A 139,906-nucleotide genomic window follows, 5' to 3' on the forward strand; every position below is an offset into this window, starting at 1 on the left:
AATATTCACCTCGAACCAATTCAGGATCCTGTGTCCTGCCTCCTTGTGAGGGCCCTGTTGTGCCACATCTAAATATGCACAAACCTGGTCTTGTGTCTGTTTTGCAGGTCTTTGAAACCCCCTCTGCTGAAATCTGCAGTGTGCCTCCAACACTCACGCTAAGGACCTGCTCCCAGAGCTGTGGAGTGTGACAATGGTGTTTGTGTCCAGTCTATCAAACGCCATTATCACACTAAATAGTTCCTGGCAGACAAGGCATCGGGTCAGGAAGGTTTGGGACCTCTTGCAGTCCATCTTCCCACCGTGCTGAGGAATAAATAACTGCGGTACATGCACAGGAGGATGACTCCGCTCCTTCTTTTAGAACAAGCAAAAGCACCAGAATATGGGAGAAATCCATACTCTCACACATGCACTTCCAGATCCCAACTGTAAAGCACACCAGACATCTTAAGGAATCATCACTATTCTGTCATCATTAGGAATGTGGATTTCCTTGGCATTAATAGGGCTGTGTTTCCCTCTGAGAGGTCAGCTTGTGATTTTCATTGAACTGACCAGGACAATAAAGCTGAAGGCAATTAGCCAATAGAGTGAAACTCCATCTCTGACTTTGGGACCAAACTACAAAATACATTTGGAATATTAATTGGCTGAGATGCTCATGGCATTTTTCAAACAGAACACTTCCCAAAATTCTGATAAAAATCTATTGCCTCTAACTTGAAACACCATTTATCCAATGCTTTCAGCTTTGTTCCCGTCCCACCATGCTCAAGCCCCTTGCCTTATGCTCTAAACCTCCTGTTTTGGAAACAGTCACAATGTCCTCACAGAAATTCTTCTGAATGCTATTGTAAAGAATAGGCATCATCTGTAGGAACTTCCAAAAGCCAGGTACCAGCAGTGCACTGAGAAGCCTCAATCCCACTGAACAGTCCAAGATTTGTTATGCTCTGATTTGCAATGGAAGTGGTAACTTTAATATTCATCAGTGTGTTCCAAACTTCACCTTTCCTGACTTCTAGTTCTAAATAACCCAGCATGCATATGCATATGCAATACTGTGCAAACCTTGTACTTGGCATCTTAAATATATTGATGTTTCCATAGCAGCTGAACCACAGGGCCATGGATGTAGACACAGAGATGTTCTTCTCCAATACCAGTCTACAGAAGTCTGTAAGGAAATCCAGGAGATGGCTTAGTTTGTTTCCAAAACCTTGTCCCAGTGTTAAATCTCAGGCACCAAGAGCAGAGGATCAGCTTCTTCCTTGGTTGCTGGCATCAGCATCAGAATGATTCCAAAACAATGTCAAAAGGCAAAAGACTAAAGTTATCCCCTCAGGTCACTGGTGCATATCACTGCTCCATGTCCTCAAGAGTAGTTTCATAAGTGGGATAGTGAGACTCAGTGCTCTGAAGAAATGAAGTCTCTAGGTTCTCTTGCCTTCTTGGGCACCATTTTCTTTACTGTTGATGAGTTTGGCAGATTTTTGCTTTTAGTGGGTGTTGCTTTCCTCTGTTTTTGATGAGTGGTTCGGAGAGATTTCAGACCCAGCATCTCACAGTACTCATTGCACTGGTGAAGGGCTCTGAACTGCTCAATGAAGGAAAAGGAGCAGTTGCCTTTAAACCCCTTGTATCTGTAGTAACAAAGGGAAAACAAGAAAAAAACAACAAACCAAATGGGAATTCAAGATTCATTTTCAGCACAGGGAGGCAGAGCATGACTGCTGACTCATAAGCAACTTGAAAGCAATAAGCAAGTCTCTTCTACTCATGCTGGCTTGAGAAGCATCAACTGCCAAAGAAACTCAGACTGGGTCATTGGGAGGTGAGAGGAACCGGATAACAAATGGTGACACAAGAGGGAAAAGCATTAGAAGCAAAGCTCTGTGGGCTGGGTCCTGGCACTGTCTTTCATGGCATTAAGTTGGGAATAAAATTGTCTGCTGGCTACCTTTCTCAGTAACACACACACACAGGAAATCCATGCTACATCATTCTCTGTGAACAGCTCTGGTGGCCACCATGAAGAAACAAGGTTGCTGCACAAGGTGTTTCAGAACTAGAAGCTGTTTCCATCTAAACATGCACATCATTTCCAGGCTATGCTGCTCCCCTCCCCTGGCTGCCTACAGGATCTCAAGGAGCCAAGCCCCGCAGGGAAGATGAAGGAATGTTCCTGAGGAAGGCAGTTTCATCCACCCCCCACTGTACCTCCCACCATGAGAAGAACAGGGCACATGTATCCCTCTTCTCCTCACCCTGCTCTGGATGCTGACAGTCCTCCCAGGGCCTGCTTTTTAAGCTGCATCAGCTTATTTTAAAAGGTGCATCTGCTCTTCAAAGGAGGCTTTTTGGTTAAATTCTCAGGATGGAGAAGGAAAAAGAAAGGCCAGGGGGCTCCTCTCCTTTTTTAACCTTAATCAGAGCCTGTTTTACCCTGTTCTCTTGGCTTGCTGGACATCCAGTGTCCTCAGAGATGAACTGTGAGTTGTGACTGCACAAAGCCAACCAAATAAGATTTGGTTCTTAAATGAACAGAGGATGCTCATTCCCAGCATCCAGAGAACATCCTTCCTCAGGCAGACTACACAGTGCTAGAGAGAATACTGCTGCTCTGAGAAGTCAGGCTCCTGCTGACAGACAGACCCTGCTCTGGAGACCCCACTCAGCTGGCCCTGAACAGCAGGTGAACCTTGAAGGGATTTTCCCCTCCTCTCCAAGTAAGCTCTGTGTTTGTTTAACCAAAGCAGGTTGAAGAGCCATGTCATTGTTACCCCAAGACTGTATCCTGGAGTCCAGCAGGGTCATCAATGGTTCTCTTGCTGCCTTGGAGAAATCAGAGACTTCAGACTTCACTGAGCTGCTCTCAAGAGCTCACAGATATGTGTTGTGTTGGTGGATGCACCAGACACACCCACAGAACAGGAATTTCAAACAAACCTGCTCTCAGCAAGAGAATTTCTTCTATCCAGCACCAAACCACACAAAATCTTCCTCAAATCTGAAGGGGAAATGTTGGATTTGCCCTCAGGCTTAAACTCCCCAATGCCTCTTGTTACCATGTGGAGTAAATCTAAACTTGTCAAGTGCCCTGGAACCAGGCAGAGTTTCAGATCCAGACTTGGCAACCAGCACTCCAGTTAATGACCATAACCATGGGTTACTGTGCTCCTGATTCCCTCCTTTCTGTGCACTATTCCTGGATAAATCTCTGGGCCCTCATGCACACTGCGTGCACAGAGCCAGGTACCGTGCTGTGACATTTTTGTTTCCATTCGCCAGAGAGGCTACAGAGCAGCTGATTTTAAGGCTCAGGAGCGGCACTGTGGCCGCATTAAAAATGCTTCCCTCGCGTTCCTAGATCCACTTCGCCCTCTCCTGACAGAACTGCAGTGCAGCTCCTGCAGCACATTCACCACACCACTGCTTTGGGCTCCTCTGCTTTTCAGTTCCCTGGCAAAACACACAGAGTGAGGACAAAAGATCAAAATTCCTTCCTCCACACATCGTGGATTCTGTTCTGGAGTACAGAAGAGATATGTTCTATGTCCCCTCTGCCAGCATGGTGCAAGACACACCAGTCCCACTCTGCATTTCTGGCTCAGTAGAACCATGTGTTCCCCCTTCATGGGACCAGTTTAGCTCTCAGCAGCTCGGCTGAACACACCCAAAGCAGCAAGACCCAGCAACACACAGGAGTTCTGGGCACTGAGTTGATTTTCCCCACCCATGTTCACAGAATTAAAAATCCAACTGCAGACATTAATACAGAGATCTTCTTTCCAGAAAAGGAGCATGCAAACAAAATACAGGACCAGGAAAAATCTGTCATCTTGCAGGGATACCATTAGCTAAATAACAAACAAAATTATACTCAACATTTTCAGGAGGTTGTTCATTTAGAGAAATTGTTTTCCTTTCTACATGCCTGAGGTGATCCTTACTACAGCTTGCATTGTGTGCTCACTTCATCCTCCCCAACACAATGTGTGTTTTTATAGGAATCATTTCCCACAGTGAGCTGGACAACATTCACTGAAGCATTTTTATAAATCTTCTGATTCCTGAGAACGGTGTTGCCTAAATAAAACCTTTATTACTCTTTTGGTTTGTAACAGGATGATGTATGTTCATTTCAACTGCTTTTACTTTGGATCTACAGCTGCAAGAGTAAATCAGTAAATCAGTCTAATTGAATGGATGCCAGCCTGAAAATGTTCAAGATTCTCCCAGAATATTCTAGAGTCACATTTTTAATAATGTTATTATATAATATAATATAAATAACACTCTAATAATTTAGATGATATTGTGAGGTTTCTTCTTGTATCCCAGGTATACCGACAAGGTCCTTAGAACAAAGGCTGAACACATGATCAGATCTTCTTTCTCCTGCCAGATTCTCAAAGGAGAATATGAAATTAAAGCACTTACCCCCATCCCCTTTCCCTGTCCAGCAGCCACTGCCTACTCCTATTCACAGCTCTGCTGGCCTGTGTTATAACTAGAAGCCTTAATTAACTTAAGACAAGTGGACTAAAGTTAGAATATTACAGGTCTACATCTTTACACATACACTTAAGTTTCCCCAAAAGAGCTGAAGCCTTTGCAACACCACTAGAAAGTAGGCTCTAGCAATGCCCTGAATAATCTTTTGTTAAGGCTCAGAACTGCTGTTTTTGAGAGAGAAAGGGGAGAGATACCATCAAATCCCTTCACAATTGTCCTTGTTTATCAGGGAAGTGACCAAAACACAGCATCCCACTGAGAAGAGTCTTTATAAAAGCTTGTGTCACAAATACATATCCCAAAGTTCTGGCACTTTTGCTGGCTGCAGGAGTGATTCCGGGGCGCCTTTTACGCTGGACTGCAGCCAGTGCTGGCCTCGTGTGTTCAGCCCTACCTTCCTCCAGCTGATGGACCACCAGGAGCCTTACCTGCTGTCATCAGAACCCTTCGTGTCACTTGTGAAATGCCCTTTGGACAAGCCCGTTTCAAGGGAGGCATGCAGGAAAAACAAAGCTCAATCTACAGGGTAGCCCCATTCTTTCATAACAAAATAAAAGTGTTTCCTTTACACCTTTACAGGCGGGTTTTCCATAAATATGAATACGAAGAAGTTAAAACACTTAGATAAGGACTGTTTTCTTCTAAAGTTAAAGCAAGAATGAATTTCCAGTGCACCCTCCCCCATCCACATTTAACTGTGAAGAGACAGAGGAGTAAAGCACAAGCATGCTGCTGAGAAATCGCGTTCACTCACCCTTTGGCCAGGGTTGCTATGCCAACATCCGTTAACTTCATCCCTACACCTGCAAGGCAGCAAAGAAAACACAGAGCTTAGCTTATACTGGAATTTCTAGGACAATATTCACATATGGAGGCGTTAAATATTATTTATTGAGTCACATTTTTCACTTTAATTATTTGTCACTTTTTTTCAAAGCATTTTAAAGCACCCCAGTCAAGAAGAGGATGCTCTCTGTGTCACCAGCAGTTTCTAGAAGTCAGGCTCATGCCACTATTTTACAGCTGTCAGGGTGATCAACAGCACTTGTTTCCTGTGCTAGGATTTTGTTCTTTCTCCTTCCTTTAAATTACTTCAGGGATCTTGTTTAGATGCCTTTTTGCTATTTTTTCTGCCTTCACATGTAAAAGAATATAGGATGTTTCCTAAGATTCCAGCTTTTTCTGTTTTTCTTCCCCTGTTCCAAATATATTGCAGGACTGAAGAGGAGTCACACCCATGGGAGCTTAGCAAACATGAGGGTGTTTCTTCACTATTCTTTTTGAAGGAACATATTTCTTCAAAACTAGCCAGGACCCAAATGTGGAGCATTCCACTGCTGAGTGATTGTTGGTGAGTATTCAAATGCAAGCAAAGAAAGGGGAAGGACTAGGGTGTCATTAACACCTGAAGTCTTTCGCTCAGCAGCTATTTCATTAATCTCTGGGTAGTGAGAGAAAAAGGCAGATTTGGCTCATACTGAGTGTCCAGATTCACTAAGGTACATGCAAAAGAACAACTCCTCCATTAAGAGTGTAAGATTTAGTTTCCTTTTCCAAACTGCCCTCTTACAAGAACACAAGCTTGATAAAAATTGCCCCTACTCAGACAACTCACCTTGCAGGTCAGTGACAAGCAAGTTCCCATTGGTCTTCTCATACACCCAGTGCTGAAAGGTGCAACACTTCTGGCCAGCCTCTGAGTCTCTTCTCAGGAAATTCACTTCCTTGCCATCCTTGACAGAGTATTTCACAAACTCCCCAACCAGCTCCTCCTCCACTGTGGCATAGGGGATGTTATTAGCAGGGCGATGAATAAGAAAAATCTGAATGATTCTGAAATCAAGGGATAGAAACTAATAAAATCCTGAGAATTCTTTCAGTAAAAGGATAAGAAACAGACAAAAGTGGCCAGTGATCTCAGAGAGTGAATGAACAGCTACCAACTCTAAACCAAGCTGGAAGAGCTGTAACACTGGTCCCAGGTTTCCTCTTTCCTCTTTAGTCCTAGCAATCAGTGGGTTGCCATGGCACAGGGTGTGGTATACGTAAGCATATATGTATATAAAATATATATTTATACTCACTCTGGTACTTCTCCAAAGCCTTCCAAGGGTTCAGCTTCAGCTGCATATAACTTTGCATACTCTCTCGCAGTATTTTGGACATAGCATTCCTGTATTACAACAGACATGCCTATGCGAATATTGCTCAAAACATTCAACAGATCATCTGTTTGAATCTGAGGGCAGCTTTGGCCCACAAGTCTGGATGACAGAGGCCAAGGCAGCTCACCTGCAGTGCCAGGCTGTAGTTCTTCTGCAGCAGCTCGTCCCTGCTCTTGGTGCCGTAGGTGAGGGCGCTGTGCACCTTCAGCACGCAGGGGTGGCCGGGGGCGAAGGCGGGCGCCAGCCCCTGCAGCACGCGGCTGCGGAAGGCTCTGCGGTGCATCCCCTCGCCGAAGTGCAGCCCCTCTGTCATTATTGCTCCATGCAGTGTCCCACCAAAGTAGCTGGAGCTGAGGGGGTCTTCTCTGAACATCAGCTGCATGAATTCGATTTCTTCCACACCTAAAAAAGAACAGGAATCTCTGCAGGCACGTGGAGGGGTGGGCATGGGACAGCAGATGCATCTCTCCAGAGAGGAGGAAAAAATGCTCAGTGGAAGCACAAATTGTGTTCCTACGGGCTGGGACCCCAAGCAGCTCCTGAGAGGCAGCTGCTTGCCTGTATCTAAAGCCAGCATGGAGAAAGGTGGCAGCTCAGGATCATAAGGAGAGAAGCCAGAGTGCAGCGAGCAAGTCTGTTACAGATGAAATCAAGGAAGACTCTGGACTTCACCCCTTTAAATGATCATTGGAATCCAAATGCAAAAAAATTCACAAGGAGGAAAAAAGTTAAGCACTGAGAGAAACTAAAACATCCTAACTGCACTTCAAGTGTCTCTAATAATAACATTTCAAGGACCATCAGTAAAGAGGATAAATAGGAGAACAGAACTACACAACAAAGAATTCCTTCCAGCTGTCCCTTGCAGTTACCTCTGGTTTAGCCTCTGTACACTATTACTTCTCTTCAAAGCACAAAGGAAACACTGCACAGATAAGGCCAGAATTAGAACACTCCTTAATTCCACCTAAAATTCTCTGATTAAAAGTTATACAGTGCTGCTACATGAAAAGTCCTGTCTTTATTTTGCACAACAAAATAAATGCTTAATTTTAATTCTTCAAGGAAAAGAAAGAAAAGTCACCATGCCAACTGAAGGTCTGGATCTCTGCAGGCTGTTCAGGAATGACAACCCCACTGGCAAGGCACTATCTTTAGCTGCAGCACAGGCCACATGCCCGGTGTCACTGAACACCAGTTAACACACAGGGAAAGCATTCCAAAGCTCCATGTCTGCCTTGCTCCTGGATACAGTTACACAGCAGGTGACCTGCGAGAACCATGTGTTTGTGCCAAAGAGCTGCCAGTGTGTGGATGTGTGTGTCTCTGTATGATGCCATGCAATGCTACTTCACTTTATATTTACCTTCATAACTCAGAAAACTTGAAAGACGTTCCAGTACTAGGAGGAAACAAAATAAAAAAAAAAATTTGTAGTAAAAAACTCTGAATGGAAACTGTCATTGTCATTATTATTAATCAAAACTCTAAACTGGGGCTTACCTGCAGCAGTCAGATGAAACTCAGCAGTCACCTTTCCATACATGTTATTCAAGCAGCAATAATACATCCCCTGGTCTTGGTAACTGGCTTCAGCTATTTCCAGAGAGACGGGAGAGTCATCCTGGGCACTGCAACAGAGCATTTTGTGCTATCACATATTTTACCTGTTTTCACTGGAAAAACTGATAAATTTGATCTCTCTGCACTATTTGTTAAGACACAGCACAATTATTTAGCAGATAATGACATGTATTAATACTGCAATTAATATTGCAATACAACAATCAAAATCAGAAGAGTTAAAACAAGAAGAATCAGAATAGAAAGTTTAAGCAATTCATGCAACCTTTTCTCTCCACTTAAAAGAACATCTAAGAAGAATCCTTCCTACAAAATTTTTCATTTTCTCGGAAGTGAGCATTTTGATGGAAATGTATTTTCTTTCTTTTTTTTTCCTGGATAATGTTAATTTTGTATTTTTGAAACATGCTAAAGAGTTTTTTTAGATCAGAATACAGAATTACAAGGAAAATATCAGAATTACAAGGAAAATATCAGAATTACAAGGAAAATAACTAATTTCATTAAAATGGAAAGGGTAGATGCTGTTAATGCCCTTAAGAAGCTTTTATTTCCACCCTTCTCTAGGTTAAATGAGGTTCAAACCTCTTTGATATTTTTTTTTAAATCTGGATGACACTGGCTATGAACAAGCTGAGAGGTGATGTAGCACAAACTGTGAGCAGTTTCAATGCACTGTGAGAAGATCTGCCTCCTATGAATAGCAGTTACCCCGAATCTCCCAGTCCTTCAGAAGCATTCCCTTACCTTCTCTGCAGCCGAGCCAGTACCTGGGAATCTTTAGTCCATGTAATGGTGGAATCACCATGAATGTCACCAAACTGACAGCACAGCTTAATACTTCCAGAGCAGTCAGGGAATAACTCTGCTTGGATCTTCTTCAGCAGCCTGGGGGCTTGAAACAGAAGAACCACAGTTTAGGATTTGAAGACAATTACATTGTTTTGGCATTTTAACATTTCACGTTAAGAACACAAATGCTGAAATCTTCGGTAAGTAATTATGACTTCTTGTGTCTCAATACTAATAACTAGTAGAATTTTTTAGGCTGATCACAGCCTGGGGAAAAGTCCCAAAAGGTCCTGCCAGCCTGGACCTCTGCTAGGACTTTTCACGGCCTCACAGAACACTCCAGTGTCTTTGCACATGGTCATGGTGCGGGCAGGGGGCTGGAGGGGACTTGGAAAGAAAAGGAATTGACATGGACTTAGAGAAAGGTTTTGGGATCACAACACAGCCCCGCCTCAAGTGGCACATCCCTGCTTGTTGCAAGAGATGTAAGATGCAAGATGTTTTGTTTCCAACTGTGTTAATTCTGAGCTGTTGCACTCTAAACAAGGTAGCATGGCATGTGCCCCTCGGGGATCCCATTCCTGCAGATTGCTGTGTACTGGTGTTACTCCAGTAACACCCAACTTAAAGGGTCAGGCACACCGCCATGGTTTTCCCCATTCCCAGTTCCAGGCCCCATCCAGTCCAGGTCTCCCCACTGGACTAGCAGTCCCTGAGTCCTGGGGCATGTGAACCTCGCTGTATCAGGGCTAAAGTGACACCGACAGGACCTGACAGCTCTGGAAATAGAACTAATGGCTCCAGGTTCCTGGCCTGGCCAGCCTTCTCTCCTGCAGCTGAAATAATGCAAAAGAACACTGAGTATATTCCACAGCAACCAAACCAGCCTTCCCATAATGCCAGGGAAAGGGCCACAACTGTGCTCTAGACCACAGACATACTTCAGTCGAGACTGAGGCAGAGCAGAAACAGGTGAATAAAATTCACTGCATTCACATGCAGCCTGAATGTTTAAAACATTTTGCAAGTGCAGCCTCAAGCAATGGAAACAGGTCAGGCATTACACAGTCACTGCAGTTTGCTTGCCCTGCTTTGAAGGAATGTGTCTCTCCTCCCACACATCTGGTTCCCTGGAAAAGGATGCATCTTTGAACAGAGACAAGTCTGGGGTTTTTTAAAATGTGATTAGAAAAAGTAGACGTCTCATGAGACCGCACAGTAATTAGAGTGTGTGAAAAGCTCCACAAATGTGTAGCTTACCTTTAGTCACTGTTCAGTCTTGCTCTGAACTATTAAATCATTTTATGATGTGAACATGAAATGTCATGTCAGAAGGTAAAAATAAGACCTTGGTCCTTGCAAACTACTCATAGAAACAATGAATCCCTCATCCGCCCAGCAGTCACAACCCTGCTACAGTGTTAGCAACCTTCTAGAAACTCTGGCAGCAACCTGGATCTCCTTTCTATTATATGTTTCCTCTGTCAGTTTAATATTACTCATTTCATCCGTGTCATTTTTGCAGCAGGGCAAAGAAATGCAGAACCAGTCAGAAGTCAGCACACAGGACCTCAAAACATTGTTTATCAGTGGTACCCTACTGCTAACAATAATACTTTGCTAGTAATAAATCCTTTGGTAGCCAAGAGGGGGGAATTGCGGCTGGGAGCTGCAATGCAGGAGCATAACTGGGAACACAGCCCTGTGGGAACAGAACAAGTAGTGGGCTTGCAGCTGCTACGTGGTGTGTAGTTATGTGGCACCATTATGCTTTTCCTCCATGCAAAGTTACTCCAAGAGGCCAATGAGGCAGTGATTATTTTAAATAGGTTACAAAGCTCATGAATTGAATATACTTGCCAGCTGGGAAAAGGGTTTATCTCTGTGGCATGGGCACAGCACTCATTACTAAGTGCACAAATCTGGAAATAAAGCTCCATGAGGGCAGGACACCTTTAGCTGACTGAGTCAGTCTGAAAGAGGCTTGCAGTGCCTTTCAATAATCTTAATTCTCTACTGTAGCCAGAATGATGGCAAAGGACAGAAAAGAAAAATCCATTTTCTCTTACCTTTGCTATCTTTTTTCAAAATGAGTTTCCTTTGCTCTTTTCTATCCTCTTTATGAATCACACCTCCCTCGCTCTTGCCAGACTTTTTAACGCAGCTGGTATCCTTGCTGACACTTCCCCTCTCCTCCAGCCTGGGTTTTTTGGACAGAGTTGCTGGTGGTAATTTCTTCTTAGCTCCAGCAGCTACATGCCCGCTCTTTGTTGTGTCCTCTTTACATTTGATGGGCTCAGGCTCTGCAGCAGCCACTGGTATCTGGCAGGATTTTGACCCTTCCTGATTTCTTTGACTTTCTGTGTTGACTGGGAATGGATCAAGCGTGGTCCACGCCAAAGAGAATGATGGAGTTCTTCTGCGGGGTGGTTGTTCTTGAAAACACTGGTTGTTCCCTGAATCAACTGGTGGCAAATTAACTAAACCACTTACCACACTCTCTTCTGTCCTGACTTCCTCCATTTTATCATACTCAGTGGACTTATCTGAATTCTCAGCCTTGGCTATCTTGCTGGAAGGGATCAAGTCAGGACAAGTCTGCTCTGTGTTAATATTCATAATCTGTTTCGGAGCCTGGGAGCCAGTCAAAGTGTGCAAAGGAGCCTTTGCTTCAGCTTCATCTGGGTTATATTCAATAGCTCTTGGAATCTCATGGTCATTTTCACACAAGGCTGCTTCTCCTTTGGTTTCTCCAGGGACCCTCTGGAACAGACCCTTCAATGACTTGCAGGAAATTTCCAATGTAGTTAAATTTCTGTTTACTTTGACTCCAGTTTGTATGGATCCAGTTTTTCCCTCATTTCTTGTGGCAGGACACGCCACTGCAGATCCACTGGGAAGGCCCTCTGAGTGGCTTACAGATGTGGGGAAGGGCAGGGTTTTGTTTCCAAGCAGCTGTTGGGAATGTAGCCAATCCCGGGCACCCCCATCGTCCCCACTTGCTGTGCTGTGGTGCTCACTTGGAGCCTCCCTGGGCAGCGGGGCACTGGCTGATGTTACACTTCCAGCTGCACAGGTGGGATTTTTTGAAGAATCTATTTTTAACCCTTCATCAGACCTGAAGGTGCTGTCTACAGAAAAAGAATGCTGTTCTGCTGTATTACAACGGGAAGCTGCAATCTGACTCTCTGAAACCTGACTAACTCCTGAGTCACAGGAAGCTTCAGCCCTGTGTTCCTCAGGTATGCAAATCTCTCTCTGTTCTCCTCCTGGTTTACATGGTTCACAGCTGGGAACTTCTAGATAAAAATCTCTTAAAAATGGCTCCCCAGAAGGGGGAGAGACTGCCCCTTCTTGTTTTTCTATTTCTGTCAGTTGGTCTGTATTTTGGGGTAGATTCTTATGTGTTATGGTTTTGTGAATCTGAATTAAACTAGGCGATTGCATTACATTACTGTATTTCTGTGCATTAGAAACAATTTGAAAATCCTGACAGCCATTATTTTTTGAAAGATGGTAGCCATCAGAATTAGTGAAATTTGGTGCACTCAAGCCTGAATGATTTCCTTTTTCTTGTAAATTCACTACACAACTTTTATGTATGGAGTTAACAGAAGAGTGTTCTGCATGTGTAAACTGGCTGGTATTTTCACTGGGGAAAATATCTTCCTCTTCAGGGAAATAAGCCCGTTCTCCTCTCACTGGATAGCAGTCTGTAAAATGACAGCCTTCTCCAGGTATAGACTCATTTGTCGTGGCTGTGTTGTATTCAGTGTGAAGGAACTGTGCAACTGTCCCATGTGACATATCTGATATGTCAGCTTTGGGACATGCTAAATTACCACTCTGAGTACTTTGTAACCCTTGAGGAGAATCTGCTTCACATGTTTGGGCAGCACTATTAACAGCAGGCTTCCCTTCCCAAGCCACAGTGGATCCATTCCTGCCCGTGGCCATTGGCTTTGGCTCCAAGCACTCCTGGGTACTTAGGAGGACACTGCTTGCTGAAACACAAATGGATGGTGTTTCCCTCTCATTCCCGGTGCCAGAATTTAGACAGACACCATCTGTTCCTACCACTTGTGCAAGACAAATGTGTCCTATGGATGCACTCTCGCATGCTGCAGCTCTCTGCAGGAGGATATCAGAAACATTGCAGTCAGCCTTCTCAGCTCTGGGGTTATGGGCTGGTTCTGTGATGGGCCCCTGCTCTTCTATCAAATCCATTGGCAAAGGATGATTGGAACAGGTCTCCTGCACAAAGTTCAGTTCTGTGACTTTGATATCTGTCAGCCTCGTACCTAAACTTGGGATGCCTCTGTTTTCAAATGGGATTTGATAGTCTGAGTCATCTTCATGAAGAAGTTTCCACAGCTTGTCATGCACTGCAGATATATCAGCATCTCCTTTGCACTCAGGTTCTCCAGATTCCAGGACTGACTTGGGATTAGCTTCAGACACAGCCTCATCGGCTGATGCGCTGCAGAGAATATCTGGGTTACTGCTCTCATGTATGTCAAGCCCAGGCCTCTGCTCTCCCTCCCCTGGCTCATCACACAGCTTTGCAGAAGAGAGAACAGCACACAAGCATTCCTGTTTATCAGGAAGAGAGTCCATATCCCATAGACGAGAAGGAGAAATGTTATTCTTTGACATTTTGCCATTCCTAATAATATCTTGTCCGGAGAAGACCTGTTGGTGACAACCTTCTCTCTTTTCACAAGGAGCACAGTGAAGAGAAGAGGTCTGTAAATCTGCATTCTTCACTTGCAGTGTGTTTTCAGCAGAGAGCTGGCTGGTTCCTGCACTCTCACAAGCGCTGAGGATGCCTTCCTTTTCTGTGCTGGGCTCCATACAGAGGTTCTCACAATTCTGGGTAACGCTTTTAACATTAGCACCTTGACTCTTCAAAGAAGGAAAATAGAGCAACGTAATTAAAAATTAGAACTACAGCTTGACACAGGCCTGAAGACTTGCATTTTTTTAACTTTTTTTCTTTTTTATATCTGTCAATAGTCAAATTTCTGACTTGTAACTATCAACATACTGGATTGAAATCAACCTCCTGGGTCTGAGTCTGAAAGTGTTGCTCCTTAGAGAAGGATTTGTAATGAAGCTAATCAATTCTACCTCACAGTTTCTCACTGTTTTTTAAGCAGAAATAGTTTTGCAAGGTAATTTTCCTTTGCAAGCAAAGTCCCCATGTTATATTTATATCCCTCTGTTTGTACAAATGGAGTGTAACAAACAATCCCCAGAATACAGACTAGAATACAGACCCACTGTCTCTGGATCTCAGCTCCCTCAAATCCACTAGATTTGGGACTGCTTTTACTTTATATTGTTCTCCAGCAATCCGCCTTAGTGGATCTTACCACTTCCCTGTTTCATGCAATACCACTCAAATTCCCCTTTCCTAAAATGACACTCTCTTTTAAATGGCACACCTGCCCTGGAGTAGCTGAAATACCTCAATATCTGTAGTTATTTCAACTGCTTTAGACAGGTGAAACAAAAGACCTGAGCTGTGCTTTATCCTGCAGAGTGACAGGCACATCCTGCCAGCTTCCTGCTATTCCTGCTCAAAGGAAGAAAAAGAGGAAGAACTGTAATATTTTAAAGGCCAGAAAGTGAGTTATCTGCCAACAACACAGAGCAACAGGCTGACCATGCACAGCTGTCAGGAGTCCATGCTCCAAAGTGGTATAGATTTTCCAAGGGATTTTTTCTTGGTGTGTCTCCCAGGAAAGACTGGAGCCAACTTAAGACATGGGCAACAAAATGGGATGTTCACTGTCATTCCTAGGGTAGATCCTACTGAATGAGCAGGGCTGGTGTCATGAGCTGCAGTGACTCCACTCAGGACTCCCCTGCTTGCTCTGACACAGAGCTGCAGCCGCTCTGGCACGGCTCAGGCCCGGACCATTGCCTCGCAGCACCGAGCTCTCATCTCAGCCAGATGCCCAATTACCTGTGTCAGTTCTGCTTCTCCCCTCTTTGGATAACAAAATTCAAAATTATCTAAAAGTGACAGAAATCTGTCTTGGCAAGGTCAGACCAAAGATCTCAGATTTTATGTGAACAGGCTGTTCTGATATGGAAAAAAAAGAGAATAATGGCTCTGTAACCCAGGAGTGACAGTAGCACCTTGTGCCAAGAGTGCTAACATTGACCACTGACAGGGACCCAAGGGTGCTGACCACTGACAGGAACAGGGCTCTGGCTGAACACTGAACTCTGACAAGAACAGGGCTCTGGCTGAACACTGACAGGAACAGGGTGCTGGGTGACTGCTAACAGAACCAGATTCCCAAAGACAGCCAGAAAAGCCTCCTGGGCTCTCTGTACACTATGTAACATCACACAGCTGGCACCTTTGGTGTCCTGGACCTATTATTAATGAAGTTGCTCTGAAGCAGCAGGTAAATAAAGAGTCTAGGCCATGAGGTCGTGAAAGGAGTGAGGAGGCTCCCACTTTAACTATCTAATGGAAGGAGAAGTCACTCAGCACAGCAGGTGCTGCACAAGACACACTGCAAAGGTTGTTCCAGTTTGAACTCTTGGCGCCAAGGGGAAGTGTAAATCCTTGGGTCATTAGTGCTGTGATCCCGTGGCTGCTCTGTACCCCTCAGCAGACCTGATTCCCACATGGACAGGGAAAATATCACACCCTTCCAAAGCAGTCAGCTGCGGGGTTTGCTGTGAGCCCCTCCCCTTGCTCCCGCGGAGCAGTCTCACTCTGGGCTCCAGCAAACGCCCAAGGGTACTTCTACAGAAACCCGTGTGCAGCAATAGATTCGCTCTTACCTCTCTTAGATTACACAGGCAGATTTCTGAGGAGTTTCTGGCTTACTATATGGGTACTGTGAGAAGCTGTCCACGTTTTTCTAGCGCTCCAAAAAAGGGAGCGGTATTCAGGCGGGATGCTTTTGCTTGGCTCATTTTCAAGACCACATAATTTTGAAGCTACACCTGAATTTCACTGTCATACACACATGTTTATAAATAGGGTTTGGTCTGTGCCCAGCTCTCATCCTTCTGTGTACACTAATACTCATTTTTTATCCAGTGAAAAATTTGGCCATGGAAATGCAGACATACTGACTAGGCACAACAAGACTTTAAGGGGCTGCTCTGAAATTTATGCCAGGCACCTGACAGCTGCTCTTGACTAAGAGGCTTCTGGGATTTAAATTATTGCACTGGACTTGGGGAAAAGAAAGCAAACACAGCCTCTGGCAAACCACGGCCATACACCCTGTCAGGAAGCTCTGAGGAGGTTAATTCCAGTGAGGGGTATTCCCCATCATAAGGACATCATGTGGTCCTCAGATGGGATTGGAATTTTATGTACCATAAAACCAGAGAAACCTATGAGCATTTTTCAGGAAGAAGAATTCAGTGATTTCTGACTGCTGAAGACACCCCAGTGATGAGATTAAAGTCACTCTACTGTGACACTACAGAACTGGGAGATATTTTTCCCAAATGATCAGACAAAGAAAAGCATGTGCAACTGGAAAAAATTTTTTTTGTGACAAATGAGTTTTTTTCTGTGCAATTAGCTACACAGCTTCAAGCTAGAAAAACTGGTGACAATAAGATTATTCATGATTTAATAGTATTTATATATCCTGAGTCCTTACAGTGTGAAATAAAAATGATGATTCAATTTTCCTACTTAGGAAAACTGGTAGAGCATCATACCAGTCTCTACAACTGTAGTGATTTCTCCAGCTCATTTTCTACCAACAGCATAAAATATGCAAGTACATGGACAGTACCACAGGGGTTTGAACTTTTAATTGGTTTGTGTGTATGTTTCAACTGTAATATCCAATTCTTTCATTGTTTTATTTTTAAAAATCACAGAGCTCCATTCACCTCTGTAACATGAACTCTCTGCATTGAATTCCCTTCATTGTTACAAAACCAGAGCAATCCCCTGCTGATTTGGTTTAGGTTTCCAGCACCATTAGTGGAGAATGGTTTTGTTTGTTGCATATAGATTGAAAAGAAAGTAAATCAAAGCATTCTCTGCTCAAATACCAACAGGTATTTGAGAAACTTTCTGGGTTGAAAGAAGCATTACTTTGCTAAGACCTGTGCAATACCCTCCATATCAGATTTCTCTATCCAGCTGTCCAGAGGCCCATTAGTGCCTCTCACCATTATCAGGCTCACTCTATAATTAGAACAGCTTAGGCTTTACTTGGGCCTTTTCTAAACCCAGATTTCCCTCCCAGCCGTAGCTGTCATTCAGAAGTACATTAATAGTATCTTTCAAAGTAATTTTGATTTTACATTATTTTGTGACAAGCAGGAATAAATTGCATTGAGTTCAGCAGAGCAGCTCTTTGTGTTAAATGATAAAGATGTTACTTACCCCAAACGAGATGTTCTCATCTGGCATCTGGTTTTGCTCAGACGGCCCCCAAGTCCTTTTCCTTTCCCAGTGACTGTCTTTATCTGCCTCTTCTGTTGGACACAGAGCAGCCTGCATTTGCACACTCTCTGCTTCCTCGGGAATCTGTGTTGCACAGACACCTTCCTGACTGGGAGACGGAGCTCTGGATTCCCTACCTGCTGCTGCAGCCTGGAAAGGCTGTCCTATACTACTTACATATCTGCAAAGTTCTATAGGGTTTAACAGCTTGAAAAGGTTTCTCTTCAGACTTTCTGTTAAGGTACAGACAGCGTGCCGTGCATTTCCCTCTGGCACATTCCTTCTCCCCTCCTCCAGCAGCAGTGAGCTTTCCCCCAGCATGTCCCCATCGGGGCTGGTTTCTGTCCTTGTCCCTAAAGCCTGATCGGTGCAAGCAGCACCTATGCCATGGGCAGAGGAATCTACCTGGGCAGGGACAGTGTCCGTGGGCTTTGGTCCGTCCCTTGAGGAACCTGCAGCCAGATGGTCACTTCCATTAGTCTCTTCTTCACTTCTGGGATGTTCATTTCCAGTGGCTGCAGAAGCAACAGGCACTTGATTCTTCTCTTTGTCTTTCAAAATGGCACTTTTATCTCGGTGCTGTCCAACAGTGAGAGTCATCTCTGTCTGCAGAGCTGACTGGCTGTACATAGAGGGGTCTCTCCTTACGTTTACTCCTTTGATTTTTGACTGATGCTCACAGAAGCCAATGGGGGTATCCATAGGCGTAGTGTTATCTGACACTTGGAACACACAAGGCATTTCACTGAGGAAGTAAGCACACCCATCACAATCCTTACCCAGTTTTAGATCATCTTCATCACTTTCCAATAAAAATTCTAATTTCTTTCTCCAGATTTCATCTTCATGCACTGTAAGCACATCTGAACATTCAAAGTACTCCAGGTCATCATCAGAAAAGTCATCACTTATGCTTGTTACTTTCTCTGCATAAATCTCCAGAACAGCAGCAGAATTTTCAGAGCCATATTTTCCAAAATCAGTGAGATTACCTAGGGAAGTGTCTGCCTGCTCACCCAGCAGGGAATTCCTGCTTAGAGGTCTGCCCAGCCCAGTCCTTTTACATGCCTGGACATTGGCCAGAGACTGAGGAGATCCAGAGTCTTGTGTGTTAAGGCAACAGTTGCCTGTGTGACAAGAGGTTACATCTGTGGGGTGGGAAGGCACCTGTCTGCTGCAGTACTCCTCTGCTCTTCCAGCAGTGACATCAACCACACCGTTAAAATGAGGCAGGTCATCACTATCCTCTGACAAAGCCCTCAGGCAGGAAAAAGTTGCCTGGGATTTAACTACATTCTTAACATCCATGTTGTCTTCTGTTTTAGGCAAGTGTCTTGAGGGATTTCTCAAGTGGAGACAAAACTCCTGCTTTGCTGAGTTTCTCAAGCAGTAAATGAATAATTTTTGAAGAGTCAGAACCTGATGAAATCAACACAGTCTCACCCTCACAGGGCAAACTCTTGCATTGTGCAAAATGTTTCCCATTTTCCTCATTCTACCCTGAAGACTGTCACAAGTTCATTTAGGACAACAACAAATTCTGCACAAGTTTTGTTCTTTGTATGTGGTTCTGGGTCAAGAAAAGTCATTCTAGCTCTCAATGACGTGCAGATCTTGTTCTGTGTACCTGCAAATAAAAGAAACACAAAGCTTAAAATTACTTCTGAAATGGCTATAGATATTTTCTAAAAGGTGGTCAGTTGACACATATTTGCAAGCACTTTCAAAATAAGAAATCATTATTTAAGACCCAAGATCAGACATTAGGGCAGTAACCCTAACCTGGCTGTCTATGCAATGACACTGGCAGCACACTGCAAGTGTCTGGAGCGATCTGTGCTAGGAGAACAAAACCTTGAGCACACCCACACATCTGTGTGGCACCTCGACAGGGGCTCTAGTACACAGCCTTTCAACTTTTCTAAATGCAAACAGGAACCTGCAGACAATGTACATTTCCACACAGACACCACTGCTACAGCTACCTGCTGCTTTGGTGGTCACATTGGCACAACAGCAGGCTATTCCTTGGATTGGCATCATAGGGACAAAAATCCCAAACTCTGTTTGTAGAAATACCCAGAACGACCAGCCTGCTTAGACTTTATAGGGCAATTTCTGTTTAAAGAAATTCTCTTGTGCTCTGGCTTGATATTTGTCATTCCTGTGCTGAAAGAACATGAAATGAGGCAGGCTTGCTTCAATTTCCTGCTCATATCAAGTTTTCCCCTCAAGCGGGTGTGCAGCAGCACGGTGGTGTGGCAATGCTGAATTCACATAAAATCCAAGTGAGATACACCAAAAGGCTTCCACCGGCTGAATCCAAAGAAATGTGGAATAATTTCTCTCTTCCTGTAACAAAGCCCCTGTTTCCCTAGCATTCCCAAATGTTAGGATTTTAGATACTTGAGATGCTTTTGTACACTGCTAGGAGCACTCTGGTTCATCAGTCACCTTGGAAAAAGTGTGACATGGTAGCACTGGAAAAGTACTGTAGCAGTTTTGAGTCAATTTGACCTCCTGGACGATGCCAGACTAAGGGCTCTGAAAAAAAGTGACTACATTTATTCCAGAATCGGTGAAGAGCAGTAGGAAAAGCTTTCTTGCTGTGTAATCCAATGAAGCCATTTAAAGACACCTCTATTCATTCTCCTTTTCCTTCTCCCTGCTTCTGCTGGAATGATGTTTCCAGCCGATGTCCCTGCCCTGGCCCGGGTCCCTCAGCCCCCAGCACTGCCTCCAGAGCAGGGCCCAGCTCGGTGCCACAGGAGGGAGAGAGCTGGAGCTGGGCTGAAGCCTGCTGGTGACACAGCAGCAGCTGCACAGCCGGCTGCAGTCTGCCTCTCCCTAAAGAGCACTAAGCAGCCAGAGATACCTTAGTTCCCTTTGGGCAAACCTGCCACCAGCACCTCTTCCACAGTCACCTGCGTGGTGAAAAGTGGGGAACAAAAGTGGTTAACAGGAAGGGCACAACATTAGATGTGTGACAAACAGCTTGAGTCCATGTACAGCAAGGGGTCCAGACAAACAGCACATGGGGCAACCAGAGCAGCCTTTCTGATCAAACTGCTTTCCTTTTCAACTCCAAGGAATATATTTAACAGGACAAAACCAGAGCAGTAGGGATTAATCTTTTCCTCATCCATTTATTACAGTACCATGGAAATACCCTTCAGAGTTCAGCCTCTCCTCATTAGGTAAATATGCATTTGCCTAATGTTTCCTGTGCATTGTTTCAATGCTTCTCTCATTTTTCCTTTTCAGAAGACCAGATGGCTCTCTCCTCTCTTTTGGAGGTTGCAAATTATTTTAAAAGCAGGTAATTTCCCCAGCTGAAAAGAGCTCTGGCAACATGTTCTTAATGCAGATTGACAAATGCAGAGCCTTTACTAAAGCCATTGTACTAGACAGTTATCATTGTCTCAGTTTGGCTGCACTCTGACATTGAGGGGAAAAGAGCTGTCAGGATTTCTCCATATGAAAATTACATTGGGTTTCCATGCACTGTCAGACACAACCACATAAATGAAAGCAAAATAACATTCCAGGAGAAAACTGCATGTGTTTCCACCCAAGACAAAGAGATACTATTTTTTTAAATCTAGGAGGAAAGTAGAAAGTATTAAGATTTTTTAAAAATCCAATTACTGAATTTAGACAGAAACTGGAAAGAGAACTTCTAGTACGATACCCTCTCAGCTCATCAGGAAAACTTGTGACAGAGGATGCACAGTGAAATTCCCAAAGGGAAGAGGAATGGGAGAGACCATGGTAATTTACCATCAACTATTGACCAGTAACCTGAAATTAATTCACTTCCTGATAAACTGGGAGTTGAACGCTTGCTGGCAGAAGACACGAGAACATGCCAGGGTGTTGTGGCTGCTTGTCCCAGCTCTCACTCTGAAAACCAATGATGTTACAGTGATGATCAGGCCCTGGCTCACAACAGGAGGCACTTGAAGCACAGCCACACAGGAGGAATTCACACACCAGGTTTGAGCAGGTCATGGCAGGAAATATGCCTGGTTTGGCTCTCGAATCTTCTGTAAACAGATTTTCCATTTCTGATCAGAACCATGGGGAATTTTTATGGTAGCCCTTGAGGCAAATGAAACACAAGTTCATGCTCAGCAGGGTCTGCTCCTGCCTGAGCTCAGTGCCTGGGAACTGAGATTAAGGGAGAACAAAGCTGGGAGCAGCATGAGAACAGCAACCTGACAACTGTGCTTGGGTGTGATTGAGGAGAAATATTGAACTGATGCAAACCTGCAACAGTCAGATTAACAAGGCAGCAAGAGGCAGATGGAGCTGCTTCACCAAAACCCTTTGATGGCAGGAAGTTATCAGAGTTTGTGAAAAATAATCCATTTCAAATAGTATTTAACAAAAGAATGGCTGGGAAAAGCATCAAAATGGCTAAAACAATCACCCAACATTTCTGTAAGGCATATATATAATAAAACAAATTCAAGTCAATTTCCAGAAGATATTTTTCATTTAAAATTCATACTTTGTCATAATTCCACACTGGTTGTGAAAAGCCTATTCACTATTCATATTGAAAGTATTGTCTGAAATTCCAATTCTAAATATAAAATTTGACTGTTCAATATTATCTTCCTTGAAATGACATCACTCCCAATTGAACCTTATTTTTTATACATTATTAAATATGTTCAATATTTGATAATTTATTTCAATTGAGATCAAAACAGTTTTGAATTACACTTCAACATGGAAAGAAAAAAAATTTAAATTATTTTATATTTTGTAGGTAGTTCTGGTGACAAAGCCACTTCTAGTGATTTCAGAGGGATTATTCCTAATGTCAGAAAAAAAATTAACTAATGAAAAATATAAACTTGATTAAACTTAAAAAGTGGCCATTAAATTTTCTCTCTTGCATCACATTTTACCTACTTTATTAAATTATTACCAAAATGAAAATCCTCCTGTGAAAAATGACCAGATAATATTGGCTTTTGCATTTAAGCATTAGCCTATGCATGCTGTTAGTGATTATAACTATTTAGAAATAGTATCAATTATAACTGGTTTTAGCTGCATGTTAATATAATATAATCTATCAGCTAAAATATGCACTGTGTTGCTCATAGAAATAGTAGTGTAATGAATATAATAGCTATGTATCACTTACGGAAATAATAGTGTGATGAATGTACTGTGTTGTAGACCTTAGCAAAACATAAGATGTGGGAAAAAAAGGCTTTTGTGTAACCAAAAACAGTGCAAGGTCATCCACTGACCAACCTGTCCAAGTGATAAGATAACCATGACACAAACCAGAGCACCAGAGGACAATTAGAGAATACCATGTTAAAATTAAGGAGGACATACTAAAATCGTATCAGAGGATGTGAAACAGCAGGATGGAGACACAAAAAGAAATAAAATATATTGACCTGACACCCAGCATGTCATGCAGATAAGCTGGAGTATGAAGAAGTCAAACAAAGGAGTTCTCAAAACATCAGAAAGTTCAAAAGAACATTTGAATAATGCATGAAACACAAGAATACGCATGTATCTTACTGATGTAACTGTATAAAGATAACATTGTCTGTATCCCCCACCCCCCCCTCCAGCACTGGAAATGTTGTCCTTTTTTATCCTATTACTATTACTATCATTATTATTATTATCATTAAACTTTTAAAAACTCTAAGCAGTGATCTCTGTTTTTCACATTCTTTGTAAGCGATTTTATAATCACAGAAATTCTTTCTACAGGAAGCTTATGCATTTTAGCAACCCAGAAGTGAATTTGTGCCTTTCTGTGAGGTTCATGTCCTCTAGAGTCAGTGGGAAAGCACCCTTTATGACCTCTCTGAAGCATTTTTCTTTTATTTAAGACCTATTCACAGAGTAATCTCTGTTTTGTGTGCAGGCCCTCCTTGGCCCACACCCTTCTCAGTAGGATTCCCTCCTATCTTTCAGCAGCACTCTCTGGTCCCTGACCTTGCTGACCAGCTCCCGTTATCTGTGCAGCCCCAGCCCTGGGCTCAAGGCCCATCCCGCACGTTCCCATGGCATGGTGAGCACCTGGCCAATGCCCACCCTCGATGGAGCCAAGCTGTGACCCCCAAAGCTCCCACTCAGAGCAGGCCCTGCCAAGGAGCTGCCTCATGCCCACGCAGCGAGAGGAGAGGGAAGGGAGAGGCTGAGTGAGCCCACACGGGGGATATCTCAGCAGAACACTGGGGAATGACACTGATAAAGCCACAGTGGCTCACCCTGGGAAACAGCCTTTCATCAACCAACACGCTGGGCTCTCTACACTGAGCTGACAGCAGTTCTGGGACACCTGAACCATGAGAGAGAGCTCCAGAAACACTGTGTGCCGCAGGCACACGGACCATGGCTGCAGGAACTGAACTGCTGCTGGCCACACCAATCCTGTCAGAAGCCCTTGCCTTAGGTGGTCAAGGATTAACTTTCACCAGAGTTGTACGCACAAGAAGGCCAGCCTTCCTCCTTTGTACGTAGGTGCACCTGAGGAGGATGTGGATGTGAGCCACACATGCTCTGCTCACCTGTGCTTCGAGCACTTCTCCAGCAGACAGATCCTGTTTAGAGAGTCAGTGCTTGTGTGCTTTGCTTTTTTTAATCTGAGCTTTTTGGTCTGAGACAACTCCCCAGCTGCCAGCTGAGCTTCCTACTATGGCCTCCACTCCACAGGGTGAACTTTGGAATCTGCAGTTATTCTTTTGCAACATAATTATATCCTATCCTATCCTACCCTACCCCATCCCATCCCACCCTACCTATTACTGTTCTTAGATTTAGCAAAAGCTCTTTCTCCACCTCCCTGAGCATACATCATACATTCTCATACATCCCTTTAAAAGATGCTTTACTGGCAGGTAGCTAAACCACAAAGAAATATAATATATTTGGTCAATATAATTAGACTTCATGTGAGATGAACATGAAATATTTCCAAACCAAACCACCAATAACCAGAGAACTTGTCTTGATGATGAACAGAAGTGGTTATATATTACATAGATCCAGCCAGAAAGCTTGCTGGTATGAACAGCAGGATGTAAGAAATATTGATTAAAGGAACAGAAAGCAGCAAAAGTAGAACAGAAACAATAAATAATAAATAATAAAAAAAAAAAGAAAGAAAGGAATCTCCACTAACCACAGGATCACAAGGTTGACCAACTACAGTACCATATGTATAACAAAAAACCTGTCACCTGTGAAATCTGAGTGTCCTGCCTAAATGCTGCCATGCTCCAAGGTTAATGCTACTTCCCTTGCCATTCTCCCTGGAATGTCCCTCAAATATGTCTTAGCTTTCCTACAGAACTTTGCATATGTTTTGTTTAGCTCCTCTAAAAAGTCAACAGGTATAATTGCATCCAATCACCATTCCCACCCTGCCATCTGTTTTGTATCTGGGAACATACATATTTTTTTACTCCTCATGCAGGGCACCTCTCAACAGAGATCTTTTGAAATGCTACATTCTTCTTCTTCCAAAGTAAAACAAAACATAAGACTTTTCAGTTATACAATTAACACAGACATTAGACACCAATTTGTATTTCTTAAATGAGGTATTATATGCCCCGTATGGAAATACATACAATATACTTATGGTCTGGAACATATAACTTTATCTTTCCAGAAAGGTTGCCATGAATGTTTTGCTATGTTTAAATGCTTTTCCTGATGTTCTCTGTTTAAACTTTTCCTTTAACAGAAATTAAAGATTTCAAAAGTTTTTGGTTCAAAATTTCATCAATACTGACATTGGGAATCTTTTAAGCTCAGTGCACCTGTAAGTACTAATGGAATCTAGTTCCACATGAAATTTCTGATCCACCATTCCTGGTCTGTACAAGCTTTCCAACTCGGAACACCATAAAAACATTTTCCAAATGTGTTGTGATCATGGTTGCATTCTTAAACTGTTACCTTGTAAAAGTTACAATCTCCGAAAGAACAGAAACCAGAATTCCAGATGCTCTGTAACTTTGTGAACCCTACTCACCACAAGGATTTGTACAGCACTGAGCCTACTACAGAGTGTAACATTTGATGGGGTAGTAATGACAACCCATGGGTGCACAGATTTACAATTATGCATTTTCTGCTTGTTTCTTCACCTCACAGGAGTTCTGCCTGGTTCAGTTCTGTCTCAGATACAAATAACCACATTATTCTTTTCCAGTCCTTTGAGATACCACAACCAAATGGTACACCTCGAGCAGCATACTTGTCAAAGACTGCAGAGTGTCAGAAACCAAACTACAGAAACGCTGTATTATCAAAACCAGTTATCACACTATTTGTTGGATTAACAAGGTCTAGGTAAGAAAAACATCAGTGAAGTTGTGGCTGCTCAAAAAGCAGATGTCTGGAAAATATGCCCTTGCCAAAATTCTGTGATACATTGCAGTTCTTCAGCTGCCAATATCCAAGGCTTTTTGACAACATTTTGATTAGTGCAGTACCCACTGTAAACAGCCCCACACTATAAAAACACCTCAGCCATAATTCATCAGCTAAATAGAATAATAAATGACTGGCTCTGCACATGTCAAACAAACACCTTAATATAGAGTAATTAAAATAAGCAATCACAGCACAACTCTTAACACTGATCTGTCTTAATCTATTTTTAACATCTGTCAAGCATCTGACCCTGTCAGACTGAGCAATTCATGAAGCCTGGGAATCGTCTATTACTACCAAGTGACCAGACCTTTTTCTCAAGAATGGAGGAACTTTTTATCTAATGAGTATTAGACCATGCAATAAACATTTAGAATTAATAAATTTGTTTTTCAGGATACCTAGTATCACTTACACACTCTTTAGAGAAGGAAGCTTGCTTTTGTACAATTTTTGCAATTTTGTCTTAATGAGACTTGGTGGAAATAGTAGCAGAGTGTAGTTTCAGAAACAGTGAGCAGAATTATAAATGCAACACATTTAGAAAGACCCAAATCTATCAGGATAAACAAAAATGGCTCTTCTTTAGCAGAAGGAAATAACAAATCCCATTTCCTGGTCAATAGCAGTATAAATCACTATATCCATGTAGTGCATTGATAATAAAACTAACTTTCTCTTCTTCTTAAATTAGACTTTTATGATTCACATTCTATTTGCCCACAGGAGAAAAACAGAAAAATAATTTTCAAAGTCCAAACACCCTGACCCCTCACTTACCCTCAAGCTCTTTGTGGATGTTCTGGGATAGGCTGGTCCTGGGCTGGGCTTCCCTGCTGGAGACAAAGGAGGCTGAATTTGTGCGTGTTGTTTGGAGCTGCAAGCCAGCGCGACGGCTTCGCTGGTGTTTGGAGTGTGACCTCAGGATAGGGAGTCTGATCACTGAACAGTTTGACTTTTAAGAGAGACGATTTCATTACATGCAGCAGATGGCCCTTCCTGGGAAAACCTCCGCCAGGCAGGGAGTTGGCAGTGAGGAGAGGGCACATCCTACTTCCATAGAAGTCCATAGGAATTTCCTAATGGCCTTGAGACAGAGGAAGTGTTGGCCTTAGCTTTTCATAACAAAGCACAGGCTTGTTTTTTTAGGCACGTGCCTAACTGCTCTCCTAGGCACATTGGGAATTTCTTACTTGCTGCAAGTTAAGCACACAAAAGTTCTGCTGAGCATGAGAAAATCCACAGTGTCTACCTAACAAGCAGGCTGAGGAAATCAAAGGTGGACAGTGAACTTTTCAAAATCTCTACACAGAAATTCACCTAATGATTCTCATCCCTCAAAGGCAAATAAGCAAATCCTGAAGTAAGAAAGTATTTCCACTCTTGGTACCCAAGGAGACAAGTCTCACACAGGGCAAACTGGAATGAATTGCACAAACTGCCCTAAGCTCAAGGGATCTGAAAGAGGCTGAAAAGCAACTTTTGTGCCACGCTTTTTCTTAAGCATTTTGAAGGACATGCAGCTAAAACTGGTTACAAGATACTACTGTGCTAAATACTCCTTGCTCCCAGTGTTATCTATACAGATAACAAACAGGTCTTCAGCAGTAAATACAGCACTTCCAACCACCCTCATCCAGAAATAGCAATAAGGATATTGAGAGCCTAACAGTCAAGATAACCCCCAAAGAAATGAGAGGCAGCCACATTCAAATCGGAACAGTTTGGGTTGGAAGGGACCTTTAAGGGTCGTACAGTCCTACACTAACATGGGCAGAAACACCTTCCACCACAGCAAGTTGCTCCAAGTCCCATCCAACCTGATCCTGAACACCTCTAATGATGGGGCATCTACCACCTCTCTGAGCTACCTGAATGCTGATTAAAAATGTTTGTAAAATTACCTTCTTAGGCACTTCGAGTCCACTTTGAGCAAGCTGCAATACCAGAGAGTGTAGAGGGATACAGTATGGGTAAATGAAGGTGGTACAGAATGTAATCTTATCCCCTAAAGAGTTGCAGCTGGGTTAATTACTAAAGATTAGGAGCAGGCCTGATGTCAACAGGCCACACCTGCAGCCAATAAGAAGAGTGTTATAAAAGAGTGGATTGGTGAGAGTGGGAGTTAGTTGGCTACTGTAAGGGCAAGGAAGAGTCAGTGCTTGGAGGAGCTGCCTACAAGAAACATCAAGGAGGTATGAAACTCTACCAATATGCAACCCTTGTAATGATAATAGAACCTTTGTACTATAATGACAACAGAGAGGTGAGAATTCACCTCAGATCACCTGTCCATTTGCAGTGATGACCATCGCTCATGGGAATAGCTCCTTGAGAGGCTTTTCCCGAGCAGCTCCTCTTCTCCCTCCCTAAGGATGCAAGGTGCCTTACACTGCGTGTTTCAACAGTGGCAGTAGGCTGGACAAAGTTGTAACAACGAGGAGAGTCCATAGTCGTGCTGGTTGCAGTTGAACAAAGCTGTTTCTGCTCAAAGCAGACCCCTGCCCGCAGTGTCCTGTGGGCCTTGTCTGGTTTACGCCCCAGGCCTGGCTCTAAAGCCACGTTCGATCTTCTCAGTACCAGCTGGGGACCCTGCAGAAGGTCTCGCCCTTGAAGTCGGATACTCGACACTCACATTTCAACATAGGTAAAACCGCACCCCTTCTGTTCCCTCTCGGTGTCCGACGGGACACCCCCTCAGGGCGCGGTGCCCCCCTCAGGGCTGGGCCCCCTCAGGCGCGGTGCCCCCTCAGGGTTGGGCCCCCTCAGGCGCGGTGCCCGTGCTCCCCGCAGCCGGAGCCCGCTCACCGCCCCGTCCCGCGCTGCCCGCACTCCCCACGCGGCGCTTCCTTCCGGGCGGCAGCACCGCCCCGGCGAGCAGCCATGGAGAGCGGCGCGGCGGGGCCGCTGCCCCTGAGCCGACTGGCCGGGCCGCTGCTCCGCAGGCTCAGCGAGCTGCTGGACCGCGCGGCGCCCGGCAAGGGCTGGCGGGAGCTGGCGCAGCGCGCGGGGAGCCGCGGCACGGTGCGGCTGAGGTGAGCGCGGGCGGCGGCGGGGCGCGTTTATCTCTCTAATCCCCTAAAACACTGAAAGTCCGCTCGGTAAGTGAAGGTATCACCACATAGTGAAGGTATCTCGCCCCCAGGTTTGCGTGGCACTGTGATTTAAGGAAGGAAACGTTGATGAATCTCTTTAGTGGAAATACGTAACCTTGTATTCTCTTTAGGTAGCTGTTATTATTTCTTTATTTGTGTTGATTGAATCGGCTATAATTGAAAGTGTGTGATGACAACGACACCAAAGTTGAATCCATAAAGTTTCAGACACAGTTACCTACACTGCACAGTCGGTGTGTTAGGCTGGGCTCCAGCAGTCGCTTGTTTACCACAACTTTAAAATCAGTTTCCTGTACTTTGAAGTCAAGAGTCTGACTCACTCTCTACGGCTTCTGAATTAGGCTCATGGAAATAAAAGGTGCTGTACTACTTTTTCTGCTGACACTTTAAAAGTGAAAAATAGAAGGTTTCTTAATACATTTGCTGAGCATTGTGAGGTATATGCATCTCTTTTACTATCCAACTCACTAATACTAGTTTCTGTCTGTGGAGGTGTCACTGAATAACATCTGAACTCCTGAAACTTGAAGAAAATGCTGCAAATATGTCCAAATCAGCTAGGAATTTCCCATCTCTATTTTTAAAAATCTTTTTATTTATCTACGAGTGATTGTTTACCCAGGTCCTTTCTGAGAAAAAGGTATTGAGAAGGTGTGTGCCGTGTCTTTCTCCCATTATTCCACAGCCCTCTGGACTTGGAGCAGTGCTCCCTCCAGGTGCTGGAGCCCGAAGGCAGTCCCAGCTGGAGTCTCCTGAAGCTGCTGGGGGATCGGGGCTGCACTGTGGTGGAGCTGGCGGAGTCCCTGCAGGCCCTGGAGCACACAGAGGCTCTCCGGTGTCTCAGCCATTCAGGTCAGCTCTGGGCTGTGCTTTCACTGCAGCCCTGGATTTTAGAGTGGCAACACTCAAGGTTGTAGCCCTCTAAAGTAACCAAAAACATATTTAGTGCTTGGATTCTGGTAGTTGGAATCCAGATGATTACCGAGGTTATTGGCTGATCTGATTCTGAGGTCAAATGTGAGCCAAGCCTTCATGCAGTGTTGTTGAAGACTTGGACTTGGCTGGGTGCTGTCATTCAGTTTACTGACTGGGCTTTGGTCTCCAGTGGATTTGGTTTTGGGACCATCCTGTAGCAAGATCTGGAATGGTTTAGGTTGAGAAAATAACTGCATCATATTGGAGTGGTGTTAGAGTTGCTCTCCTGGCAGTTAAGCTTTGAAGTAGAAAATTTGACCTTGCAGAAAACCCCAGCCCTGTGTTCTGCAGGACTCAGAGGCATAAAGCTGAAACCAAAGATTCAGCTCATAAGAGTGCATAAGGAATAGCAGGAAAATGTGCTCTGTTGGACTTAAACTCTGACTGCTTTGATTCCCTCAGGCTGGGCCTTAATTTGAACAGCTAAAAGAAATTGTTGGGAGTGAGCAAACATTTAAAACTGAGAATATCTTTCCAAAAAGGGATCTGTGATACCATGAGACATATTATTTCCTTTAAAATACATGAATTATTTACTTTAAATCTTTTATGAGCTCCATTGAGTACTGATCAATTTGAGCATGGATTTTGTGTAGTGGAAGACAATTTTGAATGTCCTACAGTAATATAACTAACTGGAACTGTGTGTATACACAGTACAAACAAATTGTTTTCAAGTATATTTAATGGCAGAAGTCTTCTGTGCTCCAAGGGCAATTTAAATGCAAATATAAATTATGGACTTGTATTTCTTCATAATTTTCCTATGTGTAAATTCTGTCTTAAAGGTGTAAAGATCGTTGTACAGCCAGACTCTCAAGCAGTGCTCTCTGGTCAGGTTGTCAAGTTGTGCTGCTGGGCAACAGGACACCCGTTTGTGCAATACCAGTGGTTCAAGCAGGAAAGAGAGGTAAGAGTTCATAGAGAATACAGTGGTTTTAAATAGTGAAAATAAAATGATTTTGGATTGTCCTTTTTTTAAGACTCTTATTCACAATGAGAGAAGATTGCTGTATATACTCATAAAGTTTAAGAAATGCTGGATGATCCTACAAACATGCTAAAACAAAACCATGATTCCTTGTGTTCACACCACTTCATTCCTGGGGGCTGTGAATGTGGAATGGGGCAGAAAGGAAGCTGTAAGTTCAGTTGTCTCAGCCTACCAGTAAGTTTCGAGTAAGTGAAGGAGTTGAGGATGGTGTTAAGGACTTGGAAATAAATATTATAATGCTTGATCCTGGTTAAGATTAAACCAATTGAAATTGAAGGATTTTTGGTTCACCTGTGATGCAGGTTCCGCACGGTAATTCTCCAGAACTGGTTTTGAGTCCAGTGAGTGTAGAGGATTCTGGCTTTTACATCTGCCGAGTGAACAGTGAATCTTCTTTCACGTTCAGTCGGTGGGCGCGCCTTGAAGTTTGTGAGCTTCAGGATCCGCCTCATGGTGAGTGGCACAAACACCTTCTGAAAGTGCCTTCCTGCTTCCTCAAGGCACTTGGGTCCCTGTTGCTGTGCTTAGGTTGTTTCACACTTCCTTTTCTTGTTACTTCCTTTTCCTTTTTTAAGGGCTCTTAACAGGTTTGCCTGAAAACAAGTTGTGCATTTGTAATCAGCCTCAGCCACAAAACTTGACAGTGGGGGATGCTTTGGTACTAGAATGTGGAGCTGTTGGAAACCCAATTCCTCATTACCAATGGTTCAGAAATGGATTTCCTTTGGCAAATGGGAGCAAAAATGTCTACACAGTAAGTTACTGCAATGGGTCACACTTGGGAGCTGATGTTAAGCACTTTGAGCTTACCACAGAAAGTTCCCTTGAAGAAAAAAATTTCTCCAGAACCTTGGTAACTTCTGATGAAGTGCTCACTTGGAAGTGCTGCTTTTAGTTTTTTACCTCTTTTTTGCCTGTGGGGCTTAGATGCAAGGCTTAAATACCTGATGCAGGCATTTTTTGGAGGTCTGTTGGGATGATTGTGGTGATGCTTGCATAGGTAACGTACGTGGATGTGGGACATCAAGGAACATACTGGTGTCATGTATTCAATGACCAGGAGGACGAAGACAGCAAGAAAGTAGAAGTCATTATAGGTAAGGAGTTCTTCTCTTTCATACAGGTCAGCTCCTTTGTCCATTTCTTCCACATTGCTAAAATTTATTTTTGAAGCTTTCAGTATTAAGACAAGCACATGCCTTCTATATTTTTAATTTATCCATTTGTTAAAATACTTGTGCTTGCATCCAGCAAATGGCATTTTAGAGTTTTGGGGTATTATGGTAACCAGCACAGAATTGCTGTCCCTTTTTGGCCCTGCCAGCACGTATGTGGCTTGTTAGCAGATTGCTAGCTGATTTATGCTTTTTGACAACTAAAAACCACTTTAACCCTTGCTGGGGATACGAACTCTGTTACATGGAGTCCTTCAGCAATCAGGAGAGGTGAGATTGTTCATTTCAAGTAGAATGAATGAATTTCAGTGCCTGTGTATTTGCAGTGAATTGAAGAGGACTTCCTCACCACCTAAGAAATACCCTAGTGTAGTACTCCTGAGTTTCAGGAATCATTACTGTACAGTGTTATGGGCAATGCAAGTTTACACTGCTGTAAAGTGAGCCACATTGCACAGCAGCTTGACAGTGCCCTTTGTCTTCCACCTTGTGTGCTAACTCTCATAACTGAGAGCTCATCTTCCAATTTTTTCCCCTCCTTAAAACACAAGGAAGGAAAGCTGTAGCAGTGGAGTGCACAGAAGGTAATGTAAACCTCTAATTTTAGTTTTAAAAATTGGTGATGGGAGTGACAGGTTGTTGAGTGTGTTGCTGAAAGGCATGTGTGGGTTTTTGGGCAAACCTGGGTTTAAAACACTGATGGATGATGCAGCAGTCCTTCTGCATGTGCTTCTCTCTTCTTTGCCTGGACACCATGATCTAGATCACACAGGAGAAAAAACAGGCTACTTCCTTCTTTTGTGGTATTCAAGTGATCTGGAGATTGCTTTGGTGGGGCTCGGGAGGCAACATCCTAGCAAGAAAATCTGGAGATACGGCAGGAACCTGGGTGATCTTAGAGAGCTGGCTAGGGCTAGTTCCAATGCCAGCTCCATGTCTGCAGAAGTGTTTCTAGCAACTTCCTTAGGATGATTTCTGTTCTCCTCTGCATTGTTGCAACAGGGAGGAGAAGTGTATTGTGACCCAAATGTTGGTACCATCCCTCCCTGGACTGCTGAGTATCTCAGAGTCTGCAGTATCTGCAGCACAGGGAATTGGGTACAATGGTGTGAGGCTGCTCCCAGAGAGCACTGCTGCTTCAGAGATGCTCATTTTCTTTTCCCTGCTTTCCAGTGTCCAGAATAAAGAGGTGAAACCCCTGGTAGTTTAGGATGTTTGAAGATTGTGTCTGAAGTCTTTCTGAATACACATGGCTTCCCAAAATCAGATTTTTTGCTCAGGATGTTGCTTTTTCAGCAGCCCTTCAAACATCTGTTCTTCAGTGGGATGATTTTGATACCTTGTTCCTTTTCCCCTCAACCTACTTGCATGCCTGTGGGATTGAGGTGTCCTAACTGCACCCCTCTTTGTTTTTACATTTACTGTACTGCAATGCTGTGTCTATCTAGCACAGCTTAATGTATTTCTGTAGGATTTTCTCTTCTCTTTGTGTGGAATAAACACAAAAGGTTTCATTTACACAAATGCAAAGTCAAAAGTATTTTAGAAATATAGTTTGTTTTCTGTGTTCAGCTGTGTTTAATAATGGCATGGCACTTATGTTTTTACTAATAAAATGGGGTTTCTACTTCTTGTTTAAACTATTATTTTATTGGTGTTTTCCTTCACAGAAGATTTAAGTGATCTTCAGGAATCAGGTAAGTGATAAGTTTTGAAAAAAATTTAACTTGGCATCTTCACTTTATGTTACACTGAAGGCTTGCTGGGTTGCAGTATGAACTTTACAGTATTTGGATGTACCTGTAACTGAGAATTGAATAGGAGCTGGTATCACCTTAAGAGCAGCACAGCTTTCTAGTTCCAAGAGATTGAACTTGAAGCATATAGAGAATCATAGGGGTGCTGTTTGTAAAATAGCCCAAGGCTGCACATATACATACACAGATACAAAGGGAATTATCTTTATTATCTGGGGTTTCTTAGGACACTCAGTTTTAGCACATTGCTGCTTTCTCAGATAATTAAAGTGAAAAAGATCTGAGGTGTCTGGCTATCGCTCATGTTGAGTGGCATATTTCTTCCAGTCATGTTGGAGTCAGCCAATGTGATTTGAAGCCTGTTAGGTGGTTAGTGTAGAAGTGTAGCTCCAGAGGGGATTATTCCTGATACAGTTTTCCCAAAACCTCAACTCCCAAAGATAGTTTCCTGGGTTAGGTATCAAATACATTTGTTTGCCCAGCCTCAGTTTCAACCACTGAAGGGGCTTCTCTGTCATGTTATCCAGGTGAGCCACTTTGGCACACTGCTTACTGTTTCTCTTGGGACAGCACTGGCTTTGCCACCCCTCTGTGAAGTACAGAATAAAATAATTTTCCCATTCAGATGGGAATCCCTGCAAAGCGTCTTCCACCTTGCATGTTGCATTTTGTTTGGAGAGGATGACCTGGTCAGATGTCACTGAAAATGGCAGTTTGTGAGATTCAGCATCTATTCTTTCTTAATCTATAGAATTAGCTATTCACATCTTGTCAGGATTGTTTGCTGGAAGAGGGTAAAGGAAATCATCTAAACAAAAACAACAATACCAACAAAACACCCCCAAACCCCACCAAGAACAAAGTGGACTTTTTCTTGCTTTAAACTAGCAAAGTGTTAGAGAAAGCAGTGCTACTAGACTGTGGCTGTGGGGAAGATGCAGTTCATTTTCTGTAGTCACTGACTCGCTGCTCTTTTCTTCTATTTCAAACAGACCCACAAGAAGAATCAAGTCACAGACCTGTGGGTAAGTAGTTTTGTACTGAAATGACTGTCTGCATTTGACATGTAGGATGCAGATTTTGCTGCTCCTGAGTATTGCTGCTACTGACACTGCCAGTGCAAGACCCATGGGACAAATAGAGAGCTCCAGGGAGGGAGATCTGTGGATATTTGTGTAGTCCTTTTAGAATGCTTGTTTGCCGTTTCAGGAGTAAACTGTGCCAAGGGCACCCGTGTTTTTAGTGACCCTGTGAAGTGTTTGCAGCTTCTCATAGGGGCTGTTTCAGTTTACTGCTTCAGATTCCTTAGCCACTGCCGTAGCCAGTGTGTTCCTGCATTCCCTTGAACCCTTGGAGCCAGTGCTATTGGGATGATGTGATAGGAAGCACTGCTATCCTGTCTGCTAAGGAAATGCTGTCCTTGCAGCTCTCCCCGTTCTGTCCTGTGGATGCTTTGATCCTGAGCTGAAGCTCATAAAGAGATGGATAGCGCATATCACATGAAGAATAGTTGCTGGGTTTTTAAATCACATTCTTAAATTTGCACTGTAGACTTGAGTGGTCAGGCATGTTGTCCTGTTGATACTTAACCAGATGGAAAGGCTGCTGGCCTCTGTCAGAATTTTATGGCTCCTTCAGGTTCATTAGTGGGAGGGGGAGTGTAAGTGTTCCCCTCTCACGCAGGTGAGTTTTTTCCTTCAGGCTGAAAAGAGAGTTGAGCTGTGTTGTTGATGTGGGATGACTTGTAAAATCAGAGAAAATATTGTGCCTGAAGTGAGATTGATACCCTTTCCACTTTGGAAAACCTTAAATTTAAAGGCGTTGAATCCATGGAATATATAAATGTGACCTGGTGTTTTTTTTCTCTGTGTGTCTTGGCAGCCACAGACAAGGTGGCTCTCTTAATAGGAAACATGAGCTACTGGAATCATCCCCAGCTCAAGGCTCCAATGGTAGATGTCTATGAATTGACCAGTTTGCTAAGGCAGCTGGATTTCAAAGTTGTATCTTTGCTGGATCTTACCGAGTCTGAGATGCGAAATGCAGTGGATGAATTTTTACTTCTCCTGGACGAAGGAGTTTATGGTAAGGACACGTAAATCCCTTCTGAAGTAGGTCCATTTTGTATGTATCGAGTAGCAAACATCTGGTATTTGCCTCGGCTAAACAACCTTCAGGGTAAATACGATGTATGTAGAACCGGAAGAATAAGTTAAAGGCACCCACCAGCATATCCTGACTTTGGTTAAAATGCTATTGTTCCTTTACTTTTAGACCAGATCAGATGTTTGAGCTTCATTCTTTAACCACACCTAAAACTGCAGTGCAGGCTTTTATTTTGTTTGATAGTACTTGCTTGCTTAGATTTGATTTTGGGGCACAGAACACAAGACAGAAGTGAGGGGAAAGCATGATGGAATTGATGTATGGAGCAAAAGCCTTGCATGGAAAAAGCCAAGAGTGATCTGGTTTGGAGTGTAAGAAAAGTTCTTACGTTTTCTGCTGACTGACATTATTTTGTCTTTTTTCTAAGATTGTATTGTCTAAGATTGTATAGAAAACTCCTGAAAATATTTAGGACTGAGAGCAGAATGTTTTCCCAGGTCCCTATTTATTGGATTGCAGAATTCCTGTAGTAAAAATCCTTTTGAGAAAACATTATTTGATCCCTTTTTGGAACACAAGGTCAGCTTATTTCTTAGCATGATTTTTTTTACGGATGTGTTACCTGATGCTCTCTCTGTGCAGAACTGCCTGCTCTGACATTTGGGCATTTATATCTGAGCCAAAACCTGCCTGACACGAAGCCTCAGTCTGGCAGGAACATGAGGCTTTTGAGAGCAGTTTGCTTTTATTATTCCCTGGGAAATAGATGGGCTTATCTATTTGGGTGAGCTTTGAGATTTTTGCACCTTCTCAATTTTTCTCCCTAATTGTGGACATGAATGTAGCAAATAAAGTACTGAAAGGCTTTAATTAATTTCTCAGCAGCACCATATGAAAGCTCTTACATGGCATATTTTTGCAGTTGTACTTTTCCAGCCAGTTGATACAAAAGGTAAGCAGAACAGTTTTTGGTGGTGTTTGGCAATAACTACTTCTGTTTAAAGGATTACTTTGTTCTTTCTGCATAGTGGCTATGAATGGCTTAAAGCCTGTAAAAGATGCTGTCAGTGCACAAATAGGTAACGATTTATTGCCTTTTCTAGTGGGCATAGCTTCAAATAGAAGAGGCATAATGACTACTGCTGTTTAGTCCCTGCTACATATAAACCTGATGCTTACTAGGTTGTGTAATTCTGGCTTACTGCCAGGAAAGTGGCATTTCAGATGCTGGTCCTTAAGAGCAGGAGTAGTAAACAAAGTGATGATGACTGTCTCCTCTGCTGTCTTAGTCTGTGCTGTTCTAAATGTAGGTTGCAATTAACATTGTATTCCACACAGGGTAAAAGCACAGACCCATGTGTTTGAAAGGCTAAAAATATTTAGGCTGCTTTCTTTTTAAATGAGAGGGACTGAGGGAGGGAGGGAGGCAGATATCAGTTAAATGCTGACGTCTCTGAGGAACTTGAGCCTACTTAAAATTGTTGTGTGTGTCTCTGTTGAGGCCCTCCAAATATGTTTACTCCACTTACCCCAGGTATGTGCAGATTTATTTCTGATCTTGAGCTCAACGTATTAACTGTTGCAGGTACTTGGCACATAGCACAGTCATCTGCCAAGGATAGAAAAGGAATGTAGTCAGTCAGTCCAATTACTTACAGAATATATGCCCAGATACATAGAATCTTAAATATAACCCTGATTAAGTCCAGATCTGAGCTCTGGAAATCACATGAAGACTTTCTTTTTAGCCTAAGGCCTAGACACAAGGTTATGCAGTTGCACTTTATACCATTTTTAGGTCTCTTGCAGCTCGCCAGGCTCAGGTAGCCCTCATATTTTCTTTCTTGTAGCTACGTGTACTGAAAAGGTGAAAACATCTAGCATGCCTACCTCCATGAGCTAGTATGTTAGGGTGAGGCTTATTTTGGGTTTTATCTGAATCTGCCAGTGTTGTAGTGACTTAAATTTTTCAGCAAATGTTAGTAAGAATAACAACATAAGAATATGGTATCTCCAGCCAGCATAAATTGTCAGATTTCTGTTGACTTTTATTCAGCTGAGCACTATACTCTAATTGCAGATCTGACCCACAGACTGCTTTGACTAGGTAAATAAAAATTCTTTTCAGAAGGTGGAATTAGCATCATTAAGGAAAACCAGCACTGGGAATAGGCAATAGGAAAATTCAATTAAATCATACAAGCCTCTGGTAACTGCATTTTATGACAGTAGAGATTATTGATTCTAAGATCATCTAATCTTCATGCAAATTTAAATGACTTTAATATTGGACATTTTTATTCATATAAGGAATGTCTAAGTCCTAGCTTTCAGTTCCCTTTCTCAGGGTTGAGAAAAACTTTCTTGTTTTATTGAAGATTCTAAATCTTAAAATGTTGTAGACTGTTGTGTAGTGACACATGAGGGACATGATGGCAGGATAATAATTTCTGGGTAGATAAGCATGCAAAGAGTTTGTTTAGTAGACCCAGAAGAGTCATGAGTCTGTGACTAGAAGATATAGCTGCAATCAACTGAACATGAGCTATTGGTAGTCGGTAATGAGGATGTGCTCTGGAGTCCTACCAAACTCTTTAGCATTATTTTTTTTTCTGTCTATAAGCTGCAGACTTAGTGCTGCTCAGAGCTTTGTAATTGTACATGTGGAGAAGATGTTTTATGGTTGGCACATTTCCTTGTTCCTGTCTGTGAATTACACGTAACAGGCTGCCTCTGTTAGAGGTCATAGCTATTAGAGCATTTTAAGAGTATTTAACTTGGTGTGTTTATGCAAATGTCTAACTGATTCTCTTGCATGTGTGATTTTTGTGCTTCTTTTAATATATTGTGTTGGTGTATTGTGGAGTTGATGTAATTGTGGCTTGGAGTGGCTTCAGTGATCTGCCTGGCCCGCAGTCAGTGCTGTGCATGATGGTTTTGACCCATTTTGAAATGGACAGAAGTCTCTGATGCCCTGCTCACTGTCGCACCTCTTTTGAATTCAGGTTTGTTGTACTATGCTGGCCATGGCTATGAAAACTATGGGAACAGTTTCATGGTTCCTGTTGATGCCCCAAACCCCTACTGCTCAGCAAACTGCCTGTGCGTGCAGAACATCCTGCGGCTGATGCAGGAGAAGCGGACGGGACTCAACGTCTTCCTGCTGGACATGTGTCGCAAAAGGTACCTCCTGCACCCCCAGGAGCTGAGCTGCCCTCAGCTCTCTGGGCTCCTCACAGAAAGCTGGGCCTCCTGCACATGAGAAGTCTTTAGGCTGAAAATTCACTGTACTGCAAGGTCCATGGTTCTGAGGATTCACAGCCTGCACGTGAGTGCTTTTAGCATCAGTAGGATTCACCCAGAGACTTCTGCCCATGGCCTTGGATAGAGATGTGAACCTGGTGGTTAGACTTTGTCCCCATGGGTACATACCTGCCTCCTGATTTCAATGACATTTATTTCTTCTGCTGTTTTTTAGACATTAAAAACAGACTGATCAGATAAAAGTAAAATTTGGCATCTTAAAGAAGAAACAGGACCCTTTCCCCTGGGATCATTATCCATCTTCTTCATTACAGGGAGGAAGGAAAGCCCTGCGATCAAAGGCATGTTAACTTAGCAGAAGGGCTCAAGTGAAGTGCTTGTTTTAGAATTCCTGAGAGCCATGGATTTTGCCTCTATACTGAGGATGTTGTATCTTTATTTAGAGGTTAAAAAACAACTGATTTATGGGATTTTTCTACATAAAGTACTGTGTTCTTTCCATGTTGAGAAACTATTATGATCAATTGAACTTGCACTTGAAATCAGCTCTTCAGTCAGCACTTCTGGCAATTGGTCTCTGAGGAATGTCTCATAACAGAAAGTTGCTGGCACTTCAGTATCTGTGGAGCCTCCAGACTTCTTTGCTAATGAAATGCCCATGACCCAATTCAGCTTCGCAATCTGCTGTCCAAATAGAAAATCCATCTACATAAGCCTTGTACTAACAGCACCATGTTTGGTGGGGAAAAGTTTTAAAAAACATGCCATTTTTGAAATAACCTAAAATGGGTGGATATCAGAATTGTGTTTTGCAGAGATTGCAGCCAAACTCTACTGGTTACTACAGCCTGCCCTTCTCTGGGTAATGCCTGGTGCCTCTGTCTTTACACTGCCCTCAGGCAGAGTGTTGATGGTGCTGACTTTTGTATTTGAGCAGTCAGGATCCATTACAGACTTGGAGGAGTGAAACAAATTACTGGTTCTGAACTCTCTCTGTTTTGTGTTTTGATTTTGTTACCATTACGAGTTCTCAAATTACTATTCTACTTTCTTGTGTTTCCATTTATTACAGAAATGAATACGATGACACGATTCTTATCTTGGATGCTCTGAAGGTTACGGCCAACATTGTTTTTGGATATGCAACGTAAGGAAGTTACTCTTCTGTGCCACGGAAATGACTGAGATTGTATAGCTGATCTTTTTCAGAATTGTGGTGTGGGCCAGTAACCTTGGTCACTTTTCAAGTGCAAAAACTGCTGAATAGAAGTAGTCAGGAGCTTAACTAAAATCATCAATAAGAAATTTAAGCTCCTCATATGAGCAGTTTGATGAACAGATCTAGTCTGTGAAGTCATTTTTAAGAGAAACTTCCATCAGCTGCTTGCAAGGGGGCACAAAGAGCAGGTTGGCGTTGGACACAACTTGGTTTTCAAATTGTAGGGTTTCTTTCCCCATTCCCAGTATAATTTTACTCTTAATCCTGCAGGTTTTTCAGTGTTTTTTCCTTGACTGATGCTGATGATCTCACAGGTGCCAAGGAGCAGAAGCTTATGAAATTCAGCAGCTGGGGTTGGCCAATGGAATCTTCATGAAGTTCCTGAAGGACCGTTTGTTAGAAGACAAGAAGGTCACTGTTCTGCTTGATGAGGTTGCAGAAGGTGAACTCCAGCTCACTGCACTAACAGTCTCCTCAGTCTGCGTTACTGAAAACAACTTTGTTTCAGTGTCTTTCCTCTCATGGTGAATGTGTTACACAAATTAAATCTTTCTTCTTGTGCTTTGTTCAGATAGCAGATGCTACTGGGCAGCATATGAACAACATTCCTGATGCTCAGCTTCTTTAATAGTGTTCACTTTTATACTTTCCTCTTCAGTGAACCTTATTTGTTCTGAGTATCTTTCTGCATGGAGCTTTGAATTGTCCATCCGCAAAACTGCTCTTCTGTCATGTGGTGCCAGCTGCTTGTGGTATTCCAGTTGTTTGCATGTTCATTTAAACAATTAACATAATCCTACTTGCCTCAGGGTGCTATAGCAATGATAATGATTTGTTCTCTAAGTGCAGTAAAAAGAGCAGTGCACTGTGTTAATTTGCCTGGCTCAGTGATTGTATTTTTGATGGGAGAAGCACTGAAGTGAAAAGTGTGAAGGGAAAGCATGCTGCTTCTGTACAGACACCTGCTCCAAGCACAGAACAGTGTCAGACTGGTGTGTGCAGGTGCATCAGCCCAGCTCTGCCCTGGGGTTCAGCAGCCTGGGGCAGCTGCAGGTCACAGAGCTTTGTGTTCTGTTCAAGAGTGCAGGGAAAGATTGACTTGTCAGGCAGCGTGACAGGCACTGGGAGTATTCCCAGGTGCTGGGTGTCAGGGAGTACGCAGGTTCTGTGCAGACAGTGCCAGAGGAATGTTCCCATTAAGTGTTTCGTGGAAAAGGCTGTAGCCTGCTGGCTCCGTGGTTCTTGCTGTGCCTGTGCCACAAGAGTGCAGTGCTGGCTCATGGTCAGCTTGGTGGCCACTAGGTCCCCAAGCAGGTCCTTCCTTGCAGAGGTCCTTCCCTGCAGATCTGTGTCCCAGTGAGTCAGGGCCCTTCGTGGGCCTCTGCAAGGGATTACTCCTGCTTGGGAGCAGAACTTGGTGCTCCCTGTTACTGGACTTGATGACATTCCTCTCTGCTCAATTCCACAGCCTGTCCAGGACCCTCCAAGAGCAGTACAGTCTTGCGGGGGATCAGCCACTCCTCTCAGTTTTTAATCATCTGCAAACTTTCCAAGTTTTGTTCTCTCTCCTGACACATAGGTCATTAGTGATGCTGTTAAATAATCAATATTGGACCCTTGTACCTAAACCTAAAATATTCCCCTTGCCCCCAGTTCTTTACAATAATCTCCTCTAATGGCATTACTCACATTCTTGAAATTAGCCACTCTAATTAGGACCTTACCCAGTCAGAGCTGTGATGCTGCTTGGACTGGCTCTGAGGAACAGGGGACAATGTTGGCCAGGCTGCATGCAGCCCCTCGGGGCTCTGCAGAGCTGCTTTGGCCTTCAGGAAGGAAGAGCTGAGCAAGGAGTGCCTGTAAAACTGCAGCTCTTGATGGATGTGCTGGCTCTGCCATAACCACAGTAACCACGCATTGCAGGAAGGTACTTAATTCAGTTGGAATTGCAGCAGCATTGATCTTGAAAGAACCTCTCTGCGTCTTGTTTTTAGATATGGGCAAGTGTCCCCTCACCAAAGGCAAGCAAGCCCTGGAGATCCGCAGCAGCTTGTCAGAGAAAAGGGCATTAACTGATCCTGTTCAGCAAAGCACATCTTCTGCAGAGTGCCTGGCACGGAACCTGCAGTGGGCCAAGGCTCATGGTACAGTACAGTCTGCTTTCAGATGATCCTGCTGCCATGATGGGAGGAGGGAGGGCATGCACTACTGAGTGGAAATGGAAGAAATTCAAGGCTATAGCTACATTTTCATTACTATGTTCAGTTGGAAGGTTTTGGGTTGGGGATGAGATAGTAATGAACCAAGGTGACATGTAGAATTCATGTGTATTCAGTATATTTAAGACCTCTCAGACCCTGGAGGGGAGACTTATGGGTTGTCTGTCTTCTGGGACAGTCTCCCAGAACTGCTTGTCTAGCAGTGACATTTGTAAGAAGTCACTGATCTCCTTCTAAAGTCATCACCTGAAATAGCCAGGTGAACTGTATAGTAAATGTGCATGATGAAAAGAAGTTTTCAATGCAGACAACTAAGAAAGCTAAAATAAGACTGAGATGAGTTCCAGGCTTCCTAGCCTTTTAAGAAGGCCAGTGGGGTTTAAGACCTGTTTTTACCTTTTTCACCTAAACCTGTTGGAGTACATCTTCAAATTTCTTTGACAGTTGGGGCAGAGGGTCAGGGATGGCATTTCTAAGACCTCTTGTCATATAGGAAGGCTCTCTCAGAGATGCAGATATTTATTTGATCCCAAGCACTTAATTCTTGTTTGTTAAATGATTGAAAAAGAAAAATGCATATGCTAAATTTATATATAGACTGTAACAATGTGTTATTTCTTGGCAGAGCTTCCAGAAAGTATGTCCCTTGAATTCCAGTGTGGTGTTCAGATTCAGTTGGGGTTTGCAGCTGAGTTCTCCAATGTCATGATAATCTATACACAGATAGTTAAGAAGCCCCCTGAAATCACAGCTTGCAGAGCCCACATCACAGACTTCCCACTCGTAAGTGCTTCCTGCTGCTGTCTCGTGGTCTTGCTCCACTGAAGTTGAAAATTTTCTGCTCCACCCATATCAAGTTGCATCTTGTATAATAAAATGGGTCTAAAATGCTCTAACTTCTCAAACTGAAAGAAATACTATTTTATGAACTACAAATTCTATATCATCAATTAAGTTTTTGTTTGGTTTTTTTTTTCTTGCAATAGGACTTGGATGTAGATCCTAAAGAGGCCAATAAAGGAACTCCTGAGGAAACTGGAAGCTATTTAGTATCAAAGGACCTTCCCAAACACTGCCTCTACACCAGGCTGAGTTCACTGCAAAAACTAAGGGTTAGTATATACTGTTCATTACGAATTTGCCCAGATAATTGACACTATTTATGTTGCTTTGCAGTTCTGTTGAGGGAGCTGTGTATTGTTAGCGTAGTAAGTTCTTTGGAGGGAAAGAATGGATAATAACACAGTTCAGCGACTTTAATTTTGGCTGAAAAGTAAAAGGCAGGGAATTGATGCATATGCAATCCTGAAACTGGTGTGCAAGGCCCTTTGTATTTTCCAGGCCCATGCTGAACTTGGCCAAGATGGTTATTTTTGTGCAGATCACCTATTGCATGCTCTGAGGGTGTTCCTATGCTTTTTAGGGGGAACATGTCCTGAAGCAGAGCTGCCTCTTACAAAGTCATTAGTAGGAGATGAAAGTGTTGTGTATCATCAGCCTGTGCTCCTGGGCACACAGTTTCTGGAAGGTTCTCTTCAGCAGACTGGGGCACTGCTAAGTGTCTCTGTATCTTTGTGTCATGAACATCTGTGCCAGACACAGCCTGGCATCTCTTCTTCAGTGCTTTTGGCAGTTGAGGTAACACAAGTGCTTCTGGAAATACAGACTGTTCAGTGAACAAGCAGTGACCAAAAGAGGACCTCAGGAAACAAGGCCTGCCCATTGTGTGTCTCTAGCTCTAGAGGTCACTCTGCTTCTCCAGGAGACTGGAGCCTCTCCAAGGGTTTCCTGTAGTGTTTATTTGCAGAGGAAGTATAACTTTTTCTCTCCCCTTCTTTCTGCTTTTACAGGAACATTTAATCTTCACTGTTTGCTTGCACTATGAGTATTCAGGAATAGAAGATACAATGGATGAAAGAAAGGAGATTAATGTTGGGAAGCCCCTTATTGCTAAATTAGGGCTTCACCCTGGATTCAAAACCCAGAACTGTCTCCAGACATGTTGCATGCCTGGTTATCCTTTTCATAATCCAGTAGAATTGAGTCCAGAGGCAGCTGAATACTACATCCCTAGTCATTGCCAACCCAATTCCTCTCCAGGTGTTTACCATCCAAACTGTGCTTGCTCAAACAGCATCACACAACCAGAGGCATGTTCCTGCAATAGAACTGCCAGGATGTTGGCTCCAAGACACGAAGTACAGCATTACTCACCCACTGTGGAAAAGCAGAATGTACCAGTAGAGACCACTGATGATACTGTTGAACTGGAATTCTTGCTCTCTGACAGCCTGAGCTTCTCTGAACAGCAATAGCTGGGATATGTTTGGATAGACCAGAGTGGTATCCTTGAACAGAGGGGCTTCCACACTGCCTCTCCATCTTCTGGAGTTTGGAGACTTCTGGACAAGGCCCTGGAGAGTCTAGAGTAGGTGCTGGGAATGAGGTTGTGATGAAAATTTTTCATACCTTAAGAGACAAAACTGGACCAATAGATTTAGGAATGAAAAATGCATTCTTTCCAATTTTTTTTCACCTACTATTTGTTGTTTGGTACAGAGAAAAGTCTGAACTGCTCCAAGTTTCCTATGCTGTTCTTTGGCCATCGTGCATTAGGATTGGTCACTGATGTTCCAGTGCCTGGGATGTAGCCAGAAAGCAGCTCTGACTGCATGCTCCTCTCTGACTGCCACATGTCCAGTGTCTGGCAGCATCTGAGAGCGCTAAGATCTGTAGATCTGTACAAGGAACCCAAAACCTGAAGAGCCAGCAAATTGACATCACTTTTGTTTTTAAGAGAACCACAGATTATCAGAGGGAGCAAAGTCACAGAATCATACTGTGGTGGATTGTTTCTATTTTTTTTTTTTTCTTTTACATAACACTCTTAAGATTTTTGCTGATCTGATACCTGATTCTTCATGTTCTGGAAGAACACTAACTGGAAAGATGAGGGCAAGTGCCTGCTCAGCAAGCAAGGTATTGTATGGTCAGTCTCACAGACATGCTGAGGGCTAAAACAAGAATCACAAGAAAAGTGATGTTTATTAGGTCATTAAAAGTCTTGATGCTTTGAAAATGCAAAAAATATTGGGGTGTAAGGAAACTAAAATCAAAGGGAGTTTTCTGACAGGGGTAGTAGCCTTTCCTGTACTGGTAATATTGAGAGGAAGAATTGCTTTAATTAAGATCCTCATCCTAAAAACAAGATAAATGAATGGAGGCAGACAGGCCAGTTTCAATCTGCAGTGGAGAGTGCTGTGATCTGGTGGTCTGGCAATGTCCTGGTGTGGCCATAAAACTTTTGAGATGGGAATGTTAATGCTTCTTTAACTAAATCTGGTGATCTTCAGGTTGCTCTTTCCTGAAAGGTCAATATAGGTACATGGATATAGTTATTTCCAGGATGACAGCCATGCTTGAAGTAATCTGTACATGAGCTTGAATTTCTGTTTTCCTTCTGCAGGGTGTTAAGTAGCATCATACCTATTAATGAATGAGATCTACCTGCATTAACTATTCTGTGCAGTTGACTTCTAAATCAGATTATAGCTTGAGACATGGTCTAGGGGTGTACTACTTAGTTAATACTTTGTCACTTTCCTAGTTTGTATAAAAGCTTTTTATTTTTCTTACTGTGTAATAAATTGTTGTCCATAAAATTATGTACTATGTGCATATGTAATTGCTACATTCTTCTACGCCTTCCAGGCTGAAAAAGCCCAAAACTTTATTGAAACAAAACATGTAAGGAAAGAATTTCCTTTCCAGAAAAGAAGGGGAAATCTGAATCATGAGCTTCAGCTCAAGATATAGATCTGGGCCTCGGCTGATAGCCTTGCTCCTCGAAGCTCAACCCTTGCCTCTTGAGAGGTGCAAAGGCGTTTGATCTTTAATAAGTATCCTTGGACATATTTGTATATGCATGTATGTACTTGTGTGTGTGTGTGTGAATTGATTTAAATCCTCTCTGGGCAGTATAGTATGGATATTGCCATCTTAGATCTAGAATTAAATTCCTGCTGCACTTATAGGAATTGAATCATTTCACAAATGTTAAATAGTCAGCAGTTAGGTGGTGCCAAATTCTTCAGGCGTAAACCCCTGCCCAGCTCTGAACCCTGTGACTCAGCAGCAGGGCCTCTCTTAGCCTTTGGCATTCATGGTGCCTGTGTAAATCATTCTACATTGATTCTAGACAGATTTTCCTCTGTGTGCATCATCCATGTAGCAGTTACCAGAGTGAGCCCTGCCATTCAACCTCATCACCCTTTTGCACATTTACATTAAACCTGCTTTTGCTAATACCTTTAACAGAGTTCTCTAAGTGACCTAAATCACTCAGACTTGTCCAAATTGTATGACAAAAGTCTGCCTGTGGCAGTAGAGTGTGTAGAGGAAAACTTTATCTGTCTGAACCCTCGTTAAAAAGAGAATAGTGATGGAAAGGCATTTTCTCACTGCAGCACTGTCTTTAGGAAGTGCTCTAACTGTTTTAATTATTAGTGTTTAGAATTAAATACTCTGGTTCTTCAGTGCAAGCAGCACCCATTTCCTTCAGCCTAGCTCCAGGAAAGCACTTTAAGAGTTCAACCGGCATAAATTAACATTTCACTCTAAGTGGAATTGGTGGGATTAAAAGACATGCCTAAACCTAGGCAGTTGTTACTTGTGGTACGCTTTCTAAATCAAAGCCTCAAGGGTTTGTTTTTTCCCTACAGTGCAGTTATTTGGAGATAATTATTTTTTGCTGAAGTATCTGGTAGGCTTAATTACTTTGCCCTCTGCTATAGCACTGCTGTATGGTTTTGTATAACTCAAGTGTTTGTTACCTGGGTTTGGATGTTGAATACATTTAGAAGGAAGGTTTAAGGTAATCTATACAAACTTAGACTTCTCTGGCAAAAGAAGGGTTCATGTACTTCAGAAAGGCCAAGAAACTTCTTCCATTGTCCCTCACCACACTGCAGTAAGGTGGGAGTGCATTTACCTTCTGTACCTCCATAGAGCTGTGCAGGCTGACTGCTCTTGTTATCCTGAGAGTCCTGAAACTGCCTCTGGCTCAAAGACCATCTGCACCATGGAACTACTCAGCAGATTTCAGGGCTGGCGTTGCTGTCTCTGTAGTTACTGCCTTGGTTCATGCATCAACTACTTTTCCTCATTCTGTCAGCTAATTAGTAACTTTGGCAGCTTTCACATGCAGTAAGCTCCTGGGCTATGTTCACCTTGACATAGATTCCTCAGTACTGTAATGTGGGTATGTTTCAGTATTTACTTCTTCCTTGCACAGAATTTTAGTTCAGGTACAGTAAGATCTCCTCACATTTTCGAGTGCAGCATTCTGAGCTCCAAGGTTTTTGCTGGGAATTGGAGATGGGTTTAAAGTATCAGGTGGAGGAGAGCAGGTTGGGAATTTGGTTTGTTGAGTTTTTTTAAAAGATTGATCATTTAGTAATTGCAGTAGTCTAGGAATGGAGTGGGGACACTTCCATGTTGTGGCATTTAGGCAGTTAGTAATTTCTAAGGTATGGCTGCAGCAATTTAGTCATAGCAGGCTTATTTTAAGAGCTAATGAGGAGAAGTGCTGTGTCCCATGCTTGTTGCTGCAGGCAGTGAGCAGGAGCCCCGGATCCCTGTGGGGGTGTGTTACCACAGCGACCAGCCTCCACATCTGCAGCGCATGTGGGAGGGAGCCACCAGGCCTCCCCATCTGCTCTTCAGACAGAATCTGCTGGCACCCTGCTTCCAGCTTTCAAAGCCACTTGCAATTAGGATGAAAAGTCTTCAACCTGCTATGCAAATTACTTCACTACACATAAGATCAAGCAGCTCTCAGATGCTTCCTGGGCTCTCTGATGACTTAACGTGGTGGTTATGATTTATTTCATCTCTCTAAATGTGCGCCAGCTCTGCTTCCCGACATCCTGTAAGAAGAGGGATTGACTGTGCGTGGCAGGACAGACTCCCTGAATACTCTGAGCTGGAAGGGACCTACAAGGATCACGGAGTCCAGCTCCTTGCTGTGCACAAGGCCATTCCCAAGAGTCATACCCTGTGCCTGAGAGCATTGTCCAAAGGCTCCTGGAGCTCTGGCAGCCTTGGGGCTGTGATCATTCCCTGGGGAGCCTGGTCAGTGTCCTACCACCCTCTGGGGGAAAAACCTTTTTCTAATATCTAACCTAAACCTAACCTAGACCTCCCCTGCCACAACTTCAGGCCATTCCCTTGGGTCCTGTCAACAGTCACCACGAAGAAGATATCAATGCCTACCTACAGAGGTAAGCACCTTTTCTGTGGGTTACCATCAGGCAGCCTGTCGGCAATTGCTCAGATTATTCCCCTCTGAAAGGGCTGTTTTTCAGAGCTGTAAGTGTTTAAAGCAGTCCCAGGAGCCTTCTCTGTTCACATCCTGTCTTCTTTGTGCCTGCCAGCTCTTTTCTCTCTCTTTCCTCTTCTGCTGAATTCCAGAAGTATGCATGAGACCTGCCTTGCAGGACCGGGATTGGTCCAGGAATTTGTCAGGACTGCTTTGAGATATTCATAACATACCAAATCTGTATTTTTTTGGTCTGTAAGAAGCATAACAGTCTTTTAAGAAGCTACAGAGTCACTATAAAATACTAGTTTGCTGATTCTCAAAGCTTTGTAGGCTTTGATTTATCCCTGCCTCAGGGATATGCAGAAAATTGCTGCAGATTCTGGTTCAGTGTTGCACCTGCAAGAAAACACAATTTTGTAACACCCATTGGATTACTAGCCCTTATTTTAGTGGAAATAGTGGGTTTATTTGAATCAGAAAATAGCTGTGCTATATGACAAGCTGTTTAGCCATGCTGGCAGGTGGAGAACTGCAGCTGTTTGCACCTCACTGCACCCCAGCACATAAATCAGAGGTGGGACTCATTACCACTGCAGAGCCTCCCTGCTAGTTCCTCTCTTGCTGTCTGCACTGGGATAATCCAGGTTTTAACAAGAGTACAACATGCTTTCCTGTGGTGGGATACACAGGAGCAAGCCACTTGCCAGCTGGGAGTGAGTTTTACTTGGAATTAGGTGTTTTACCCTCCACTCTGGTGTTACCTTGCCATCAGCATCTTCTTTCTTTTTCTGATCTGATGAGAAGAGCCACGTGCCCAGCAGGCCCGTAGTACCCTGCATGTGCTGGGACACCTCTACACCTCCCATCATCCTGTTCTATAAAACAATCCATGGGAACTCCTCATCTCTGCTGCTGGCAATCCAATAATCCCTTCTTTTCTTTATAAGCTCCGATAAACAAAAACCTTTTTTTTGTTGTTGTTTTGTGGAAACTGTAAGTTTCCACAACTGGAAAAGTTCTGTCTGATACCATGCAACAATTCTTAACAGAATATGATAGCAAAGAAGGATTAAACCCAGGTTTGTTACCTAAAGGTTCCCAAGATAAATAACTGCCCTTTCTCAAGTAATTTTGTTTACAGTTATTTTCCTTTTAGACTAATTAGTTAAGTACTTTCTTATTGCAATAGTCTTGATGCTAGACAATAGTTACAATACAGTCAATGTGTAGTTAATAACAGGGCTGTCTTGAGAATGGTATTAATAATGTTTTTCCTTATATGAGTTATCCTGAGTCACTGGTGACAGCAGCTTCTCAAGCTGGCAGATGGTGTCTCTGTAAGAAAACATGTTTTCTTGCCTTGCCCATCAGTTCATTCCCAGGCTGAGCAAAGAGAACTCGGTGGTAGTAGCATCTGTTGATGGAATAGTTCCTGTTAAACTCCATCTGCCTGCCAGCTCTAGGATGTTCAAACTGTGGTGTGTATATATAAGGTACAAAAGGTATTATTAGAATTCTGATGTATCACAAACTAGAGTGGGTTTAGTTATGTAAGATGGACATTTTTGGACAGCTCTAAGAAGTAATAAAAAAAAAAATCTCATTAGTAGAGAGATGATGCTCAGCAGTTACTTTTTCAGCCTGCATTATTATTTGCACCCATGCACTGCAAGATGGAGATTTTTGACTGATCTGAAGCCAAGCCAGTTCTCGCATGGTGGCTGTGTGGGAGCCTAACTTCTGAAGCAGAGGTTTCAGAGCTGAAAGGACAAGGAGAAAAGATCCCTGGGGCTGGAAGGGAGGATGACCCCTCCCAGACAACGTGAGCCTGTAATTTGGCCAGGCAGGTGCAGGCAGGCCCAGCAGTGTCACTAGTGACAGCAGCAGGTGCCTTGCTGTTGGCTGCTGGTGGCCCCTGCACTGTGTGGGAAGCCCAGGCTCAAGCACAGCAGCTGGGGGAACCCCTGTGTGCCCCCACAGCTCGTGTCCCACAGGGAGCCGTGCTCTGTCACTGGGGGACCCTTCCAGGCAGGGGCTGCAGGCTGGAGCTGTAGCTGCTGCAGCTGTTTGTTCACATGAAACAAGTCAAGAGCCTGCCCACCTGTAGTGCAGAGGGGAAAGCCATCAGGGACTAATGGCTAATCTGGCTGATGGAACTAAGCAGGGGCTGCTGCTGAGCAGTGAAACCCTTGGGGCTGGATGCTGCTCTGGTGGCTCTCCCCTCCTCTGTACCCAAGACTTTTATGGCAGCAGACAGGAAAGCTTGCAACATGGGAAGTAGTGTTGTTACACAAACGAAATAGAATTTGTATAATCCTGACTCATCTTCGGTAGGTGGGGATGAATCAGATGTCCTTTTTCCAGCAGGAGATGCCAAGGACCAGCATGGAAAATATGAGTGCTTGAAAGACTCCCTGGCCATGCTGGCCACAAACCAGCAAGGCGCCTTGATTTTAACTTTGCTTTCATTGTAGGAAGATCATCACAGGCAGCTTGGAATCAGGAACCACAGCCAGGCTGAGCTGCTGCTGCCACCCTCATCTGTGAGGACAGCATTTCCTGAAGTAAACAGAGGAAAAGTGGCAGAAAAATCACTCTTGGGTTCCTCCTTCTTTTATTATGTGCTTCCAGAGAAGGCTCTGGAAAGGCAGAATTGCAAGCACAGCTGCTGCTGGTCCCAAGCAGCTGTGTCCCCGTCCTGCAGAGGGGCAGCACCTCTTGTGTCACACAGCACCATCCCAGCGCCTCTCCCCAGCTGTGCAGGTGGCAGCCCCGAGGAACCAGCAGGAAGGCTGCCAAGCTGTGTGATTTGGGATGGATTTCTCAAGCAGCTATGCACTGTCTCTCACTTCCTAAGGCCCTCCCAAAGCAAGGGTGCAGCTGTGCCTGTTGTGTCTGTTCTCCCAGACACAGAACCCACTTGGGTTCTGGAATACAGTGTCTTCTCTCACTTCTCTGTCTCCTCTTCCAAGAAAGAAGTGCGTGGAGCACACAGATGATGTCTGGCCCTGCTCGTGCCCATAAGTCATGGCAGCAGTTGTCACACCTTGCAGGACAACATAGGTAAACTGCTGGCAGTTTCTGTCCTCTGCTTCCCTGCTTGAAGCGATGTATTGGGTAGTTTGGTGGGATATATACTCAGCTATACTAAGATTTTCTGAGAAAATTGTATTAGATAACGTCTAGGACCAAATGTAAGTTTTACAGCAACACTTGCTCTCTTGGTGTGGTTCGTGGGATCACTGCATGGGCATTACTCATCTCCCACACCGTGTTCAGGTTCAGCGCTCTCCGTTTGCTGGGTAAATGCACAGAACACACAGCACAGGAGCTGTTGATGGCACCATCTGCAAAAGCCTAATGGCTCATTCATTAAGCAGTGGGAACCGGCACCGCCACAGTCTAATCAGATATTGTATGATGAATAATTCAGAAATAATCCTCGTATACTTGAATAAATATAAGAAGGAAGAAGGAAAAAGCCCTGTACATATGGCACATATGGGAACAAAACAGGCATTCTTCAATGTGCCAGGCTGCTGAGCTCTGTGGTACTGATGTTAATCATGCAGGTGGCTAATTCCTGATGAGGAACTGACTGAGGGGTTCTGGCCCAGCACTCGGAACATGTTCGTAAGTGGAAAAGAGAACAGTGTCATGGAAAATCCAAAAATCCATCAGCCTTGCATACTGCAATATGCCTGTGGTTGTATTGTGTTGTGTAAGCAGGTTGGGGACTGAGTTTGGGAGGTCTGGCCTGAGGCTGTGCTCTGTGCTGCTGGAAAGATGGCTGTGATCAGGTGTGTGCTGTCCCTCAGCAGCTCCTGCCTGCACATCCTGAGCTGCTGCTCTGGCCAAAGCGCTGGTGTGATGCACTCAGCACTGAGTGCTCAGGGAGCCTCAGGGTGCTACGTGCTGTATACATGGAGTATACAGACATAAAGTATTAGGGTACATAGTTTTTCACCAGAGCCTGTAGTGACAGGGCAAGGGATTTAAATTTTTTAAGTTTTAAATTGACAAGAGGGCAGGACTAGATTGGAAATAAGGAAGAAATTCTTCCCTGTCAGGGGAGTGAGACGCTGGCAGATTGCCCAGTGGAGCTGTGGCTGCCCTGCCTCTGGGGAGCAGTCAATTTTCTGCTGCTGCTACTCTGGGAGTAGTCAATTTCTCCAAAAACGGTAGTCCTGTGCAGAAGAAATGCCTTCCCAGCTTTTGACAATCATCAAGTTATACAGGCTTTTCTATTTCATTTTTCATATCTAGAAATGCTTGGGCTGAAGGCATGCTTTTGCCAACAGATGTAACCCTGTGACAGTGCCTTCAGCTGTCTGCCTTGAACACCAGTGTCACCACTTGGCAGCTTGGGGATGAGGCAGCAAGTGCTGTGGGCATATGGCCTGTGTACCAGGCCTGCTCGTGTGCAACACTGAGGCTCATCTATGTGCAGATTTGGAGCAAAGCCCTTTATTTCCCACTGGGAATACACTTCATACTATAGTTCATATGTAGGTGAGTGTCTGAGGGGTGTTGTTCTGCTCTTGCCTGTTCAGAGGAGCTGGGAGCTCACAGCACAGTGTTACCTCATACGTCATACCTCATACACGTGGAAAAACTGAGCTATTGACTGCAACTCCTCACAAGCAGAACTGTTTTAATGATCCATGATCCTCACTAACCAACTCTGATTTCTTTGGATAATGTTTTGTTTGCTCTGGTTAACAGCCAGAAAAAAGGTAGAATTAGGCCCTGACAAATCCTCTTGGCTTTGTATTATATCTAAATATCAGCATCTCTTTTGCAGATGATTAAAAATGGGAGTCTGTTGTTGTTCAAGACATTGCAGTATTTGGGCCTTTACAGTATTTAACATCTTGAGAGTCATTAGGGTTTCTCACTCTTCATGCTCCTTGGGCATTGCAAATGTTCACGCTGTAGTGAAAGATTCTCTCCTTACAGATGGATAGCATGAGTTGCCATCTTCCATGAACATATTCTTTAGATCTGGGGGAAACTGCCTGTTGCAGAGATGTTTCTCAGTTCTGGACAGTGTTTGTACATTTCTCCCTACCAAAGTCCTTATCTCCTATGAGATGGCCTTTTTTAAAAAAAAAAACTTGTAATTTTAAAAAGCAATCCTGGGGGTTTTAGTCCAAAATGTAATAGAAGATATATTTTAATGACCAGGAAAGGAAAATGATTTTTTTTCCCCAAGAAAATACCTAGAGATTAGTGATAGGAACATTTGAAAAGGGGAAATTTAATTGTAAGCTGGTCTTTAAATATTGAATGTTTAAATATATGTGGTTAAAGGAAAGTGATAAAAAGAAAAATAAAAGTATTCTAAAACAAGAAATATAAACTTCTGCTCTGCTCTTGTTGATCAGAAGTTACAAGAAATTATATGGTGAAAAAAGCAATGGAATTAACAAATGCTATTAAGCATTTGCCAGAAGTTGTAAAGCTATTACTCTGAAAACAAATTTAGGATTGGAAATATGGAATCTGTATTTTACCCTCCTTGCTTTAAGTTAAGCATGTTTTGCTAGCTAGAAAGGAAATGTTCTCTTATTGTTCCCCAAAAGTAGGAAGGACAAAACAGGCAGTATTTATTCTGACATAAAAAAATCAAATGTAAATTAACTTCAGTTTTTATTGTGTCAATCCACCTGCAAAATCCTCTCTAGTCCCAGCACACCGTTAAAGTGCAGAAGCTGTGTTTGATGCAGTTAAAATTGATCCCTGTACAGAAGGCACGAAATGAATACACCACTGTTCAGAGTTCTGAATTTCAAGAGCCTTAAAATCCTTAGAAGTTAAATAATTAAGAAGTTATTATTGCACTCAAGTTCAGCATTCACTGTAGGATGAGTGTTGTGGGTTGGCAGCACTCCTTGCTGACTGCTCAGAAGGAGCAGCAGGCCGCACTGGAGGCGTTTCTCCAGGAAAAGAAAAGGAGGGGCTCAAGGTTCCCAGAGAAAGAAGTACAAGTTATGGGACTCTGGGAGATCCCACCTCAGAGCTGGAGTCCAGCTGCAAGGATCCAGTGGTGATGGTTTCATTGGTTGGGATGGACATTATCCGTGCCAGGACAGCAGGGCTGGGCACTTTGAACCTGGCTGCTGCAAAGCCAAGGGATAACACAGGATAACTTAAACAAGGAGAATTTCCTCCACCACGGTTTCTAAGGATTATGTAGCAGAGTGTCTACAGGAGAGTGAACAGGACCTCTGGTCTAAGACTTCAGAGCCAAGACATAAGATCAACATGCCAAAAACTCCCAATGCAGAAGTGACTGCAGGGACACTCATGGTGCTGAACCTCTTTTTTTGTGCGCTTGAATTAAAAAACCACTGGACAAGCGTTTTCAGCCTGACTTGTAAGATATACTTTAAATTCTCTTCATTTTAGGTGTTTTAAGTCAAATACTTAGGGTGACAGACTTTTTCTCCTATGGAGTTATCAAGGACACCTGGCTGGAAGGAAAACAAGTAGATTTCCTTCCTGGCTGGAAGGAAAATAAGTGTGAAAGGCAGCACACGCAAGGACCTTTGTGCCATGTATGAACTGTGAAATTGATTAACATTTCAGATATTAATACCAGAGTAGTAATAGCAGCTGCCATCTTCTTTTATGCTATTATGCAAGCCGACCACAGAAATTCACTGGAAGTAAAGAGAGTGTAGTTTTCACTTCTTTAATCAAATCAGTTTACTGGTGAATTGGGAAGAAATAGGGTGTTGTAATTATCATGGCCTAATTCTACAAGTCACTTGGAGGATGAGCCAAAGGCTTGTGCAAGCTGAATTGTATGACCCTTCTTGAACATTAAAACTAGTGCAGAAATCCACTTTCATATAATCCTAAAATCGATTTATTATATTAAAATTCAAATCAGTAGAACCTGTGTTCTGCTGCTGTTTTGGTTAATTGGAATAAGTTGGAATTTTTATGTGGAGGCAGGATTGGAGCAGCCAGGGTATGGCACGATGGGTAATTTCCTGCCCTACCGATACTTGCGGGCACAGCTACTGGGGCAGCTTCCCAGAAGGAGCTGTGCTTGTGCAGAACGCCTATGGGACTCTGCTGCCTTCCTAACAGGCTCGTAAGAGACGCTAAGACACCAGACGTTAATGCACTATTACACATTATTTTATCTAGAATATTTCGTGTACTGTATGCCCATAGCGTAAACTTGAGACGGGTGTTATGTATTTAAAGCCATTAGTATGCTTCGATAAAGCGATTCGCGTGCAAAACTTTACATTCTGAAAATGGTGCTGCACGGTGGTACCGGAGAGGGCGGGATCTCGTCCTGCCGTTCCTAGCAATGGCGATGCCGCCGGGATGCTGCGCAGCCAACAAAGGCGGCCGGTCAGAGGCAGCGCACGGGCCGCAGGCGCTGCGCAGGCGGGCCCCAGAGTGCCCGGGTAAGGGGTGTGGAAGGAAAGGCAGCATCGCTCCGGGACACGGTTCCCGGCCGCGCCCCGGGACCTGGGGGGGTGACCTCGGCCGGGCCCGGGCACAGCGGCCGCAGCGCCGGCGGAGGGGCTGAACCGCCAGAGCTGGCAGCGTGTGGCTCCTCCCGTCCTTTGTTGGCCTGCAACCGGAGCGGCGGCCGCGGGCTCTTCCCCCGGCTGCCCTTCGAGGCCTGAGGCTCTCGGGCACGGGGAGAGCCCGGCGGGCCCCGGGGAGCGTCTCCCACGGCACCCGGGCGGCGCCGGCTGCGGCGCGGAGGAGATCGGCCCCGGCGGCCGGCGCGGCTCTGCCCGCCGGCAGCGCTCGGAAACCCCCCCGAGCTGTGCGGGCTGCGGGAGGCCGCGACCCGGCCCCGGCCCCGCGGCGCTCGGCGGCCCCGCAGCCTCCCCGCCCCCGGCACTCTCCAGGGAGCCGTTCCACACGGAATCACACGGGAGCGTCTCCCCATCTGTGCCGCCGAGCACCCCCACCCCCACCGCCCAGCCCCGCAGCCTCCTGCCATTATGTTCCTCCGACGCGGGGCCGGGCCGCACCGCGGGCCGTAGCCCTGCCCGAGCCCGCCGGCTCCGGCCGCAGCAGGTGTGTCGCATGGGGACCGGAGGTTGCATGCTATGGGGTCGCTTCCTCCCGGTCCGGCGGCGGCCGGAGGCCCGCGGGCACCCGTGCAGGGACTGCCCGGACCGGCGGCTCCGGGCCGGCCGGGCGGGGGCGGATCGTTCTCCCCGCCGCCGAAGGGGCCACGGCCTCTCCTCCCCGGCCGTCCCCAGGGTTCGCAAGGCCCGCTCGGACAGGGCCAATTCGGGCCGGGAGCGCGCAGACCCGCGGGGAGGTGCCCGGGGCCGCGGCAGCCCGGAGGAGGGAGCGGCCCCCCGGACCGAGGGGCCGAGGGAGGGCCGGCCGCGGTTGCGGCCGCAGCAGCCTGTGCAGGGAAGACGGGCCGAGGCAGCGGAAGAACATGGTGGTTCTCCCCAGAACGGGGTGGGGATGAGGGATGCGAAGAAGGTGTCTCCGCAGGGAGGGGTGCAGGGTTGTGCCCGAGACCTCTGTTCAATTGCAGGTGCAGCCAGGGGCAGAGGGGCTTTGTCGGGGTCGCCCACCCAGCCGGAGGGAGCCCTGCACAGCAGCATCTCCCGCAGCCTCCGAGAGGAGGGGGTTTCAGCGCGTAGGCGGAGGTGGTTACTGGTGTTCCCAGAGCAAGGGTGAGTAGCCAAGAGGAGCGGGGTGGCTGCTGTCTCGGTCTGGGTGCCTGTCAGCCATGCAGGAGGAAGGCCCTTGCGTGGCCGAGGTGAAGGGGAGCGGGCAGGAGCAGAGCGGCCACGGGCACAGGTGGGTGCGGACCCCCGGAGCGGCGTGGGCACCGCAAGGGGCTGAGACCCTGGGCAGGCATCGCCTGCGAAGCGCAGGGCCGGGCAGGCGGTCGGTCCGCACGGTCTCTGCGGGGTGGGAGCTGCGCAGAGCCTGACCGGGCCTCCCCAGCCGGCGGGTGCAAGCCGGGGGGGCTGCCCAGCCGTGGGGCTGCAGCTCGCCGCTTCTCAAGGCCTCCAGCATAGTCGAATAGCAAAAGAAAGAAAGAAAAAAAAAAAAAATCAGTGTAGCAGCCAAGTCGGTGCTGCGAGGAGGGGGCAAAGGAACTATTTTGTAGGCATCTTGCTACTGCGGAAATGGCTTTCTTGAGGGGAGGGAGGCGCATTTGTGGGTACTCTATAGTAATGCTGCTCAGAGCACAGAAAATGCCACTTGGGCGGCCCCAGATGGAACGAGGAGTGGGGAGGGCAGATGGGAGAAGCCCTTGATGGGGCACCCCATGGCCGTGGGCATGAGGGGGCAGATGTGACGCGTGCGAGCAGCCACCCCTCATCTGGGGGAGCAGAGGGGCAGCAGCCCGGGTTAGCAGCCTGTCTCCCAGGGCTGTGGCCGAGCCTGCCTGGTGCTGCAAGAGAGATCCTGTGAGGATTTTTATTGCGGTCTCTTTGTTAGCTACAGCCAGGCACGCACACACAGCTCTCAGCCAGGTTGTGGGAGGTAAGTGGGGGAGGCGAGCAAGGGAGCGTGTGGGGGGCTCTGGGGAGCAGGGGCCGCGTGGGCCGGGCAGGAGGGGAGCCGGGGCACAGGGCTGTGCCGGCCCCACGCCACACAAAAACCAGCCCCTGCGATTTTCAGGGTCTTGTTGGCAACTCAGCGAGGGTTGCCATAGCTTTTTATGTAGGGTGACCAGAACCGGCTGGAACTGGTTTGAGGCAGATCAGCTCCTGAACACAATGCAGTCACTGAGCTACTACACTGGGATAGCTTCCTCCCTTCATGGCAGCCAAAAGCAGAGGAGCTTGCAGAAAGATACCATCCCAAAACAGTATGTGAATGCACACTTTAGACACACAGCACTGGTATGTGGCTAACGTAGTCATAAAGGGTTCTGTATGTAAATGTACATATTTGCAGTAACTGAGATTACTTTGGCTTTTTGTGCCTTTTTATGCTTAAGGAATGGGCAAGAGCTGAGATTTATGACCCTTACTAAAATATTTTTGCTTTGCAAGGGTGGGACACTGGTTATACAGTCTATTTTAAAACTAAACTAAATAAAATGGATTGAATTATTTGTAATTGTAGATATGCTTGTGACTGAGGATGCTTTGCATGCTGTTTTATTTACAGGGTGCTGTCTTGTGGTTTGCTTCCTTAGGAAACATTAATGGGGGGGGGGGGGCTCTGTGCCTTTCTCTAAGGCCAGAAGGAAACAATATTGTTGTAGAATTGTGCATAAAAGCATTGAAAAGATGCTGTAAGGCATACTCATTTTCCTTTTTTTTTTTTTTTTTCTTGTAGGCCTATTGATTGGGGCTGCCTTTAACCCTTTGGTGTTTGCAGAGGTAATGCGGCTGTGGCAGTAACTGAGCACTGGCTAAAAAAATCCCTCAAAGGTCAAGGTTCACAAGGTGAGACGTGGTGTTTTGGGCTGAATAGAACAATAGATTGGAGTTACATCCTGATTGCACACTTGGCACATTAGGAAGGAAACAATTGTTTAAGTGTTAATGAAGAAATGCTATTAAGGTTCTCCAGTTTTAAAAGGATTAAAGCTATTTTTTGTAAAGACTTACTGATATCTTGGTTAAATACAGTATTTTCATTGAAATATATCCAGATAAACTTTTTTTTCACAGTGTAGTGATACGAATAGGCCTCTGAATGACAATCATGAATTGCTGAGCAGTTGTGGCAGGGAGCTGTTCTGTGCTGTATTAAGAGACTCATACATGCAGGATTTGCTGTCTGATTATTTACACGTTGTTGTTTGACCACATCTCAGTGACCCAATACTTGGTTTTTAAATAAGGTCTTCAGTATTAAACACGTACTTAATATCGCCTACAGAGAAAAAACTTGTGAAAAAGAAATAGTATGGATGGCTTTTCTTAAACTTTTGTAACCTGGGGAGGATTTTGCAGCAGCCAAGTGGAAAGATGTATTTTGGGGGCTGGATGGAGCTCCAGTGGTGTGAATTATAATATTGTGCATAGGAAATTGGATGGGCAGTGCAGCAACTGCAGAGGGGTGACTGCTTTCAACTTAAAGCAATGGATAATGGATAGAATTTTTAGTTTTTCTTTCTGAACTAGAAAATACAACATGTGTACTTAGATTTGAGCTGACGTTTTTATCTTACAGTGAAATCTGAAGGAGTCAGAGAGAGGGAGAGGGGCAGAGAGAAGGAAGCAGTAATGAATCTAGCAAAGGGAAGAACAAAGGCTGTTAGAGCTTGCACAGTGGATCACTAAACATTTTGCCTGGAGGATTCTTTTGCTGGAACTGTTACTTCCTATAACAGGAAATCAGCAACTCTAGAATCCTAACCAGTGTGATTTTTTAAAAATCTTCCCAGTCCTGGCTGTGTTAGCTGGTTTGGTAACCTACAATCAAGATAATATAGAGGCAGAACATTGGAAATACTCTGTTGTGGTGTGAAATGAGGGTCCTTTCCTCTGTGCTCAGCAGATCAGACAGCCCTAAAAGCCTTGAGAGGTTGTGGATACTGGGTAAGTTGTGTGATGGCTGCTGAGGCAGGGTGACAATACAAGGGAACCTTTTTGTTTCTGACTGCAGTAGATTACGTAAGGCACTGAGCTATTAATCGTGGAAAAGTGAAAATAGCATACTACCATTTGGCCTGAAATTCTGGGTTTGTGAGCTTTACTGCAGCTGTGATAAGCTGTTTTTCAGGTTTGATAGAGCAGTGAATAGCTCGTGGCAGAGCAAAGTGCCTGACAGATCACTGTGCTGATTTCTGCCCCTGTTCTTCAGCATAGGATGCAGAGGGTCTATATTTGACTCGAGACGTCTGTGGAAGAATGATGCTGCAAACAGGAGTTCTTGTTGCATGCTAGGAATAGGATCTCTTCCTGATGAGGATGCATGTTCTTTTCCAAGTGTCAGCTAAAATTTATATATTTCACTAGAGAGTCTTTTATGATTTTTTTTTCCTTCTGCCAGAATAGTAGGCAGCTTTAAAATTTTAAGTTCTTGGATTGTGACAGAATTCCTTGAATCTGTTTTGTTTGGGTATTTGAATGCTATCTATATTATGAATTTTTGTTTTTAGCAAAGGAGATTTTGAATTTGCAGGGATTTTTGGTGGCTGTAAGATGAGAAAACTGAATAGATGGAGTCTGCAGTATTCTTGGTGAGTTATCTTTTTTCAGTCTAGTAATATCTGTAAAGGCTCTTCATCAGGAGATTTGGATTGTGCACACAGGCCAGCTTTCCAGCAGCAAATGCTAATGCTGGAGGGCTGCTCTTCTGTATCAGCACCCAGCATCTCATTTTGCGTTGGTCTCAATTATTTGATCTTCAGAATGAGGGTAAGAATTTATCACATTCCAAGTCCCTTTGGAATGAATTGACTAACTGTTGTTTCTCTAGCCATATGCCTATGTGTTAAAATACAAATATGCAGCAGAGTACCAGGAATATATGTTCAGAAAAACCCAAAGTTGACCCTAATGTTCTCGGGTCTGCTTGTTGCCCTGCTGGGCCCTGCCTGTCTGGGAGAGCTCCCTGAGAGGCTACAACTGCTCATGCTGTGCTTTGGCCACAATTGTCATCCACTTCAGAAAAAGTACCTTTAAGGAAAGAGGTGGGAAGCTTGTGCCATTTAGAATGTAATTCCAGTCTGCATTCGTTTGAGAATCTCAACATTCTCTTCATTGTTGTTGTGCATCTGAATTATTCACGTGGTACTGCTCCAGCCTATTTTTCATATAGAAGTACAAAATTAAGCCATGATTTTAATTAATTTCTAAGTAGACTAGAAAAAGAGTGTTATGTAGATTTCCCTGCTTTTCAGGAATTCATCCGTGTTTTAGGAGGGATTTGGGAAGTAGGTAGACCCAAACCCTGGCCTGAATCTCTTGATAAATACACGTGGTTTTCATGTGATCAGCTGTAGCTGGGGATGGCCTGTTCAGCCCCATGTTGTGTATAAGGAGATTCCTTGCTCATGTGTTGAAACATCCCTGTTCTTTTTGCCAGCCCAAGGCTGATTGTCCTGAACTTTGAACCAGCTGTGTGTGGTTCTCTTCAAATTATGCTAGCAGTGGTTCAGATTCCAGAAGATTCCCCTCCTCTTTCCCATCTTGTTTTCTCATACCCAAAGAGAACCTGAAATACCCAGTTCAAAAATTGATGTGTTGGACTACAGGATCAGGCTCCTAAGGAGTCATAAACTACAAGTAACACTATTTTGGCTGTTAGAATGGTGGATTAAATCTTTTACTCATTGAGTCTTGAGCATGGAAGCAAATTGGATTTTCCCCTTTTTTGAAGGCAGGTGGATATGGTGTATAATATAGAAAAAGTAGGTTCTTGGGATAAATTTTAACTGTAAAACACCCGATACTTCACAAAGATGTTTACATTAGGACTGGCATGACCTTACTGATGCTGTGGATGCTAAATAGATGCTAAATAAGACCGTTATCCTAAGAAATCGAAAATTCCTAGGGTAAGAATTACTTTGCATATGACAAAAGGAATTTCTGTGATTTGTGGAACTGGGTGTTTGTCTGGGTTTTGCACGAGTAGCAGGTCATGGGCCTTTGATAGTGAAAAGGAACCCGTTCATTATCCATATAGGCATGAGAGCCATTCCTGACTGTGGTTGAAGTGGCCTCTTGCACATCCCACTTGCCTGCTGAGTATGTCAAAGCAGGCCAGGCTGTGATTTGAGATGTGGTTCCCATTTCCTGAAGAAGGTTTTGTGGTTAGATTAGCATATTGCTTTGTCTGTCTGTACAACGCTTGGCTTTCAGAGCAAATGACTGGAAGTGTAAGTCAGTCATAATTACTAATAACCAATGAACTGCTCATCATCTGTGTATTAAGATGAAATTTGTCTAATGTTAGGATACATGTTACTGTAATTCTGATTGAATCCCTTATGTTTTCTCTACCTGATGAAATTTCTTGTCACAACAATACAGAAACCAAAACCCCAAAACGTATGGTTTTATGCTGGTTAGGCTGGTATTGCTCCCTGTGTAGGCATTTTCTTCCAGAATGAGCTTGATGTTACTTAGGCATCGTTACTCTTGTTTGGAGGTGGAGTAATTATTCCAGATTACTGGAATTTTGCTCTGGAATAGTGTGTCTGCCTGGGAATCAGTAGAAGTAACAGACTAATTCCTGTATGTGGCTATAACAGAACCAAGACGCTGCCATGTGGCAGACCCTGAAAAGAAGTTTCTCAGTGTTCTCATTTCACAAAACTGGAAAGAATGCTGGTGGTTTTGGAAGAACATGCAAAAGAAAATATCTCCATCCTACAGTGTGCACAGTTCTCAAATGTATGTAGTACAAAGAGTAGTAAAAACAAGAGTTTAGGGCAGGTAAAGGAATGTAGTCCCAAGAATGTGAGTGGCGTAGGTAGAGGAAGATTAAATTTGGTGGTTTTCCTTTGATAACAAGTGGATTTGCTGCTGAGGGAACTGAAGTCGAGTAATTGTCTGAACAAAAGCAAGGAATTAGATATTTAGATGGGATATGAAGGCAAAGGGTAGGAATTCAGTAAGGCAGAAAAGATGGTCTGGTCCAGTTAAAGCAATTGTATAAAGTTGTTAGACTTGTGGTTTAGCTGTTTGGAAGATCTGGATGAATAGAAAGGTGAGTGTCAAGGAGTAAGAGTTGGTTACAAGGAGTAACCTTCTTCAAAGGTTAAGGATTAAATAAAAGAGCAAAAATTGAGAATGTAAGAAGTATTTACAGGCATCATGTTAGGCCAGAGAAGGAGTAGACTCACAGCTCGTCTGGCAGCAAAGGTGTCGCTTGATTTTGATCTTGAATAAAAAGCGGAGTTTTATCCTTAAGGAAAGAATTACTAAAAGGTTTGTGGAGGTAAAAAATAAAAGGGGGGGGGGGGAGGAATATGGCTACAGAGTCCTGGCAGTTGTAGTGGAAACATAGTTTATATACTGAATCTTAAATGGGTGCCCTAGAATAGTGAGAAGGAGATTAACAAAATGGCCAGGTTAGACCTTCTCTTCTTTGTGTATCACAACTGACCATGTTTGTCTCCCTTTTTGTTTAACTTTGGTTGCTTGAAAAGTTTTTGATAAGGGCAGCAGTAGTTCTCAGTAAAGTACAGCTCTGTCTCCTCTGCTGGGCAGTTGTGATCTTAAACATTCTTGGAGGAAGAGGAATTAAGTGTCTAAGCAGGTCTTCATTCATTGTTATGGGTAAATGTTAATTAAACTCCAGGATATATAATTGGAAGAAGTTTCAGACTAGGGAGACTATCTAGCTCTTTTTGAGTGTATGCAACAACTGTAAAAAGACACCTATGGACAGATGTATAACCAGAATGCAACTAATTAGTATCCCAGATTGTGAGAAACTGTGTCAAAGATTTCTGTCAGTTTACATGGATTTGATATGCTTTGGTATCTGCAGTCTTTTCCATTTAATCCTCAGAGAAACTTGTTTTGTGATTTTGATTCTATGCATGCTTCTATTTTTTTATTAAGAACTTCATAGGTTAGACAAAGCGCCCAAAATCATTAAGTGAACTGTGTAAACAAATTTCCCAACTCTTCTATATTTTTTTGAAACTGTTTCATGAAATGTGTGTGTCTATTCCAGTATCCTTTAAAAATTTTCCTCAATTGCCTTCTCATAGTCCACAAGGACTTCCAGGTAGCCAGTGTTGATGAATACCTAAGTCTTACAGATGTTTATTACTTTATACTTCATTATTTTCAGGAAGACTCCTCAGATTAACAGTGCAGCTGTTAAAGAGAGGAATTACAAATGTCTCATGTTATTTTTATGCATGTCCAGGTATTTTGCGGTCTGGGTGGGTGAGGACAGGAGTGAGTGTAGGAGAGGGAACAGGAAGCAAGTCACTGCAATTTGGGCCCAGAATAAAACTGCCAGGTTACTATCTGTGGAGTTTATAAATTACTATAGTTCTTGGTGTAATAATTCAACTGTACACTTGGTCACTGTTCTGTAATGTATAATCTCTGAAAACATTATTTCAGAAGTGAAATAGCACTTCTTTGCATGGCAGATGTGAACAAGAACTTGTTTTATGTAAGACTGGGCTACTAGAGCTTAAAGTGATGACTTTCTGCTTATTTTACAGATTTGCTTACAATCAAATACATGGCCATGGGGGATATGAAGACCCCAGATTTTGATGACCTTCTTGCAGCCTTTGACATACCAGACATGGTAGATCCCAAAGCAGCTATTGAATCTGGACATGATGACCACGAAAGCCACATAAAACAGAATGCTCACACAGATGAAGACTCCCATGTCCCATCATCATCTGATGTTGGGGTGAGCGTCATCGTGAAAAACGTGCGTACTATTGATTCTTCCGAAGGTCTGGATAAGGATGGCCACCATTCCACAGGCAATAGCTTGCACAATGGCTTTCTAACATCAGCAGCTCTTGAGAGTTACAGTAAAGATGAAGGGAAATCACTTAAAGATGATGGGTCAGCTTCTGAGACTACACTGAAGGATTCAGCTTTCAACCAGTTCAGCCCAATATCAAGTGCAGAAGAATTTGATGATGATGAGAGAATTGAGGTGGATGACCCCCCAGATAAAGAGGAGATACGTGCAAATTTCAGAGCAAATGTCTTGGCAGGATCTCTATCGCAGCAGGAATATGACAAACTAAAGGCACTTGGAGGGGAGAACTTAATTAAATCTGGAATCACTGTTTCAAGTAGTATAGATAAAAATAAAACTGGTAAACGAGAGACAGAGACAAGCTCCATGAATTTAGGTGTCTATGAGCCTTTTAAAACTCGAAAAACAGAGGACAAGTTAATAAAAGACAATTCTGAGAAGCTTCTTGAAAACAGGGTACTTGATGGAAAACTGAGTACTGAAAAATGTGACACAAATCTTGCCAGCATTTCCCAGTCCAAAGCAAAGTCATCAGCAAAGCTTTCGTCCTGCATTGCTGCAATCGCAGCACTGAGTGCTAAAAAGGCAGCTACAGATAGCAGTAAAGATTTACAGTCTAATTCAGGAGAGTCTTCTCCATTACCAAAAGACATGAGTGAAAGTCCCCGGGCTATTGAAAAATCTCCTGAGTCTCAGAGTCTCATTGATGGTGCTAAGAAGCCGTTTGTCAAACCGCCCGATAGTCCCAGAAGCGTCTCCAGTGAGAACAGCAGCAGAGGGTCTCCATCTTCTCCCGCAGGGTCAACACCAGCAATTCCTAAGGTTCGCATAAAAACCATCAAGACTTCTTCTGGGGAGATCAAGAGAACTGTTACTAGAGTGTTGCCAGAAGTTGATTTGGACTCTGGTAAAAAGCCAGAGCAGAGTGCTTCCATGGTAACCTCCATGACATCTCTCCTGTCCTCACCAACTTCCGCTGCTGTTCTCTCCTCTCCTCCCAGAGCTCCTCTGCAGTCCTCAGTTGTCACCAATGCAGTTGGATCTGCAGAACTTGCCCCCAAGCAGGTCACTATCAAACCCGTGGCTACTGCCTTCCTGCCTGTTTCAGCAGTGAAAACTGCAGGTTCCCAAGTGATCAATCTGAAGCTGGCTAACAACACCACAGTGAAAGCCACCGTCATCTCTGCTGCATCTGTGCAGAGCGCCAGCAGCGCCATTATCAAAGCTGCCAACGCCATCCAGCAGCAGACGGTCGTGGTGCCAGCATCGAGCCTTGCCAGTGCCAAACTCGTGCCAAAGACAGTCCATCTTGCCAACCTTAACCTTTTGCCTCAGGGTGCTCAAACCACCTCTGAACTGCGCCAAGTGCTAACAAAACCCCAGCAGCAAATCAAGCAGGCAATAATTTCTGCAGCCGCCTCCCAGCCTTCGAAAAAAGTGTCTCGAGTGCAGGTGGTGTCATCTCTGCAGAGCTCTGTAGTGGAAGCATTCAATAAGGTGCTGAGCAGTGTCAATCCCGTACCAGTTTACGTCCCAAACCTCAGCCCCCCCGCCAATGCCGGAATCACGCTACCGACACGAGGGTACAAGTGCTTGGAGTGTGGCGACTCGTTTGCTCTCGAGAAGAGCCTGACCCAGCATTACGACAGGAGAAGCGTGCGAATTGAAGTGACTTGTAACCATTGTACAAAGAATTTAGTTTTCTACAATAAATGTAGTCTCCTGTCCCATGCTCGTGGGCACAAGGAGAAAGGCGTCGTGATGCAGTGTTCCCACCTGATCCTAAAACCAGTCCCAGCAGATCAAATGATAGCATCTCCTTCCAGCAATACTGCTGCGGCCGTGCTCCAGAGCGCAGGGGGAGCTGGCACGCACTCCCTAACAAAGATCCAGACTGGCTTAACTGGGACAGTGATCTCGGCCCCTGCGAGCTCTCCTGTCATTCCAGCTATGCCCCTAGACGAAGATCCATCAAAACTCTGTAGACATAGTCTAAAGTGTTTGGAGTGCAATGAAGTTTTCCAAGATGAGACATCTCTTGCAACTCATTTCCAGCAGGCCGCAGACACAAGTGGACAAGTAGAGTATCCTATGTTTACATTCCAATGTTTCATCTATAAGCCTAGGAGACTTTGGATATGTTTTTACTTTCATTTAGCTGTTATTATCTGAACCTCTGTGATTAAAATGATAAATGAAAACCATAGAAAGTCTTGCAAGCACTTACATAGTGAATGTCAACACTTTTTAAATAAGACTTAGAATCTCTATAGGCCCTGAAGTCTGAAATTGACACTTACATTTTTGCTAAAATTTAGCATTAGTTTTCTTACAGCTGAACATGATAATGCAGAAAATAATCGTGGGTATTACTAATCATATGTTAATGCTTCTTTCTGTGCTTTGGAATTTGACTAGCCAGTGGAATCCACTTAATTGGCACCCTCATTAACAGCCCATCTATTCAACTTGAATGAAAGCCTTAAGTGATTCATTCTAGATTGGTCTTCAGGTTTTAGAGTTTTCACCAAGTGCCCTAAGTGAGAGAGGCATTCCCCTCACGTGCAGGGAGGGACTCAGGCAGTGACAAATGGCACACTGACTACTGACAGGAGCGCTGCTGTTTGCCTCAGCTCTTCCTCAGAAAGTGCAAAGTGCTGTTCTCACTTGCACGTCTTCCTTTCTGTGTGACCATTGGTTTAGTTGGTTCCGTTTCTTTTCCTCTTACAAATGCTAATGAGTTTAACATAAAAACCATTTGAAAATTATTTACTAATGTATGTGGCCTGACCTGAAAGAAATACGTCATTCAATAAAACGTAATATTAATCAGTGTGCGATGTATTTTATAATCCTGGCAGAGTGAAGGTGGTCAATTAAATGACATGGTTGGATCTCTGTTGGGGTGTGCCAATTAAAAGGGATTCTGGTGTGTTTCAAAGCATTCAGGTGAGCTTGGTGCTCCAGCTTCTTGCTGCGGGGGAAGCTGAAAACCTGCAAGCATGCTCAAGACAGGAATGCCCCAGGAGTCTTTCTGGGAATCACACAAAGTGGACAGGCTAAAGACTAGACTAAATGCACTAGTCCTAGGAGCACAGGCAGGTTCCTGTCAGGATCTATTCACTGCATGTAGGACCTATTCTGTACCATGAAGCAGCTCCGCTGCACCTACCACTACAGGTAGTAATGTAAAGAGATTTGCACATGGAAATAGCCTTGATTATGTGGCTCTGCCTTAGCTCCTCCCTTTCATTGGCTGGCAGAATTAGACTGAAATTACCTGGATTCCAGGTGGAATGCCATGCAAGTGAATTTCTGTTTGTAAGATACTACAAGTGTGCATACTTCAGGGAGTTTCCTTCAGCAGAACATGTCCATCCATAGATGTTGCTGCAGTTCTGAACAGGATCTAATGGCTGACCATTAAGAGTACATTCTGCACCAGCTCGGGCTACTTAATACTTAGGCTGTTTAGCTACCTGATTTGCTGATGCTTATTGGTTGTAGATAGATTTTTTTTTCCCTCATAATAAGCCCATTAGGTAACATTCCATCTAAGGTCCAGTAGACCTTGCAAAAACCTGGTGGTTTTGGTACTGGAAAAGCAAGCAGGAAAGAAGGTGACAAAACAAAGCAGTTGAATGAGGGACAGAGAATTGGTTGGGAGGATGAGGCTAAAACAGAAATTGAAAGAGAACAAAGATAAAGTGATGTTCTCACTTTCAGGGTGTGAGGATTTTTAGGGTCTTTATGGCCAAGTAAACGAAACCTTTTGCCCTTCCCTTTCTCCCTCTGTCTGGTGCTTTTGCCCTGTTGCTGCTGAGTTGCTCTCCCTACATGTCCTTTAGATACTGTTTATGCTGGTAATTTACTAAAGGAAAGCAATTGTGATGTTCACAGGATGTGAAAATGCAGCTGCAGGGAGGTGGAGGGAGAAGTACGGGTTCCCAGGTACTGCTGTTCAAGGAGGGAAGCCCCTGGAGCTGCAGGAGCAGCTGGCATTGCCTGCTGCCTGTCTGGGTGTTTGTGTCTCCTCATAGAAACCTGCTCTGCTGAGCTGCAGGTTTAAAAAAAATGGTGCAAAGCACTGGAGGAAAATAAGCTATTTTCATGTTCTTCCGTTGGAAAAGAACACTTAATAAATGTAGTTTTAAGTGTTCTTTGTTGAAGTATCCTTTTACATCCTAATTACAGATTTTTGTAGTCCTTTTCATGTGTCAAGCAGACGCTGTTTTTTATGTTGAGTTTGGTTGCATCCTGTAGGGGTAGGGTTTCCTGGAGAAAGGCTCTGTATAGGCATTTATTACTGTGTTTGTTGCTACTTTTTCATTAGATGTTACCTCTTGAGAAGCTTGAATGAGAAATACCCTGACTTGTTTTCCTTCTTAGTGCTTGGCACTTCTTGCTGTAAAACTGCCATTATTGTGGAGGGAAGAAGACAAGGAAGTTAGATGAGATTGGTATTTTTTCTTTGGAAGGAAGAAAGAATAAAAATGAACACAGATTTTGCAAACAAGTCATAGGAAAAAAGGTTATTTGCAGCTTACTGTTCTTTCTAGGGTCCCATCTAATTGCTCCTGAAATGGAAAATGTATAGTTTTGTGTTTCCAGTGAGTAAGTAGCTGCTCTTATACTCCTGTTACGAAGGTAGAATGTTTTGTTTAAAATAAGCAATGGTAGAACAATCTTATCAATGAAAATACATTCACTATGAAGTTGTTACCTTTCTATAATGTTTTATTGCCATTAATATTCCTGTTAAAGGAATATTAATCTAAAGGCATATTCCTGCTAAAGGAGTATTAACCCTGACTCACTGATAGGTTTTCTGGCTGAATAAAACCCTCATGTACTTGCTGGGGGGAAAAGGTAGCAAATCTGGGCTAATGAATGTTAGTATTTCTCTTAGTTATAGATAGGAGTATATTGCTCCCATGGAAACTGCATAGCTCATTTCCCTTCATACTCAGCGTATGTGTGTATCTTTATTTTCCACCTCCACCATTTTTCCTTCTAACCCTTTTTTTTTTCTGAAACTTTGACTTTAAATGCAGGCAGGTGATGATTTTCACAAACTGTGTTTTATTTTGGTGTGGGTTGGAATGAGAGAACTGGAAGTTAATGCCACCTTAAGCCCAAAATAAAATGGTAAGCAAACGTGCTGAATGTCAGAATTTCACAGTAGATGCTTCTTGTTCTACTGTAATCAGTTACAATTAAACATTTTCTGTACTCATTGAAATAGCAGAGCAGGGGCCTTAACTAAGAGCATTACTGGCATGTTGGGTCAGCAAATGAGTCTGGCAGATTGCTGCAAAATCAGGAAGATCACTGAGCTGGGGCTGGAATGTTGTGTGGCTCTTCTGTGGCATCACATCCCGGTTTCCTTCAGAAGTCCTGCAAGCCAAAGGCTTTGGAAGGACTGTGAAACCTCCAAATGTTTCTATTACTGGAATAACAAGTTCTGGTCTGCTGTTTTCTTACGTAATCAAATTATGCTGCAGATTCTCCAGTATTGTATTACAGCTTGTTAATACAGGAATAGCCAAAGAGAGATTTGGGGAATGGTACTGAGCCCAGTAAATGTGGCACTTATTGCTGGTCGGAGGGTTTTGCCTTTATCTGAACTTAAGACAAAGTTAACACCCCAAAACAACTCTATAGTCAGCCTGAGGCTGTGAGTCCTCCACTTTTGGGCACTCTTTGGTCAATTAAGCCAAGTATTTGGCATTTCAAAGTGAGTATTTGTGTCTCAGTATAGCCTTGCTGTGTCCCAAAGGCTGTAAGAAGGTGCCAGTTTGAAATCCCTGTAGATAGCTGAACTCAGGCAGAGCCTTGCAGGAGAGCAGTGCATGTACCCATGCTGAACACTACTGTAGTGGGCTGGCAGGAGTGCCAGTGGAACCTGCATTGCAGTGATGGCCTGTTTTCTTTGCTTAACATGCTGTGTATTTAATGGTTTGCATTTTGCCATCTTGCTGCGTCAGGCCATGGGAGAACTCGGTTTGTACAGAGACTGTGTTCAAACACACCAGGCCACAGTGCTCCCAGAGCATTTATTTCAGGATTTCTTCATGTATATGTTAGTAAATAATTTATAATGCAGATCTGGAGATCTTTTTTTTGGTCAATATTCTTGCAGAGTGTACACATCACTACATATGCCAGAACATTCTTAGAACATTCCTAAAAACATGCAATACATGTTCAAAAACATACTGATGTCATGAAGGAGTCTTGGGTTTGATTTTAAATCTTTGCAAGTCACTGGTGAGGTTCACAAGTCCCAGGCCATAAGAGACAATAGCAGTAATTTGATTCTGGAGTTGTTTGTAGGCCCCTTGCACTATTAAGGTAATCTGGGAAGGCACCCCAGTAATATTTCTGTAAAGCACGTGTATCTCCTGTGGTCAGTGGTGTAGGAAGGGGCTTTGTAGCCCAGGATGCCAGACAGCACCTACCAGCTCTGGGAGCTGGGCTTGTGTTTGTACTTGCTACTGCACTGGGTCCCATCCCAGTTATGACATTTAACCTTTATTTGCTGTATTGCAGTGTTTGACACAAGACGTTATGTAGAGCTGAACCAAACCTTTTGTCTCATCTATTCTGGTTTATCATTTAGAAGACATGCAATATCTGCCAGATGCTGCTTCCTAACCAGTGCAGTTTTGCATCACACCAGAGAATTCATCAGCATAAATCTCCATACACGTGTCCTGAATGTGGAGCAATCTGCAGATCTGTCCACTTCCAGACCCATGTCACTAAGAACTGCCTGCATTATACCCGAAGAGTTGGGTTTCGGTCAGTATAATGATTCCTTTTGCTGTCAATTGATGTATAATTTATGGTTTTTAAAGTGGTTTTCCATTTTCATAAGCATTGTTTGGACAATACTAGCTTCATGGGTTTAAGATTGTCATGGCAACAGTACTATTAGTACTGAAATTTTGGAATAAATGCATTAGGATTCTGCTTTGGTTTGGGCATCCACTTTTGTATATGATTAAATCAGAATATTAGCTAGTGTAGCACAGATTCAGAACTTCACAGTTTATAAAGTCTAGAGAATTCAGATGCATTATCTTAATTTCAGGTTTTCAGAAACCTTCTTGAGTTTTTCCAAACCATTGAATTTTAGATGGTTCTTTCTGGTAGAAGAGTCATTGTCAGTACTTCCAGAATGTATGGTTGAGATGTTGATGGGCATGCTGCATCTGTCTGGTTGTTCTCTTTTCTGTGGCAAATCAAGATTCATTGACTTTATCACTTTACATCACTTGGAAATTGCCTTTCTCAAACAACCTTATCTTTTGGTTCTCCTTTGTTACTCTTCAGTTTCCCTTTGACTTTTACATTTCCCTATAACGGCAACTCACTGGGAAAATGGGGAGCAGAGACATTTCATAGAAATGTTTCGTTTTAAAAGACTTGAAAAGATGCTTTCTGTTAGCCTTTTCCTTGCACTTGAATGGCAGGCAGCACAGCAAGAGATCAGAAGAGCCACCTGTACCTTGAGCTTTGCTTAGCACTCCAAAAACATGTCCACTTCACCCTGTCTGCCTGGAAAAAGGCCATTGTAAATCTTCCAGCAGGTAGCTCCTTCCACCCTTAAGGTGCCACAGTTCATTTTCCAGGATGGCCGTGCAATTGTCCCCTAAGGGATGAAAGCATTTTTACTGCATCAAGCCTCTGTTTTCAGCTTGAATTCATGGCCTGACATAACTCCAAGCTCTTCTCATTTCTTTGGGTTCTTTTCTTTTACCCTTTTCTCTCAAGCGGTAGTCTTTCTTGTCCTGCATTTCTCCTCCATCTGCTTCCTGCACTCCACTGCTCTTCCCTCTCATGTATGTCTCTTGGGTTTGTACATGGAATTACCTCTGGGACTCCTGGCCTGCCCCGGTAACACCAGCAGAAAGAATCCCCTTCACTGGGAATCTAAGTCACTAAACTTTTCAAGATGTCTCAAAAAATCTCATGTCACATTGAGTTGAGAATATCTTGATCTGGTGAGACTAAACCAAAGTCATCCAGGCAAGCAAAAGCAGTCTCTGGGAATGTTACTGTCTCCCTCCTTAGCCTCCTCAGCCTCTCCTTAGAACTGTGGTGCTTTTCCCCATGAGCAGCACAGCCTGTCCTGCTTCTCCACAGGGCCTCTGCCAGGAAGTTCCCTTTGACTCCAGTGATTTAGGCTAGTTGTCTGCACTGAATCTGCTGAAAACTTCAGCCTGAAGTTTCACTGCATCCAGCCAAGGTGAAAGCAAGCAGCTGTTAGAACAGTCCCCAGAGGAAGGCTTGGGCCTTAGGAACTGTGTGATATACAATGGTGGATGCTGAGGATCAGCTGTTATGTGGCATCACTAGAGAGTAAAGTCAGGCCGTGGCATGGGGCGGCGGCAATGCCACCCTGCTCTCTGAGGGACACCTCAGGAGCACGTGTGTCACTGAGCATCACGCTGTGCACGGCTAGGAAAAGTGCTCAGCTCTCTGGGAGAGCTCTTAACAGAGCCAAAAAAGACCAGAACAATCTGCTTTAGAGAATGCATTGGTAAGCAGAGACTAGATGGGTATAAACTCAATGAATATTATTAAGAGTGTAAATTAAATGCCCAGAAAAAGAATGGATGACATTTCATAAAATTCAAGGGTGATAAATTTTAAAAGTAAAATGGGATCTTTGAATTCAATGTAGAACTGTATTTCCTGCTTTATTGCTATCATCAGGGCAGTAAAACTATTGAAAAATTAAATTGACATTTATATGAAAACAATCATACTGCCATGATAGATGCTAAAATTAAAATTCTGGAAGGGTGGAGGCCTTCTACGTTTCAAGAGTTTGTAAAAGTCTTACTGCAAAATACTGATCAATAAGAAATTGTCTCATTTGATAGGTAATTGCTGGTTGCACTATGTTCTTGGACTGATTTGGGAGCATTTGCTACTGAAGATGTAGGGCATTAAAGGAGATCATTGTGTATAAAAATTCTTATGTTCTAATATTAATTCAATTTTTCAATAATTTCGTTTTAGAATAGATGCAGAAAGGTCACAAATTTTCGTCACAGCAGAAGTATGTTTTTGAAAAATATTTTCTGAATTCCAATATGATGTATTGATCTGATAGTAGGGATTTGGTTTCGTTTTCCTGAATTTCAATCCAAGTGCTGATTTGATTACATGTCCAGAAAATCATAACCAGTATATCTTCATTAAATCTAAACAAGGCAAATGATGAAAATATTTTCCTTACTGGTTTTCCATTTGGTGGTAGTTTCTGAATTGCTGTGGTGTACTTTAAACAATGCCCTGCATGTGATAAAAATGCATTCTGGAAAATCTCCTTCCAAATTTGCACAGGATTTAAGCATTTTTCTGCAATCAATAGAGTACTTGTCTGTCCACCCTTCTATCTGTTTTATTGTAATAACATAAAAACATGTTCTGACCTCATATCTCTTAGATTTTCAAATGACAGTGTGTGAGATTACTCTCCCCTTACTTTGTGACCCACAAATCGCTGGTTATGTTGATTCTTACGGGGTTGTTGAAGTTGACAGAGTAATGCAGTTTTATCCAGTTGTTCTCCATGTGTGTTTCTCTCTGGCCTTTGCTTGAGAATCCATGTTGATGATGTCCAGCCCTGCTGGGGGCAGGCTGCACTGACTCTCCTCCGCTCTCTCCACAGCTGCGTGCACTGCAATGTCGTGTACTCTGACGTGGCGGCACTCAAGTCTCACATTCAAGGTTGTCACTGTGAAGTCTTTTACAAATGTCCTATCTGTCCCATGGCATTTAAATCTGCTCCCAGCACACACTCCCATGCCTACACACAACACCCGGGTATCAAGATAGGCGAACCAAAGTAAGCAAACTTCATCTTCTACTGCACTTGCCTGCATTTGAATGAGCTGTGAAATTGCATTGTGTCCTGTGCTTGCAGGACACCTCTGACAGCCACCGGTTTGTCAGCCTGCTGGGAATGTGGGATTTGTATAGTGCTTTCATGACTTTTCAGCTGGGAGTTCATTGGGCAAAGATTACATTTCTCTGAATGCACTAGCAGCTCTTCAAGCACTGCATGCTACAAGAGAGTGATTGCAAAATGTAATTACACAAATTATTTGGACAGGTGGCCAGAGCATTGCTCGTTCTGATGTTTTAATCTGCTTAGCTCATCTGCATTTTTACTGTGAATTAAAATAATGTGATTCCTAAAAGAGATGCTAATACTAATTGGTGCTTATGTGGTGATTTTCATAACGTGGTTGAGAAGTTGAGAAAAGGCAATTTTATCTGTTTATATAAGCTTTTTTCCAATAGGTAATCTCTTTCTGGCTTGAAGCAGAAGTGGTTTTGTTCTGTGGCTAGGAAAGTTGCCCATAAAGGTGGTAGTTTGCTGAAGGTGGTGACACAGAGTACAAGTAGGACTCAGCTTCAGGTTCTTTTTTTAAAGCTATTGGACAGCTCTGCTGGAGGTGCTCTGTGCGTGCAGACTCCTCCAGCCCTTGGGTGTGAGCCTCTGAGAACCCCTGCTCCTCCATCTGCCTCTCCCTCACTGCCACAGTGCACTGTGGAGAGCAAACAGGGACTGAGCTCCGTGTTCTCTGTGGGGCATGCAGAACACCAGCATGGTAACAACTTGCACGCTCAAGAACATAGAAGGTGTCTTGTGATGTAATAACCAGCGTTCCTAAGAGTTCACTTTCTCACTGTTTCTTCTAACATATTAACAGATTTTTCTCTGTTCAGTTTCTCTGTTCAGTTTCTCACTGTTTCTTCTAACATATAAACAGCAGATTTTTTTTCTTTGTTTACACTTCCATCAAAGCAAAATGGCAACAAACTTGCCATGTCTGATACCAAATGGAAGTAATTTCTGCCTCGTGGGAAATGATACCTTGTTTTAATTCAGGATAGTATCATCAGTCAGGGGCTGTTAGATACCAGCATTTAAAACTTTTTTCAGGTTCCCATAGTTCTCATTAGAGAACTCTAAAAGATTAAGATCACTGTTTGTGTAAAATGCTACACATATGAAAAGTGAACTGTGCTTGGATCTGCCAAATTGTTTCTGATCAGGTTAATGAATGAAGTATTTTGCATTAGTTTTTTTTCCATATAGACACACTTATAATTGCATTCCTCTACAAATTTACTTTCATTATAAAAAAATGAAATTTTATTATGTACTACTGTAATAAGTCACAGAATCCATAGTGGAGCAGTTCTCTTAAGAAGTGGTGTTTCCCTTAAATTTGCCAGTTTTAATCACAATGCTGCCTTAAATGCATGCAGAGTGACTGGTACGATGTTTCCAGCCCTTGCAGTGCTCAGAGTTCTTGGCTTGCCTAGTTCTGAGCAGAGCTGCCAGGTTGCATTTGAGGCAGTGCATTCACATTTGGGTTACCTGTGCTGCACCATGGAGCACCCAGGCTGTGTGACTGGCACCCCCTGCCAGCCTGCCAGCCCCATTGCTGAGCCCAGGGCTGTGGCACAGGGCAGGGACACTGGCTATGGCTCAGCAGTGCCCCGGGCCTTCTGAGGCACTCTGCAGTAGGTCACACTCCTCTGCTACAGGAATGGGGCTCCTGGCCAAGCTTGCTGCCTGCCCCTGGCATTTACTTGGGACTGTGTGATTTACAATTACATTACGAACCGTTGCTGCACAACAGATGCACTAAACTATTTGGTGTATGAAAAATGACTTTTATATCCAGGGATTCTCAGTGGGATGAAATGAGATTATTTTAATACAGGGAAATGGATGGCTGTCTTGTCTTTCAACTCTGGGAAGCTCTCTCCTGTAACATACTCTTAAGCTCTGGTTTCCCAGAAAACCACCGAGGTGATCTTTTTTCAGTAAGCAGTGTCTAGGATAGGCACTAAGATATTTTTCATGGCTGATCTCTTTTTGAATACTGGAGAAATTCTTGTTTATTGAGCCAAATTATGGTTATTTATGGTACTATTGGTAAAAAGTATATTATCCCACAAGTTCCTTTTTTTCAAGAAAAAAAAATTGGGAAGGAGGAATACTATCCTCTGGTGCAGACGCTTTCCAAATGCTAAATGTCTTTTATATGACTGAAAGTATTTTCCTGAGATAACACTTGTATTTATTCCAAGATAGTACATGAATTTGCTAAGCAGATTTTTGGGAAGTGAAAAGGCCATGTGCCTGCTTTGGTGTGTCCTGTGGGGCAGGAGCAGTGCTGAGTAACCAGCCTGGGAGTGGGAGTGGGATGGGAATGGGATGGGATGGGATGGGATGGGATGGGATGGGATGGGATGGGATGGGATGGGATGGGATGGGATGGGATGGGATTAACTGCCTGACTTATTCCAGCATCCCTGTAAATGACATCCTGTGGAAGCACAACTGCCTTTGAGCTTTGAACAGCATTTTAGGCAGTTGCATGTTAAACACTGATTACTTCAATTAAATTTTAAAAAAACCAAAACCAGTGTATATGGTTGCATGTATGTTAAGGATTGAAAATTATGTTTTTGCTGTGTTTGAAGGAAATACTCCAGGTGTTTATAGTCATAACTCATACTGTGAGGTGTGTTGGTATGAATTTAAGTGAGTACAGTCTTTGCCCAGAGACTTGTCTGAAATTTGGATCTTTACCAGATAGTTCTGCTTCTGTGAAGGCAGGGTAAAGTACTTTAGCTGCCATAGAAAATGCAGAGATTCAGCTCGTGGTGGTTTTAGAGAGTTACAGTTTCTATATGTGATAAATTCAGAAAGAATTTCTACAAACCTCCAGATCAGCAGTGAAGGGTTCACCACAGAAAGCGGGACAATAGTACATTGATCATCAGAGGATGCTGTGTAAATAATACATTTATGTTAGCATGTGTGAGAAACTGGGACCCCTTGATAGCACAAAGTCTTTCCCAGTTAATATGGAGCAGTGTATCGTTTTTCATTTGGAGTTCCAGGACAGCTTGGACATGGAAGCAATGTCCATGTTCTTGTCATCTCAAAACAGAGTGCAGAGTGATCCCTAGAGCTCTGGAACAATGCACTATCAATGGCAATTACTTAGAGGGATATAGAAAGGATATTATGTGGCTAATGAGAAGATTTAGCACTCTAGCAGGTAGGAGGGTTTGATGGTTGTTTTTTTAAGTGGAAGTTACTCTTAAAGATGGGAAGTGCCTGTTGCTGTACTGACCACTGTGGTTGGTTCTTTTATTGTAGCTAAACTTTCTCTGCAGCACTGCAGATTACATGGCTTAGATTTCTCTCTTATCTCATGATCTGTGGTTAGAAAACTGCCGTAAGAACAGGAGTCTGGGGAACCTATGTTCAAAAGTCACATGTGCTCCAAGAAAGGAAGTGTTTGGTGGTGTCTCTACATTTCTGTGGCACATTCATCAAGACTTGGAATGGCAGATCAGGGAAACCCTGTCCTGCGCTGTTGGAGCTTCAGGGCATTGACAGAGTCTAGGTTTGGCATTCAGGAGCATCACAGCCATGAACATTGCCAAAAATGTATTTATCTTGAAGTATGTTACTAACTGCAATTGAATTAATCACTCCCTTACAATGTACTGCATATACAATATACAGGTTTGTAACCTGGAGCAGGGACATTATCCTTTAGCTACAATGTGAGTTCAGAAACTGAAGGTGTTGAACTGTCAGAGTATCCTGAGCAGATGTTGTTGTATCTGTAACTGGCACATGCTATTGTTTTCTGGCTTCTTGTTTGCACTTTTTTTCCCCTATTTTTCTGTTTCTTCTACTGCTCCCATATTTTGAAATTGAAGGATGTTTTGAATTAGTTTAACTTTTTTTCAGGCAGTGTGAAACAATTGCTTAAACATGTCAGATCTTATCTGTGATGAGAAAAAAAGTTAATGTTGTGATTCTTGCAAATAGATCATCAACGTGACTGACATTGTTTATTGTGTTTCTGTTTTTAGAATAATATATAAATGCTCTATGTGTGACACTGTGTTTACCCTACAACCTTTGCTCTATCGCCACTTTGATCAGCACATTGAAAACCAGAAGGTGTCTGTTTTCAAGTGTCCAGACTGTTCTCTTCTATATGCACAGAAACAGCTTATGATGGATCATATCAAGGTGTGTAGGCATCTTCTCTTGTTTCCTTCATGATACCATTTGTCATGCAATACACGCTGTGAAAAGGCACAGAGTAACAAGACTGCTGAGAGAGATGTTAATAATTCTGAGGGGATAATCTGTGAATGTTGTTCTCAAATGTTAAACTTTTATATTTTGTCTGGTCTTCAGCATATCTGTAATGACTCAGTCGGTTTTTCTGTAAGAATGTTGATTTTGGTGTACTGGGAATATCTCAGCAAGTCCAATCCTAACAAATACTGAGTTTTATTTACAATAATTTAAGTATTATTCCAATTGTTAGGAGCTAAAAATGCTGAGTGCATCACAAAATCAAACCTTTGATGTTCAGAATTCACCATGTTGCTAGATATAGAGGTTACCTGTGTTATATGAATATGTGTGCTTTGCAAAGAACTCCAGCGGATTTCCTCATAAACACCCTTAGGAGCTGACGATTCACTGTGATCCTTGTAAGTCCTGGTTTGAAGGATCAGCAGCCCCCTGGCCATCATTTGTTAGCCTCTTACCTCATGTCATACAGACCAAAGCTGAGGTTTTTCTGCCTTATTAACCCCTGGTGCCTGAACACACAATGGGACTGTGGAGCTCACTGCACTTCTCTGGCAGTGACACAATTTCTGAATGCCATTTCTCTACCACAGAGTGGAAGACCAGACTTCTTTTTTGGCTGCTAAAGCCATAATTTTGCATTTTAGTCCCAGCTATGGCACTTGTAACCACAGAATTCTCTGAAGTAGTGTTGAAAATAAGATCACAAGTCTTGAAAAAAAACAGGTGGTCTTAAAGCCAGTCTTCATCTTGAGGAAGAGATGAGGGAAAGGCTGAGCCAGGATGTTCAGAAATACAAGGACTGGGTATTTTCATTATTTCTGAACTAGTGGCACTAGTTCTTGCATGTTTACTGCAAGATAGCCTAGATGCTCCTCTCATGCAGCAATGCAAAACTGATTTCTGTTTCCTTTGATCTACTCAGATGGTTGGGGTTTTTTACTAAATAGGCAAATTCTGTGTATTGCAGTGTAGGCTTGTTTCTGTAGTTAGTTTTTCCTGATTCAGATATTACTGGAAAAGTATTGTTCTCTCTGTACACAAGTACTTCTGTAAGACCTGAAGACAACACTTTCAGGAGCTCGATCTGACTGCAGTTAGGGCCAGAAGCTGTCTTTACAGAAATTGAGTGCTTAGCAACTCACATTTCAAAGATGTGCTCACTTACTTGGGCACTACTTAACTTCTTTGGCTTTAGTGTTCCATGACAGTATTTGAACTTTCAGCCAGTGGGGTTTTACCATTATTCACAATAAATGATTCAGACATTTTTGAGACTAAAAATAGAGAATTAATCAATACGTGTGCAGTAGCAGTATTGCTGGTTTTGCATTTAGGATGTGTGTACAGCAGTAGGAGCAAAGCATTGTAAATTGGAATTCAGCTAAGGGGGACTGAAAAAACAGTAACAGGCTATAGATAAAAGCAGAAAAGGATTCAGGGAGAGGATAAAAGCACAAAAGGACTCAGGGAGAGTACGAGTGCCAGACAGAGGCAGAGCTCAGCTGCACAGAAAGTAATGGTTTGGTATGGCTAGACATAAACCATCAAGGCAGAGACAGACCTGGTGAAAGTAGGACAGAAAGGGACAGAAGGAAGCTCAGAAGGAGATTATTTAAAGCTACAGAAAATAACCCAGAATAATCCCTGCAGATGCCAATATTTCTTGATGGCAAAATGTATGTCTTACTTTCCTGTAATGACTCGCTTCAAGAAAATTTCCAGCAGCCAGTGAGAGCAGATGGTGAAGGACTTGCCTGGCCTGGCCTGGAGATGTAATACTCCTTGTTTGGCCAGCGCTGGGACTCCGTACTATGCTTTAATGCTCTTGGTGTAGTTTCAAATAAGAAATGAAATTTCAAATATTATATTTACAAGACCTTTGGAAAGTTGAGCACTAACATTTTGCATGCTGATAGGTTAGGCTGGAATGGAATCTCCAGGTCAGCTTCAGTTGCCTGAGAGTACAGGAACCTTGTTTCCTGCTCCCCTGTGCAGTGGGATACTAAAGCCAGCCTCCTCCTTTACTACACACCTGCACTTTGCTCTTAGTTGTTGGTCCTGTGCACTTTGCTTTCTATTAACAGTTATGGGGGGTTAATTACTGGCTTCTCTGCTATTTAAATGTGTTAAATCAAAGAACATGTTCTACTGGTGAGGTTGATATTTGCTCTAGAGCCAGTGGGTAGTCCCAAGAGCCAAAATATTTACAAAAGAACTTGTTGCTGGAGTATCACATTGATACTCCTATATTCCCAGAATCAAGAATGGATTGAATGGGTTTTACCTAAAGGAAAAATAATTCTGTTTGGGCTGGTTAAATGTATCCTCCAAGAGCATTATAAAAAGGGTCAGTAGGTGAGAGGATCAGAACACTGTCCTGGTAAAGGACAGGCCTTTCAGACATGAGACCTCAATTGTGGGTCCCTGTTCAGCAGTGGATTAGCTCTGTGCTGCATTCATCCCTGCTGGCCCACAACCCTCCTCATTCTTGCTGTGTCCACGTCCACATGTGGAACTCAGACACACAGCTGAAGGCCCCCAGCCCTTTCTGAATAAGTCACTTTGTTGGAAGGCTTGGATGTCACACCAGCGCAGTACACTGGTTTGGAAATGGGGAGTGGGGAAGGAGGAGTTCTTCCCTTCTTACTGACCATTGACTGCAAGTGCAGACATAAGTCCCTGAGGAAAGCTTCCCACCCAGGAGCTTCAGGGGCTGGAGAAGACCCCTCTCATCTGCTCAGACCCCTCTCATCTGCTGTGCGCCCCACACACCTTGCCCCACACTGCCTAGCAAGGTAGCCCTAAATGAGTGTGCTCATAACCTGACCAGAGAGTAAGGCAGGGCTCACCCTCAGCCTCAACATAAAATGTTAATAGATTACATAGCCGTGTGATGTTTCTGGAGTTGCCTTATCTAATTTACCAATATGCCAAGTCAACATTTGGTCAGTAAAAATGCCTCTCCTTCTTGGAAAACTCCAGTCACATAGTCTGGAATGAGGATGCTCAACTCACATGTCAGGTAATTAAAGTGACAAATTAAACTTAACATAAAGTACTTCTTGAGCCCTTTTTCCCTCCCTGCTAAACTGCAACTTAAACTTAACCTCCAAAGTCTCTTATTTTTTTTGTGAAAATACCTATATACGGTGTCAGTTATTGTTAGGTCATGCTAGGTCTTGCCTTTACTTAATCCTGTTTCTTTACAAATGTGATCTGATGATAATAGTATGCCAAAGAAGTAACTGAAGGCTTTTGGTTGAGTACAACTGTGTATGTCTATGTCAGTTTTGTCCCTTTTTTTTCTCTGTTTTATTATAGTCTATGCATGGAACTTTGAAAAGTGTTGAGGGGCCACCAAACCTGGGGATAAATCTGCCTCTCAGTACTAAACCCACAACTCAAAACTCAGCCAGTCACAACAAGGAGGACACAAAATCTATCAACGGAACAGAAAAGTTGGAGAAGAAATCTCCTTCTCCCATAAAGAAAGCAGAACCTAAAAAAGTCACTAGCCCTGGCTGGACATGTTGGGAGTGTGACAGGCTCTTCACTCAGAGAGATGTTTACATCTCCCACATGAGGAAAGAACATGGAAAGGTAAAGGAATATATTCAGTACAAAAAGGTGAATTAAACCTGAAAGGTGAAGTATTTGTTTCTACATTCCAATTGTGTTTCTGAAAATAATTCCTTTAAATCCCAGTATTATTATTTACTGTTCTTATATCTATTTCATCTTTTTTGCTTTGGCTGCTTAGTTTTTTTTTCAGTTTCTACATCATTCTACTGAGAAAATCAATTGTAGATTTCTTCATTCAGTACCGAAATTTTTTCAAGATGGAAAGAGTGACATACATTGCTGTATTTCATCCAAACCATCTAATCTGTTCCAGGTTCTTATTTCTTCTTTGTGCCTTCTCAGTTCCCTCTCTTTACGGTGGTGTGGTCAACGTGGCAGTGCTGGGGTAACTGTTGGACCCAGTTTTAAAGATCTTTTCCAGCTTAAACAATTTGATTCTGTTCTGTTCTGAAGCTCAGTGCCTGTTAGCCTCAGGGAGTGGAGACTCAGTCATGTTTTACTCATCCACTGAGTGCCAACTGGTGTTTCATTTAAAGGCAGACACATTCCATAGTTGAGCTGTTGCTCTAATCTGACACTTAAGAGTTCAGCTGAGTTAACAAGTTGAATTTTGTATTTAAAGCACCTGAATTAGAGCTACCTTACTTAAAATGGATTGAAAGGGAAATATGGGAATGTTGCATCCTCATGTCAGCAGAGAGACTGTTTGATGTTCTTCCTGCGCTCAATAGCATTTCCAGTTAAATGAAGTTAAAAAGACTGGCAGGCAGGAAGGCAGCAGTGACCCTGCTTAGCTGTGGCAGGCTCCAGCCCCTTGCTGACCTGTGGCAGCCACCAGCCAAGCCATTTTTCACCTTTGCAATGCTCTGACTCTTTCCTCAGCTGGGAACCAGGGAGCTAAACTGATGTACTGTGCTGCACTGCAGCAAAAGAGCAGGACTGGGAGGGATAATAGGCTGATTTTGTCAAAGTGGAGGAGAACCACTCTGAATGAAAATCCATCGTTTTCAGGATTCTAATGTGCTGTAATAAATGACTGCACATTTCCAGAGGTTTATATTACAGTTATTATCTCTAAAGCTGTTCTGCAAATTATTTATTCTGTTTATAAACGTTTTATGGAAAAGCTGAAAATGCTGGACTACTGAGTGTCATCTTCAATTTTCTTAGGACAACTTCAAGCAAATAGCACCCCAGCATCATTGCCTCCAGTAACTCCCACCCCATTCCTTCAGCTTCCTGCTGCCCAAATATTAACTCAGCAGAGCTTTTACTGGCAATCAGAAATGCATTTAGGACTGAATGCATTGTACATTTATGCAATTCTTAAAAACAAAGCAGCACAACCTCCCAATGAAACTGTCACTTCAGAGTGAACTAGAGAGCGATATTCAGTCTGATTCCATCCACAGCAGAGTAGCCAAAGGCATGTAAAAGAAGGTTAGTAACATATCAATAATGCTTTTTAAATATTAGCTTTAAATCTGTGTCTTTCTCTCTCTGATGTTTATGTGCAATGTTACCTCAAGAATAGCCCTTATTATGAAATATTAGATAATTGTTGCACTCAAATCCTGGCCTGAACGCCTCTTTCATTGCTTCCATTCAGGTGCTGGTTTTTATACCCACTCAAGGAGTTCTTTGAGTAACACAGGAGGCACACAGATACTAAAATGAACTGAAATACAATTCCATGTCTTTCAGAAATGGGGGATACAGACCAGGTGCTACATTCCTTCCCAACCTGTCAAAATTTCTAGTAATTGTTAGCTGTCAAAATGACTATGTTGAAAAACTGAACTTCTACCATAGACAGAATAGAAATGAGCATAAGATAACCAAGTATGTCATATGGATCTAATAAATACAGGAACTAATTTACAGTCTTATTTTCTTAAGAATCATAGGTGTGGGTTAAATGCTCTAAAATGATCCTTTCAGAATGATTGTTTAAAACTGTAATTAAGCAATTCATGTGCTATTCACAAAATCCATTGTCATGCAAGGTATATGAAAATCCTAGTTTCAAACTTCTAGTTTCTGCTTTTGTAGGAGCAGAGTGCAAGAGCTGTAACCCCTAGCTGACCCCAGGCTGGATTATGCAGAGGTATTCATAGGCGAGGTGTTGCTGTGTATATCCCCTTTGGACAGATCCTTAAGGTTCCAGCCTTTACTGGGAACTGTCTACGCAGATTCACCTTTTCTGATCCTCTCCTGAGGATCCTGGAGGAAGGGAGCCAGCTGGAGGGTAGGAAATTTTGTAGCCACCTTGGTGTGACTCTTTACCTGATCTTAAAAGGGCTGCCAAAAAAACCCAAACTTTACCAGCCCAGACAAGGGAGGGTTGCAACAAGCCTGTATAACTCCTGTCTGAAATTGGATCATGTGTGTCTGCCTTCCACCAGGCACCCGTCTGCTGAGCTCCTTACCCTTGTGTGCAGGTGTGTTTCTGTGAAGGGCAGATGTTTTCTAAGTAGGAATTACCAACTCCAACTTAGTCTTTGATCATCCTCTTCTGTCAAGACAAGATGCTCTACAACAGATCATGCTGCACTTAATTACAGAAATAATTTTTCAGTTCTTTTTGGTTTGGCTGCCACTGCAGAATCTAATGCATCCAAAATTCTGTTTGGGTCTCTATCTTGAGTCTCCCCAAGGAATTTAGAACAAGTGTGGGATCACAGCTAGCTGCCCCACATAGTGCCCCCAGGTCCTGCTGAGCATCATCCTCCTCCTGCTTTTCTGACCACAGGCTTGATGCTTCTGCTCACTGCCACACAGCTAGTGTGTGACTGCTCCAGCCCTTCTCAATTTCTTCCTTTACTTTTTCCTACCCCTCGACCAGCTGAAACATCAGCCCCACAGAATTCCCCAGACAGATGGCCATCAAGTTGGCATCAGATCATACTGCTCGTTTTGTCATGACTTTCCTGAACTCTGTTAGTGTGTCAGTGTCTGTGAGGTTCAAGTTTGGTCCTTCTTCTGTGCTCTTCACCGCTCCCTGTATGTGGCTGAGGAGCTCCTAGTCAGCAGCTGAGGACACGATTTGGTGATGGGAAGGGAAAGCACCCCCTCATCCTGCTGCCTTTATTGATCCAGAAACAGTCCTCTGATCTTCCCTGTTTCTTTGGTGGAAGAAATTCTCTTCATCCACTGTCCTTGACACCAGTTCACAGCTGGAGACAGGTGTGTGTGTGTGTGTGTGTGTGTGTGTGTGTGTAGCTCATGGGGGCCACACTGCTTTGAAAGAGGTCCAGCTCTGACTTGTACAGTGTTGTTAAAGAGGGGCTGTACGTGAAGTACAGTACCAAAAACGGGTAAGTGATGTTTCTTTCCTATTTATCAGAAGGTTCAACACAGGCACCACTTTTTCTGAGCTTTTTTAATGAAAGTCTTTCTCTTATTTTTTTTTAAAGCAAATGAAGAAACATCCATGTCGGCAATGTGACAAATCTTTCAGTTCATCCCACAGCTTATGTCGGCACAATCGTATCAAGCACAAAGGCATTAGGAAGGTTTATACGTGCTCGTAAGTTCTGGTTTTATTTCTTTAGAAATGGAATACAAAAACCATTGTTAGTTCAACATCTTTCCTTAACTGTGGAAAAGCCAGTGTCCCATTCTTTCAGATGCCCAGGACAGGCCAAATCAATTACCTATCCTGCCTGCAGAAACGTGTCAGGCTCCTGAGAGTGCAGTGTGTAAAGTCTACAATCTGAAATTTGGCTGAGCTGAGAGTTCAGAGTTCCACTTTGGGGAACCTGGTTTTCAGGAGCATCTCAAATACAAAACCATTCTTCCAGTCTACAAAAGGCACTTGTTAAGCATGACACTTGAATGTGTGTGTCTGTGTGTGTGTATCTGCAGGCACTGCCCAGATTCCAGACGTACTTTTACCAAGAGGTTAATGCTGGAAAAACATATTCAGTTGATGCACGGCATTAAAGACCCTGATGTGAAAGAAATGACTGAATCTACCAACATGGAAGAAAGGGAAGTAAAAGAAGACACAAAGGTAATCACTTAGAAGACTCATTCAGTCGCTGAGAATGATTTTTTTGGGGTATATATTCAGGATCTTTAAATAAATACAGGTACTTTGATGCCATAGATGACTCATCTTCTGTGAAGCAGAGCCCCAAAAGGATAGTTCATCAGAGTTGTTTTAGAATTTGCCAAGGGAAAGGTTCTGACATTTGCAAGTCACAAATAGTTATGAAAAGAACTGCATATTTATGCTTACATGACACACCATTTCTGTCTCTTTGTTAGGTTCCTAGTCCAAAGCGTAAACTGGAAGAACCTGTAATGGAGTTCAGACCTCCACGAGGTGCAATCACTCAGCCATTAAAGAAGCTGAAGATAAATGTTTTTAAAGTTCACAAGTGTGCAGTTTGTGGCTTTACAACAGAAAATCTTCTCCAGTTTCATGAACATATTCCTCAGCATAAATCTGATGGCTCTTCGTACCAATGCAGGGAATGTGGACTCTGCTACACATCTCATGTGTCCCTTTCCAGACACCTCTTCATTGTACATAAGCTGAAGGAGCCTCAGCCAGTGTCAAAGCAGAATGGGTCTGGGGAGGATAATCAGCAGGAAAACAAACCCAGCCACGAGGACGACTCTTCCAACAGTGCGGCATCAGACAGAAGATGCAAAGTGTGCGCAAAGACTTTTGAAACTGAAGCGGCCTTAAACACTCACATGAGAACACATGGCATGGCCTTCATCAAGTCCAAAAGAATGAGTTCAGCTGACAAGTGATCAGATTGTTTGGGATGCAGAAATCTCGCTCCACATTGGAATACTAAAGACATTTTTGCTACAGAAAGCTCAAGGTATAATAATATTAACAGTACTGTTCAGGCTGTTGCAATATATTCTGCATAAAAGTGTCCCCTTCACCTCATTGTCTATACCCTCAGAACCATGGAAGCAGTATTTGAGTTGAGAAATGTTTGTATATATTTAAACTAATAATTTTTATACTCTTTGGTTATGTGTTTGTATCAGTAACTAGTGGAAAAAAATGGTTTTTTTCTGGTTATTTTCTGTTCTTTTGTAGTAAGTTTCTTTAAAACAGAGTTCTGAATGCCAGGGCAGTTCCTTAGGTTCTCTTAAACTGTTTGGTTTTTGAATGCTTCTGAAAGAAAGTTTAGCTAATGGAAGTTTAGCATCAAGAGGAGGTGCTAGGAGGGGAGAGGAGAGAGGAAGCAAGCTAAGGGGAGGGTCCAAGAACTTGGACCTCCAAATATCTGAGGAAGCTTTTAAACTTTTTCTTACAAAATACATTATTAAAAAAGACAAAAGTACCACTGCATGTGTAAAATAAAGTGCTGGTTTTTAGGTGGCAACACCAGAACAGGTGCAGACCTCCTGGAGTGGTGAAGTACTTTTGAAGAGTATAAATGCACAACTCTGAGTATCATGAAGTGACGTTTTTAGGTCACCAGGTGCTTGTGATCAAAGCTCAAATTGTTACAAATGGGCTGGGCTGCTCTGGATTTAAGAAATAAGATGTAATTAGAGGAATAGGTTTATAATGATGATGTTTTTTGTCATGTAATTTATTAAACATACAGAAGTGAGTACACAGCATTATGTATTTTCCTTGCTGGTTATTGAAAGGAAATAGTTGACCCTTGCTGCAGGGGTTGGGATTTGCCAGCTCCATCTGATCATGCCAAACATTCTGGTGCTCAGTGTCACACACGGCCACGACTGGGAAGGAGCCAGCCCCAGCCAGGAATGGGACTGGGGCCTGCAGCTTTAGCACAAGCCAGACATTGCAAACTCCTGTCCAGCACCACTAGTTTTGCTTGCACAAGTACAAAAAGGTACCATCCTGTCCCTTTCAGATAGAGTTCTCTGTGAGAGTATATTTTTAGTTTGTTTTTGCATTTTATACCTTGTATGTAACCCTACAAAAACATTTTTGTACTTTTTTTTAAAACAAATTGTGTATATATAGATAGCTGCATGATAAACAGTAGTAATTGTTGGGTTCCTTAAAAGTCTTGCTGCTGTCAGATGTTACTATACACTATGTCCATTACGACTGTATTAAACACATTTCATATGTAAATAAATGTGGAGCATTTTGCCCCAAAAGATTTGTGAGATTCTGTTATTTATCATTAAATTCTAATAGTTTTGAAATTGGAAGTGTTTAAAAAACATGGGTCCTCTCAGCCACCTCTGTAAAACTTAATCATTCTGGAAATTGTTTCTCAGACACATTAGTTCTGCTCTCTCCATCCCCATTCCTAGTTTGGCTCCTGCGTAGATGCTTGTTAGCCCGTTTCTATTACTGGCATATCAAGTGCTTGTGAGGTACTTCATCCTACAGTGGGCAAGCACCACTGCCACCACTGCCCTTCCCATTTAGTGGATACCTCTGAACACTTGTTTGTTGATGTGCACTGTCAACTGTACAACAAATGAGTTATCACTATGCAGAATGGTGTTTTGTATACAGTGAACAGATAATAAAAGTTCAATTTTCACAGCCATTACTATTACTTTTCTTTATTTTCCCTTTTCATTGTCTTACACCTGCAAGTAACCTGATGATGCAAATGGCATCATGCTGCCAGGGTGTCACACTGGCCCTCGTGTCCCCAGAGGAGCTCCTGCACAGCCAGGGAGTGCAGCCCAGCTGCTTGGAAGTGGGCCCTCCTCAGGTCTAACTGGCAGAACAATTTAACCCTCCTGCCAGTAATCTCTTGAAAGGTTTAAGGGACAGAGGGTCTTGAGCTGCCCCATAAGCTCCAGCCACATTTCTGTGTCAGAGCTGACATACCTCCTTAACAGGAAGACAATGTCCTGAAGAGCAGGAGGTGAACAGGAGGTTTTAAAGCAATGTGAGATAGGGTGAAAAAGCACAAATATCAGTAGGCATGCCTAAAGGAATTATTTCCTGTTGTAAACTATAGAAAAAATGTTTAAACTTATTTTAGTCCAAGATCTGACATTTGAGTTGTTTGCTTTTAATTAACAACGTGACACTCACAGTCAGTGATGTCATAAATACTCCTCTTTTTTACCCTTTTCCTGTGAGGATTGAGTAATGGATTAAACTTCATAAAACCTCTCTGAGAGTTAGGAAAGGGATCATGTAGACTCCACCATTTTGCAGCCACTCTTGTGGTTGGAAACAAAGGTACTGAACAGTACAACCTCAAATTGCAACAGAAACTAAGGCCATATATCTCCTCCTGTTGTGTGCCTTCCCATTCCATCCCTTCTGCTCTCCAAGGAGGCAGGGAGTGCAACGAGACCTCTGCCCAAATATCCAGCTGCAAACTGCCTAACCAGGACTGCACCAACGCTTGGCTCCACCTGCCAACACAGCCACAATAAAACTGTTTTTCACCTGCTACTATTGGTTAACAGGTCACCTCAGGGCATGTGGGCAGTGACTACCACATGCATCTGCCTCCCTTGTCCCTGGGGTGCCTGGGTATGACACAGGGGTGCTGTGGCCTCCCTGCACGGTGCCCCCAGATACTTCCCTCGGGAGCTTTGAGCCCTGGCCTGCTTGCCTGGAGCTACAGCCAGAGCTAAACCCAGCCCTGTGATTCTCTACACTTGTCTGGTGTTTGTATTTCTGAAGGGCATTTACAGATGCACAACTTGACCTGCCAAAGGCCCAAATGTTCTCAGTTCTTAACCTCTGTCTACCTGTGGGGAATTCAGTTTGGCAAGCCTATTTACTTTTAAAAGGATTTTTATACAACTGCGACCTTTTCATTCTGTTAATATTACCTTTCTCAGTACACTTAGCGTACACACATAGCTGCCGGGCCAATAACAGCACACAGAAGAACCTATTTAAGTTTAAAACCTTTCTCAAATATTAGGGCAGTTCCGTAGTCAATTATTTGTATTTGAATTTCAGCTTATTACTCAAAGGTTATCTGCCTGGGCTATGTGAAGGGTGACTAGGAGCAGTGGGGAATGGACTGACAAGAGAAACGAGTACAGAACTGGTCACCCATGGATGGCACAAGCATGCCTGACCTACATCCCCGGGCTCTGTGTACAGAGCAGATTCTGCAGCCAGGAGTGGATGTGGACGCAGGAGCACGGAAGAAGGAGTTACTTCCCGGCTCATCCCTGGGCACTTCCTCACTTTGGGAAAAGAAATTTGATTTGCTCCTCAACAGTGGCCATACAAAACCTGGTTTTGATGTTATTTCTTTCCTAGTTGGCAAAAAAGAGCTTTCCTCACTGAGGACCAAAAGGCCCATTTGAGGGCATCGCAGCAAGGCCCGCCACTGGGGATGACCCAGATTCACCTGGAAAATTAACTGGAGGCACTGCAGCTCTCTTCTCTGAGCCCCAGGATTCTATTTTGAAGGAAAAAATGTATTTGAAACAGTAATGTGACTATTAGCCAAATAAGCTGAGCACAGTACCCTTCTCAGCTATGTCCCCTTATATGATTTGGCGAAAGACTTTATGCAGTTCATTTCTTTTCTGCTCTCAAATTGTGCTACTTTGTATTCAATGGCTCTAATGTGCTGGTGGGGATATGGATGCAGTGCATTACCAGCACTGCTCTCCCCGGGTCAGTCCAGCACTTGCTAGCAGCGCCATACCTCTGCGGGCCAGACCAATATTGCAGGTCAAGCACAACAATATTTCCTGATTTAGTGATTGTTTCTGATTTTTTTTTCCCTCTTCCATGGGAGAAGGGGAAGAAAAAGAGAACATTATTAGCTAAATTCAACTGAGTGTTCAAATAGCTGGATCCTTCCCTCCCCTTACCCTTTTTCCCGAGCAAAATAAATTGTTTTCACAAATAAACTATTCCCTGAAACAAATCCACTCAGCTGAAATCCAATCAGCTCTGCAGACACCGGGTCACAGAGCAGGCTCAAAATGTTGACTCATACCCTTAGAAAGTGACACTGGGGTTGCAAACTGTGCCTGTGAGTGGTTCTTGCCAGCTCCCAAGGCACATGACAAGGCTCAGGAGAGGAGTGACACAAGACAAAAGCCACACATGCTCCCAGGCAGCGGCTTCCAAAGTGGGGGTATGCATCCATGGGCATGCAGGAAGCAAACAGTCTTTCTACTCTTACAAAACTGCAATGAAACACAAATATTAAAAGTATCCAGAAGAGGGGAGAGCTCTGTGCCCATAACCAGCCCCCTGGAAAACAAAGAGCTGTCATTCAATATTATATATACAGGTAGTACTAATGCCTGGCTGTGTGCAAAGGTCTGGCAAATCCGCCAGAATGTCAAGTGCTACATTTTCTGTGTACTAAAAATCTAGCATGATTTTCTAGCTGCAGAGCTCCAGAAGATCTACTGTACAAATATTGAAGTCAAACATCCACTGCAGGGAAAGATTTCAAAATACATGAAAGCTTTAATAATCGAAATCATGCAGTTGGTAAAATAACAAAGCCACCAAGAGAGCTGTGGGTGATTCCCAGCAACTCTGGAAAAGGAAGAAAAGCAACTTCCTAGTACGTTTCTCTTGCCTCACCACAAACAGTGGAGGAGTCCAAGTGTTTTCTGAGCTATCAAACACCAAGCACAACCAAACCAACCGGCAAAGGAACTGCAGTGTCAGAATTAAGTGTGGGCTCATGCCTCAGACAAAAGAAAGTCCCCTCTATGTGAGCAAAAACATGAGCAGCTTTGATCCTCCAGGTCCCAACACAAAGCTGCCTTCTCACTTTTCTAAATTCTCCATACATTAACTCTGCTTCTTTCCTCTGCTTGTTACAGAACTAGATTTTACCACCTCAATTTCCACTTTTAATCCTCTCCATCAGGAATGACTGCCAGGAATTGTTCCAACACTGCACTTTGTCACTTATGTTCTCTCAGCTGCTGCCATCTCCCTTTGCTGAGTGCCTTGTCTTTTGCCTCCAAAAATTATATCCCTGCTTCCCAATAGGCAAGAACATTTTTCTGCCTGTTTGATGAATAAAGCCCTACCCAAAAATAACACTCAGATTATTCTTCTATGACAGCCATTTCTCTTTGTTCTGTGAGTGGCAGTATTTCAACTCTAGTCTAGGATGAAAATTCATCCATTTATATTCAGCCATTCCTTGTGTGACCAGGTAATAGAAAAGTCTCAAATGTTTACTGTAAAGTGCAAATATATAATTAAATACAAAGTAAGGATTAATTCTATTGTACTTAAGGAGGAATTTGGGTGTGATACACAGCGTTTTGGAACAAAAGCTGGTTCCTTGTGAGTTTTTTTCATATTGATGCAGATATGGTACCCAGCATTAATATAATGAATTAATAGCTAAAGTGGAATGTACAGCTATAGCCACAAGAAATGACAGAGATTTCCTTCCGATAGCAAAGCAAATTTAACAAAGAAGTTTTTGTCAAATGGTTTTAGATTGCTATGAGTTAGTGGTCTGAACCCTAGTGTAAATTAATGGTATGTTCAATGAGGTTTTTAGACACTGAGGTTTGTTAGTCTCCCCTATGTTGATTGTACAGCCTGTATCAATTTTGCCCCAATCACCTTTTTTAATCTCTGTTTTCTTGGGGTTTTTTACAAAAATAAAGGCAAGCAGATTTGTACACAAAGGTAAAAAACTCTATTAAAAAAATCCATCCAAATAGTACGGTATGAAAAACCTACTCAGGGAATTGCAGAAAACCTTTTGCTGGGCAAGAGTCAATATAACATTTCAGTGGGCAGATCTCACTTGTACAGAAGATATAACTTGTTACACACCTTTTTAGTTCAACTCTTAATTGCACAAAGAAAATTCAGAATCTTTTCACCACCTTTGAGTCTGCTCTTGTATATTTTCCTTCTCTCTTAGTAATTACTTCTAAATATTGTATCTGCTCAAAGGGGACAGTAGCAGATGCTTTTCTCTGAGTATGTAAAGGATAGCAGAGAACTAACCTGAAACAACGTAATCTTAGAGGAACTCTTGTAAGTAAAAGAATACTGGTGTCACTGGAAGATAATTAGATGAGGGGAAGGATCTTATCTAGACCATGCCTACCTGGTGTCCTTGGAGCTTTCTTTCCAATTTGCCATTTCTGTTCATTCCTGAGAGCATCACACCTTCCCCTGCCGTCTAGTGTCAGTTCTGCCTCTCTTAGTCAGTCCTAGTCCGTTTCATGCAACTGTTTACCAACATTACAGTCTTGATGTATTTCTAGCAAATTACAAAAACACTGCTCTGGTCAGAGCAGGTTTGTTTCCATTTATCTTAGTAGCATTTCCATGTGTTCTCTGTTCACCCATTCTCAGTCTTCAGGGGCTAATTTTAAACTTGGTGAATGCCTGACTCGGTTTGGTCCATTTAATTCCCAGGAAATCAGGCTCTGGGCTGTGATTTTTATCTGTGTGGCTGCTTACTGCTTCAGGCTCATGCAACCATTCAGTGACGAACTGGAAACGGGTGTGAAGTCTGTCTGTGCTGCTGAGGGTCTGACCCACTATCCGGCACACCGAGCGGCCCCGGCCCATCGCTGCGGGCCGCCAGGCCTGCGGAGGGCACTGAGGGGCTGCCGCACACGGCTGCGGCTTTTCCGGGCCTCTGTGCCCTTTGACCGGGGCCGCGTCGCGGTGCCTGAGCAAACGCTGAGGTCACCGCTAGCTGCTGCCATGAAATGACTCCGCTCACAGCTGCCGAGGAGGACGCTGCCGTGCCGCTCGCTCCCTCCGCACCTCTCCGCCGCCAAGGCCCTCACGGCCCCTCACAACCCCTCGCGGCCCCTCACGGCCCCTCAGGACCCCTCACGGCCCTCACGGAGTTCCCGCGCTCTGCATAGCGACCCCTGGCGCACAGCGCCCCCTGGCGGACGGCGCCGCCCGCCCCTCACGGCGCTCGCCCCCCCACGGAGCGCGCGCGCCCCCCAGCGCCCCCCCACCTCCCCTTCCCGCCAATCAGCTGCGCCCACGCCGCGGCGGCACCGGGATGCCCGCGGCGGTCGCCTGACCCAAGGCTCTCCAAGACTCTCCGCGCCCGGGAGAGCGACGCAGCCGTCCCGATGCTTCTAGGGCGGGTGGGGCTCTTCCCGCCGAGCCGAGGGGTCTGAGCCTTCACCGACGGTCCCTCGGTACAGCCAGCTGCTCAGGCACCTCCAGGGGCGACAAGCAAGGGGCCTCTCCCTCAAGACCTTTCGCCGCGATGCGTCTGGGAGTTATGGTTCACCTGGCTGCGGAGGCCCCCTGTGCGTCAGCAGGGCGGGAGAGGAAGCAGACTACAGATCCCAGAGAGCAGCGCGGGTGCCGCTGCCGTCGCCGGCGCTGCGCGGGGCGCGGGCAGTGCGGGCCCGGAGCGCGGGAGCCGCGGCGGGGCCGCCATGGATCTGTTCGGGGACCTGCGGCGCATGAACAAGCGGCAGGTACCGGGCCCTCAGCCCGCACCGGGAGCGGCCCATCGCAAACGCCAGCTGGCAGGGTCCTCCCACCGCTGTCCCCCTGTGCTGCCGAGGAAAGGAACAGAAAATGAAGGAGTGTGGTTAAAGCGCCTCCGCTGCTGAAAGGGCTGGCGGAGCAGCAGCATTTGGGGGCAGAAAGTCAAATCTGTGATTTTCTAGAGAAGAAATTTTAGTATGACAGTTGCAGGGAATGATCTTTTGTCGTCCCTCGTCCCCTCCAGCTGCTCTTTTTAAACAAAAGTCGCTCTCAGAAGGGCGGCCTCTGCCTTTGCCCGGTGTCCCACGCAGTGTCCCTCTGGGGCAGTTCCGAGCTCGGCAGGGAGGGAGGGAGGCAGGGCCGTGGGACCCAGCCAGCTCTGAGCGTTTGCCTGGTCGCTTCCCCAGCTTTATAAGCCTTTCTCAGAGTGCTTGCGTCTGTTACTGACACACAGGAGGGGATTAAACCAAGACTAAGGCACACAGGAGATTCCATCTTTATGCTGCAGCTTGGGGTGGATTCTGACATGGCAACCTGTGCTACCAGACTTGTGTTGGAATAGGATTCTAGCATAAAAGCCTAGAATTTGTGGTGTGCTTGAGTTAAAGTTCTATGTTTTGCTTCTAAATACAACACAGGACCTTTAAAACCCAATTTTCTTGTTTCACACAGCTATATTACCAAGTCTTAAATTTTTCTATGATTGTGTCTTCTGCCCTCATGATCTGGAAAGGGCTGATCGTGGTGACTGGCAGTGAGAGCCCCATTGTTGTGGTGCTCAGGTGAGTCAATGGAAAGGCTTTCTGCTTCAAGTCCAGGTATTGTTGTGCCTTTTGTCTCCTCCCCCTTCCCCTTGGATACAGTTGGAATTTGAAATGTCACCTATGTAAAGAAGGACTCAAACACTCACTTTCTTCTAGCTGTGTTTGGGCTCTGGCAAAAGTCACACTGTCCGTAGCCATGGCCCAGTTCCCACTGAGGTTTGTAGGAGCAGTAAATGTGTGAGACCTTTTAAAATCCAAGGTCCTTCACTCAGTGGGTAAATCCCTGCACATTGCTTTCTGGGATTTGGGTTCTGTTAAAGGTCTGAGCAGTGTTACTGAGTGGGTGAGGCTGCAGATCTCTGTTAAAATTGTGGGTTTATCTGTAAGAATTAAATGTTCTTTGATTTCATGATGCTTCTTTCATTTATGCCAACAAACTCTCTCTTTCTTGTTGTTTGTAGTGGCAGCATGGAGCCAGCTTTTCACAGGGGAGACCTGCTGTTCCTAACAAATTTCCATGATGACCCAATCAGAGCTGGTGAAATAGTTGTTTTTAAAGTTGAAGGCAGAGACATTCCAATAGTTCACAGAGTTATCAAAGTACATGAAAAGTAATGCAACTTGGTATTTTTTTGTTTGTAAAGCTCCTTTCCTTCCCCATGGCCTTCAGTGTCAGTTTAGTTGTGATTTAGTGTGTGAGGAAGGCACATGAGGATCAGCAGTGAGGGAAACCTCAGCTGTAGGATGTGATCCACTTCTGTCCCCAGTTCTGTGTCACACTTTGTGAGGGTCAGAGACCTTTCCCTCAGGGCTGGAGCAGGTGGAGCTGTGCCCAGGAGGAATCTTGGCAGCAGGAATGTGCGTGGCAGCAGAATCTGCTGCTGTGCTGCTGCTTGTGCAGTTGGGATTTTGGTTGGAAGAGCAGATTTTTCATGGAAGGTGGAGATTCACAATCAGGGTGCAGCCTGACGGTGTGTGAGCTTCACTAACGGAAGTTTTCCAAATTTGATTCAGGATAAAAGGAGACTCTTGTTATTCTTGTGTCCCTTGGCCACACTGCCCATGACAGTTCCGGCTGAAAAGCAGCAGGGAGAGGGCTTGGTGTGGCCGTGATTGCAGATGCCTACCCTGCTAAACAATTCCTAACAAAGCACAGCTCTGCTGCTAGCTCTGCACAGGGAAAAGCCAAGCTGCAGGTGGCAAGCCCTGATGTGTTTGCTCCATGAACTGAAGGTGTTTATTCCTTGAGTAACATCTGTTCTTCCATGCTTTTTTAAAATTTCCAAGAACTGCCTCTGTTTCATTTTTTTTATTACCTAATTTGTCTTTATGAGAAGTCCTCATTTCTTGATATTAGTACTTAAGCAAAATTCATTTGAACACTGTAAACTTAAGAACTTTATTTGAATTAGTGTTCTGTCGAAGATGCTGATAAACACACAGGGTTTTGCTGAGGAAGTGTAGTGCCTGGATAGACAATGCCCCTTTCATGTCCATTGTGTAATTGCTTACATCAGTTGACAATCTAGGAGTGTTGTAAAAAATGTTTCTTGCTAATATCTGTTGATAGATAAAGTCAGTAAAGTCTGTAATGTTAATGATCTAATGGTGGTTGTTCAATAAGCAGGGCTGAAAGCAAACATTGTTATCTAATCTTGTGGCACTTTTCATCCTCATTTGCTTTGTAGATGCTAATTGAGATTTTTAGATTAAGTGCTATTTAGTTTATCACCTCATTGCCTTCTAGAGGAAATGGGAACATCAAATTTCTCACTAAAGGGGATAATAATGAAGTTGATGATAGAGGCTTGTACAAAGAAGGTCAGAACTGGTTAGAGAAGAAAGATGTTGTTGGAAGAGCAAGAGGGTAAGTAAAACAAAATGTACTTTGTAATTAAAGAGAAAAATTAGCTCTTAAATTGGTTCTGCTGTTGATACAAACCAGATCTGATGTGTTTTTTTAAATTTCTTAGATAGAATTGTAATTTAAAAGAAAACCTGGAAAACTTGCTTCCTATAGTCCTCAGACCGATGTGGAGTGTGGGCAGAAAAAAGGGGCATTTAACAAATAGTTCACCTGAAAATACAATATTAACCAGCTTCTCCTTGTGATTGCTGGGCACTTCTAGAAAATTGTTTTGGAATTCCAGAGGAATTTTATGGAAGGCTTGGGCTTTTTACTTTGTCTCCTCCTCCTTCAGTTGAGTTGAAGTCTCTTCAGATTTTCTCAGATAAATTCATTAGTTTTCCTTAATCAAAATTTACTTCCTATTCAGATCCGTATTAGGCATAAATTATGGGATTGCACTGAAATATTCCAGACTGAGTAGCATTAAAATACTTCCATGTAATGTTTGAGGGTTAATTTTGCATTCACCTGTTTTATCAATTACAGGTTTTTGCCCTATGTAGGAATGGTAACTATAATAATGAATGACTACCCAAAATTTAAGGTATGTATACTGACATTTTGAATACTTGAATTGCTAAAATAACAAGCACACACAACAAGAACCTTGCCTCTAAGCATACATGTTAAAAGATTTGTGTCTGTGGTTGGGTACCTAACTCAGGATGAGCTGGGTTTCCTTGCTTACTGTTGGGCAGTAGAATTTGTTGTTTGTAAGGAGTTGAAAACATGTCATTTATTAGAATGTTATTAGTTAAGTGTATGCAGTTGTGATGCCTGGTTATGATGAATTTGATCACTTTAAAATCTTCCTGCAATTTGGTAGGACCAGAGCTCTGTAATTGTGCAAAGTGTGATGTCTAAGAGGGCACCTTTTGAACAATTTGTGCTTTCAGAGCTCGGTGGAGAGGAATTGTAACGAGTCTGTGTTCTGTGTTTCTTTGCAGTATGCTCTCCTGGCAGTGATGGGAGCATATGTACTGCTCAAGAGGGAATCCTAAACACAGGAACAAAGGGAAATTCACAGGGGGGAAAGAACTAATATATTTCAGATGGTTTCATTTCTGTATACAGTTACAAAACTGTGCGAGCTTTTGTCTTGTCTAAATAAATGACAACTAATGAGTGAAGCTATTGGCTGCTGGCTAATTAAAAATGATGTATTTACCACCTTCTGCAGACTGCTCTCAGCTAGCCTGGCACTGGTTTAGAGGGCTGTCGTGCTGGAGCAGCCAGGGGCTCTCCTGCCATGCCACAGTGGGTTTGACTGACTGGTGCTGCATCTGAACCCACTTTTGCCCTCCTGTTTGTCTTGGGGGTTATTTTTAATCTATCAGTGCCCTCTTTTCTCCATATTACATTCTGTTTGGATCAGTGCTTGTAAGGACACAGAATCTCTGAGCAGGTAGGAAGTTCTCGGAGTTTAGTCAGACTTATGCCTAAGTTGGCTGATTGTGGCTGCCAAAAACAGCCAGGAAGGGGAGTTCCACTCTGACTTGGTACTGAGCAGTGGGGACTGAGAGCTTTTTCCTTGCATTTGAAACTTGCTCCTTCACAGGGTAAGGAAAAAAGCCCAGGTGGCCTGGTTTTTAGAGGCCTGGTTTTTAGGGACTGTGTGTGTTGCTGGCGCTCAGGCTGTTGACAATCTGCCTTTTGTGTTCCAGCTCTTAAACTAACCTAACAAAAAGGTTTTCTGGGGCTGTAATAACACTTGTAAATTACTGAATGAATAGCACAGTAGTACACTTCAGGGGTATTGCCAGGATGGGGAAACCAGAACTCTTATGCCAGTTTGGAGAATGTATTATTCTCTCCTATCATATAACACCTGAATAGTGTTAAACGTAAAATTGATTTTTCATTTAAAAACTTACCTGATAACTGTCTTTTATGAAATTTGGTATTTTTCTCTTATCTTCAAATATCAGTGTTGCACCTTCAACAAAGCAAACTTGTTTTCCTTGCTGGCTTTGTTTTTGTAGCTTTGATAAGGAACAGCATGATGCTTTTTTCCTCTGGAGTTCTGTTTCTTCTGTAATCCCTTACCTCTGCAAAAATACTCTATTATACAATAATGACACCTTTTCTGTTGTAACAGCTCATGCTCAGCAGACAACTGCTGAATTTCTCAAAGTAATATTACTTCTTTTGTGTCCTACTAAGCAGTTTTCATGTCCAACTGTATTATAAAAATTACTTATTTTGTGTCAAATTATATAGAAATAAAATTGAGTATAATAAATGGCATGGCAGAATAATGTTGGGATCCTTAATGCAGTCTTCCTGGAAGTGTATCATCCCAGTTAAGAAAAAATAATGTGTTTTTTGGAGACAGTGTATGTGGAATAAGATTTTTTTCTTTCTCTTGGTGTTGCTGAAATCCAGATTTATGCTGTCCACCTACCCCAATGCAAGCACAGTCAGCTCTGACTTGGAGTGTGCAGTTGGACATTTTGCAGCTGGCCAACGTGACAGTGAGATCTAGTCACAGAAGTGGCTCAGAGCCGTGCCAGGGGGGATCACAGTGAGTGTCAGGAAGCATTTCCATTCTGAGAGGGTGCTCAGACCTGGAGCAGCTTCCCTTGGGAGAGGATGGATGCCCCAGGCTCAGCTTTCCAGGAGCCCTTGGACAATGCCCTTGAGTTTCAGGGCAGCCTGGAAGGGCTCAGGCTGTTGGGCTGGATGGTCCCTGTAAGCTGCTCTGGTCCACAGGCATGTCCATAAACGCTTCCCATTTGAATTCTCCAATTATTGAACCCCTCCACTGCAAAAACCACAAACGCAAACTTGTGGCTGCCACAGCAGCCTGGCACAAGTTCAGTGTGCAGTGAGCAATCACTGGGCTTTAGCTTCAACTGTCCAGGGCTTCCCAAAGTGCAGCACAAACAGTGTCTACTATCTTACACCGGGCCTTATTAAATAAATGTTATTATTTCATATTATTCAGCCTCTGTGAAGTTGCGGAGCTCTTTTCTGAGAAATGTCTTTGGTTCTTCAGGGAGCTGTTGCTGCACTGAGTCGATGTTGAGGTTATTTGCAGAACACCTGCCCTGAGTGCAGGTTGGAAATGCTGGAGATTAGTCTATTCAGCATCTTCAACATTTACAGAGTATTCCTCAGTGATCATGCCTGTTATTGCGTTGGAGGCAGGCTCCCACCAGTGTTTGTTCTGTGCATACATCCTGGCTGCGTGTAACGCCAGCATCCCTACAAAGAAAATGATGAAAGGCACGCCATTCCCTTTTTATAGCCAGCAAATATGCGTTGCTGATAGAACAATTATGCTTGTCTAAAATGTAAAGGAAGTGGATTAAAGTGTTATCATGGTAATAGCATTTAAAAACCATGAATGTTTTCCTGCCATGAAGAAGCACAGCAACATTTTGCTTTGCCATGGGATATATGAAAAGGGGAAGGGTATTTTAAAACAGAGAGCTGTTCCTTGATATTTAAACACAAATTGATGTTATCAGGCTTCTTTTTAAAGAGGAAGATTGTCTTGAGTGAATTGAGTCACTCACAGTTCGTAACATCCTTTGGTTGTACCTGGTTCCTTTTCTGTTGTGGGGGGTCCAGAATAATATTTCTCTATATAATCAAGTTACTATTTTCCTTAGAAGGGTAATCAGTTAAAAATTAGAATAAATCCTTATGAACAAGTAAATAAATAATAAAGGCAATAATAATAATAATAATAGTACATATACAGCATATGAGCAAGGTTTATTTGTTTGCATGGTACTTTCAGTACAAGAGATTTGGGACTGAGTAAGAATTCATGTTTGGTTGGTTTTGGCTTTGTTTTCTGAAAATGGACAATTTCCTGAATTTTTCAATTTCCTGCCTTGATTGCTCCAAACAATTAGAAGTTTCTCTGGATGGCAATATTTTATTTGATCAGCTGTCACTCAGCACAGAGCACATGTCAGTAGCTGTACTGCAGGCTGCACAGTGCAACTTGAGGCGTAAGAATACTGTTGTGAATTAAGCAGGAATGCATAATTAATAACCAAAAGAAAAGAGTGAATCACATTAATCAGTAAAAGAAGACTAAACAAACTGTGACTAAACAAGGGGACAATTTGGCTCAATACAGCAGGATACAGGATTTACTTCAAAAGGAATTGTACAAGAGTTTGCCTGGAAATTATGTTAATTCACATCCGTGTGAGTTTCTAGTAGGGGTAGTTCAGTTCCAGTCATGTGGGGCTAGCTGGAGGAGCTGGCAAGTTCCTTACAGTCAGCTCTGCTCTGTGTATCCCAGTTCCTGCCATAGTTCTCTAAGACAGCAAAATCATCACATTACACGTGGCTTCATCCTGTCCCTGCTGTTCTCCTGGGTGACAAACGGCACATCAGGGCTTCATAAACATCCCATCGTTGCTCACCCACCTTCACTCCAGTGAAACCACTTTAAGTGTTCCACTTCAGGGCCTTTCCAGGGATGTACTTGTCTCTATCTTTTCCCTGCACTGCCTCTTCAGGCTGGAATTCTTTTCATCTATTTACTACAAAGCTGGCCAGTTCCAGGTGACTCAAGGGCTTCAAAGTTTACAGGTTCCCTTGTGCAGGGAAAGCAGAAAGTCCTGTAAATGCGCATCCACTTTACTGTCACTTGTGACAGAAGATTTAGGTGAGACTGGAAATTAAGACAAGCTCTTTGCACCAGACTTTGTACCAGGAGGCCCTTTGCCCCAGGTGCAGCCGGACCGAAGCGCGCCCGGCGCGGTCCCGCAGGGTGGCGGTGACGTCGCCGCCTGCCGCTCCCGGGTCCCCTCCACGGCTGTCGCCGCTCTCCGAGGAGCTCCGGTGCCCCGAGGTGCCCGGGCCGCCCTCAGCGCCGCCCCCCGGCGAACGGAGCGGGGAGCGCGGACTGGCGGGACGCGCCCGTGTTGCGAAGGGAGGCGGGAGCGAGAGCGGCCCCCTCGCGCCGCCCCGCCCGGGCCGGCACCGCCTCGCTCCCCCCGCGGGGCGGGAGCGGCCCCGTGAGGAGGTGCCAGGCGCGGGGCTGCGCTCGCCCGCGCGGGCCGGCTCCGGATAAATGGGGGGCGGCTCGGGCGGCGCCTCGGAGCCCTGGCGGAGCCGGAGCGGAGCGCGGCTCGGGCGGCACCGGCAGCACCGAGCGGGGCAGGATGCGCGGCGGGCGGCCCGCGGCGCTGCCGCTGCTGGCGCTGCTGGCGCTGCTGACGGCGCAGGGCGGAGCGGCGCCCCTGCAGCCCGGCGGGACCCCCGCACTCACCAAGATCTACCCCCGCGGCAGCCACTGGGCTGTGGGTAAGTGCGGTTTAACTCCTGCAAAGGCACTGGAACGCGCGGTTCCCGCGTCCCGTGCTGAGGCAGGGTAAGTCTAAAACCTCGCCTACTCCGTGCGCTTTTATTCCAGCAAATCTTACCAAGAGCCTCTCTCTATCTCCAGACAAAGCGCTTGGTAATCGCTGCCCCTTTCTCAGCCACGTTTTCTCTGACCACGTCACTTGTACAAGAGACAGAAGAAATTAATAGTACTGTATGACACTGACAAAATCTTCACTCCCAATAGTGCTACAACTTGACATTATCTACCCCCTTCCCTTCCCTTCCCTTCCCTTCCCTTCCCTTCCCTTCCCTTCCCTTCCCTCAGTCAGTAGCAGTCCCACTGATGTTTGAACAATCAAAGAAGTTTTACCCGTTTTGGTTAATTTTGTGCTACTTTAATTGTTGTTACAGGACATTTAATGGGGAAAAAAAGCACTGGAGATTTTCCTTATGGTTTTGAAGAAGAAAACAAGACACCATTTTCAGCATTACCTGAAAATATCAAGCAGCTGGAAGAGTATCTGCAGTGGGAAGAAATCTCAAAATATTTGCTAAGGCTGCTGGAAAGCAATGAAAATAAAAGTGGTCACTTTTCAAAAGGAGGGCTCCCGTGGTATACCAGGAACACCTGGGAGACAGATGACAATAGCAGTTGGAAGCATGTAAGTAAGATAAAGCCTGTAAAGATGCTCCATGTGTTCAGTTTTTGGTTTACAGAATCGTATCAGCTTCCTCTAACTGGTGGATTGTTCCAAAAAGCAGCAGAAGAAACACATCTCATATATTAGACATTCAGTACAGTAAGACTCTTCTCTTGATTGCAGATTGTCACTCACCGATTGTATTTTTGGTGACTTCATTTGCTAGTGGGCATAAACACAGCATGCATTCAGCAGATTTTAGTGCCTGGGCTCCCTTCAAGCTGCTTGGTTGGGCCATCCTTTTCTTTTCTTTTCTTTTCTTTTCTTTTCTTTTCTTTTCTTTTCTTTTCTTTTCTTTTCTTTTCTTTTCTTTTCTTTTCTTTTCTTTTCTTTTCTTTTCTTTTCTTTTCTTTTCTTTTCTTTTCTTTTCTTTTCTTTTCTTTTCTTTTCTTTTCTTTTCTTTTCATCACATCAGCAGCACATACTGCCCAGCAAAGCCAAGCTGGTGTGAAAAACAAGTGTGAGGGCAGGAGGAACCACATCACACTGACCGCCCCCCACTCAGGATGTTCTCCCTTGAGCTAAGTAAAGCCACAGGGCTGCAGAATTTTTTCTGGTCCCAGCTTTGTCCCTGTTTCCTTTGCCTTTTCTCCAGCCCATGGGGCTGGCTATTGCTGTGGTCATTCCTGGGTTTGCTAAAGGAGTCTGGGGTTACTGATAAGGTGCCCCCTCCTCATCCCTCAAGCTAATGTTCTTCCTAGTGCTGTTGCACAAGACAACAAGGTTTTGGAACAGATTAATCCCTATTATTTTGCGAAATCCTATAAAATACACTGGGAAGGATAACAGTGAGGTTTTACAGAAAGTAGTTGGGGTCTAATGTAAATCACAGGATCTACAAGAAAAACAAAAATTACCACCTCAGACACAGTCATGGTGATAAAGCTTCAGAATTCTTTTGGGTGACAATGAAATAGAATAAAAAGATTAATACATCCTCTTAAAGACATCAGTGGGAAGAATTTTTCCTTCCCGTATTCTACTGCAATATGATGTCATTAATATTCCTGGGCTAACTTCAGCCTTGTTTCCCTCCTGAAATCCTGGTGCAATCAAATCAGTGAATACTTAGGCTTTTATTTGAATGTGGGCAAAAATTCACCCTTTAAATTAAGCTATGATTTAAGTCTCTCACACAGTCATATGAATGCTGCCCATAGGTTTCTTTTTGGCTGTAGCTTTGTGATAGTGATGCATCATAGTAACTGATTATTAATACTATCTAAAAGAGAAACTACTTATTCCATCTTCAGTTCTGCAGTGTGCAGCTTTGTAATCAAATTAAATGAACAAATTCCATTATTTAATGTAAAGAGGGAAATGTCCTGACTTCTAAAAGTATCTGTCAATAAATCCTGCTTAGGAGGGCTGGAAGTTGCCTCCGGTAAGTTGAATCATACCCATATGTGTGTACTTTCACCATAAATTAACATCCGCATTTCTGTGGTCAGACATCGGACATCCTTATGGAGTAATGAGGTTATTGCCTTAAGCATCCAGATTTCTGCAAGGATTATTAAAAAACAGCTCATGTTTTTCCTGTGACTAAGATAGAGGACAACTTGCAGAACCTCATTTGGCCATAGAACCTTTGATGCCCATCATTCAACAGTTTCTTTGTCTCCACCCTGAAGTAAAATCTAATGAAAGGACCTGTAGCTGTACTTTCATGCTGTTGGACACGAACATCTGATGATACACAGCCTAGACAGGATATGATGTCCTGTTTCCCCCTTGGCTTCAAGAAAGCACCTGAAATTTAAGGTATTTCTGAGATCTTCCTTTTAGATGAAGAAAACATGAAGATCAAAAGGAATATACTTTACTCTTTTGAGGGCCGTGATAGTTTCCTAAACATTTAAATAATGAAAATTATTTTTCATTTTAAAGTTATTTTGAACAAAAGAGGCCTTATTTATAAAGGTGGAACTCTGATATAGGGAATGGGACATTCCCTGTAGTGTGCATAGTGGTACAAATGCATAACTGGCCTTTGGGGGTTGATTGTGTAGATTTGTCAGGCTGTGAGGGGTTTCATGTGCACAGACTTTGGTTAGATAACACCTTGGGGTAAGGTTCTGCTGTACCGCAGCTGTGGAAGGTGTCCACGCACAGGAGAGGATTACCAGGTTACAGGAAGCTGAGAATGATGGCACAGCGTGTCCAGAAAATTTGTCCTTGGCATGAAATACTTTTCCAGGCATATTTCATGTGAGTTTGGAACAGAAACTTTTTCTAGGAGGAACCAGACAGCAGATTTGCAGCAGGTTACTGTTCCCTGTGCAGTGGTCTGTTGGACTGAGACGCTAAATGTGACCAAAAGTAAAAATAATGAGCCCTGCTGCCAGCTTCTGGAATGGCTGTCCCAGGAGCACATGCCCACCGAGGGCTGCAATTCCCCTGCACTGACCATGAGAGATGCCAGCCACGAGGAGCCTGCCCTGCCTGCAGCCCTGTGCTCCACCTGCTGCACACGGAAGCACTGCCTGTGCTGGGAACAAACTGACTCCAAGAACTTGGCTTCATGGATGCTTTCAAATTTAGCTGATTTAATTTAAAACTTGAATTTTAAATTTAAGATCAGGAAGGCCCAAAGCTAGAAATAAACACAGATGAGTACCTCAGGTAACTCAACTCAGGGTCTCTCTTATTAGCCCAAATCATCCAGTGCATCACCACTGATGCTCACACTGGGCTCCACATTTCTTAAGAATAAAAGAATTCTTTCTAAAGCACTCACTCAGAGGAGGGAAATAGCTGTAACACACAAATAGTCAAAAAATGGAAGAGGTGAGCCAAATACTTCTTGGGGTTTGGCTTAGGGTGGTGCACCTGTGTTATTTTCAGTAAATACCTTGCCTGCTCTTTATTCTGTGAAAAAATTACAGTTTATGTAGTTAAAAGGGAGGCAAATCTCTCCTGCAAGTTGGACTAAGTGCAAAAGTAAGTTGGAAAATAAACTTTAAATTGTTTCTATTAGTTGGCTTTTTCACACTAATGAGACAGGATATAAATGAGATGGCACACGGAATTATCTGGGAGAATGACTTTCCTCCTACTTTGGCAGTTGGTTATTACACTAACCAAGACAAATGGGGTCTGTTTCAGAAAGATTATTAGGAATATGTTTGTTATGTGACAGAGCAGTTATCTATTAGGTTTATTAACTTATAGAAGGTTTATTATCTTAGTGAATTACTTTTTCCAGGACTGGTCTATAAATAATATTTTTCTTTCTTTTAGATGATGGACTATCTGCTTCAAGTTGTGAATATGAAAGAGAGCACTCCAAGCTGAAAGAAGATCGCTAAATCATGAAGAAATTGAATACTTTCTGTAAGAGACTATATTTCACAAGCACTTGATTGTATCAGATAATCAACACGGTCACTTTTCTGTACACAAGAATTCCTTTGTGTAAAGTACTTAAATACACAGATTCTTGTATGGTTCAGCAAGGACTAAATCCTCTACTTCATTTTCAAGGTTGCATTTTCTCATTTGAATGGCTTTGATATATATACATATATAATTGTCACGGGAGGGTCTTCCAATTAATTATATGACTTACCTATCGAATAATTTCATCTCTTAGTTTGAAACTACATGACATTGCAACATTCGCAATAAATAGTACCAAGAAAAAGGCGGATTTTATGCTTTTATTTGAGCAGCGAAATTCACTGTGTAAAAGCCAGTAGCAAAGGCCACCCCCTTCCCCGCGCCAGCGCGCGTGTTGTACTTTGAGCAGCTCTGCCGGGAGCCCTCGTGCCCGGTGTGTGCCCGGGAGGTGACGCTGTGCCCGCGGCCCCGGCTCGCTGGGGCAGCTCCGCCGTGCCCGGGGGCGGAACCCGGCCCGGGAGGGACCGACCACCTGCTCCCGCCGCGTCCGCCAGGGGGCGCCCTTGGCCCGGCCGTCAGGGGAGTGCTCGGGGGAGCCCGGGACCGACTGTGCCACGGCCGTGAGGGGAACGCTCCGGTGAGCCAGGGACCGGCTGTGCCCCGGCCGTGAGGGGAGCGCTCCGGTGAGCCTGGGACCGGCTGTGCCCCGGCCGTGAGGGGAGCGCTCCGGGGAATCCCGGGACCGGCTGTGCCCCGGCCGTGAGGGGAGCGCTCCGGTGAGCCTGGGACCGGCTGTGCCCGCCCGGCTGTGAGGGGAGTGCTCCGGGGAATCCCGGGACCGGCTGTGCCACGGCCGTGAGGGGAGCGCTCCGGTGAGCCTGGGACCGGCTGAGGCGGCCCGGCCGTGAGGGGAGCGCTCTGGGGAGCCCCGGGACCGGCTGTGCCCCGGCCGTGATGGGAGCGCTCCGGTGAGCCTGGGACCGGCTGTGCCCCGGTCGTGCCCCGGCCGTGAGGGGAGAGCTCCGGGGAGCCCCGGGAGCGGCTGAGCCCCGGGACCGGCTGAGGCCCGGCCGTGAGGGGAGCGCTCCGGTGAGCCCCGGGACCGGCTGAGGCCCGGCCGTGAGGGGAGCGCTCCGGGGAGCCCGTCTGAGGCCCGGCCGTGAGGGGAGCGCTCCGGTGAGCCTGGGACCGGCTGAGGCCCGGCCGTGAGGGGAGCGCTCCGGGGAGCCCGTCTGAGGCCCGGCCTTGCAGGGTGTCCGGGTGCGCTCCGGTGCCAGGTGAACCCCGTGGCTGAGACTGTTTGCCGTATCTCGGTCGCACCACAGTGCCCGGCTCCACAATCCCAATCTTTATGAGGCAGAAGTGTCATATGACACAGGGATGACTGCCAAATGTCAGCCAGTTCTGACATAATGCCTTGGCAGAACACAGAGATGCTCAGAAAGGAGACACAGTATTAATTCTACTAGAGAGACTGGTAATGTCAGCGTCCTGGTCTCACGAGCTTTTGGTTTCACTTTTTTTTGTTGTTTGTTTGGTTTTTTGGTTTCTTTTTTGTTTGTTTGGTTGGTTGGTTGGTTGGTTGGATTTTGTTTGGTTTAGTTTTGTTTGTTTTGTTTTGTGGGGGGTTGTTTGTTTGTTTGGGGGGTTTGGGTTTTTGTTTGGGGTTTTTTGTTTCATTGTTTGTTTGGGATTTTTTGGTTTTGTTTCGTTCCACTATTTTCTCTAATGCTAGCATTTTGCGGGTGGGTACACTGTGGCTGACAAACTATTGAAGGAAGTCCAAGGTTTATAGCAGCGCCAAAGGAGGACGGCTGACTGCATAGAAGAGAGAAGCTAAAACACTGTAGCTGAAGGGAACCCACTTGAATTAATTCCTGTTCATAGTACGTCCTAGAGATGAGGAAAGATGTAACCAGGAGCTTTGAGCAGCTACTTGAGATGTTGCAATAGTAAGAAACTGGATGTCCATAATTGAAATGCCTGTCAGATGTAGCCAGGGCAGATGGAAACAAGATCGTTCAACTTTCTGTGCAGAGGAAGGGAACAGGATTGCCCTCAACGCCAGAAGCTAGTAACAGAAATTTGAACTATGGCTGAGCAACGTGTGTTTTCATGTCACAGGGGCTGTGAGCTACCATGGCAGTAGCACACACAACAGCCAGCCTGCTGCTCCGGAGGGAATGACAGCTTCCGAGCCATCCAGCAGAGACTGAGGGTCCCTCCTGTGCACAGAGACAGTCCTGCTCCACCGGGAAGCCAATGAGCTGAACCTCAAGTCAAAATTAAAGAGCTCAGGTACCTGCTAGTTTTCTTGAATACTGATAGGATTTTGAGCAGGGATAGAGAGAAGCAAGGGAGACCAGAATGCACTCTTGAGAACAAATTCCATCATGGCATTTTCCTTATAATTACTCATTCTCTGGCAGTCTTTTTTCTATATTATTCTTCCTAATTCCAACTTCAGGTGTTGAAAAGAAGTCAAGTATAGTCACTAAAAATACTATGTAGCTAATACAGTTTAAGCAAAAGAAGAAACAGACCACTCAGAAGGCCATGTTAATAGCCTTAGCAAAGTTAGAGTAAAGAAGTGGTTAAGGATCTAGATGATTTAATCCAGTTTTAAGAAAAGGTTTTACAGTGAGCAATTAGATGCTGTTTAAGGAATTAATCGCTAATGGGTCATTAACTCTGACTGGTATTGTACAGTTAACAAGCCAAGGCAGGATTATTAGACTCAGCACCCAATTAAGGAGGAGAAGATATTTACAACAAAATGAACAAATGGGCTTTTAAAATGGAATGGGACAATTTGAAAGAAAGTGTAGAACACAGAAAACTAGACAGGCTGGAAGAAAGATGTGTTTGCATATGCCTCTGTCTCTTTATTTGCCCACTTCTGTGTAGCTGGTAAAATATTCATTTTAGCAATAAACTCACAGCTTTCCTTGAGGGACATGACTGCACAAAGTCGATCCACTTACAGGGTTCACCTGTACAAGATGTAAGAAAGACTAGTTTAATATGCCAGTAAAAGAACAACCACCATATCTTGCCATAATCTTTATTTGTTTGCAGGTGCTGGATCAGGAGCTTATTAAAAGTGAGCAGGTATCTTCAGTTGCTCCTTCTGCTGCCCTGTCATTGTGGTTTTATCTACTGCCAGTCTTTGACTATCTCAAGTAACCAAGCATCAGCGCTGCTGACAGCTGATCAGGAATTAGAGGGCTTCTTTCCAACGGCTTTACAGGATACAGAAGAACTGTAGGTAAGAGAAAGGGAGGGTAGTAGTGCCAAAATATGGGAAAGTACTATTGAAATCTTGGGGAGTTGCTTATTAACCATGAGCAATAAGGACATGTGAGAACTTTAGGGCAGCAATTTAATGTGCTTACCTGCAGGAGGGTTTCCAGCTTTAGAGCCACAGCTGGACTGTAGCCAAGTAATGACAAGTGGGATTGTTCCTACCCTGAGAAGGAAGAGTGTGCAGAGCCTGTGCAGTCACTCATTAGTGTGTGTCTCCTGCTGGCACAAACCAGGCTATGCAGGCACTTCTCAAGCACACCAAGAGAAATCCTTCTGTTGCAGCCACCAAAAATGCCATCCATGTCTTTTTGCAACTGGTGATGCAAGCAAAGCTTACCTGTGAAAGGACCACTAGAATAAGACCTAAAAACTGAAGCAATCTGATTTTTGTTCTCCTTCAGGTGTCTTTACGAGAAGTTAGCAAAATACCTCCCTTGTCCTGACAGCAACGACAGTTCTTTTCCTGGCAGCACTTCCTCTGTCTGCCAAGGAAGCAAAGAGATGTGTGCTGGGAAGGGTGGGCACCACCACAAATGCACACACAGTAGAACTGTCAAGTCCAGAGCCCAGCAGGATAGTCTCCCCCAGCAGGGCTTCATTCCCCCCAGACTGAGCTCTGAGGAACCACTTGGCTTCCCTGCGTGCCCTGGACCAGCATAGCTCAGGGGAGGGAAGCTGGGGGTCCTGAACAGTGAGTGCTCTGGTCCATAGAGGCAGGTTGTATCTGCAGGGAAGCTGGGGACAGAGGAAAAGGCGTTTGAAAACAAGAGGGATTCCTATTATCTGTAAAAGAAGCTCTCCATACAATAGATGGGGGCTGCTGTGGAGAAAGCTATGAAGGGATGTTTAGAAACTGCTGTCTGAGGTTAAAAAGCTCTCCAAAGTGAAGCTGAACAAGGCTGACATACGTGTTTCTGACTGGACTCTTAAAAGATACGCACAGATTGTGAAAATATAATTAGACGCCGGCCTTTGTCTGGCCACAACGAGTGGGAAATGGTGAAAGGAGAGGTCTCCCAGTCTGCATTGAATCATCCCCAGGACACAATGAGGGCACTTGTGCATCCTTCTCTCTTCCCTAATGAGAAACATTAATTGCCACAACCTCCCGAGTGTGTAGAGCACCCCATGCCCAGCAGAGGAGAAGGGGTGTTTCATTACAGCTTCTCAGCCCCATTACAGGCAGTAACGGAGATAATGAAAAATAAAGATGCCGCAGTTTTAGTTCGGGCAGCCTGGCGATGGGTACTGGGTGGGCAGGGAAGTGGGCATGGCCCAGCTCTGTGCCAGCCTCCAGGGGCTGTCCTGGGCAGCCAGAGTGGGCAGGATGAGCTTGCCAGGCCCCAGCCGGGTGTCAGTGCCCAACCCGAGACCGTCTGTCTGTCCCTGTGGGCAGCTGGGCTGCAGGGGGAAGGAGCCCTGTGGGTCCTGCTATTCCCCTTCTTTGCAGAGGCAAGCACTGTCACTGACTCAGGTCTGCAGAGCCCACCTGAGCCTGGCACTGCTTCACAAGGGCAATGGGGGGAGTAGTGTGCCTGGCCCAAGGACTGCAAGGGCTCTAAGCCCCCCTGTGCCCACTTCCATCTGGGCACACTCTCCATCACGGGGATGCAGGCCCCAATGCCACAGCCAGCTTGGGCAGGGTTCTGTTGATGGAGGACAGAGAAGAGCCCACAGCCAGGCATCTCCCACCCCTCCGTACATCACACGGAGCAGAGGCTCCAGCCCAAGATGCCCATTTGGGTTCAGAAACATGATACACAGCCTCCATGCAGATGGTACCATTTAATGGTGTAGAAGTAGAACCCTCTCCCCAGGTACAGCAGTCCTGAGCTCCCAGCCACCTTACATAGTTCTTTGCCCTACTGTAGCTTTTATTACAACTAAAGCATCCAGCCAAGGAGGGAGAGCAAAAGAAACTGTTTTTCCTAAGCTATCAGGCCCCTAACTCTTCAGGAGTTGTGGAAAAGGGAATTAAAAGGACCACAAAATACAAAAGCAAGTCAAGGTGTAGGGGAAAGGCGAGTGTAAGGGACAGCCCTCCTGTACCTGGCCATCCATCCGTGGCAGCCAAGGCAGGGTAAGGGTGTCCTTCAGACGTTCTGGGATGCGCCTCTCCCATGGCTTTCTCCCAGGTGCTGAGAGGGAGTTCAGATTGTCTGCCAGGGCTTGCCGATGGACTGGATGTGCTCCTTGGCCTTCAGCCGCAGGGCAGCAATGCTGGTGTTGCGTGGGTCTGCCTCATCCAAAGGGAACTTGTCCACAAAGGTGGCCCCACACTGATAAGGCGGCGGTGGCCCCATGGCTCCCAGGGGCTGCAGCGCGTGGGTGACTGCCGGAGAGTTCAGGAAGGGCGGTGGCGTGTAGCTGCCGGGCAGGCTCTGCGGCGAGGCCACGAAGCCAGGCAGGGTCTGCAGGGCCGTGCTGCTGGGCACCGGCGGGCTGAGCCACGTCTCCAGGGGCAGGCTGCTGCTCAGAGGACCCATGGGTGCTGCCTGCGGCGAGCGGTTGAATGAGAGGATGGGCGAGTCCTGCAGCTTCATGGAGGTCACCTCCAATTTCTCCTGCCGCCTCCACTTAGCCCTTCTGTTCTGAAACCAAACCTGCAAGCAGAGCTGTATCAGCCAGGCCCCGGGCAGTGGAAGGAGGCTCACCTCTGGCTGCAGCGGTGAATGCAAAACAGAGTGAGGGAAACACACCTTTCCGAGCTGGGGCAAAAGGGAATTTGGGGGGCTCGGGCGTTCTTCCACGACCCACAGCCCTGCGCTCGGTGGAAAGCAGTCCCGCAGTGGAGCTGGCCCGCCCATCCACCCGCCACTGCCCCGGCACACAGCAGATTGAGCGGCCCCGGGCTGGGGCACGCCGCTCAAAGGGCGGCAGCAGCACCGACGACGCGGCTGCCGGACGCAGGTCTGCCCCGAGCCCCGCGCTGTCCCGCCGGCCGGGCCGGTTCGCGGCTATGCGGCAGCCCTGCCCAGCGCTCCGGCGGGGCCCCGAGTGTGGCCGGAGCCGTGCTGCGGTCACGGGCCCGCGCGCCGCGCCCGGGCTGCTCCGGCCGCCGGGACCACGGGGCTGCGCCCAGGCGCGTCGGGCCGGGCCGTGGCGGGGAGCCGGGCCGGGCGTTACCTGGACGCGGACTTCGGGCAGATTGACCTTCATGGCCAGCTCCTCGCGGCTGTACACGTCGGGGTAGTGGGACTTCTCAAAGGCACGCTCCAATTCGTGAAGCTGGTACGTGGTGAAGGTGGTGCGGTTTCGCCGGTGTTTCTTCTTGGGCTGTTCCTCTTCCGACGGCTTCCCCTCGCCGCTGCTGCCAGCGGGCAACTCGGGGCTGGTGCTGCCGGGACAGTACGGCTCTACGAGGGGAAGACGGGAGGTCACCGGCGGGATCTCCCCGCGGGGCTTGCCCGGGGGCGCGGGGGAGCGGCGCCCACCCGTCCGCCCTCCGGCACCCGGCGTTCGTCCACAGCGCTCACCTTGGAAGCGCTCAGCGCGGCCCTGGGGCTCGGCCGGCGGCTGCTCTCCGGGCATCTTGGGCAGGCAGTGCCGGGGCCCCCGCCGGTCCGCCTCCTTGGCGCTGCCGTCGGGCGGGAAGGCGCCCAGCAGCCCGTCTTCCTTGGTGAACCCCAGGATAGCCTCGATGCTGTGAAGCCTCGACGGGTTTCCGCCGGGGCTCCGCGCCGCCGGGGCGGCCAGCGAGAAGGCGCCCTCGGCCATGGCGAGCGGGGCGCCGGGCGGGTGCATGAGGCTGCCGGCCCGGGGCTCCGCCGCGCCGCTGCGGTCTCACCCGGCCTCAGGGCGGCGCGGGCAAGTCTGGCACGGTGTCGCCGGGCGGGCTGGCCTCCCTGGGGCGGGGGAGGAGTGCCAGGGGGCGGTAAGCGAGAGGGAAGGCGAGGCCCCCGCACCTCTTCGGCGTGGAGGGGGAGGCAGGGCATCCCCCGGCCCCCGCCGGCCGCCCCGCCCCTCCCCGCCGGCCCCGGCCCCAGTCCCAGCCCCAGACGGCGCCGGGCGATGCCATCCGGGGCCCCCGAGGCGGAGCGGGGCGGCCCCCCTGCAGCCGGGGGCTGGCTGGCCCGGGGCGAGCGCCGCGGTCGGAGCCCCGGGACCGGGGCAGCGCTGTCAGAAACCGCGGTGGGACGGGCGGCGAGAGGCGCGCCGGGCACGGGGGGACAGAGCCGGGACGGCGGGAGCCGCGGCAGCCGCTGCCGGGGGCGCGGTAAAGGGGACTCGGCGAACAGGACGGGAAGGGGCGGGAGCCCGGAGGTGCCGGGCCGGAGGACAGCGGGTCCCCGGCACGGCCCCGCGCTGTTCGGCGGCTCTCGGAGCCTCGCCGCGTTTCTCTTGTCCGACGGCCTCAGCCCAGATCTCTCCCGGACGGTTTGTAGGTGCGCCGGTTTCACGGCGGCCGCTCGAACGCTGCCCTGCGGGACGATCCGCGGCCCCGACCCGACTCAGAGGCTCTAGGGTAAAAGCCGCTGCGCTGGTGCTCTGCGGGACCCTCGCCCTGCGCCCGATTGCATCCAAAGGCATTTCACAGACCAGGCGCTTCCGGGCAGGACAGACGCAGGAGGTGGGCTCAGCCTCTCAGACTTCACAAACCCGAGGAAGCTCTAAGCAATATTTGCGAGGAAGTTTTCAAGTATGCTGCTAGAGGACAGAGCCTGTGAGAAGAGCTGATTCGGTGACCCTGTACTCCACGATGCGAGTGGGGCTGGGGGCGGTAGCAGGCAGGACATAGCTTCATGGGGGATGCACAAAATATTTTCGGAGGTGAGGCAGGGAGCAAAATCCCACACATTTCTCTTTGTACTTGGCTTGGTGGAAGACGTGGACCTTCCACAGAACCAACCAGATAACAGCATCACGTATCCTGCATCTATCTTTTCCCTGCTTTTGTCTTTCTGTCATTTTCACACCAGCACTTCCCACTTCCTCTGAGGCACCAGCTACCTTTTGTCCCAGGTTGTTTATGTGACAAACGCAGTAACATCCAGAGTGATTTTCAGTCTACACTTAGCTTTAGGATGCTTCCATTTGAAGCCCGAGGAGAGTGAATGTGGAAGAAAAACACCACTGCTACTGCTTGTTCTTCCAGATATATTAGCTAGTCTAATAAGTATGACCTCTCTCAATAAATCTGCATTTTTTATTCCCCTTCTGCCCTAACAGGCTCCATATTATGTAGATTTTCTCAGAGGAATCACTTCAAAGATTGCCAGTGCTTGCTTCTGCCAATGTCCACACCTTTTGCAAGTTTATGTTCTGATGTCCCAAAGTAGATTTCTTTTAGGAGTGCACGGCTTTTCCTAGCTTCAGATGAGGTTTGCCTCAGTTCATCACTGACTGCTTGGGGTTGGTTTGAGGCCGAAAGAACTCAGACCTCCGTTTGCACAGAGGGAAGAGGCCAACAGAAGAGACAAGAAAAGGTTAGTGTGGCTTTTGTGGACACTATAAAGAGCCAGTCAATACCATTGTAGGGACATTGGAGGGTACTCAAAGCAATCAGCGAGGGGCCATTGTGTTCCTTTAATCTACATGTGTGTTTCCCAGGAACTCTATTAGTGAAGATGAATGAACTGTGCAATGTCCCTAATTTCTTCTAATTTGAAGCTGGGGGTTTACAGCACTCAAAATCAGCACAAAACACACCTGTCCCTCCAGAAGTCCTGGGCAAAATTAGGAATCAGTTTTGCTTGTTATAGTTAAGAAAGATAGGAATGTGAGATGAAGGAGCAAAAACCCTTTAGTCAGTGTCATAAAGGGCATTGGATCCTGGCACAGATGCTGCTTTTGGGATACCGGTCAAAGTTGTCAGTTACAGAGTCAATACTCGGTTTTTTGCTGTTAATCACAATATGAAGGCAGGAAACAAGCTTTCCAGCCCTGGAGCACGGTGCTTGAGTTCCACACAGGACACAAGAGACCTTCCTCCCTGACAGAGAAGGCTCCTCTTTGTTCAGCAGTAGAATATTCCACTTGTGTTTTCCATGTGGAGCTACATTTGTCACTGTAGCATCCTTCTAGCAGGTGAGTGGAATTGTTGAAAGAGGAAGCCACTCCCTTGATCCCAATTTGAAAAAATACCTGAAAAAAACCCCTTAACTGTGTAGCAGAGCAGAGAGAGCTCTGATGCTTCCAGCTCTAGATCTGTCTTTTCTCTCTTGCCCTGCTTCAGGCACAGACTGTGTGACACGCATGAGGCATTACAGTGCTCCAGGGAGGGAAGAAGTCTAATGGTTCCTCTGATTGCACAGAGGGTTTAGATAGGCAAAGAATGGTAACTGAACTTTTCCCTTTGGGTCTGATGTCCTGGCTGTCAGTTGAATCACTTGCAGCCCTCTGGGATTCGTATCGTATTAGTATGAAGCCTCAGGAACTGATCCTGTGGTACCTCCCAGCTTTGCAAAGACCATTGACCTTTGGGAACTTGTGGGGGCAACCAGAACCAAATTTGAGAGTATTCGTTAGGGGATGAAACAGGCAGCCTTTGTTACTTGCCTTTCCAAGCGGTATCCCCATTTCATCACCTTTTTTATTTTTTTCCAATGCATTATTAAAATTTCTGCTGAAGTTATGCTTGGAGAGTAACAGAAGTTCTCAAGACAGACCATCTGTAAAGTGCAGCAGTCTGCTGTACCTCCTTCCACATGCACAGTGAAGACTAAAGGGAAGTAATTTCCATCCTGTAGTCACTGTTGAGACATATGCATGGGATGTGGCTTCATGCAATGAAATCAGCACCATAAAATGCCACAGGTTCCTCCTTCCTTTTCTCCTGCCTTTTTTTTTAATGTCCAGGTGAAATAATTACTGCCTTGCAGAGCAGAGATTTGAAGCTGAAGTCACACTACAGGAGAGACATCACTCTCCAGACCAAAGATGTGCAGCAGGGGGGACCTCCCTGAAAGATAAATGGGACTTTCAAGGTTAGACTGCAAATCAACAGGAGGAAAGCAAGGAAAAGGAGGAAATATTCACCTAGAGTGAACCTGTACCGTCCTGCAGTTTGCATGCTCTGTATCATCCAGCAGATTGATAAAAACAACCCAAAAAAAGGAATTTTTCCGCCCCAAAAATTCCTAAGGGCACAGTTTCAGAAACCTCTTGGAAGCATAATGCATGAGGAAGCTGTCTCCTCCTGTCACTGTATCGCTCACACTTTCATTCTTTTTCTTCTGGGCTTGATCTGCCCAGGAGAATCACCTCCCAGAGTCCTGTCTGGCACTCAGGAGTTGCACAGAGATCTTGTCCTGCTGTCTGTCCAGGCTGTGGGTGTAGAATAGGCTCTGGGAGCCAGGCAGCCCTTTCTGGTGGGAGCACCATGGCATTTGGGCCTGCCATGCTCATAGGGAGGGAGGGGAGGTTCATGCTATAAGGCTATATTAACACAATCCTTCTTTACTTGTTTTCCAATTAGCCTAATTGAATTCGGATTGCTTAAGAGTGGGCACTAGAGACGTTTATCTTGATGGGATGACGGTCTTGAGCTCCAGCGATCCTATTAACTCTAAGAACCCAAATCCCAGGTAGGGTCGGTCCAGCAGTAGCTGCCATGTGACCTAACCCTTTAATCTGCTCCTGACAAAGACACACGGACACACGGACATGTCCCTGTCCATTCTCCCACGTGCATAGCTGCATGCACAAGCGTACACGTGCATTTGTGCACAGATATGGACACAAACATTCCCAGACTCGCATACCAGCACATGCAGTGGCTGCCCTGTGCCCTGCCCCCAGGGCTGAGCACCTTGAGAGCTGCATGTACCTGGGGTGACCTCACCACCTCCTGCATGTACTCATGTCCCTCCCCAGGCCTGTGCCTAGCGGCTGGAGCTGGGAACAGCCGGTGCTGGAGGGATGAGCCCTGCAGGTGTTGCCAGGGGCAGGCAGCCACCTCCGGCGAGCTGGAGATCAGGCTCCTGCTGAGGGCAGCGCAGATTCGCCCCCGCTGCCCTGGCTCTGCCACTCCGGACTAAATGTGGGAGCTCTGGTCTAACAGTGGTGCCTAAGGCAGCTCACTCCTGTACCAGTAGCAGTTCAGTGGGGCTGGGTACCCATCCTGTGCCAGTCCCAAGCCACCTCCCAGTCCCGCTTGTCTATGCCAGCCCTGACACTTTTTTTGGAATCTCATTAATTGTTTGTTTGGTAATTCTGACTGTACTTTCTTCTCTGACCCTTTAAACTGTGAAAATGCTGATCCTATATCTGCTGACAAATTTAATTAGATCCTTTAAAGCACCAGATGCTTTCAGTAAGATTTTTGGGATGTCCCAAGTGCATTTTAATTCAAAGGTCAAAACCCTTAGGCTTGTTTATTTTGGTGTCTTATAGATAGGACAATTCAGTCTGTAAAGCAACACAACAGTGTGGAGACACCACCCAGATTTATAACCAATGCAGAGGGAAATGCATTGAGCCTCACAAACCTCAGGCTGGTTGAGCTGAGCTGGTGACTATTTTATCTACTTTATGTAAAGACCTCCTAAAAGACCCCACTTGTCTTTCCGCATAGGTAATTAGATTCTGTGGTGCCATGTGAGAGCAGAATCCCAAGAGGAAGAAATCAGATCAGAAGTCTTGGTGGGTTTAGGCAAAATAGTTCTGATGCTTGAGGGACCTGCTGAAGATAGGTTCTGTCCACTAAAGAAATTACTTGTTGGATGAGAGCCATTTAATGCACTAGGACATCCTCTGGAAAGAGCAAGGAAGGTCAGAACTTGTAAACTCTGTGTTTCCTAGGTGAGGAGGAAATGAGCAAGAAAAAAAGTATATTTTCTTAATGCTACAATGGGGAAGAAAATGGATAACAGGTTTTCAAGGGAGGGGAGGGGAGGGGAGGGGAGGGGAGGGGAGGGGAGGGGAGGGGAGGGGAGGGGAGGGGAGGGGAGGGGAGGGGAGGGGAGGAGAGGGGAGGGGAGGGGAGGGGAGGGGAGGGAGAAAAGACAAAGAGAAGAGGAAGGAAGCAAGCAAGGAAAGAAGGAAAAGAGAAAGAAAGGAGGTAAATAATACGTAGTGAATTTGTTAATTTAAAATTATTATTTTTACTTGATTGGCTAGAGACAGAAAGAGAGAGAGAGAGAAAGAGACTTATAAACCTGTAGGAAGGTGCTACATGTATTAATTTCCAAATTTAATTTCCAGGCTAGCTCCTGGAGAACTTACGAAGTCATTCATTTTCTAGAATTCCTTGGGAGTGGCAGCCTGCATGTCCCATAGGCACAGGCAGATTTAACATTAGTGAGAACTATGCCTCTCCTCAGGTTTAACCTTCCATGTTTAGCCTTCGATGGAGACAACTCCCAGAATCAGTGTGGGGAGCTGCTTTTAGCCTCGTGCCGGTACCCCCAGCCCCAGAATTTGGCACACAGAGCAGACAAGCAGAGAGTCACTGCTGTCCCTTGGTGTTTGAAGTGCTTTTAGAGGCTGGGAAATGAAAGCAGACTGGAGAAGCCTGCATTGCCCCAGAGCAGAGCTCACTGAGAGCCACCAAGCCTTATTTCCTACAAGTCCCTACTTAGTGTATATGACAACATTTTTGGCCCAAGATGTTGAGTTACATGCTTCACTTTTTGCCTTTTGCTACACTTAATACAGAGAGGATTTTAAAAATCGTGGTTTTGCAGCAAATGTCAATATCTGACCACTGTGTTTGCCTCAAGATGCTTGAAACAGACATGTTCTTATAAGAAATATATATATTTATTTCTGAAAGCAGATTAAATGAGTGGTTACCTCTATGTGATGTATCAGAAGTACGATTTTGTTCAAACATACACATTTAATAGCATTTCAGTCATGTGGAAAAAATGGAAAAAGGCACATTTTTTCCCCAGTATTAATTGTTTTAAAGCCATTTTTTTTCCATGGGGGAAAAAGTTATGTTCAAAACTGAGGATCAATTCTAACTTCCTTCTAGGCAGTCCCAGCAGGTGAAGTTTTACTCTCCCCTCAGGGTTTTAAGTCTCTCTCTCATCACTTTTCTATATTTACACTGAATGCTCTAGAGCTAAGTGCTTCCCTCTGCCTGCTCTCCCTCTGCATCCCCAGCAACACAAGACTGAAGTTACAGCCTTTGGGCAGTGGTGGCTCTTCTACATCATAGAACATTTCTGCTCAGCTGCCTGTTTCATCTCAGTGAAGGTGGCTTGCGCCTTCTCTTTGATGGCATCCATGTCCATATTCTGGATGTTCTGCAGCTGGCCCAGGATAGAGTCCTTGTCTTCTTCCTCCTCCTGATCTTCTGCCACCATCTTCTGAAGGTCTTCTGGCAATCCCACATCATCTCCAGCCATCTGTATTTGATTCTCATCCAATTCACTCTAAAGCAGGAAACAAAACCAGCAAATGTGAGTATTTCTGTTCTCCCAGGATCTACCAGTGATGCCTCTTGTTTTGTTCTTTTTTAGGTTTTTAGGGAGAACCGAAACATGTACAGATTTTTCATTCAATTTTTTGTGTGCAACTTGTGAATTCAGGGCCTCAATCAGCCTCCATGAAAGTTCTAAGATTTTTCGGGCAATGCCAATTATATTTCTTTGAAGGGCTTCAGCACTGTCAAAACTGAAGCCCTCAGTGTCACTTGCCATTTTAGAAATCTTTGCCATGCTGATGGTGCAGGAATTCCATTCCAAGTTATTTGCATCCCCCAATGCCATGCTGCAGGAGACTAGTGAGCCTATCAGCTGCTGTGCTGTGCCTGTCAGCTTCTGCTCAATGAAACAAGAGCTATAGAAGAGCTGAGGTACCATTTCCTTATTCGATTGTTGGGCGGATAGGTGCAGGGGATTTTTAGGTATCAGCACTAAACTGAAACCTTCTGGAAGAAAGATGCATTAAACTTCAGAACGAATCACTGGAAAAAGGGTCCCCCACCTTCCCAAACCGTGTCTGAACTCTGTCTAGGTCTTTGGTTGGCCTCTCTGAGTTGTGATGAAGAGCAGGGGCTGCCTGGCACATAATCAGTGTTGCAGTGCTGGTAAGTGGGGTAATAGGAGGACTTGGACAACAATAGAGAGGAGGGAGGTTGGTTGTGAGTCTGAAAAAGCAAAAGGAGACAGGGAAGAAACTGGTTAAGCAATTAAAAGGGCTGAGATGCAGTAAGCACCACATACACTTGCTTCCTGCCTGCCCACTGAATCACTCCATCAGTGGGATTATGTCAATTTTTCAAACAATGGTGATTTTGTTCACATTTTCTGGTGGATTCTGATGGATCCAGAGCTCAGAAGAACAGGATATTTCGACACAGTTCACACATCAAAGATAAGCATTAATGCCTCATTACATCTCCAAAATTAACCATGACAGCAGCAAAGGCCTGATATGAATAAGCAGCAATGCTATCAGCAGGGGGTGTTTTTTAGAGTGAGGGGTCTGGGTTTTGCATGAATGAAAGGACAAATGAATGCAAGGACATATATGAGCAATGTCTGTGTTGTTGCAGGCCATAGCAAGGACAGGCAGGGGGGTGGTCAGCTGCATAACCACTATTTATGGTTCCGTACTTTCACACTTTCTGTTTGCAATGACTGTACCTCCCTTTAATCTGATTTTCCCCCATATCTCCTGTGAAACTGTAGGGAGCTCTAGCAGGATTGTTACTACTATGTGGATAAAATGGGTGAAGACATCTCTTCACCTTTTTGATAAGGGTTGCTGGAGTCAGATCTGTGGGAGCTAGAAACAATCTCCTGAACAGAAGAGGTATTTTTTATTAATTGTGTAGCAGGAAAAATGGTTTTAAGCTTTTATTCAGCAACTGATAGCTATCAGAGGAGTTAACCCTTTTGAAATCCTTGCCAGCAGCAGTAGTGGATGATAAAAAAATGTTAATTACTGAACAAGTGCCCCTAATCAGACAATCACACATGTTCTTTCCTTTAGGATTAATTCAAATTTAAGGCATCATCACTGAACACTACTGTAGTGATTCACATCTTTGGCAATGTGAACAATTGTCTGGCATGTTCTTGCACCAAAGCCCACTGTCCTATGGAAGTCTGGGATGTGATGTGCAACAGTTTGGGGCTTCAAAGTGTTCTCTGACTAAAAACAAATATACTGAGATATAGTCTAAAGCAGTACAATTCTGCCCAAGCCACCTGCCTCTACCCACTTGGCATTTAGCTTTAATAGACCTAGAATGAGCTTCAACAGGGTGGGGCTGCTCAACAAGAAGCAAAGGAGCACATGATGCATGTACGGCCTCTTCGCTTCCTTCTAACATTTGAGTGTTTGATTCCTGTTTACTTTGATTTGAAATGGAAAAGTGAACATAGAAGCAACATCTATTTTACTAAATTAAATATGCCTGGCACTGGTCTCTTGCCCCAAGGCCAGTTGGCCTGGGAAAACCCACTGGGATGTTTTTGAACTCTGCTGCCCTACCAAACAGGGTGGTCCCATCTAACTGCCATTGGGAACGCCTGTCCTAACTCCCAAACTGGCCGTGGGAACTGCCTGGGAGAGTGCCCAGGCCAAAACTGGGTCAGACATTATTCTGACAATTCAACAGCACTGGCGGTAGAGTCCGAGTGCGTGCTAATATTTTTTGACCCTGATTATGCCTCTGATGTAGTCACTCCCAGATCTGTTTTGCTATAGATGCAATAGAGTTCTTTACATATACAACAATACACAGGTAGATGTGAGCAGAAATCTAAATACCTGCTTTGTTACAATTTGACAGTAAAGCCCTCTCCAAATTAAGGTGCAAGGGTCCAGTTCAAGCATACCAACTTTATTTTGTAGCATTAAGTGTGTACAGAAATGAGAAAAAAGGTGAATGAGAGAGGGAGAAGGATTAAGATAGCACAAGCAGGACATGGTCACCATCTGACCATCCCAGGGGAAATTCCTTCTCTGGCTCCCACAGGTAAAGGATACAGTTTAACATTAGACAGCTCCGTGTCCGCTGGGCAGGGAAAGCAATGTCCCTCAGGGAGAGACACAGTCCTTGCCCACGGGAACAGCAATGTCCCTCAGGGAGGCAGCTTCTGTCACTAAAAGTTTTGTCAAGCTCCCTCAAAGGGAGACAACGGCCCTCCACGAGGCGAGAAGAGCAATCAAAGTTTGGTATTGTTTGTTTAATGGCACTTTCGTTCCTCTGAACAATGATGTTAAAGTCTTCTGTGCAACTTAAGGAGCAAAGAAGACCAAATGCTGGTTCAACGCTGCTTCTATGAAGTCTACTTGTAAACCAAAAAGATCAAAGCTCACAGACTAATCCACAAGGGAGCCAAACTCTTTTCCAGCATCCCTGTGTGATGTACTGCTTTCCTTGTGCCTAACTTATCCTGCCATAACATTTACCTATGCTTATGTGCAGACATCCTTAGGTAGCTGACTCCAGACCTTATCCTGTGATTCATCACCTATAATGCACCAGTAACATACAAAATCAGAGTTCACCTTGTCTTGACCTGCAGGTGGGACATAAATAAGCAATACAGCAGCAACACCGTCCTTTTGCCATTGAAGGGCTGCAAATACCTTGCAAGTAGCTATAAGGAGACAGATGTGGAACCAGCAGCCTTCCTCCCCAAGAACACCCTCAGAGAATCCAGAGAGCACAGCTTGGAGCACAGAGCTGCTGAGTGGGAACTGCTCCCTCCTGACATCTGCCTTGGGACTCCTTTTTCCACAGCTCACCATCAGCTCATGCCCCTGTGTTTAGGCCTTGCAGAAATTAATTGATTACTGAATCCCAGTTCAGGAAAAAGGCAGCAAGTGCATAAGAGAGTTTGGTGAGTTTAAAAAAAATATTATTAAAATATTAATGTCTGTATTTATGTAGTTTTTAAAAATATTTTGTATGTATGTGATGCACTACATACACCAAAGATGAAAAAGTTGTCCATAGATCAAATGTCTCATGGCTAAAAACATCTTTCTGATGACAAACCTAAGTTGACAACTCTGTTAATAGGATTAGGTTCATTAAGGGTCTACTTTCTCTTATAAATCTGGCCTAGATAGCATAGAGCTTTAGATTTTACATGGCAAAGGGGGGCCCTGCTTAGTCCTGAATTTCATGCTTTTACTTAAAGTGCTTGCTAGTGATTGATACTGGTAATATTCAGTGTTTCTAGACCATATTAGGCTACCTGAAATTACTTTCAATTTTCAAAATATTTAATGCATTATCACAAGCCTGAGAGCATTTGCTGCCAGTGTGTTGTATTACAGCACTGAATTGTTTTTCAGGGACACATTAGCATGCATGTAGTAGTTTCATTTTCTTCCTGCTATAACATGTTTTCATAAGGGCTGATGAAAACCAAGAAATGCTATATAGGGAGAAACAAATGCAGGAAAATGTGTCCTGCAATATTGTTTTCTGGCTTAGAGCTACTCTCCAACCTTGGAGACGAATCTTCTATTGTTATTACTGAAATATGGCCTTGGAGAGCACTTGGTACATGCCAAAGCCAAGATCCTACTGGAGATGGGTCAGAACACCACTGCATACTTGTGTGTCTGTGAGGGGCTCAGCCAAGGGGGACTGGTGACCTGGACACCGTCTCCAGCTGTGAAAAGCTCTACAAGTGGGAGAATTTGAAAACCAGAGACACCCAGCTCCACTGATGTTTAGCTGAGACCTGGACACTCGAGTATCCTGGAGCTTTCCAAAGCAGCCCTCTTGGAGCTGCAAGCTCTGGCAGGACGCTGGGTAAATGCTGTTCAGGAGCTGTGGCAGCCTATGCCTCCGAAAGGAAAGCAAGGCCTAATGATATTTTACTCCTCAGCTGCTAATTAAAATGCTGGTGTTTAGAGACTTAGACCTCCAATCCAATCAATCACTTAAAATCTTGGACTTAATTTTTTTGCATAATTAATCTTTCTGTAATTAAACTCACCCTCAGGGTATGTTGTCCAGCTAGAGCACCAGAGGAACCAGGCTTTTACGGGTGGAATACATCTTACCTGAGTTCAGATGTCACCTGGCTTCCCTCTGGAATAGACACAGCCACTGGGGGGTGACCCAAGTCCACCCTGAATGCTTATTTAAAAGTTTGGCTAGATGAGGCTACAGGTGCTGGTTTCTTCCTGTTGATGATGAGTCCCTAAATGACTTGTTTGGATTAAGCACTACATTTTTTAGCAGCCAAATTTACAGGAGAGAGATTCTTTACCTTCCTCCATTTTAATTAATCAAAAAGCATGGGAAAGTACTGATCAGAAAATGAGTGGTAATGACTCAGAGCTGGCAGGTGAGTAATACAAATAAACTTTCAAATTGCTAAGAAGCACATATCCTTGAGGGGTATAAATGAAATATGCCAACATCTTCCCAGTAGTGACAGATCAGAGCAAATGTGTGATCCAAACCCCTGGGAAGAGTACTCTGTCCTGTATTACGTCTCTGCTGCCCACGGCAGAAGCCTACAAAATAACACAGTAATTAAAAAAAATTATTTGAAATATGTTGCTTGAAGATTTTACTTTCAATATTTTGGTTTTCCTGGAAATAATTGACAGTGCCAAGATCACTAAAGGAAAAGGAGTGGGCAGTTTAAAATTGGTTGAAATTTGGCCTCTGGACTAGATGAGCTCATGAGCTACAGGCTTACCTTGGGCAGTCTGTACTTTTCTCTCAGGTGAACCCTCAGAACAGCTCGCTCTGCTTTTTTCTGCGCAAATGCTGCATCTCTTTCCATCCTGGAAATCAGAAAAAATGTTCCTTCAAGATGCTAATAAAAACAATCTTTTGAACTAAACCAGTTGCTTGGCTGCAAAAAGCTACGCATGGGAGTTATTGCCCAAGATAAGTAACTTGTCCAAAGGCAGAAAAGGAGCAATAGCAATAAAGTGATGCCAAGGGGCCACACTTCCTGTGCTTCTGTTACCTGTGAATTTTCCTGGTCTTTCTTTGTGCATTATTTGTTTCATAAGGGCAATGAATTCTGAAGCTTCCTTGTATGGAAGAGCACTGACTTAATCAGTGATTTTATAAAATTTTTCTTAGATTTAAGAACTGGTCTGCACCTTTTTTTTTTTTTTTTTTTTTTTTTTTTTTTTTTTTTTAGATTACGTACGCATTTATTTGCGAAATGTGTCTCCTCAAAGATTTTTGGTAACATGTTTCAGTATAGGTATTTTGGCACATAAAAGCTACTTCCAAATTAAATATTAATGAGTGTTTGGATTTTTCTCCCTCTAAGAACAAAACCGCCACAAACAAATCTAAAATCTGAGAAGTTCCCAAAGCCTGGTTGGTTACCGGTGCTAAACTGCCTGAGCACAAGTTCAGCAGGGCATATTTACTCATTTGGTCTCCACTCCCACACAGCTGAGCACTGGGGCCCTGAAACAGGAGCATGCTCTGCCCATGTCAGAGCTTTCTGACACAGCACCACATCTCATCCAGAGATGATCTTTTCTCTTAGAGTTTCTAACTGTCCTGTGGGGGTATTCCTGCTCTGCTTCCTCGGTGCAGCTCGGCAGGGAAAGGACACGTGCCCCACTTAAAAACAGTACAGAAGTAATTCTTTTCCCAGGCATTTCCCTATCCCAGGAATCCTGTGTTTCTTTGTAGTCTCCCTGAAGCAGCTTCCTGCCAGCAGGTGGTCATTTCTCTTTTAGATATCACTTGACAAAAGACAGAGCAAAACATTCTGTGCCTTTTTTCCAGACCAAATGAGACCTCTTTAGGGCTTCCTGATTGAAATGTCTGATGCTAAATACAGACCTGGATACCTCAAATTCCATCAGTCATTAACCTGGCACCTATAATCATCTTACAAGAAGGATTTACACAACCATTATGTAATTGACCATTAGAGGAACAGATGCATTTGAGATTTAAAAGTCAATCGTTTTATTTATAATTATGCATGGTTTGAACTCCTACACACCCCAAGTCTTCCATTTTACTTGTTTTCATAAACACAGGAAGTGATAAAGATTGTCTTTACAGACAAAATTGAGACTTAATTGGTTTTAAAGTTCTGCTTTATTTAGTAGATTTTAGGAAAAAAAACCTTAAACCTTTGCTCAAGATAAGAGAGCACTCAGTACTTTTTCAGGTCTGCCACAATAAATGTGGACAATGAAATATTACATATTGAAAGTGTACTCCATGTGGAGTTCTAGAACAAATCATACACATTAGAGAATTAAATCCTGCACTACAAGCATCTTGGAAAATGTTTCTAGATAAAGTAACATCACCTAGGAATGAGTCCAGCATATCAAGCTGTGGATGGACATAGCAGGAAAGCATAGGAGAGAGTTACAAGAGGGGGGGCAGGGGGGGGGCGGGAAGAGGGAATGTAATATTTTACCATTTCCAGCTGAGGAACTTTTATTTTGGAAAGTCTTTCTAGCAGAGATTCATCTACTTTTTAAAAAAATAGTGAAGAGCAGCATGTTAGGCTTTTTCTTGGGTTATTTTCATTTGCACAAAGTTACCAAGAATCACCCCCGTATTCATAATAAGGGAACAGGTACTCACTTCTCTTCAACCATTTGCTTTTGATATTCCTCATACTCCTCTCTGGTCATTCCTGCAGCTGCTGCTGGATCAGAAGGAGTGCTTTCTTCTTTGCTTTCGTCCCCTCCACCTCCAAGTCCCAAATTCTTTACCTGGTTGCTCAACATACTTTTCATTAGAAAGGCCATCTTCTCAAAAAAAGGAAAAAAAGCAAAAAAAAAAAAAAAAAAAAAAAAAAAAACCAAAACAAACAAAACAAAACAAAAAAGGAGCTATAAGAAAACAACTCCAAGAAAGCCAAACAGAAAATGTTTTCAAACACAACAGTTGTAAGCGAGAGAGTTTCTACGGCCACATCAGCTCTTCAAGGGCACAATGCTAGTGAAACGTGAATGCCAAAACCAGTTTGTCAGCCATAATCTGGATTAAAGAAAGAACTCCTTAATATATAGAGGCAGATGGTTCAGATTACTCAAAAAAAAATCATTAGATGCAACTACCTACTTTTTCTATTAATACTTTAAGCTAATTGTACACATACACACACAAAAATCAATTGTAGTGTGCAATAGCATTTTGACATCTTCAGTCTTGAAGTTTGATCTCACTTTCACAGAGATCACAACATTCCCTGGATCTGAAGTTAAAACCCGTTTGACTCAATAGCCATAATAAAACAGCAAAATTCAGGCTACTGAGCAGAAACCCCTCAGATTTGAGATTTGAAAACTTGAATTCTTCATTAAGCAAAACCCCTTATTCTTTTTATCCATGCATATTTTATCCCACTGGACAGAAATATTTTGTGTGGTTTTTCTTCAGCCCCTCTTCATACGGCTGGTTTATCTTGCAGATGAATGAGGCATCACTGTTATGTTTACTTTATTTCAAGAAAGTAACCCCAAAGAAAGCAAGTCAGATCTTCCTAGTGTACTTTCTTCTGGGTTTCTGTCTGCTCTTCCCCAGGCTGTCTCCATCTAGACTTCTGCTTTGGTGCTGCATAAAACACCTGCTGTTTGTAATCCTAACTGCTGACGAAGGATGAATAAATCTGAATCTGTATGCCAGAAAACAGTATGGATACCTTTTGGGTCTAGATTGTTTCTGTTGGCCCTCATCTTTCTAACCTTTACCCTCACCAGCTCTACTCAGGGGAGGATTTCCAGGATCTGCTACCTAGGTCATAGACTGTTTTGAGAAAGAGAATCACCTGCTAGGTTTCCAAAGTTCATGAGTTTGGGTTTTGAGCATTTATCCTACTGCGATGACTGCATGTGCCTTAATGCAGCATTCTGGAATTTTGATTATCTAAATGGTTCTCCCAGCACTCTCATAATTTCGATGAGAACTGAGAGATGGGAGGATTCCAATTTGCCTAATGCCTTAATCTATATTACAGACTTTCTAATTAAAGCAGACCTATTACTATTAAAAAAAATTAGATCAAAACCAAAACCAAAACACCACAAAAAAAACCCCCCAAACAAACAAAAAAACCCCCAAAAAACCCCAAAACCAAACCAAACCAAACCAAACCAAACCAAAAAACCCCAAACCAGAACAACAAGGAAAACAAACAAACACCATAGGGCATTTTGAAATCCTGGATTATTAGTGACTAAACAAGAAACTCTTTCTTTTTGAAACTATCACTCAGAATTGTGAATTCCAAGCAACAACTACTTCATCTTTATTTAAAATTTTCATAGCTGGAACTTTGTAAACACTGATTTTTCCAGTGTTAGGTCTCAAGGCTCTTCTCCAAGTGTATTGAAAGTGGTACCTGTTAAGCTTTGTGCTGTTGGTCTTTACTGAAAAGAAGGTTCCCTGACTTTGCTGTAGGCTTTGATCCCTCTAGAAATGTTTCTAACATAATTTTGTGCCTAGAACTGATGCTTTCACAGGATTGAGAAAGGTGAGGACTGGCTTGGGGAGAGACTGCTGAGAGGTCTTGCCCTCCAGCTCTCAACCTTACAATCAGCAAAAAGCTTTCCCATGTTAATTTTGAGATCAAAGATAACAAAAAGGGCTTTAAAAGTTACTGGGCCTATTGGCACTGAAGCTGCTGAGAAACACAGGAGAGACTGGTGAAAAAAGGCACAGCTCACCCCAGAGTAATTCTGTCCCAGGCAGTTGCTCTATTGCAGTTTAGAAACTTACTGCTTTTTGTTGATGACAGCAACCCCAGACTTCATGAGAACATACAAAACAGCAGCTAATTAAGTACACATGCTGTCACTTCCTTTGCTTTAGATCTATGGCTTTTCCTTCTAGTTTAAGTGAAATCAAAATTAAAGACTCCATTCCTGTTTTATCTGATGAAAGTGGGTGATATATAAAAGCCTGTGTTCCACACCCAAGGAACACACAGATCTCTAACCCCAGCATAGAATTCAGTCTTGAAACAGGAAAATTCCAGAGGCCAGCCCAAAAATGACATCCAAAATCCCAATCTTTTCTAGAGTCTTTGTTCCTATCAGTCAGATAATGCAAAAATACTAAGGTGTTCTTGAAAGAACCTGGACTCTGTCCCCTGCTTCATCCCTCTACCAAGAGGATTGTAGCCTTTTCTAGTAGCTGAACCATCAGAAAGAAGTGTTTTAGGGTTTTGTCAGCTAGAATGGGTTCCATTCAAGACTCCTGTCCTCCACTTGCTAAAAAACTTGCTCCTGGCTGGGGAAAAGTCACAGAGGGAATTCAGACGCAAAATGCCATTAACTCCCCAGTGTTAGGTAGAACTAAACCCAGATCTGTAAGTGTTCTGACTCTGAACTGAGCGTAATGAATGCTTCAAATACTTGCTTAGATTTCATGCACATGTACCAAATGAAAAGAAAAAGGCTTACTAAAAATATGCACCTTTATTCAAATAAGGTTATCTCTGAACTCCAAGTATCAATTTACATCAGTCAGAAACAAACATGAAACTGTCAACTGTTTGAATTTAAAATAATAAAAAGAAAAATGTTGACATTTTTTGGTGTTACAGTCATCAATCATTGAGAAAGGTCAGATTTTCTTCCCACAGAAGTTGCAAACCACAGCAATTAATTTACAAACCATAAACCAGGTCATTTACAAACCATATTGTGCATTTGACTTGTGAAATATTCAGGGGTGACCATGTGTTTAATAAACCCCCACCAGTACAATCCCATTATTTTGTCATTGCCAAATACTTGCACTTATCCACAATTCAAATAGAACTTGTTCTCCCTAATACTGTCCAACTGCACTCTGCATCTTTTCCTCCTAGCTGTGAAATCTTACTGGATAAGAATCAAACACATTGTCACTGCTGAAAGACACCTAGCAGGAGGCTACATTGACTGAAAAATATTCTTACAATCCTAATTTGTTGCTATTACTTCAAGAACAGACAGGATGAAATTTGAGCTGGGCAGCTGGGAGTTTTCTATTGATCCAGTGAATTATGGAAGCTCCAAGGGGAGACAGCTGTGAGATGAATCATGAAGCAAAGTCCCCAGTTTTCTGGTGTTCCATATTAGACCTTCTGTTCCCTGCTGCAGAAGTTTTCTCATTGCATGTGGGAGCCATGTCTGACCCAGCAGCCTCCTCCTGAAAACGGAAGGCTCCAAGCTTCCTTCTAGACATGGCCCCCAAGCTGCTCTTCTTTCTAAACAAACAAACAGAAGTAGGGGCTGCTCCAGCTTTAAATCAAAGGAATGAGTGGGTAAATTCACAGTAACAAAATCCAGGCTCATTCCAATGGACACACCAGAACTGCTCCTCATTCTGCCAGATATGTATCAAAATACTTTCTGCATAAGGGGTTTTGCAAAGCCTGCTGTGAGAGGAGCTCTGTTTGGATGTTGCGCTGATGCAAGAAGGTCTGCAACTGAAAGGAAACACCACTGTACAATTTCAGAACCATTAAGAAAATATAGTAAGTTTCATTACAAGAGTCCGGGTTGTAATAGCTTAGACTCAAGGCACCTGGAAATATTTGCTGGTGTTGAAAGAACTGAAGAGATAAATTCCAGTGGGTTATTCTGCTTTATCTGAAAAGTTGTTTATTCATTGATTAGCCTGAGGAAGTAGTTTCTCTCATCAGTACAGCAAAATCTGCTCAAATTTAGAAATGAATCTATAAAGCTATACCACTTGGAGTATCCTCCATACTGCAGATGTGTTAATTGGTGTGTAGCCAGTGTCATTTTCTTAGTATAGCACAGACATTCGCTTTTTGGACACTGTACTTAAAGTAACAAAATATATTGCATAGATTTATCATTTCTCCAAACTGACAGGCACAATACTGAAGTGTTCTTCATTACAGTGAATTTGGCAGCACGTGTTGCACTCCAAGGGAGCAGACTGCAGAAATGCAATAGGAGTAGTCATATTACAGATCATTCTTTGCAGATTCAGATAAACAAATTAACAGTTCTAAGTGAAATATCCTGATGCATTTGTGTATTTTATAGAACTTAGGAAACCACAGAAATACTTATTCTAATTCTACATACAACTCAAGGACAAAGTTACCACAGATATGTAAACAAGGCAAAATTAATTAATTTCACATTCCTAAGTTGGGCCCTCTGCTTTCTTTCTTTCTTTCCTGAAGCAAATGTTCACTTGATAAGCAGTATCAAAATCACATATTCAGTCTTATGCTTTTGATATCCAAACAGGAATTGACACAAAACACTGGTTCTACAGATTAACAAACATGTCCAAAGCAAGTTTGTGAAGAAATGGGTTAACACTCAATAGCTGCAGTTTACAATACTCACCAAGTCAAGATTTAAACCAAAGCATCTGTACTTGATACGTGAAAGACACAAGACAGCTTTAGAAAAGTAAAGACAAATTCACACACTAAATATATCCTTAATCAGACTGGAAGATGGATAAAACAATCACCTTTGTTGGGAAAGTTCCACAAATCTCCCTAAAAAATTACAGACTTGAAACCATGAAAAAAGAAATCAGCCCCACAATGTACTTGAAGAAACTACTTCATCACATTTTTTCTCACTGCCCAAAATCAAACTGCAAAACAGGGAGAAAAGCCTTTCTTTGCATGTTGTGTATAATTGTTTTTTTACATCAAGTATCAAGAGTCAGGGTCTTAAAGGCCTGTCTTTGTGTCCACATTTTAAAAAGTGTTTAAGTAAGAATTAACTAAAATATTCTTATACATTTAAATCCAAGTGGTAAACAAATAAAATGTTTATAATAAATTTTTACCCACCAAAAAACCCCAAACTCCACAGAAGAACGGTTCTTTGAGGTCTGGGATTTTTTAGCTTCTTTTTATTTTTTTTTTTTTTTTTTAACTGCTATGTCAGGACACTTAGTAGCAAGTTTTCTGCACAAATCATCCATCTGCAATTCACACTCTGAACAAACACCAAGCCTGGGTGCTTCAACTCTTCCTCTGGAATCTTAACAAAAGCAGAGGACTGGGGAGTTTGCCTTTCAGTATTTATGAAAAAGGGTGCACAGTCTTACCCCATCCAGCATTTGCTCCCTGTTTTTAGCATCAACACTTGAAATGGGACCTCATTTTATTTAACAAAATTCAATAATTTATAATATTGAAGTATATCCAACACTACAATTTCCCTCATTTACAGAAGTGTAGAATTTTTTCTGTGCATACAGACTGGTGTTATGTACACACAAACGGAACAGGTCATCAAAAGAACTTTTTGGCTGCTGCTTCTTGTTGGCTCCTGAAAGAAAAGGCAGAAAGTAATTCTTCAAGTCTTTTTAATTTGAAACGAGCTAACTGCTTTAAATTTTCATTTATTTGAAGATTAGGAAATTCCATTCCTTATTAATAAAGACTTAGAGAAAATATAAATCATATCACAAAAGCATAATATATTTTTTTCTCTTCACAAAGACACACAAAAGGAAAAAAAACCCAAACAACCCCATGTGAACAAACAAACTGACTTTTAAAATACTCTTGAACATTTTCTGAAGCTTCTCAGTTTCTGATTTGCCTAAATATCAGGGAAAGAATTGACTTTAAGTGGGATTTCCTTTTGCCCTCTGGCACAGATCATTACTTTTCTGTGGATCAACCACATCCAGGTGTTGGAATTAAAAACGCATCACAAAGAACTGCAGGGGACCAGCTCCTTGTTTGTCTTGGAAATCATCATTCCAGCTCATGGCAAAAACACTACCAAGCATGGAGGTTGTCCTTTTCATCAATGTGAATAGAACTTCAATATTATGACATCACAAGGAGGGGGAGGAGAAGAGAAAGACCATCCCAATGAAAAAAAGAAAAAGAGAAAAAAAGAAAAAGAAAAAGAAAAAGACATAGTAGTCAGGTTGAACCAGGTCAGGTTCCTACTTGATACATGGTGGGTGAATGGGGATAGAATAAACCAAACTTCATTATGATAATTCAGCATTTTCAGTGGGTTCTGGAACAGTGGTAAATTCTGCATTCTCAGAGGTTTTGAAGGCCTGACCAGTTTAAATCCCAAGTGACCCTATCTGAATTCAGCGTGGACCCCGTTTGGAGCGGAAGATTAAACTGGAGACCTCCCAAGGTCTCTTCCAATCTGAATGATTCCTTGTTTTAACAAGATTAACACAATGATACCATTCCAATGACATTATCAGTCAGCAGTTCTAAAACTATTTGCCCTGCTGTCTTTAAGCCACACCAGACTTACCTATACATTACATAACCAATGAATAACACAGTTTGCACTGCCACAAATATGAAGAAATGCATTGTAGATAAGCAGGATGGGAATGGTGGCAACTCTGGACACTTCTGTTTCTCACTGGATGGCTAAAAACCAAGAAAAGAGCAAACAAGACATCCCATCAAAAGACTTACAAAACAAGGGCTTTGCAATTGTTTTGCAATTGCAAAACAGAAGATGGAGAGAAACTACAGTACTCTGAAAAAATAATCTTACTACTCATCTCACTCTCCCCTCCCGCCTCTACATTTCTCAGACAAATTGCCTGATGTTAAATTGAGGTTTACGTGGGAAAGAATACATAAATATGGTAAATTAATCAAGGACCTTCTACAGATCATAAGCTAATTCAGCTTAACTGCTACCTAGGCTAGACTAAGGTACTGCTGAATGTGAACACAGTCATTTTTTTTTGCATTAAGAAGCCTTAAGGAGAGCCTGCCTGAGTTTTCCCTGATTAAAGCTCTCCCTTGTGTGCAGAAGCACCACAGAATCTCCTCTGTATAGAGCTGTTAGGTAGGGGGAAAACACACACCAAAAAACAAGCACCTAGAAAACCTAATTGCTTGACCTTGTTTCCACAGGAAATTAGACTAAAAATCATGCTCTTTGTGCAAAACTTCTCATCAAGACCCAGATCATGCAGTTAGGTCAAGGCAGCATAGTTTTAGTGAAGCAGCTTAATAAAGGATTAATTGCTCCCTAAATTGCATACTGGCTCTCCCTAGCTTTTCACTAAGAGCCAGAGAAAGCCGTATTACACTTACACTTACACTCCCAGCACATAAATTACCGTGTTGCGTTGCACTAAGTGCTCTATGTCCCTCTTCACTACGTGGAGGTGTTCTTTGATGTCATTGAAGTGCTGGGTTGTTTCGTAGACTCCTGCAGAGCCAGGGTGCTGAGCCCCACTGATGGATCTCAGAGCATCAGTCACAGAACTTCTGAAACAAGACAAATAACAAACCAGCTTTCATCACACACCAGCTTTTCTATAAAACAGCAGCTGTTCTGGACAGCTTTTAGCTCATTAGAATTAGGCTGAAATACATAATTGCACCAAAAGGCAGCAAATTTTACCAGCTCTCAAGAATACCTCTCAAGAAATAATCCTTTAGTCAAGCTACTATTTTTAAAAATCGTTCATTGTGCAGACAGTTGCCATTTGTAGAGTGCCCCATCTCTCAGTCACGCTGAGAATAAGAACTAGCAAATATTCTGTTGCCAGACATCTGCTTTGCCTGCCTGACTGCTGAGGGCTGTAGAACAAGAGTTCTGTCTGAGGCGCTGGCCAGGGCTTTAGGATCAGCAGAGTTTGCAATCTTTGTAGAAACCCAAAAGCTATTTGAAAAATAAATAAATAAATAAATAAAATCAGTCATGTAAGAAATAAAAACAAGGAAGAGGCTTTAGGGATAAGAAAAGATTTAGATACATCCTTGTTTCGTGATTACCATTTATATGAGGAACTCAATTCCCATATGCGTTGTCAAAATACTTAATATTATCTTATTGTGAATTCATTTTCCTTCTACAACAAATGAAATTAAATCCAGAAAAAGTTGAGGTTTCATAACTAATTTGGTTTGAAGTAAACTAGTCAATGAAAGAAAAAACCTTAATCTCTAATCAATACGTTTATATAATTTTCCCCTACTGTGCTGTTTCTTTTGAGTTGCAAAGAGGATTATTCTACAGCTAAAATATTTATCATGTGAATGATAATCTCTTCATTATTAACAGAATAGACAATCAAAATGTATGCCTTTGGATTTCTTTTTAATTTACTTAAAACTTTCCGTTTGGTCGAGATGGAAGCATACTTCAATGCTTTCATGGAGTACTCCTAACTCTCTGTAGAATGGTCAGCAATTTTTTCATTTACCTGGACTTGCAATTGTAATGATAATTTTAGTTATAATGATAATTTTAGTTATAATGATAACTTTAGAAGTAGATTTCTCACTGGAAGGTTTTACCTTAAATAGCCTGTCATGCCCACTGCCTCATAACCACTGACAGTAATTCTGTCTTTCCACACACCTCACAGTGTTATAACACAAGTGGGACACTCGCTTGGTTCTTCTCCCTCCTCACAGAACCGTCTCTATATAATGAACAGAAATCTGCACACCCACCTTCCCCCAGACTAATCCAGACTTTGTTAAAAGCAAAATAACTTCCCTTAATAGACACGCCTGTGTCAAATTGAATTTATATTGACTTTTGCACTAATAACACCCTGCTGATAGTTTCTATTGTAGGAACATGCAAGATTCTTCTGTAATCAGGTGATTAAGAAATCCACAATCTTGCCAAGAAAATTACTTGGCTCCTAAGTCCTTTTCCTGCGGGATGACAAGCAATGCACAGAGGGGCTGTTTATTTCTCTCTCTAAATAAAGCATTTCTTTAATCTAAGAAAAGTATTAAGATGATGTTACGCAAACTGTGAGCTGGTAAGTAGTCACTAAAAGGGCAGAATGCCAATGTTAACAAGAAAATCTAATTTGCTCGCAAGGTATAAAGATTTGTCAAGAATATTAACATAAAAGCTTCTGTGGAAGAACAAGTGCAAAAATGGAAGCACTCTAATCTTCATTCTACAAAAAACTGACCTACTTAGATAAATCACAGGAGCTGCCCTTAAACTAATATGGGGGTGGGGGAAGCACAACTGAAGGAATTGTTTTTCTCCTTTTTTTTTTTAAATACAAGGTAAGTAATGTTATGTTTTAGCTCCTGCAAATGAAGGGCTAAACCAGCTTAAAGCCATTCCTGATTAAGTCAGCAACAGTAAAACATCTTAAAAGAAGTATTGAGACACTCCCATCAAACACAAGCATCTTCACAAATCTATTTTAGCAGTATAGCACATTCAAGATAAGGGATTTACTTCATTGTTTTTAAAGGGGCTAAACTTAGCTGTTGAATTTTATTATAAAAATAATGGAATTTCATTATAAAAAAGAGACAAATTAGGGCACTTAGCAATCCTTGGGGCATGAACTGACTTTATTACAGAAATTAAATATATGCAGGGAGTCTTCACTAAGGAACTGACACAAACGTAAAGTTTGTCAATACTGTCTCACTGAAATAATACAGAGGATTTAAACGGAAATCATAAAATTCAAACCACTCCCATAATATTCGGAAGGTGTTTACCTTATTTCTTTTACTTGTCTAATGACCTCTTCTTGGGTTTTCACAACTGTCTCTATCTCTTGCTGGGAAACCTGGTAGGGGCAGGGGGAAAAAAAGATCAACATATCTTGGAAAAAACAAATGGATCCCACTGCTGAAATGAGGCTGGGTTCTGAATCACCATGGGTTTTATTTACCTGTCCCTGCTGACCTGGAGACCCAGCTCCTCTTTTGGCAATCTCTTCTGTGACTGCAGAGACGTATTTCCTCTGCTCGTCTAGAATCATGTCCAGCTGTCTGTTAAGCTGTTTGATTTCCAGATGAATTCGATTCTGCCCCTCAAAGATTTGCCTCAGTTCACGATCACTCACAGTTTCAAAAACATCATCTGCTGCTAAGAAAAAACACAGGGGCTTTTTACACGTGTGCACATTCCTCACAAGTTGCATTGGATCATTCTTCTTGCTCCCTTAACATATTCACATCCATCTACCTTCTCCTACAACTTCACCATCCCAATGTCCAAAAGACTCTGTGGCAAAGGGATTATTTCATATCAAAGAAAGGCTGAACCATATCTCAAAAATGCATAATGGGACCTTTAGAACATAATGTCATAATGTATCACTATGCAATAAAGATGACAATTTTACATTGAAATTTCACCTCTAGATGCCCAAAGTATATTCCCAGTGTATTTGCAGTCACATACAGCTATTATACATACAGAAGTAACAAATGGCTTCCATTATATTTTCAAATAATTGGGTTCTTGTCTGTCCAGCATTAGGCAAGCATTAAAAAGTTTTTCCATGTTAAGAACATGTTCCAAGATATGCACTAGCCCACCTTTAAAAAAGTTTTCTATGAATATACAGAAACAGACCAAAAAGATGTCCTTTAAATAATGAAAAAGGCCACGCTGTCTTAATCACCACCTTACAGAAATGCATGACCTCCTCTCCCTTCTGTTGTTCATAATTCCCACCATGTTTCCAGTCATTCATTTTGTTCTCAATACAGGCACACCACCAGGATAACTTTAGAAACAGGAAACAAATTACAGTAAAGACTTGAAAATAATGTAAGTAACATCAGTGGGAGCTTAGCAAGATCAGCCAGAGTATCCCTAGTTCGGAATATCCTGGAAAACAAATGTTTTCCTGGACAACTGAAAAATAGCTCAAATAACTTGCCTGGCTGTCCTTGCACATCAGGATGTTCCCTTTGAAATTCTTCCTTCTTCTTATCCAATTCTTGCTGAAAGTGTTCAAACTGTTCTTGATACTTCTCTTTATCTTTCTGAGGGATTTCTGCATCTGGTGTTGGCTTTAAAACATTATCAGAGGGAAGGGCACGTGTGAGATTTTTTCATGTTCTCCCCCACTCTCAACACAACTGACTCTCCTGGTCAGATTTCAGATGTGAACACCTAACAAAATGACTGCAGCACATTCATACATTTAGCTGAAGTGAAAAATTACACATTCCCATGTAGATCAAATAGAAAATTTTCCCAATAGAAAATTAAAACAAGTTTAACAAGGATAAATGCTGTTTAGCAGTACGGAATCATCCTAGAAGTAGGGAAAGTTGAAAGTGAGAACAGAAATTGGCCCACTTCCAAAAGAAAATCTACTTTATAATACTTCACGGTTTGATTTAACATCATGAGTTTTGTTGCT

The 139,906-nt window shown here is 43.9% G+C and overlaps 8 protein-coding genes and 1 long non-coding RNA gene across 23 annotated transcripts in view; 5 read left to right on the forward strand and 4 right to left on the reverse strand.

Moving 5' to 3' along the window:
- Positions 1-399: 399 nt before the first annotated feature.
- Positions 400-19,097, reverse strand: LOC129133135 (alpha-protein kinase 2). Its single transcript, XM_054652759.2, is given in 11 exon segments — positions 400-1,524; positions 1,526-1,646; positions 5,276-5,324; positions 6,137-6,354; positions 6,606-6,694; positions 6,814-7,088; positions 8,053-8,088; positions 8,190-8,317; positions 9,018-9,165; positions 11,132-13,967; positions 17,449-19,097. Coding segments are annotated over 11 exon segments (5,322 nt in total). The 5' UTR covers positions 18,817-19,097; the 3' UTR covers positions 400-1,470.
- Positions 19,098-28,804: 9,707 nt separating this feature from the next.
- Positions 28,805-46,431, forward strand: LOC129132769 (mucosa-associated lymphoid tissue lymphoma translocation protein 1). Of its 3 annotated transcripts, XM_077171639.1 has the most exons (18): positions 28,805-28,976; positions 29,743-29,909; positions 30,821-30,942; positions 31,329-31,479; positions 31,602-31,780; positions 32,027-32,123; positions 32,753-32,785; positions 33,872-33,898; positions 34,951-34,983; positions 35,840-36,043; positions 36,987-37,016; positions 39,070-39,247; positions 40,401-40,475; positions 40,862-40,989; positions 42,542-42,691; positions 43,392-43,549; positions 43,753-43,878; positions 44,617-46,431. In XM_077171639.1, exons 1-18 carry the CDS (start codon positions 28,825-28,827, stop codon positions 45,079-45,081), a joined length of 2,475 nt encoding a protein of 824 aa, XP_077027754.1. In that variant the 5' UTR covers positions 28,805-28,824; the 3' UTR covers positions 45,082-46,431. The 3 variants fall into 3 exon arrangements, with proteins under 3 accessions (XP_077027754.1, XP_077027755.1, XP_077027756.1); XM_077171640.1 differs by lacking the exon at positions 36,987-37,016; XM_077171641.1 differs by lacking the exon at positions 32,753-32,785.
- A 2,062-nt stretch (positions 46,432-48,493) lies between these two features.
- LOC143691948 (zinc finger protein 532) lies at positions 48,494-89,759 on the forward strand. Of its 8 annotated transcripts, none has more exons than XM_077171070.1 (11): positions 48,494-49,047; positions 57,625-57,766; positions 59,394-59,503; positions 65,206-67,565; positions 72,109-72,290; positions 75,175-75,351; positions 79,425-79,587; positions 82,984-83,262; positions 86,661-86,773; positions 87,112-87,259; positions 87,517-89,759. In XM_077171070.1, exons 4-11 carry the CDS (start codon positions 65,226-65,228, stop codon positions 88,009-88,011), a joined length of 3,897 nt encoding a protein of 1,298 aa, XP_077027185.1. In that variant the 5' UTR covers positions 48,494-49,047; positions 57,625-57,766; positions 59,394-59,503; positions 65,206-65,225; the 3' UTR covers positions 88,012-89,759. The 8 variants fall into 8 exon arrangements, with proteins under 8 accessions (XP_077027185.1, XP_077027184.1, XP_077027183.1 ...); XM_077171069.1 differs by lacking the exon at positions 48,494-49,047 and adding an exon at positions 56,377-56,518; XM_077171068.1 differs by lacking the exon at positions 48,494-49,047 and adding an exon at positions 56,646-57,146.
- A 5,613-nt stretch (positions 89,760-95,372) lies between these two features.
- On the forward strand, positions 95,373-99,420 carry LOC129132602 (signal peptidase complex catalytic subunit SEC11C). 2 transcript variants are annotated; one of them, XM_077171354.1, is made up of 6 exons: positions 95,373-95,600; positions 96,290-96,399; positions 96,843-96,992; positions 98,129-98,248; positions 98,777-98,834; positions 99,238-99,420. In XM_077171354.1, exons 1-6 carry the CDS (start codon positions 95,388-95,390, stop codon positions 99,289-99,291), a joined length of 705 nt encoding a protein of 234 aa, XP_077027469.1. In that variant the 5' UTR covers positions 95,373-95,387; the 3' UTR covers positions 99,292-99,420. The 2 variants fall into 2 exon arrangements, with proteins under 2 accessions (XP_077027469.1, XP_054507906.1); XM_054651931.2 differs by having other exon boundaries at positions 95,449-95,604.
- Positions 99,421-103,295: 3,875 nt separating this feature from the next.
- On the forward strand, positions 103,296-107,951 carry LOC129133043 (gastrin-releasing peptide). Its single transcript, XM_054652635.2, has 3 exons — positions 103,296-103,564; positions 103,997-104,247; positions 107,530-107,951. Exons 1-3 carry the CDS (start codon positions 103,423-103,425, stop codon positions 107,581-107,583), a joined length of 447 nt encoding a protein of 148 aa, XP_054508610.1. The 5' UTR covers positions 103,296-103,422; the 3' UTR covers positions 107,584-107,951.
- A 300-nt stretch (positions 107,952-108,251) lies between these two features.
- On the forward strand, positions 108,252-124,480 carry LOC129133045 (uncharacterized). 4 transcript variants are annotated; one of them, XR_008535904.2, is made up of 5 exons: positions 108,252-108,311; positions 109,753-109,926; positions 110,707-110,896; positions 120,985-121,283; positions 124,365-124,480. It is a non-coding gene; the product is annotated as an uncharacterized LOC129133045 (long non-coding RNA). The 4 variants fall into 4 exon arrangements; XR_008535905.2 differs by having other exon boundaries at positions 108,258-108,404; XR_008535902.2 differs by lacking the exon at positions 108,252-108,311 and adding an exon at positions 108,466-108,804.
- LOC129133041 (retinal homeobox protein Rx2) lies at positions 113,085-114,678 on the reverse strand. Its single transcript, XM_054652634.2, has 3 exons — positions 114,435-114,678; positions 114,061-114,356; positions 113,085-113,537 (listed from the first exon to the last, which is right to left on the reverse strand). Exons 1-3 carry the CDS (start codon positions 114,676-114,678, stop codon positions 113,085-113,087), a joined length of 993 nt encoding a protein of 330 aa, XP_054508609.1.
- On the reverse strand, positions 121,029-128,559 carry LOC129133044 (complexin-4). The gene is made up of 3 exons (XM_054652636.2): positions 128,393-128,559; positions 126,510-126,597; positions 121,029-121,256 (listed from the first exon to the last, which is right to left on the reverse strand). The coding sequence occupies exons 1-3, from the start codon at positions 128,557-128,559 to the stop codon at positions 121,029-121,031; spliced, it is 483 nt and encodes a 160-aa protein (XP_054508611.1).
- A 2,654-nt stretch (positions 128,560-131,213) lies between these two features.
- Positions 131,214-139,906, reverse strand: part of LOC143692024 (protein ERGIC-53-like) — a 13,313-nt gene continuing 4,620 nt past the window's right edge. The window contains exons 8-13 of one of the 2 annotated variants that reach the window (XM_077171481.1): positions 139,418-139,550; positions 138,419-138,612; positions 138,243-138,313; positions 135,869-136,019; positions 135,040-135,161; positions 131,214-134,076 (exon numbers count right to left, since the gene is read on the reverse strand). In XM_077171481.1, the coding sequence (XP_077027596.1) occupies positions 134,040-134,076; positions 135,040-135,161; positions 135,869-136,019; positions 138,243-138,313; positions 138,419-138,612; positions 139,418-139,550 (708 nt within the window). In that variant the 3' untranslated portion in view covers positions 131,214-134,039. Of the gene's footprint in view, positions 134,077-135,039; positions 135,162-135,868; positions 136,020-138,242; positions 138,314-138,418; positions 138,616-139,417; positions 139,551-139,906 lie in introns of both variants that reach the window. The other variant, XM_077171480.1, reaches the window with a different exon arrangement.

The sequence above is a fragment of the Agelaius phoeniceus genome, chromosome Z, assembly GCF_051311805.1.
Source record: "Agelaius phoeniceus isolate bAgePho1 chromosome Z, bAgePho1.hap1, whole genome shotgun sequence".
In the NCBI taxonomy this organism is placed as follows: Eukaryota; Metazoa; Chordata; class Aves; order Passeriformes; family Icteridae; genus Agelaius; species Agelaius phoeniceus.

Bases quoted from the DNA above. Each gene is read 5' to 3' on its own strand.
- LOC129132769 (XM_077171639.1), top strand. From the start codon at position 28,825: ATGGAGAGCGGCGCGGCGGGGCCGCTGCCCCTGAGCCGACTGGCCGGG. The intron at 29,910-30,820 runs GTCAGCTCTGGG...TCTGTCTTAAAG, and splicing joins CCGGTGTCTCAGCCATTCAG to GTGTAAAGATCGTTGTACAG. The intron at 43,550-43,752 runs GTAAGTGCTTCC...TTCTTGCAATAG, and splicing joins ACATCACAGACTTCCCACTC to GACTTGGATGTAGATCCTAA.
- LOC129133043 (XM_054652635.2), top strand. From the start codon at position 103,423: ATGCGCGGCGGGCGGCCCGCGGCGCTGCCGCTGCTGGCGCTGCTGGCG. The intron at 103,565-103,996 runs GTAAGTGCGGTT...TTGTTGTTACAG, and splicing joins CGGCAGCCACTGGGCTGTGG to GACATTTAATGGGGAAAAAA. The intron at 104,248-107,529 runs GTAAGTAAGATA...TCTTTCTTTTAG, and splicing joins ACAATAGCAGTTGGAAGCAT to ATGATGGACTATCTGCTTCA.
- LOC143691948 (XM_077171070.1), top strand. From the start codon at position 65,226: ATGGCCATGGGGGATATGAAGACCCCAGATTTTGATGACCTTCTTGCA. The intron at 72,291-75,174 runs GTCAGTATAATG...CTCTCTCCACAG, and splicing joins ACCCGAAGAGTTGGGTTTCG to CTGCGTGCACTGCAATGTCG. The intron at 86,774-87,111 runs GTAAGTTCTGGT...GTGTATCTGCAG, and splicing joins AGGAAGGTTTATACGTGCTC to GCACTGCCCAGATTCCAGAC.
- LOC129133044 (XM_054652636.2), bottom strand. From the start codon at position 128,559: ATGGCCTTTCTAATGAAAAGTATGTTGAGCAACCAGGTAAAGAATTTG. The intron at 126,598-128,392 runs GTGAGTACCTGT...TCTGATTTCCAG, and splicing joins AAGCAAATGGTTGAAGAGAA to GATGGAAAGAGATGCAGCAT. The intron at 121,257-126,509 runs GTAAGCCTGTAG...TTCCTGCTTTAG, and splicing joins AAAAGTACAGACTGCCCAAG to AGTGAATTGGATGAGAATCA.
- LOC129133041 (XM_054652634.2), bottom strand. From the start codon at position 114,678: ATGCACCCGCCCGGCGCCCCGCTCGCCATGGCCGAGGGCGCCTTCTCG. The intron at 114,357-114,434 runs AGGGCCGCGCTG...GTGGGCGCCGCT, and splicing joins GCAGCCGCCGGCCGAGCCCC to CCCCCGCGCCCCCGGGCAAG. The intron at 113,538-114,060 runs GTAACGCCCGGC...CTCTGCTTGCAG, and splicing joins TGCCCGAAGTCCGCGTCCAG to GTTTGGTTTCAGAACAGAAG.
- LOC129132602 (XM_077171354.1), top strand. From the start codon at position 95,388: ATGCGTCTGGGAGTTATGGTTCACCTGGCTGCGGAGGCCCCCTGTGCG. The intron at 96,400-96,842 runs GTGAGTCAATGG...TGTTGTTTGTAG, and splicing joins CCCATTGTTGTGGTGCTCAG to TGGCAGCATGGAGCCAGCTT. The intron at 98,249-98,776 runs GTAAGTAAAACA...TATCAATTACAG, and splicing joins GTTGTTGGAAGAGCAAGAGG to GTTTTTGCCCTATGTAGGAA.